At 43.0% G+C, this 109,593-nt stretch overlaps 3 protein-coding genes across 5 annotated transcripts; 2 read left to right on the forward strand and 1 right to left on the reverse strand.

The window, feature by feature from the left end:
- The first annotated feature begins 6,592 nt into the window (after window positions 1–6,592).
- On the forward strand, window positions 6,593–57,345 carry ITGA10 (integrin subunit alpha 10). 3 transcript variants are annotated; one of them, XM_033923973.1, is made up of 30 exons: window positions 6,593–6,726; window positions 19,033–19,144; window positions 22,725–22,834; window positions 22,995–23,083; window positions 23,844–23,958; window positions 24,438–24,565; window positions 28,579–28,727; window positions 30,021–30,171; window positions 30,305–30,470; window positions 32,193–32,266; window positions 34,846–34,990; window positions 35,807–35,955; window positions 36,239–36,382; window positions 36,607–36,810; window positions 38,308–38,438; window positions 39,611–39,777; window positions 40,654–40,796; window positions 42,457–42,567; window positions 44,079–44,164; window positions 45,051–45,192; window positions 45,297–45,389; window positions 46,168–46,244; window positions 47,336–47,425; window positions 49,205–49,289; window positions 50,539–50,652; window positions 51,923–52,018; window positions 52,161–52,274; window positions 53,673–53,768; window positions 54,757–54,870; window positions 55,668–57,345. In XM_033923973.1, exons 1-30 carry the CDS (start codon window positions 6,675–6,677, stop codon window positions 55,731–55,733), a joined length of 3,513 nt encoding a protein of 1,170 aa, XP_033779864.1. In that variant the 5' UTR covers window positions 6,593–6,674; the 3' UTR covers window positions 55,734–57,345. The 3 variants fall into 3 exon arrangements, 2 of the variants coding, with proteins under 2 accessions (XP_033779864.1, XP_033779865.1); XM_033923974.1 differs by lacking the exon at window positions 6,593–6,726 and adding an exon at window positions 7,115–7,176; XR_004537228.1 differs by lacking the exons at window positions 49,205–49,289; window positions 52,161–52,274; window positions 53,673–53,768; window positions 54,757–54,870; window positions 55,668–57,345 and having other exon boundaries at window positions 51,923–52,017.
- RNF115 (ring finger protein 115) lies at window positions 56,777–86,670 on the reverse strand. The gene is made up of 9 exons (XM_033923975.1): window positions 86,455–86,670; window positions 74,689–74,747; window positions 67,716–67,770; window positions 63,870–64,081; window positions 63,475–63,546; window positions 61,416–61,488; window positions 61,113–61,206; window positions 60,313–60,428; window positions 56,777–59,414 (listed from the first exon to the last, which is right to left on the reverse strand). The coding sequence occupies exons 1-9, from the start codon at window positions 86,548–86,550 to the stop codon at window positions 59,283–59,285; spliced, it is 909 nt and encodes a 302-aa protein (XP_033779866.1). The 5' UTR covers window positions 86,551–86,670; the 3' UTR covers window positions 56,777–59,282.
- A 63-nt stretch (window positions 86,671–86,733) lies between these two features.
- POLR3C (RNA polymerase III subunit C) lies at window positions 86,734–107,681 on the forward strand. The gene is given in 17 exon segments (XM_033925073.1): window positions 86,734–86,809; window positions 87,752–87,822; window positions 88,322–88,491; window positions 89,924–90,179; window positions 92,326–92,511; window positions 95,316–95,407; window positions 96,140–96,244; window positions 98,384–98,476; window positions 98,836–98,892; window positions 98,894–98,917; window positions 100,819–100,870; window positions 102,484–102,544; window positions 103,584–103,734; window positions 104,159–104,260; window positions 104,698–104,747; window positions 106,395–106,544; window positions 107,288–107,681. Coding segments are annotated over 15 exon segments (1,608 nt in total). The 5' UTR covers window positions 86,734–86,809; window positions 87,752–87,822; window positions 88,322–88,344; the 3' UTR covers window positions 107,370–107,681.
- Window positions 107,682–109,593: the final 1,912 nt, after the last annotated feature.

A 109,593-nucleotide genomic window follows, 5' to 3' on the forward strand; every position in this document is an offset into this window, starting at 1 on the left:
GCTATACCATGAAGTTCGAAGATATATTTGACAGTATATGGGATAGAAACGGTTTACAATAAAGATACGTTTAGTCAGTACATGGGATGCAAGTGGTTTACAGTAAAGGTATATTTTGTCAGAACATTAGTGAGTCCGTGATTCGCGAACCGTGAATTCGCGGGGGAACACTGTACTTAAAATAATTTTTTTAAAAATCAATCTTTCTAGGTGTTTTTTTCAGCTGAGATTTTTCTTTATTTCCTTTACAAAAGGACTAACATGCAGGGCCGGTTTTAGACATCTGGGGCCCAGGGCAGAAATTAAAGAGGGGGCCCCTGATCCCTTCTCTCTGCACCCTCCCCCTGATATCCATACTTCCCATTAATACCACACATAAAACAATGTTAAATGACTTCTTCACACACAAAACACAGATCGACCTTTACCAAATACAGAACAAGAGACCACAAATTAGAAATTGAACTGGGAACCCCGAGAAATTAAACTCAGCAAGTATTACAATACTGGAGAACTAAAATCAGATATGCACTTTCTTTCTGTACTGAACACACAAGGCCCAGGTCCACCAAAATTTAGCCACCTCCCTTGCTCTGGATGGTGGAGATCCCAAAACACCTCCTCCAGTCTGGCAGCCAATCTCCCAAGCTCTGCAGCTGGCAGCAGTGTCTCTGAGCTGCCACCAGCTGCAGAGCTTGAAGAGTTCTGGCTGCCGGACTGGAGGAAAAGATTTTCAGCTGGCAGGGCTTTGGGAAACCCACCAACTTAGGTACAGGCAGTCCCCGAGTTACAGATGCCCGACTTGTATGACTCGTACTTAAGAACGTGGTTGCGGCTTCATTTGATTTCACTGAGCAGTATTTCCAGTGGCAGAGACTCCTACACTTTAGCAGATTCAGGAATGACGCACGGCCACATTAAGAACAGAGTGTGGTTGTACATGCTGTACCTTTCCAACCGTTTTGGAAAGGGCGACGGCGAAGGTAAGGGGAAGGGGGGGAGAGGGGGAGATGGAGATGCGGCAACAAGGGCCCAGGCCAGCTGCTCTCTTGGCTACCCCCTGCCATCATGACAGCCATGAATCCAAGCACAGGTGTTCTTCCAGTGGACAACAAAATAAAAAGCATAACCCCCCCCCTACACAAAATTCCAAAAGCACTATATGCATCAAGCCAAAACAAACAGCAGCAACCAATCTATACATCAGAGAGCAGCATATAGGTTCCTCCTACACGTTGTCCACAGCTGACCCAGAAGCTTTCCCTCTAATGCAAAATCCCAGCATCAGAGGAATGGCTTCCAGGTCGGCTGTGGACGACGGGTAGGAGGAACCAGTGCCCACAGCCTGCGAGTTCAGCTGCGCTGAATAATGAAGAAGGCAGGAGGAGGCAATACTTGGACACCTGAAGCCGGACACAGAGGCAGGTACAGTGATGTCATTAGAGCAGGCAGCATTCTGCCCCCCCCCCCCCTGAAATCTTTGGGCCCAAGGCATGTGCCTACTTGGTCTACCCTTTAATCCTGCCCTGCTCAGAAGTAACCACTTATATAACATAACTTTATTTTTGTATACCGCCACAATAAAGAGAATTCTAGGCGGTTTACACAAGAGAGAAAAACTAGACAATCAGCAAAGTACAATATTAAAAAGAGAATACAGCATATTAACTAATAAGACAATAAAAGTTTAAGTATAAACAGTAAAATAATTATTAAGAATAAAAACATTGAATTAAGAGATAAATTTATCAAATAATACTGTCTTAATTTCTTTTCGGAAGGCGCCGTAAGATAACCTGGCTCCGCAAATATAGTTACCCAACCAGGACTGTTGTTTACTTGCTTCAAATGCAAGCATCCTGTCTAAAAAAGACCTAACTTTACAGCCTAAAATCTTCGGGTATGCAAATAAGTTACAATTCTTGGGATTATATAGCACGAAATGAGATAACAGGTAGGTAGGGGCCAATCCCCAAACCAACTTCTTCACCGAAAGGGTGGTAAATATGGGGTATGGCCTCCCAGTAGAGGTGACGGTGACAAAAATTGTATCTGAATTTAAGAAAGCCTGGGGCAAATACATAGGATCATCTCTCAAGAGAGAGGAAGGGATATGGATGGGCAGACTGGATAGACCGCTTGCTTGTATGTCACCAGGTACCTGAAAAAGAAGCATCTTCCAGTTCCTTCAAAAAGTCACACAGACCTTCTGCCATGGGTTTTAGTCTCCTACCCTGATAAGATGGGTGCAAACTAAGCAAATTCCGAACATATTTGTGAAAGAACTCAAACGTGAAGTTGCTGATTTGCTGGATGGTGTTTTGCATGTGAAAGTTGGCAAGAGATTGCACTCTAGAGCTAGGATAATGTTTTCAAAAGTGAGCAAAGGCAATGGGAAGCTGCTAGCTCATCATGACCAGTCAATTTTATGGAGAAATCATGCATGTCAGTGTATGGGTTATAAACCCCTTAGTAGAGGAGATCTGGGCTAGAATACAGTACATGCCAATATAACTGAATATGTGCAATGTGGCACACTGTCCAGCAGGTGGCAATATGCCCCATGCTATGCACAGCAGGTCTCTCAGCCCTGCTCTAGGCTCTGCCCCTTCTCAAGACTCTCACATTCCTTTAGTTTTGGGTTTGTTTTACAGAGTCACCTGAACATCTCTACACTGAAGTGGGTTTTCATTTCTAGTAGGAGGTTATGAGTTAGAACTAAACAAACTGAGCATGTACATTTAAAATAAGTTTATGGGTTGAGACTTACAAGAATTGTGAGGATAAGAGGGGAAAAAAGTTACAATTTTTGGATAGAAGAGAGGAAAAAACATAAAAGGGAAGAACAAAAAGGAGGGTAATGTTAGCTGCTTAAGAAAAAAGAAAAATTCGATATTTAATGTGTGTACTCTTCTTGCCCTGGATCGGTAGCATGGAATGTTGCTACTCTGTGTTTTGGCCAGGTACTAGTGACCTGGATTGGCCACCGTGAGAACGGACTACTGGGCTGTTGGTCTGACCCAATAAGGCTGTTCTTATATTTGTGTAGTATAGCTGTACATTTCATAGGTGTGTATTTCTCTGTGTGCATGTACTTGACATAGGTGTGCATGTAAGATGGTTATGTAACATATGTGCATATATGTGTGCATGTATCATTTAGTATAGGTGTACATGACAGTGTGTGTGTAGGATTCATGTATGTATATGCTGTATGTGTGTATATACATGACAGGTGCATCTATAACATATATGTGTGCATGCATGTGCACATGCAACATTTAGTATGGGTGTACATGACATAGGTGTGTATGTAAGATACATGTGTGTAATGTAGTACATGTGTAGCTTTGTGGATGGGGGTGGCAAAAAACAGCTGGAGTCAAATAAAAATAATAAATTTGGACATTTCACTGTTATGCCAGACTAGCCCAGTTTGACGCTGCCACCTATACACCTGGGTTTTACCACCACTGCTGTAACCTTTAGCTTAGAGATTTTAATCATCCTCAGGACTTGCATGATGGAAGCCCACAGAGCAATGCCAGGAGAGGAGGCGGGGATGAAATATCCGCTGTCTGCCTCCAGGATGCAGCTGCATATGGTTAATGCATTTTAAAACAGCTCAATTCTCCTGCCTGCTTTTGCAATTTCTCATCGGATGTTTGGATACTGCTCTTTAATGGTAATGGCAGTTATCTTGAGTCCAATGTGTGCTGCAGTTCCAGTAAAGTGGGTATTTTCCCCTGCCCCAGAGAGCTTACAATCTAAGGGCCCTATTTACTAAGCATTTTTATCCATTCTGATGAAAAGGGAGAAAACCTATAGTAAACAAAGTCCTAAGTTTATATAAATGCTCGAGTGCCTGAATAAATCCATGTAAACCGTTCTGAGCTCCCCTGGGAGAACAGTATAGAAAATTGAATAAATAAATAGTGTGAAACGTTTCAGCCTCTGATAACCAGAGCCGGTATTGTGACATCATAATGCCTCATTCCACCAATAAGAGCCAACCTCATCAGTGATGTCACAATGGCTTGATTGTCCTAGACTTGACTCATTTTTACTACATGTTGATTTCTAGAGTGGCGCAGTGCTTAAAGCTACAGGTTCAAACCCACGCTGCTCCTTGTGACCCTGGGCAAGTCACTTAACCCCCCCCCCCCATTGCCCCAGGTACATTACATAGATTGTGAGCCCACCAGGACAGACAGGGAAAAATGCTTGAGTGCCTGAATAAATTCATGGAAACTATTCTGAGCTCCCTTGGTAGAATGGTATAGAAAATTGAATGAATAAATAGTGTGAAGAGTTTCAGCCTCTGATAACCAGAGCCGGTATTGTGACATCATAATGCCTCATTCCACCAATAAGAGCCAACCTCATCAGTGATGTCACAAGGGCTGGATTGCCCTTCACTTTTGCTAATTTTGATTTCTAGAGTGGCGCAATGGTTACAGCTACAGCCTCAGCACCCTGAGGTTGTGGGTTCAAATCCCCCGCTGCTCCTCGTGACCCTGGGCGAGTCCCTTAATCCCCCCATTGCCCCAGGCACATTAGAGAGATTGTGAGCCCACCACGACAGACAGTGAAAAATGCTCAAGTACCTGAATAAATTCATGTAAACCATTCTCCTGGGAGAACGGTATAGAAAATTTGAATAAATAAAATAATAAGCATCTGGATAACAGACAGTGAAATGACGTGCACAAGATCATGCAAGACACCAGTGGGCAACTGAGATTTGAATCCTGGCTTGTGTTCATCACCAGGCTGTGAAGATGCTCTGTCTGAACATTGCAGATGTGTGTTTATGTATGTGCATATATTTAATTTAATGTGGTGTCTTATATACTGCTAAATCTCCCAAAGGATTCAAAGCGGCTTATAAAACTCTTAATGGCCAAAAATCTAATCAGATATTTAGAATTTCCCCCTCTGTATGTGTAACTATATATGTGGGTGTGTGAATGTGACTGTGTGTGACCATATGTGCATATGTTTAAGTGTAAGCATGTGTGTATGTATGTATGTGAACATGTGTTTGCATGTAAATGTGAGTGTTTGAATGTGTATTTGTGAATGGGTGTGTTTGTGACCTTGTGTGTCTGTGAGAACATGTGATTGTGAGCATATGTGTGTGTGTGTGTAAGCGTGTAAATGTATGTGAATGAGTGTGTATTTGTGTGCTTGAGTGTGATCAGGTGTGTCTGTATGCACGCACACACATACATACACATGAGAGCCATGTTGGTGTCAGTGTGTACTCCTAGAGGTTATTTCTTCAAGTTTTGGTTTCTCTTATCTTCCTCCCCTAAATATTTATTTTCTAATATATTTCAAACATTACCCCCATCCCCTCCCAGCTACAGTCCTGCTTCATCCCTGCCGGGTTGGTTCCTGCACGTTCTGATGACCATCAGAGCAGCAGCACCTTGGTTGACTTAAAATTCAGATTGGACAAAACAGAAAGTAGCCCTCCTAATAAAACACGGGCTATCTCCTAAGGAATAAAACAGAATTCAGAATGAAATAGAGAGGGTCACGGTGAGTTTGCTCCTTTTATTTATTTTTTTAATTTATTTTTTAAAATCTTTATTCATTTTTAACCCTTTCATTAAGTGAAAACAGAATATATTAAACATCACACACTTTAGACATCACTTAAAATTTTACAAGATTCAGATCAAAAACCTTCCCCCACCCTACCCAATCCGAACCATTAAAGTAACTTTAAAATTTTTCATAGTTTTAGAAAAATAATATTAATGTTTTTTAACCATAAATGGATGTGCAGTTTATTTGACAACAAAAATCACAACTATAATAATTCTACAAAAGACATCAATGGGAACCCACATCAGCGTTCATTTTCTCATATTTATAAATTAGACATAAACTTGCCCACCAGAATGTAAAGTTGAGACGATCCCAGTTTTTCCAGTTGCGTGTAATCAGTTGTATAGCTGTACTTGTCATAATTAAGAAGTCGTCTTTTATATTTGTCTAGGGGATCTTTAACATGTAAAATGGTACCACAAATCACAACTTCATATGTTAAAGGAATCTCAGATTCTAAAATATTATTAATATGTCCCCAAATTAATCTCCAAAAAATCAGTATCTTTGCTCCTTTTATTATTATGTGGTCCTCTTTCCCTTCAAGGCAGCCTCACGCAGTCCCCTGTGTAATTTTGAAATAAGGGAAACAGAGAGTGTTTTTCATGGATCTGTTTGTAGCAAATATGGAAAAAAAAAATCTGGAAACTAGTTGCAAGCAGGAGCTCAGCATAAAAACAACAGCATACACAGAAAAAGACAGTTTGCAAAGGTCAGAGGGAGGGGGACCAAAGGGGACCCCCAAAGAAGACTGAAACAGGCAAAAGAAATGTCTTTTAAATTGAAAATGATATTTATACAATCTAAACAGAGATGTACAGGGCTGGGCTGTGTTGTTTTTTTTAATATAGTAACATCTCTGCCCAAAAAAACCCCCAAACAGGATTTATTAATAGAAGCCAATGAAAACTTTCCAGAGGGATGGAAACAACGAGGCAGTATCCTTGAACTGAGAAGGAGAGACAGAGAGATCTTTGATCCTGTGAGTGAGGGCGGCCTGCTCTCTGCAGTCCCTGGGGCTCCCAGGACAGCTCCCACCTTCTGAACTTTGCACCATGGAGCTTCACAGGTCCTTGCTGTTCTCCTGCCTTCTCCTGCTCCTGAAAGGTAAAACAAAATAAATCCCTCTCCTCCTTCCCTGCCTCTGGCCTGGGTTTTGCATTTATGCCACCAGGCATAGGATGAAGGATGTAGATGAAAAGCACAAGTTTGTGCTGACCTACAGGTATATCTCCAAAAATGTTAAGAGCTGGGGATGATGATAATTTAAAAAGCATCTTTTTATTGCCTGCATAATTAGTTAAACTTCTTCAGAATAGCAAGTTCTCTGTTGTTCCTCGGTTTTCTTCCGCTTCAGATTTTCACCCTTCGCTTTCTGCTTTGTGTGTTTTAATTCTGTTTTTAGACTGTTGGAATAACAGACGTACACTTTTTGATATGGCCACACCAGCTGCTTTTCAAGGCTTTCCTTCACTGGGTTCAGCTCTTCAGCTGTCCTGGGTTCAGTGTGACACCTACATGGGGATCTCCAGAAGTCTCCTGTTATTTGTGCTAGAGGTATACCAATGGCATCTGCACAAAGTCTGCTCTTCAGCTGTCCGTGCTGTGCTCACGGTTTAGGTGCATCAGTTTAACACCCGTGGAAGGGCATTTTCAATGCGCCATCAAAATCTAAGTTTGGATGTTTTGCAGAAAGCGCACAGAAATCCAGTAGCAAACCTGACCATTTTCAAAACAGGAAAACGTCTTGTCATTTTTTTTTTGTTTGTTCTGAAAATGAACATTTGTGTGCCGATCTTTTAGCTCAGGCCTTCCTAGTCGTCATTTAGTTCATAGAACAAATAATATATGACTTTATCTTTGTTAACAGAAATTTGTGCTATACCATGAAGATGGGCAGAAAATCGTGTTTCAACAAAATGTTGGTTTATAAAGTGGAACAATAAGATTTAGAACATGAGAACAGGGAAGCAAGAAGGTCACTGAACCATAGTGCTGTGTTCTAAAGCCTCAGGACCCCATGGTGCAATGGTATCACTTTAGCAGCGATCTCTCCTTATCGCAGCAATTTTTGGAGGGTGCGTTTTTACCATTGTACCAGGCGGCAAGAACCTTGCCATATTTACCACGAGTAATCTTGTTTTGGCTTGATTTTATATCATTTGGCGCCATCTACTGGGCTACCTTTTACACCCCTGAAGAAGGCCGAAACAAGGACCGTGTTGGAGGGTCCAGTATATGTTTTATTACAAAAGACTTTATAGGGGGCGTCGCGTGCCCGCATTCAAGATGGCTGCCTAGCGATTCTGCTCCGCTCCAGCCCTGCCTATTAAGTGCCTCCGCAGCTCCTCCGAGCGCGTTTTCAGGTCCCACGTCGCAGCCTGCACTTACCGGAATGTCTTCTAAGCCCAGTAAGTCAGACTCTACCCTGCCTGCGAGCCCCGCTCCGCCGCACTCCGCCTCTAAACGCTCCAAACATGAGCCGCCGTCTCCAGCTAAGGCCCCAGCCGCCCACGCGGTCGCGGATCACAGCGCCTCCATTTCGCAAGACCTGCAGGTTCTCCGTGAATTGATGCAGGAGAATCTTGCTGCTACTGCCGACATCAAAACAGAAATGACCAATATAGTGACTCAATTAAAGCAGCAAAACGCCCGCATTGAATTAGTAGAGGAACGTTTAACAGCACATGACGCCCAATACCTAGCTGTACAAAGAGACTTGCTCAAAATTTCATCTCTACAATCGGATCTTGAAGACATTTCTAACCGCATGCGTAGGAGCAATGTGCGCCTTCTTGGCTTACCGGAGTCCACAGAGGGGAAAGACATGCTGGAATTCTTACATTCTTTCATCCCAAAAATGTTAAAGATTCAATTCTCTCCTCCTTTGGAGATCGAGCGAGCACACAGGGTCCCCTCGGGCCCCCCCTCAGCATCCAAGCCTCCGAGACCCATTGTTATGAAGCTTTTACGCTTCCCACATGCTCTCCAAATTTTGCAATCCGCAAAATCTACCTCTAATTTATCTGTGGATGGAAAACGGATCACGTTTGTTCCTGATGTTTCAAAAACTACTGCTCAAAAGCGAAAGGCTTTCTTGTCCATGCGGCCTCAACTAAAAAGTATTGGAGCACAATATGGGCTCTTCTACCCGGCCCGGATGCGGGTGACTTACCACAACTCCACTAAGAACTTTGATTCGCCAGTGGACCTTCAAAAATACCTTGATGAATATGTGGGAGCAATGACCTGACTGATCAACCCTATTTGTTCTCTTTACCGCTCTAGAGGGCTGTGTTCCTGTTTCTTCTACGTCAGTGTTCACCATGAGGCAGGCTGAGGAGCGGCCTGCTGAGCTCCTCTTGATAACATGCGACCCCATCTATGGAGCTTCGTTTATTATTCTGTTCTGGTTTGCTGTAAGCATGATTCTGCTACCTTCTTTTCCTTTCCCCTCCTTGTTCTGCCTACACGGAGTGGTCATCTTCTTTCCATCTTATCATGGTCTCACCTAAATGTCTTCAGTTGCTCCTGGATTTCATCCTTCACTGCTAAAATAAATGGTTAAAATTCACCTAGTCTCTCTTAACGTCAATGGGATTAACAGCCCCATTAAAAGGAAAAAGATTCTACACTACTTCAAACACTTGGAAGCGGATATCTGTCTACTACAAGAGACTCATCTTTCCCTAGAGGAAGCACAGAAACTGTCAGGGGGCTGGGTCCAACACTGCTTTGCCGCACCGGCTCAGGGTAAAAAACATGGTGTTATCACCCTGATGAAGAAATCCCTTAATTTTCAACTTTCCTCTCATAAATACGACCCCAGCGGCCGATGGTCCCTTGTTGAAGGTTCAATAGAGGGTCAACCTTTAAACATCTTCAACATCTATGCCCCCAATGCTGATGACCCTTCTTTCTTTCATTCTTTCCAGACTGCGAGCTCCGTCTCTTTAACATCTCACACCATTTTCGCTGGGGACTTCAACTTTCCCATCGACCCATTCATAGATAGGTCTTCTACTTGCCGCCCTGCTAAGCTGGGAGTCCGCACTGCAGTTCACAAGTTAATGGACTTATATGGATGGTCTGACATATGGAGAATTTTTCACCCAACCACCAAAGATTATACTTTCTACTCTGCTCCCCATCAATCTCACTCCAGAATTGACTACATTCTAGGATCCAAAGACATTCTGAATCTTGTCTCTTCTTCACGAATCCACGACATCACTGTTTCAGATCACGCAGCTGTTTCTTGTACAATCCAATGGTCTGTTCCCTCCTCCTTTCGACAATGGAGAATGAATAACTTTCTCCTTCATGATGAGGACTTTCTCTCCCACATTAAGAAGGAATCTCAATCATTTTTCGACATAAATCTTTCTTCAGTTACAGACTTCTCCCTTGTCTGGGAATCCTACAAAGCTTGGCTCAGGGGAGAAGTGATCAGTTATTCGGCCTTTCAACTCAAAAAAACGCAAATCTACCATTCTTCAACTGGAATCAGAGATCCACTCTTATGAGTCTCAGCTTTACCACCACCATGACCCTTCCACTTATAAAAAATTACAACTTCTTAAATTTCAATATAATGAAATCTTCAGCTCGCTTGCCTCAGCTTCCATCTTTCGCCGATCTGCTACATACTACTCCTCTGCCAACAAATCTGGTCGTCTACTGGCTACATTCCTTAAAGGCAAGCACTCCAAACACAGGGTCACTCATATTAAGTCCTCTTCTGGCCTCCTCCACACCTCTACCAAGGACATTTTAAAAGAATTCCAAACCTTCTATGAAGATCTCTACTCATCTGAAACCTCCTCGTCTGCTAACTCCATTCCAGACTTTCTTCGCTCACTGAATCTGCCCACTCTGTCTGAATCCCAACAGCAGTCTCTCCAACAACCACTTTCTTCTGAGGAAGTCCTTCGTGCCATCTCCTCTTTGCCCTCAGCCAAAGCTCCAGGTCCAGACGGCTTAACCTCAGAATTTTTCAAGACACTCTCAGATCTCCTATCTCCACACCTGCTCTCTTACTTCCAGAACTTATTGTCTAACCCTTATGGACTCCGTCGGTTCCTAGAAGCAAACATCATTGTTATACCGAAACCAAACAGAGATCCTCAACTTGTGAAGAACTACCGACCAATTTCACTCCTAAACCTGGACTACAAAATTTTTGCTAAACTCTTGGTATTCCGATTAGAAAAAGTTATGCCCCATCTGATCCACAGGGATCAGGTGGGCTTTATGAAGGGTCGCTATGGAGCGGATAATACTAGATTATTATGCCATGTACTCCACTCCACTCTATCGGACACTAGCCCTAAAGCCATTGTCTCACTTGATGCTGAAAAAGCGTTCGATAGAGTGGAGTGGAACTATCTGTTTACTGTTTTATCTAAATTTGGTATTCCTCCACCTTTCATTCATATGCTATCTCTTCTTTACAATAGTCCCACTGCTAAACTGATTGTGAACGACGAAGCTTCCTCCTCCTTTACTCTTCACAGAGGGACCCGTCAAGGCTGTCCTATATCCCCCCTTTTATTTAATTTAGCCTTGGAACCCCTCCTTGTAGCCATTAGAACCTCATCCACCATAAAGGGTATCTCAATAGCAGGTATTGAATTCAAGATCTCTGCCTATGCAGACGACATCTTGCTATATCTTTCAGATCCTGAACCCTCTCTGTCCTCCTTGATACAGTTAATCTCTTCTTTTTCCTTGATTTCCGGATACAAAATTAACTGGGACAAAACTGAAATTATGCCCTTAAATGATTCCTGTCTCCCTTTTACTATCTCCTCTCAGCCTTTTTCCTGGGTTTCAGACGGGATTAAATACTTAGGACTCACATTTGGTAGAGACATCCGCTCGACTATACAACTAATCTCTTCCAAACTCTTCACTCAGCTCTCCTCCATTCTCTCTTCCTGGTCTCCCTTACAGCTCTCATGGTGGGGCCGATTAGACACCTTAAAAATGATGGTGGTACCAAAACTCACATACATCTTCAATATGTTTCCCCTCCTTTTTCCACCTTCTCTATACAAACAACTGGAATCCAAGATGGCGAGATTCCTCTGGCATGACAAACCTCATAGAATTGCGCTTTGTAAGCTGAAAGCCCCCACACACCAGGGCGGTGTCAACTTTCCAGATCTCTACTGTTATCATAAAGCCTTTCTATTAAGACAGGGAGCGGAGTGGCTCTCCTCTCCTTCCTTGTCGGACATACCCAATTGGTTACGTTTAGAAACGTCCCTTGTGAAACCTCTTCCCCTTCTCCGCCTGATGGGCACTGCGAACTTCCTTGATCACCTCAAAAATCCTATTCTCTCGATAACACATAAAGTCCTCACTGAACTCGACTCCCGCCTTGATATCCCTTGGCATCTCTCCTCCTATTGTCCCCTGTGGTATAATAAGCACATCACCATTGACAAAAAACCTGTCTCCTGGCCTCATTGGTTTAATCATGATATTTGGGACTTGGGTTCGATAAGTCACCCTAACGGAACCTTTTTCACATTTAACGATTTAATGGAATCTTTTTCTATCCACGCTTCCCACTTCTATCAGTGGCTTCAGCTAAGATCATCACTTAAAAAATCTGGCCTTTTCCCTGTATCTTTTCGCTCGGCTCCCTCCTTATTTACCTTCTCTCGACAATTTCTAGCCCTAGGCCACACAGCTTCACACTTTTACAAACTTATCAAGTCTCTACTTCCTATATCACTATCCGCTTCACAGACTCCCTGGGAGATGGATCTTGGGATCTCCATCTCAGAGGAAGCCTGGTCCCATGTTTATCACTCCACCTTCCACACTTCCCGCTCAGCTTCAAATCTCCAACACATGGTCTTCCTACTACATAGAGCAATGTGGACCCCAATCAAATCACATAAAATTAATGCCTCTTATTCAGATCTCTGCTGGACTTGTCAATCTGACACAGGTTCCCTCAAACACCTTCTCTTTTCCTGTCCTGCAATTATCTCATACTGGACCTCTACCTGGGACACCATTTGTTCCATCTTTCATATCAATATACCCTTAACCTACCAGATGCTCCTTCTGAAATCCTTTGAGGTATCCACTTTGATTTCTGACTCGAATTTTTGTCTGTTTGATCTCTTACTCTCCTTGGCTTTAAAAATCTTACTTACCTGCTGGAAGGACCTATCCAAGGCCTCCTACTCTCAATGGTGGAATCTTGTATGCCTCACTTACAGAACTGAGGCTTATTTAGCTAAATCTTCTGATAGATTTTCTTCCTTTCAGGTGAAATGGTCACTGTTGAAATCTTACTTGCACTCCATCTCTTCCTCCTGAACTGACCACTCTTATCTATCTCTTTTTCTCTCCTTCTATTTCTCTTCCCTTTCTTCTCCTCTCTTTTGTATCATTGCCTTTTTCATGCTTATATTTGCTGTTAGGAGGTTTTTCTAGATTAAATTTGGGATATGCATTTGTTGTCCCATGGAATTTATAGTTATGCAATCTTATTTGTTGTGTACCTTTTAGTGTTAATTGTACTCGGATCAGCATGTTTCCAGCTGTTCATTATGTATGTTTACTCTTTTCCATGCATTGTAAACTTAAAATCTTAATAAACAAACCGTGACTAAAAAAAACAAAAGACTTTATATGCCTGCCACATTATATTTATTTATTTGTGTGATTTTATCTGAAATTTGTTTCAACGCTTTGAATAAACGTACTTGTCCGCAGAGTGGTTTGACCTGTGTCCCATCCCTATTCCCCATGGGGTATTTTTTTTCTTTGTATTTATCTAATGCAATGGTATCACTTCCTCACTGCTGTCTGGCATCCTTGCATGGAGTTCTGAATGTGTGACACCAAAAGTCTTAGATGATTCAGTTGGTGGTTTAAAAACAATAACCAATTGATATTATACTTCTTCATTGTGACACAGACCTTGCTACTGGGGATGTTTTACTGTTTTAAAGTTATGCTAAAGCCTTCAGTACCTGAATAAATTCATTGCAAACCGTCCTGAGCTCCCTTGGGAGAACAGTAGAGAAATTTTTTTCCCCCCAATTCTTTATTCATTTTTCCAACTTACATCAAGTACATAATATTCACAATATTACATCAGGTAAAATTTGTATACAACACTTGAATTTTTCCTTATATCATCTTAAATACATAAATTTATACCCTCCCCACCCACCTTTCCCACAAATAATTTAATGAGAAATAACATAAATATTATATTTTTATCTATTAATTAAACCTTTAATAGAACTTTATACCATCCCCCCTCCCCTAAAATATAAATGTACTTTCAGTAGAAAATTGAATAAATGAATAAATTGTGAATGAAATAGTCAGAGAGTATGGCGGAACTACTTGCCACCAGAAACCTCCCCCACCTCTCCTATGTCACAAGTATGAAGACAGCACAGACAGCTGAAGGGCAGATCTTCATCAGTTCCACGTAGAGATCACAGTAACACATACAAAGCATGAATACTGCTATTAATTATTTCTATAGCGCTTCCAGCGCAACATAAGCAACTGAAGGGGAGATTTTCATCAGCGTTCCATGTGAATATAACAGTGATACATATATAGCATGAACTCAGCATCAACAGCTGAAGGTGACTCTTTGCAGAGTTCAAAGCATGAACACAGCACAGACACACGTGTAAAGCAGGAATGCATCGCCGGCAGCTAGGGTGCAGATTCACGGAAGGTCAATTTTTAGCAATAGAGCACAGACCACAAAGTAGAAAGAAGTGTATAAATTAAAAAAAAATGACTTGTACGTGAAGAGACTCTCTAGGGATAAGACTAAGGAGAAGTTGGTACTCATTCTTTAACTGGTGTTTCTGCTTTAAAGAAATAACTTACCACCCCACCATCCTCCTCCAGGAATCCTGCCCAGCCTTTTCTAGTCTGTTCTCTAATTCACATGTTTGGGGTTTCTAGACAAAACTGCTTATTTGGAAAACATTTCCAAATGTGCTCAAACCCCTAGCAGGCCAGGGTGGCCACTTTCACTGCCCCCCATCCAGTCCTCTTAAAATAACCAAGAATGTTAATAGCCGGTGAAACCTTACTGCAGTTGTTTTCTTGGCTGGTGATGTGCTCACCCGCACCTATTATACGTGCATCGAGGAGGGCCTGAGGGAGATTTTTTTTTCCTTTTCATTTTTAGGAGCTGGAACTACTCCTAATTGCTAGTATGTTTTGTCTGAGGTTTGGGTAACTCTGTGGGCCTTGCTGTGCCTGAAACAGAGGGCTACTATAGAAAAGGCTACACCCATTCTATGTACACCCCCCCCCCCCACCCAATCTGTGTCAGGCTTCTGGGCCTCCTGGCTGAAGCTGCAGAAGTGGCCAGCTCTACTCTTCCAGAGACAGACATTTGGTTTTAAGAAGATCCACTAAGAATGTGCAGTAGGAGCTCATTTTCCCGTCCCATCATGACAAGTTCTTTTCCTGCCCCTGCACCATTCCTGCAAGCTCCGTCCTCATCTGCACAAGCCTCATAAGTAGCAACATTCTAGAGTTGAGATTGTGATGTCATAATGCCTCATTCCACCAATGCCTAAGCTCCGTCCTCATCCGCACAAGCCTCAAAACCTTTAAAATCCTAATTAGCAACATTCTAGAGCTGAGATTGTGATGTCATAATGCCTCATTCCACCAATGCCTAAGCTCCGTCCTCATCTGCACAAGCCTCAAAACCTTTAAAATCCTAATTAGCAACATTCTAGAGCTGAGATTGTGATGTCATAATGCCTCATTCCACCAATGCCTAAGCTCCGTCCTCATCTGCACAAGCCTCAAACACTTTAAAATCCTAAGTAGCAACATTCTAGAGCTGAGATTGTGATGTCATAATGCCTCATTCCACCAATGCCTAAGCTCCGTCCTCATCCGCACAAGCCTCAAAACCTTTAAAATCCTAATTAGCAACATTCTAGAGCTGAGATTGTGATGTCATAATGCCTCATTCCACCAATGCCTAAGCTCCGTCCTCATCTGTACAAGCCTCAAATGCTTTAAAATCCTAATTAGCAACATTCTAGAGCTGAGATTGTGATGTCATAATGCCTCATTCCACCAATGCCTAAGCTCCGTCCTCATCTGCACAAGCCTCAAACGCTTTAAAATCATGAGTGTTCGAGGCTTTTGCGGTTAAGGCAGAGCTAACAGGAATGGGGCAGGGACGGGATAGGGAAATTGAGTTCCTGCAGGGACAAATTTGTCCCCATGTCATTCTCTATTCCATACATAGGATATTGCCTTTCAACAGCATTTAAGTCAGGAACTGAAGAGTTAAATTGGAGGTGAAAAGTCAGAATGTGTTTTACCTTCTCTGATCACAACAAGCCTGTCGCTATTAAAGGAAACCCATTTGGATGCCTGATGAGAGGGTGGCGATGTGAAAAATGTGTTTTCAAGTAGGAATCTAAATCAAAGGTATGAGAACATTGCAGAAGTCTTATTTATTTTGGCCCATGCCTTTTTTTTCAGTGGTCGCTTGAGGTGGGCTACATTTAGGACCAGGATGTCCTTCTCCCCAGAGGTCTTACAATCTAAGTTCGTACTGAGGCCATGGAAAGTTAAGTTAGGAGCTACGGTGGGGGTTTGAACCCTGGATTTCCTGGTTCTCAATCCCCCCCTCTGTCCATCATGCTACCTCTCCTGCATGGGTGAGTTTAATCTAAAGCTATCAAGCTATGATTCCGATGCATATTTTGGACAGACATGATTGATGAGTGGAGTTGATAATCCTGTCGGGGGAAGAATGAGTCAGGCTTTTGCTGTGGCTTTGCCGTGTGCTGGGGACTCATCCAGAGTTCCAGACTTGATCGTTACCCATCCCTGTCTGCTCTCCATAAATAGCCCTGTTTCTCACCAGGGCATTAGTGTGGTGCAGTGGTTAAAGCTACAGACTCAGCACCCTGAGGTTGTGGGTTCAAACCCACACTGCTCCTTGTGACCTTGGGCAAGTCACTGAATCCCCCCGTTGCTCCAGGTACCCAGGACAGAGAAAAATGCCTGAATAAATTCATGTAAATCATTCTGGGAGAATGGTATAGAAAATTGGTGGATGGCTGGTCTCTGGTGGGAAAGGGAGCAGCAATGCCAAGGTCTCCTGCTGCCTCACAATTCTCGGGGTCCACTTTGGCACCATCTAGCCTTTTTTTTAGATGAACTGAATTCTGCATTTCGATAAGGAGAAAGAATGGACTAGCCTGCTGCAATTTCTGGAGATCCCTCCTGCCCCCTCAGTTTTTAGGCTTTCAGAAGTGAATTTTTATGCCCATGTAGTGTATTCAAGAGCCAAACCCATTGGGTTGAGGGGCAGCCAGATGTGGATGTCGTCTAGCTTATGATTAGGGGGTTTCAGTCAGCACAAGGTGATCTGAGTGAAGGGATGGGGACTTGATTAATGCCCTTTACTCCTACAGAAATGAAGTGACTCACGGGGTCCCTCAGAGGCCTTCTCTGGGAACACTGGCATTTAATATTCCTTATTAGGGCTCTAAAGAAAGGAATGATGCCACAAAACCTCCATCTGAGAAGTAGACGCTGAGCGGGAACATATGGTTCAATCAATGATCTGAAACAACGTCAAAACAGAGAATTCACTTTCTGCAAACTGGCACTTAATGAAATAAGATAACACACTTTTCAGCTACAGAAGCAAAATAATGCTCAGAATGTAGGACGTTGGTTGGCTGGACTGAGAACTGTTCAGCACCCCCCTCGCATGTAAGAAAAGTAAGCCAAGTATAGGACAATCAAGCCATTGTGACATCACTGATGAGGTTAGCTGTTATTGGTGGAATGAGGCATTATGATGTCACAATCTCAGCTCTAGAATGTTGCTACTTAAGATTTGAAGTGTTTGAGGCTTGTGCAGATGAGGGCGGAGCTTAGGCATTGGTGGAATGAGGCATTATGACATCACAATCTCAGCTCTAGAATGTTGCTACTTATGAGGACGGAGCTTAGGCATTGGTGGAATGAGGCATTATGACGTCACAATCTCAGCTCTAGAATGTTGCTATTTATGAGGACGGAGCTTAGGCATTGGTGGAATGAGGCATTATGATGTCACAATCTCAGCTCTAGAATGTTGCTACTTAAGATTTGAAGTGTTTGAGGCTTGTGCGGATGAGGGCGGAGCTTAGGCATTGTTGGAATGAGGCATTATGACATCACAATCTCAGCTCTAAAATGTTGCTACTTAAGATTTGAAGTGTTTGAGGCTTGTGCGGATGAGGGTGGAGCTTAGGCATTGTTGGAATGAGGCATTATGACATCACAATCTCAGCTCTAGAATGTTGCTACTTATGAGGACGGAGCTTAGGCATTGGTGGAATGAGGCATTATGACATCACAATCCGAGCTCTAGAATGTTGCTGCTTATGATGTTAAAGTGTTTGAGGCTTGTGCAGATGAGGACGGAGCTTGCAGGAATGGGGAATGGACAGGAAAAGAACTTGCAGGGATGGGAAAATTAGTTCCTGCGGGGACAGGGAAAAATTTGTCTCCGTGTCATTCTCTAGTATCTAGGTCAATGGAGGGATTAAGTGATATGCCCAGAATCACAAAGAGCAGGCTGGGATCAAACTCGCAACCTTAGGGTGTTGAGGCAGCAGCTCTTAACCATTAGGCTCATAATAAGTTGGGAGTGGCCTCTCTTATTTTAGTATTGATGTTAGCCGTGGGACTAGAATAATGGGCAAACATTTCCAAAGCAAGTAGCTCTGATGTATTGTGAAAATTGATATGAATAATCTAAATAGTAACATTTTAAAAAAATAGTGGAATATCATAGCCCTCAAAATAAAAACTAGATGGAAAACTATTATCCTCCAAACTAGGGCTCATAATCGAAACAGAAATATGTCTAAAAACCCGCCCAAGTCAGCATTTGGACGAACAAAAAGACAGGTCAACCAAGTGCTGATGATCGAAATGGGGCTTTAGACGTATCCAGAGACTTTTTAGGCCTCTGAATCCTGCTACGCGCCCAGGGCAGAAAGCGTTTTTGGAGGAGTGGTTAGGGCAGAATGTGGGCCGACCTAGACTTAAGGCCTGTTTTACAAAGCCACGCTAGCGGCTGCAGCCCATAGAAATTTAAAGGGCTTTGGGGCTGTTGCCGCGCAGCTTTGTAAAACAGGCCCTTAGTCGTACTGCAGAGATAATCGAAAGTTTGACGAGACTGCTTAGACAGAACTTATACGTTGTGACTTAGGCGATCTAGAAACAAGCCTAAGTGCCCAAAAGGTATCCGAAGTGATCAGATAACTACTGCAGACAGGGTCAAAATTGGTTTTCAGGGGATTTTTTTTAGCTCTTTCACATGCCTCCCCCCATCTCCTTACCCCTCTTTTCCTCTCCTTTGCACCCCAGGACTGTGTTCACCCTTCAATATTGATGTGAAGAAATTTAAGGTTTTCCGTGGGTCACCTGAGGCTCAGTTTGGCTACAAAGTGCTGCAGCATGGGTCAGAGGGGCAGAAATGGTAAGTTTTCACCAGAAACCCATACAGACTCCATAGATTACTTGGGCCGATGGTGGATGTGACCTCTAGTGTTCAACTAGTGCCCAGAAGAAACCACTTCCCCTCTTCCCTCGTGTATATGAGTTTGTTAAGTTAAACTTTTAATCCCTAATGTCATTATATATAGTTTTGTATTGCATTGTCTCCCATTAATTGTAATTTTAAACTGTTCATCGCTTAGAAATATGATTAAGCGATTCATCAAAAAAACCATTAAACTTGAAACTTGAACTTGAAAACGTGTATCCACTTAAATGTCCAGGATGTGGTAAACACTTGGGCCAAGTTATGGAAGAATCCAAGTAGGTATTTCGCAGAACCGAGCTCCTTCTGTGTAATAAGGACAGGAGGTGAGCTGCTTCTGTGTAATAAGGGCAGAACTGAGACTAAATATTGGGCCAGGCTTCTCCTGTGCAATGACAAAGCTGCCAAGTTTCCCAGTTCCAGGAGATTTAAACCAATCTTGGATTTCTGAGAACGCTATCCTGACGCAAATTATAGGACCTATGTGCTGATTTCAGAAGGTAAAATAAGATAGCGTAGATACCAGTATATACTGGGATGCGAGTTGAAAACCAGGACTGGCCATAAAGTATCGAATCCAACCTACAAGGGGCTGCTGAAAAGTTCTCAGCCTGACCAAGAAGAGAATGATGTGGAGCCATGAAACTTACAAGATATTCCACGCTTTTCGTTTCATTTCATATCATTAAAACGAAAAGTATCAAAAAAAAAGTGTAGAATAACTTAAGTTTCGTGGCTGGGCGGAGAACTTTTTAGCGGCCCCTCGTAATCCTCAATTTCTTTATCACACTATACCTTGCAAGGTTCAAGGTGATTTGCAATAAGAAAAGCCCAGTATATCAATTTGGGGAATTACATAGAAAGGAATTTGTAAAATCAATGATATTTGTCAAATAGAAACGTTTTAATTTTCTTATAACCTTTTGCTGTTCTTATACTCACAGGCAAACCATTCCAAATAGAGGTAGCTAGATAAGGGAATTCTGTGTGGAACTGACATTTGAATTTTATAGATTTCACAGAAGGAAATCTTAATAAAAATGAGTAAGAAAAAAGATGGATTAGAATTTCAGATAAGTTAATATGCAAAATGGAGAATACACTGGACATTCAACTTTTTTTTTTTAAATTCTTTATTCATTTTAAAACTTTCAAGTGTACAAAAATTTATAATAAATAAAATAAATCTAAGCACTTGTGCATCTTATCATTATATCTTATAATTATAAATATAACCCTCCCCCTCCCACCCTCGAATCCCTCTACTTATTTTATTTTCATATAATGGAAACCCACCCCCCACCCAACCCTAAATCTTACATAATGAATAGAAAAATATTAGAAAAATGGCATCAATCATGACAAAAGGACGTTAATGGCTCCCAAATTTTAATACATTTTTTATAATTTCCATTCTATACCGCTATTGATCTTTCCATTCTATATATGTGACATACTGAATTCCACCAAAACTTAAAATTAAGCCTACTATGATCTTTCCAGTTATTAGTAATATGTTGGATGGCAACTCCGGTCAAAATCAATAAAAGTTTGTTATTACACATTGATATCTGACTCTTTTTTCTCATAGACATACCAAAAAGCACAGTATCATAAGATAACGCTACATGGTTTTCCAATAAACAATTTACTTGATCCCAGATTGAGTTCTTTTGTGTTCAATATTGGTCGCCGTACCTCAAGAAGGACATGGCGGTACTAGAGAGAGTCCAAAGGAGAGCAACAAAACTGGTAAGAGGGCTGGAACACTGCCCATATGCCGAGAGGTTGGATAGGCTGGGGCTCTTCTCTCTGGAAAAAAGGAGGCTCAGGGGTGATATGATAGAGACCTTCAAGATCATGAGGGGCATAGAGAGGGTGGATAGGGACAGATTCTTCAGGCTGAAGGGGATAACAGGTACGAGGGGGCATTCGGAGAAACTGAAGGGAGATAGGTTCAAAACGAATGCAAGGAAGTTTTTTTTCACCCAAAGGGTCGTGGACACTTGGAATGCGCTACCGGAGGACGTGATTGGGCAGAGTACGGTACAGGGATTCAAACAGAGACTGGACGGATTCCTGAGGGATAAAGGGATCGTGGGATACTGAGAAAGCTAACCAGAAAATAAGTATAGAAACCCGACCAGGTCGTGCATGTGCAAGACCGGAGGGCTAGGACTTTGATGGGAAGATAGGACTCAATAGGAAACCAAGGTGGCATGGGGGCCCCTTCTGGTGATTTGGACAGGTCGTGACCTGTTTGGGCCGCCGCGGGAGCGGACTGCTGGGCAGGATGGACCTATGGTCTGACCCGGCGGAGGCACTGCTTATGTTCTTATGTTCTTATGGATGGACATTCAACTTTGAAAATGATAAGAGCCTTCAGCGGCAACCAGTGGTTTGTAATAAGATTCGGATATGCTATCAAACTTTTTTAGCCTAAATATCAGTCTGATAGCAGTATTTTGTATCAATTGAAGTTTGTTAAATAAAGATATATTTAAGCCTTCATAAAAGGAATTGCAGTAATCTAACTGAAAGAACTACCATTTGAACCAATAAGGCAACACGGTGATCATTAAAAGAGCCAACGACGATCTAACTAGTCTTAATTGCCTTGGTTTTCTTCTGTAGGCAAGAAACTTGTGGTTCATGAAATAAAGATGAGTCTAATATAACTCCTAAAACCCTGGAGGTCTTATCAATTGTCAGAACCAACAGACACAAGCGAAGCTCACACCCAAACTTTGTTTCTCCACCGGTTAGAGGCTGTAAATTTAAAGGTCATCACCAACATCTTCTCGCACATCAAGCAGCATTACGGGGTAAAGACCTGGAACAATTACTCGTGCCTACTAGCTATGGAGAATTCAGGAAACGCCTAAAAACACGTCTGTTCCTGAAATACTTAGGAAACCAACCTGATCAATCTTAATCCTCAACAAACGATCGCAAGAACTATCAATCACTAAGTCTGTACTTGTTATTTATTCACTCAATCTGTAACATTTCTAATCATTGTAAACCGCATAGAACTTCACAGTCCTGCAGTATATAAACTGTTATTATTATTTTATTATTCTTGATGTTAAAGTAATAGACAGAGATGGATTATGAAATCAGAGTTCTTTGGTTTTATCTGTGTTTAACTTGAGCATGTTGGAAATAGCCCAAGAGAAAATCTTGTGCATATTGTCATCAGCATAAGACCTTCTGGACCTTGGTAGTTCTGGAATAAAAATAAGCCTAAAATTGCTACCTAATCCAGGTCCACCCTGACTGACTGACCCGGTCATGGTTTTACCTCAGTGCATAAAGGCCAGAACAACATGTACATGGAAGCAATGGGGACAAAACTAGGAATGCATGAACCTATAGTCCTAGCATAGGTTGTGGGCTGAGCTCTCAAGAATTCTGATTGGAGACTTTCAGAGAGCTAATGGCAGCACCTACTGACTCATCTTGTGTAGAAAGTTCCAGAAAACATCAGCACTCACTCTTGCTTCCCCCCCAACAGGATGCTCGTGGGTGCGCCATGGGATGGACCAGCCAGCAACAGACAAGGGGATGTATACAGATGTATAGTGGAAAAGGAAAAGAACAGAACTTGTACCAAAGTTGGCATAGGTAACACAGGGCTGTGGGTTTGGTTTCCGTTCCCTCCACTGTCACTTTTTTTTTGCCTCCGTCCTAGGTTTGTAGAAATTTTGCCGCTGGCTGGAGGCTGAGGAATGTGCACTGTGACAACTTACCCTCGATTTTTCTTTTCCCTCTGGTCTGAATTCAGGTGAAACAGCCCTTCAAAATGTCTCCAGACAAATCACAAACATGCACTTTGGAATGACTCTCATGGACAGCGGGGAGGAAGGTTTTGTGGTGAGCCGTTTTCCCTATCGAATGTGGGTTTTCAGCCTAGAGTTGTGTTGTCTAGTGCCAATGCGGGCTTTCTTCAAGCTCTAGGAAGAGGCTGCCCTCTGGATTCAGATTTGCAGGACAGGGTTGATCCAGTTTTTGGTTTACCCCGTCTGCTAATTCTGATTTCCCCATTGCATTCCCTAGGAAAAGCAAGGCTACAAGTTCTAGCATGTATTGGGGGGTAAACCTGGTTCTGCCCCAACCTGGCCTCATCTCACTCCAGGCCCCGCCCCCAGTCATGCCTCCACACAAACCTTCGTCGTCTTCCCTGAGCTTTGGGCCAAGTCTGGAGTGGGTAGGGTTACCATAGGGCTCCAGAAAAAGGAGGACGGATTGAGACATCCGGGTTTTACTTCTACTGAAAGCAATGGAAGTAAAAGCCGGATGTCTCAACCCGCCCTCCTTTTTCTGGAGCCTATGTCCATCTGAACTACAAGACTGCCTTCTTAAAAAAAAAGTCTGTCAAGAGAAATGTCTGTCATTTATGTGTTTCATAGAATATTTTATCACTATTGTAAATTGCTTAGAAATTTTTTATAAGCGCTTGAACCTTATCTCCCATCCTAGCTCTACCAATAGTTCCAAGGCCTCTCTGTTTTTGTGGACCTGTAGTCCTGGGTTTTCTAAAGGAATACCGTTATGAGAAGCGCAAAAGCAGCTCTGGTGAACACGGCGTGTGTGCCAAGTATCGCATTCTGTTTCTTTTTCTTTGCCGCAACAGGCTTGCGCCCCGCTCTGGTCCCAGGAGTGCGGCACCTCCACCTTCAGCACTGGGATTTGCACCAAAGTGGACAGTACCTTCCAGCCAACCGAAAACATCGCCCCCACAGCTCAAAGTATGTACATTTCTCTCCTGCATAGTATTGGGAAACCCAGACATGTCCTCTTTTTAGATATATATATATATATATATAAAAGAATCCCTTCCCACCCACCCATTTATTAATAATAAAACAATTAGCAATTATTATCTTTCCCAACCCCACCCTCCCTATATCTTATCTAATACCAAGGTTTAAGATGTTTAAGCATAAAATTTTAGCTGCCAAATTTCAGACCATTCTTCAAGCTTCGCTAGGACTTTCTTCATGCTAGTCACACCATCCAGAGTGTCTACTCTATTGCAGATTGTGGTATGATCCGCAAAGTGGCAAATCTTACCCGACAGCCCTTCAGCAATATCGTTTATAAAAATGTTAAAAAGAACAGGCCCAAGAACAGAACCTTGAGGCACACCATAGGTAATATCCCTTTGCTCAGAGCAATCTCCTCCAGTGACCACTATCCTCTCTGTTTTGCCCTCTCGCCACTTAAGGGTGCTCCACTTACATGGACATTGTAATTGTCCTGGATGGATCCAACAGTATCTACCCCTGGTACGAGGTGCAGAACTTCCTACGAAACATCCTGAGCAAATTCTTCATTGGACCAGATCAGATCCAGGTAAGTCTCACAGCTTGGGAGAGAGACCCCTCCCTACCTATCTCCAAACTTCCAGGCCACAAAAGCGACTGCAAGTGTTAGAACTACAAAACCCAGGATGCACAGGGATAAACCCAGGACTGAATCCATATATTGACTTAAAGGATAATGATGGAGCCTGCTGTAGGGTTACCAGATTTCCTCTTTTGAAAAAAAAAAAGAGGACACCTGGCTCTGCCCCACCTCATCTGTTGCGGTCCCAACTAGGATCCCAGTTTTGGCATAAGCGCCCGTAGCAGTGGTGCCCCCACATGCTCCTTCAATGCCTCCCACGTCACCACACTCGCCCCCCTCCCTTCTCACCCCTGCACCTCTTCAAATCTTCACCAGCGCGAGCAGTTTCTCCGGCCTACTGTTCGCACTGGCTTTCCCTCTGACATCACTTCCTGGCCCCGCAACCCGGAAGTGATTTTGAAGGGAGCCAGGCTAGTGCAAGCACCAGGCTAGAGTAGTTGCTTGCACTGGCGAAGATTTTAAAGAGGTACAGCGGGGAAGAGAAGGGAAGGCATGAGTGTGGCATAAGGGGCGGAGAGGTGCTAGCACCCCCATCAAGATGGCACCTGGGATGGACCACCCCTCTTCCTTACTAAACCACTGATCCTGATGTCAGTCGGGAGATTGTTCCAGGGTGCTGGCGTACCTCCCCCCCTTCTGCAGTTTTTTAACTTCTCCGTCGTGAGCTGCATGCCCACATCGGTGTCAGCTCGCATTTTGACGTCCCATAGGTGAGGGTCCCATAAGTGATGTTGGAGAGAGCGCCGATGTCAACGCGGGCAGCAACCTCACTAGGGAAGTAAAAGTATGGCGGAAGGCATGGGGCGTGTGCATGTGGCAAGAAGACAGGAGCGGGAGAGGGTGGGTGCCGCACACTTAAGAAGGCCACGTTCGGGGTGGACCATCCCTGCACCCCCCTTACTACGCCACCGGTTAAAGGCGCGATGAGTTTAGAACAGGGGTCTCAAAGTCCCTCCTGGAGGGCCGCAATCCAGTCGGGTTTTCAGGATTTCCCCAATGAATATGCCTGAGATCTATGTGCATGCACTGCTTTCAATGCCTATTCATTGGGGAAATTCTGAAAACCCGACTGGATTGTGGCCCTCAAGGAGGAACTTTGAGATCCCTGGTTTAGAGCATCCAGGCCTGAGTTCACACTGTGTGAAAATCTCCTGCTTCTTTGTTTCTCCCACACCCTGCTCTTTCTGTTGTTTTCTGAGCGGGGTTTAGACTAGAATTATAGGTTAGCTACCCTTGTGGGATAAAGAAAGCTGCTTGCTGACGGAAGGGCATTAAAGCAGAATGCCTCTGGGGGCTTGCGTTTCACTTTATTGTGGTCAGAGCGCTGCCAGGTCAGCACATGCTGGGTCTGATGTGCTCTCTCAGGGAGGGGCTCGAAGGAGGGCAGGAGAGGAAAGAGTGAAGGAGTTCAGAGGAGGAGAGATTGAGAAGTACATAGAAGCGTTACGTAAAGAGTTGCCATACTCCAGAAAAAGGAGGACGAATTGAGACATTCAGGTTTTACTTCCATCGCTTTCAATCTGTCCTCTTTTTTTTTTTTCTGGAGCCAAATGCTAACTTCACATACTGGGACAGACCAACAGTCCATGATCCTGTTTCCAACAGTGACCAATGCAGATCATAAGATTTTATGCGCTTATCCTAAGAATAAGCAGCCGATTTCCACAAATTAATGGCTTATGGGTTTTCCTTTTTTTTTCCCAATTCTTTATTCATTTTATAATTCACAACAAGTGTACAGTAAATATCAAACAATTAGAATACAATATCACTTTTTTCATCTTACATCAAGAACACAATATTACATCACTTGAAATTCTTTCTATATATCATCTTAAATACATAAATTAACTTACGGATTTTTCTTTTACGAAGTTAGCCAAACCTTTTTTAAACCCTGCTTTTACCACATCCTCTGACAATGAGTTTCAGAGTAGAGAACCACACGGTGACAAAATTCATCACCGTTCCCGTCCCCGCGGATAACCGCGGGAAATAATCCCATGTCATTTTCTAGTGTCTGTTTCAACCTCGGTCCTTCTACACCAGCGTTCTTCAAAGCAAAGCTTGCGGGTCAGTGGTTGTGGCCATTCATACTCTAATTCTTCCCTCTCTCCTTAAAGAATGGCATGAAGATGGTTTCCCGCGGTTATCCACGGGGACGAGAACGGAGATGAATTTTGTCACCGTGCCATTCTCTATTTCAGAGTTTAATTACACATTGAGTAAAGAAATATTGTTTCCAGTTTGATTTAAAACAAAATACTTTCATTGCTTGCCCCCTAGTCCTAGTATTTTTGGAAAGACTAAACGAGCGATTCACATCTACCCATTCCACTCCACTCTTTATGATGTCACTTGGAAGAGGTATGTGGGAGGGGGGGGAGGGGTGCAATTGGAGGGTTACCAGACATCCAGGAAAACCCGGACATGTCTTTTTTTTAGGGGACTAGCCGGGTGTTTGAATTGATTTTCAAAACCCAGCAGTTTCTGGGTTTTGGAAGGCCCCCAAGCTCAGGGCCGTGTCTGGAGGTTGTCCAAGCATGACTGGAAGTGACACGATGACATCACGGCCCGGACTTGGAGAAGGAGAACAGACAAGGTTTTGTGGGGGGCTAGGGCGGGGCACATGTCCTTTAACTCTACGCAATGGGAAAGAGGTATGCAGGAGGCGCCCAGCACGGCAATGCCAGGTGTCACCACCCCGGGCGTCTCCTTCCCTTGCTTCGTCGCTGCCTACATTAATTTGAGAATGGTGCTATCATACCCAAACTTAAATGGTCTGCAGTTTACAGTTTATTTACAACTTGATAAACCTCTATTAGGTAAAGGCTGACATTTGTCACTGGTTTCTCTCATTTCTTTTTTTTAATTATTTTTTATTTATTCATTTTTGACTTCTTACAAGTGAATTAAACATAATACAAACAACTTTCACATATCACTTATATTTACAAACAAATCATCTTGTAATATAGAATAAATACCCCCCTTTTTTTATCAATATTCCTAATTCCATATGATATACATTTCCCATCCCTCCCCCACATATCTGCTACCCATGTGCTAAGATATCTGATCATTAGAGTAATTAGTCAATGGTTCCCATATTTTTTTTTAAATTATGAAGATTCCCTTGTTGTATCGCTAACATCTTTTCCATCTTATATATGTGACAAACTGAATTCCACCAAAATCTATAATTTAATTTAGTATAATCTTTCCAATTTTGAGTAATTTGTTGCATGGCGACCCCTGTCAATATTAATAATAACTTATTATTATTTGCAGAAATCGGACTCTGAGTTCTCACTGCTGTACCAAATAATATAGTGTCATAAGAGAGTCCTACATGATTTTCTAATAATTTATTAATTTGGGGCCAAATTAGTTTCTAAAAAGCATTTACACAGGGACAAAAATAAATTAAATGATCTAAAGTCCCAACTTCTAATCTACAATTACTAGTGGGATTTCAGGATGGGAGAGGGAGGGTTATATTTGCAATTATAAGATATAACGATAAGATGTACAAGTGTTTAAATCTATGTTATTGTGTTGCAATTTTTGTACACTTGAAAGTTTTAAAATGAATAAAGAATTTATTTAAAAAAAATCTACAATGCCAGCATCTATTGGATCTAGTACTATCTAACTTCTGTAAACGTGTAGGGGTCCAAAAAATTCTATGCAACAAAAACATCCACGTTTGACTCATAGATGCTGACCTTGTAGACCTTAATCTCCAGGACCAAAATCGTGGCCATTGAGACGCAGAAATTATCTGTCCAATCTCAATACTCCATTTTTCTTTTTTTTATTGAAAAATCCATATAACAATTTATACCATTTTGCGGCTTGGTGTCCCCAAAAATCCGCCTGAAAAGGTTTCTCTCATTTCTATGGAGAGAGAGAGAACTCCAGGTCCTGACGTCTCACCACCCATTTGCCCTCTCTAGGTGGGGGTGCTGCAGTATGCAGAGCTTGCGGTCCACGAATGGTCACTCAACGACTACCAGACCTCGGAGGAAGTGCTGAAGGCAGCCAGGAACATAAGTCGGCAAGAAGGCCGTGAAACCAGGACAGCCTACGCAATCCATGAGGCATGGTGCGTGAGTCCCCCAGCAGCCGCACACAGCTCTGTGCTGGGGCCTCTCTCTTTCGGGTTAACATTTTATTTTCTTCTCTGTGCTAGAATCTGTTCTTCTTAAAGTATGTTATTTTAGAGACTGTGTTTTCAAAAAGCTGCTCATATTACACTCAGCTAAGCTTAAGCACTTTTTTACCTAAAGAAGGACATGGAGATACTTGAGAGGGTTCAGAGAAGAGCGACAAGAATGATAAAAGGTATGGAAAACCTTTCATACGCAGACAGGCTAGAAAGGCTGGGGCTCTTCACCCTGGAGAAGCGGAGACTCAGAGGAGACGTGATAGAGACTTACAAGATCATGAAGGGCATAAAGAAGGGACAGATTCTTCAGCCTATTGGCAACTACAAGAACAAGGGGGCACTCGGAGAAATTGAAAGGGGACAGGTTTAGAACCAATGCTAGGAAGCTTTCCTCCACTTCGCGTCTGGCAGGAGGGCATCTGCGCATGCGCGGACGTCCTACCTGATGAGGGCGGGGCGGGGGGACGGGACTGGGCGGGAACCCACTACTCCTTCCAGAATGTTCAGTTTTAGAGCAACTACATGTAGCCAGATGTGGAAACCAGGTTTAGGCAGTGGCGTAGTAGGGGTGAGCGGCGTCCGGGGCAGTAGCGCCCCTCCCCCGCCCCTTCCCCGAACCTTTTAAACTTCTCCCGCGTGAGCAGCATGCTGCCCACATCGGTGCCGGCTCCCTTCTTAGACGCGGGTCCCGGAAGTGACATCAGAGAGAGCGCCAAAAAGGTACAGGGGAAGGCAAGGGACGTGCGCAGCAAGGAGAGGAGCAGGGAGCGAGCGAGCTGACGCGCTGCTGCACTGGCTTGGGCTCTAGTCCAATATCAAGTGTTGTGCTGGACAGAAATTCTAACTTTCCGATAATTTCCTGATCCATTAACTTGGCCCAGAGCCGGGAGAGAGAAAATCCCAATGTGGGCACGGATGGGCTCTGTGCTGTGATTTTTGTTTTCCCTCTGAAGACTTTCCCATATTACTACACCCCAGATGAATGGACAGAGAACAGACGTAGGTTTTTTCTTATTTAAAAACATTTGCTGATTACTTTATCATTCAAGCACTCAAAGGAAAACATAGTCAGGAAGCCCCAATTTAACTAAATGACACAAAATTAATTTGATTGCAAGAACTTTATATGAGAGGTTCCCCCCCTATGTCTGACATGGGCGACAGTCAGATTTAATGTCTAGAGAAAAATGCTTTGTGGATCTAAACACGTCTTTCCTTTAACCCTTTCAGTACCGAGGCCTTCAGCTCTGAGCGAGGAGGGAGAGAAGGTGCCACCCGGCTGATGCTGGTGGTGACGGATGGAGAGTCGCATGACGGAGAGGAGCTGCCCCTAGCGCTGGCAGAGTGCGAGAAGCGGAATATCACTCGCTACGCCATTGCAGTTCGTACCCATGACTTAGAGTTATAATGGCAATTCTTCTCTCTGGTCTAGTTACACCATCTTTGGCATTCCATCTGGGCCCTGTGTCTGAGCAGAGCTTTGCTCCAGTTCTTCCTCTCTCTCCCTTCCACAGGTCCTGGGGCACTACATGCGCAGACAGCAGGACCCCGACTCCTTCATCAGTGAAATCAAATACATTGCCAGTGACCCCGATGAGAAGTATTTCTTCAATGTCACTGATGAGGCTGCGTTAAATGACATTGTCGACGCATTGGGAGATCGGATATTTAGTCTGGAAGGTAACAGAGGGAGCGAACTTCATAATTTTCCTGTGACAGGAGTGGATGTGGAGTGGTTTCAAGTAACAAAATGGGAATCAGGGGACCCAAGTACAAATCTTTCAACTTTGGGCAGGTTTTTCTGGTACCTACATAGATCATAAGGTCTTCTGGGCAGGCACAGTATTAGTTTATATTGTCTTCATTCAGGAGGAGTCCGATACAACTTATAGTTTAATATTGGGCATCACTGCCTTTGAAATCCTGAAAGGGAATGCCCTGATTTACTCCAGGATGCTTCCAATTAAAATTCCCATCATGCAACAATATAAAGTCTACCAGGCAAATTACCCTATCCATCCAATATCAATGAGTAAAATGCTGGAACCAACTGCCATTTATACTACAATCCTGTGGCCACTACCCTGTGGCGAAGTGGCAACCATGCCTCCCACGCCACCACACTCACGCCCTCCCTTCCCCTCCATACCTCTTTAAATTTTCATCAGCACGAGCAACTTCTCTGGCTTGCAACTTGCGCCGGCATTGGCTTTCCCTCTGATGTCACTTCCTGGAAGTGATTTCAGAGGGGAGCCAGGCCAGTGCTATCAGCAGGCCCGAAAGCGCTGGAGAAGATTTAAAAAGGTATGGAGGGTAAGGGAGGGTGCGAGTGTGACGCGGTGGGACAGGGAGGAGGGCACAAGTGTGGCGTGGGATGTGTGAGAGGAGCAGAGGGGTGCGGAAGGAGTGAGGAGAAGGGTGCAGGGGAAGGGAGGGCAGGGCCTTGTGGGGTGGAGAGGTGCTTTCGCTCCCACCAAGATGGCACCCAGGTCCTCCCTCCCACACCTTACTACGCCACTTCCACTAGCTAAGGTTCTAAAAGTGTTTCTGTACCAATCCTGAAGTAACTGAAACAGTAATTTTAAAAAGTCCATTCCTAAACTGTCCAATGCAACTCCCGGGACAAAACAAAGAACCAACAATGACCTACTTGTACTTGTAACTATATAGTTGAAACAATGACCTAACTGTAGGAATAATTATACTGATCAACCTGTACTAGCAACCCTACTGAATATCCGTCAGTCTGTCCATTGTAACTTCCTGGGTAACTGACCCAACCTCTTGTAATGTAATCCAACCTTGAGCTGAATAGAAAACCTGATTAACATAACAAAACATACAAAGAAAGATGAAAATATGACCTAATCCTGAATTCACTAACATACCACACGTTCAGAAAATCACTAAAAACACACCGATTGGACTGATTTGTCTGAACCTCCAAAATGGTTCAACGCCTACCTCTTCTTGCATGTTCCCTCTCCCACCCCCCTATGCTGCCCAACCACATAACTGCCCACTTACCCCTTCCCAATTCAGCACCTCTTATTGTACACCGCCTTGAACAGAAAGGTATGACGGGATATAAATTAAGCTATTATTATTATATACAGAAACTATAATAATAGTATGCATTAGTAGATGGTATATTTAACTCATGTATTGTAACACCATTACTGAAACTCCTGCAAACCGCTCTGAATTGACTCCCCAGTCATTAGTAGTGGTAAACATACCCATACAGCCAAATCTTGGTAACACGCTTCATTCACATGGACTGCAATGTCTACAGAGAGGGAAGGAAAGCAGAGATAATAATATTGTCTGAGATCTTTTTTACTTACTATTCCCCTTAGTGAAGATGAGGCTTTTAGGAATGGTCTGTATTTTTCTCTGCAGGAACTTATGGTTATAATGAGAGCTCCTTTGAACTTGAGATGTCTCAGATAGGGTTCTCTGCCCATATCCTAGAGGTAAGCTGGGTTGTAGTTAAGTGAAGCCACTCATTGAATAACAGTTTCAGCGTTGAAATAGATGAACACATTCTGAGCTTTGTAGTCCGTTGCCACTCTGCATAGGGTTACCAGACGTCTGGATTAGAGGTCTGCACGGGAATGGGAATCCCGCGGGTCCTGCGGGAATCCCCCCTAACCCACGGGACTCCCACGGGGATCCCCCTCTGGCCCACGGGACTCCCACGGGGACCCCCCTCTAGCCAACGGGACTCCCATGGGGATGGAAGGCTTTGGAAGCAGGGTTCGTCCATATCACATCAGCCTTAGTAAAAGAGGGGGTTTATAAGTTAATTACCTGAACAGAAAACAAAAAAAGGGTTCCACCAAAGAGATTCCACAAGGAAAACAGCAGCGCAAACACAAAAGAAACTGTAGAATTGATGATCCTGTCAGAAGTAATTGCTGCTTTTTATGGGGACGGGCGGGGATGGAGGTAATTCCTTGCAGGGATGAGTGGGGACGGAAAGGATCCTGGCGGGGACGGGCGGGAATGGGTGGGATTTCTGTCCCCGTGCAGCTCTCTAGTCCGGATTTCCATGTCCTCCTTTAGAGGACATGTCTGGGGGTCTGGGTGGGTTTTGAAAAGCCGCCTCAAATTGCGTCAGGCAGGGAGGAAGTCTGCGCATGCACGGCTGCCACGCGATGATGTCACGCGCACATGTATATGATGTCATCGCGTGTCAGCCGTGCATGCGTGGATTTCCTCCCTGCCCGACAAGAGCAGGCAACGGTGGCGGGGTTAGGGTAGACTGGAGGAGGGATTAGGGCAGAACTGGGTGGGGATGGGAGTTGACCAGTAGGTTGTATTATATTAAAGGTTTGGATTAACAGAAATGATAATATATAATATATTATATGATATATGTACTCACATATCTAATAGTAGGGTTGGGAGGGAGGGTTTCAATATTACTAATTTAAATTGATAATGATAGATAATCAAGTGCTATGGCATAAGTTCCAAATGTTATTTTCTGAAGCACTTGTTGAAATGAATAAAGAATGTAATAATACTTTCTCTTTTGTCAATGATTCCCAAACCTGTGCTGGGGGAATCCCAGCCAATTAGGTTTTTAGGACACCCGTAATGAATATGCATGAGATAAATTTGCACACCAAGGAGGTAGAGGAAGCAAAATGATCTAATTAATAGTCATCGTGGATATCCTGAAAACCTGACTGGCTGGAGTTCCCCGTTTTAATTTTTTACTGAATTTATATAAACAGATGTGAACCAAATTAACATCACATAATATTTACTCCAAAGGACAATAATCATCTAAAAGTCTCCAAACCTTGTGGTTTTTTTTTTTTTTTTTTTTTATAATTCTTTATTCATTTTAAAACTTTCATCAAGTGTACAAAAATTGCAACACAATAACATAGATTTAACCACTTGTACATCTTATCATTATAACTTATAGTTGCAAATATAACCCTCCCCCCACCCCACCCTTATCTTACATATTAAATATAGAAATATTAGGAAAATGGCATCAATCGTGGTTCCCAAATTTTAATGACGTTTTTATCATTTCCATTTTGCACCGCTATTGATCTTTCCATTCCGTATATGTGGCAAACTGAATTCCACCAAAATTTAAAATTGAGCCTACTATGGTCTTTCCAGTTATTAGTAATATGTTGAATGGCTACTCCGGTCAAAATCAATAAAAGTTTGTTATTGCACATTGATATCTGACTCTTTTTTCTCATAGACATACCAAAAAGCACAGTATCATAAGATAACGCTACATGGTTTTCCAATAAACAATTTGCTTGATCCCAGATTGAGTTCCAAAAGGCTAAGATATGGGGACAATAGAACAAAAGATGATCTAAAGTCCCTATATCCAGATTACAATGCCAAACCTTGTTAAAATTTGAGAAATTGTGCATTTTAACAGCGGGCGTCTCGTCATTTCCTTACTAAGCAAACGGCATTCTGACAAAACAGAGTTATTTTTCCAGTTTGCTATTCCTTTTTTTTATTAATCTTTATTAATTTTCAAATCAGTAGAAAGCACAGAACATTATACATCCATTAACCATTACACTAAGTGTTTTAATTTGTTATAATGGTATATTACTGTACACTTGTTACAAGATTTAAAATGAATAAAGAATTTAAAAAAAACCCCATTACACTAAGCACTTATTTTCAATCAATAGAATTACATAAAGAATAACCCCTCCCCTACTATTTCTCATATACATGTATATATATATAAACAAGGAGTTCAACAATATCTAATAACCTAGCTTCTGATTTTTGCAAAATATGTGATAAAGATAAAGATCGTAAAACAGTATGTTTATAAGTCAATGAAATATGACTTCAATTTGACCAAAACTGCTTCACATTTGGGCAAGTGTAGTCCCCCGTCTCCGACTGACGAGACCAACATGCCAGAGATCCACCCCAGGACAGGTTTAAGAATGACTGTTTTATGCAGGAGGTTCCAGGAGGGATCACACCAGCTCCTGTGTGCCAGCTCAGTGTTTTCTCTGTCTCTGCCACACTATTTTGTTTACAGGACGGGATTCTCTTTGGCATGGTGGGAGCCTACGACTGGAATGGGGCAGTTCTGAAGGAGAGCCAGCATGCACGGATTATCCCGCCCAGGGAAGCCTTTCAGAAGGAGTTTCCTGTGGAGCTGAAGAACCATGCTGCTTACCTTGGTAATGTATAAGCCAGTCAATCACAGCGAGATTGAGCATCGCTTCCGGTGTTGGCGCCTCTCCTCCTCCTCTGCCCCCACACAAACCTTGTCTCTTTTCCCCTGAGCCTCAGGGCCGCGTCTAGAGGGCCTTCGAGCATGCACACATGTTGACGTGATTACATCGTGTACCTGCGCTGGGGGCAGAGGGGGGAAGGGTTGTGGGGGTGCCATAGAAAAACATTTGCTGAAGCAAAAAATAAGTTTGCGGGACACTGGTACAAGCTCCGGTTGTGGCAGATAGACTGTTGCCCAGTAAGAGCGGTGCACAGTGGCATAGCAAAGGGGGTGCGGTCCACCCCGGGCGCGGCACCCCTCCTCCGCTCCTCGCCTTCCCTGTGCCATTTTTACTTCCCCGGCGTGAGGCTGCTGCCCGCATTGGCATTAGCGCTCTCTCCAACGTCACTTCCGGGACCCGCGCCTAGAAAGTGATGGCATAGGGCGAGCCGACACCGACGTGGGCACGCTGCTCACACCAGGGAAGTTAAAAAGGTACGAGGAAAGGGAAGGGGGGCACGTGTTAAGCAGGGGGAGGGGTGCTACCGCCCTGGGTGGTGCAACATCTCTGATGCCATAAGAGATTCCACTTGCAGAGTTTTACTCCTAAGAGGGCAGAGATCACGGAGCCTGTCCAGCGAGCTGATTGGCTGACCATGCCCTCCTGCTCATACGGAAGATGGAAGGAGGCGGAGTGAGATCTGCTGCAGCTCTCGAGGGATCGCTTAATGCTTTTACCCCTTACCTTTCCCGTTGACATCCCTGTACTTTCTGTCTACAGGATACGCAGTATCTTCACTCAAGCTGAGAAACGGGAAACGTCTCTATGTTGCCGGCGCCCCCAGGTTCAAGCACAAGGGGAAAGTGATCCTGTTCACCATGAGCCGAAAAGGCAACGTGACTATTTCTCAAGCTCTGACCGGAGACCAGGTGTGGCTGTCAGTATACAGAGATCATGCATCCAGGCGCTGCGGTCATTTCTGTCTGTTCTCTATTCACGCTTTTTGTGTATCAGTGCGAGGCTTTCGTGGGGCTCTGATGAAAATCTGTCCTTCAGTTGCACACGCATGTGTTGAGGGGGGGGGGAGGGAGATGAGAGTTTCTGATGAAGATCAGTGCAGAGATGTTTTCAGCTGTCCATGCTGTATTCACACTTTCCATGTTTCCATGGGGGGGTTCTGATGATCTGTACAATGGCTTCTTGCCTTCCCAGATTGGATCTTACTTTGGGAGCGAGGTCTGTCCCGTGGATGTTAACGGTGATGGAGTCACAGATGTGTTGCTAGTGGCTGCTCCCATGTACCTCGGGGCTCAGCACAGAGAAACGGGGCGCGTTTACCTTTACAGACTGGGCCAGGTAATCTCATCATAGATCCAGCATTACTGACGGGTTACTTTCACCAGTTTGGGGTTTACTTTGGAACTGCCTCTCTTTGCTGGAATAATGGGGCAAAACCCAGACCTCTAAAAAAGCTAGATCTTGTTTTACCTAGTCCTGCGTTTTATATATCCATCCTCTGCTACACATGTAGGCACCTTCATACCTTGCAACTTATAGGCTTTGTTTTTTTGTACCCTCAGATGTTGCTGACATACAATGGCACCCTTCATGCAGACAAGAAGCCTCAGGACTCTCGCTTTGGGTACTCGTTGGCTGCAGTTGCTGACCTCAATCATGATGGGTTCAATGACGTGGTGGTGGGGGCCCCTCTGGAGGATGATCACCGGGGGGCAGTGTATGTCTACCATGGACACCGGCTTACCATCCTGCCAAACTACAAGCAGGCATGTCTTGGCACAGTGTTGCAACACACCTGAGAGACCTGTTGCTTTAAGATCAATTAAGCCTCAGATCTCATCGAATCTTTCTGAGGTGTGAGCAGAGAATTCCCCCTCTCCTTTTGCTAAATCATATTAAAACCCCAGAGTCGCTTTACATCGTAAGACTGCATCCAGTCTTGCAAAACCTTTTCATCACAGGCATAGAAGTGAGAAAACCATCAGGACCTGCTGGGTTACTATTGTGAAAAGTAGAAAGTGGAGTTCTAACTCTATAAAATTGGGCATCCGGTTTTATGCTTAGCGTGCAAAGTTGCATCCAGTTTATAGAATTAGATCAGTTGCAAGGAACTTAATGCCAAATAACAGGCAATTATTAGCTAAATACATACCATAAAGTCCTCCCAGCAGCGGCTTAAACAGAGCAGGAGATGAGCCTGCTGGGAGAGAATTTGCTCACTACCGCTGCTCTTTTGCCATTCCCAGAACGCCACTGTAACATTCTGTGGCTGGAAAGAGAAAAGGTGCTTAAGAAGTTACTGGGCAGCTTTTACGATATGTATCCCGCCAATGATAAGATGGTTGGATAGGCTGGAGTGAGCTTCAATGGCAGCTCCAGTAGTTGGAACCATACGGTCTATTGCCCAGAAATATCAAAGAAAAAAAAACAATTTAATTTTAATTTAAATTTTTTTTTTCCCCAATTCTTTATTCATTTTTAAAAACTTACAATAAGTGTAACAGCATATCTAACATTTTAAACTCAAATACAGCACTTACTATTCTGTTACAATCCACATCAGAATTTTAATTTAATTTAAACCAATTGGTAGTTGTGCACGCAACTGACCTCAGTTGCCGTTCTAGAAGCGGCACACACGATTTCTGTCACGTGTGGGCGTGGGAGGGGCATGGGTGGGTCAGGGTACTATGCCCAGCGGCATAAGGAGGGTGGTCCGACCTGGGCATGGTCTTCCTCAGGGCGCCAGCACCCCCCCTCCCTCCTCCTCTCCATCCCCTGCCATGTGCATGCGCGCATGCCTCTGCAGGGATGAAGCTGCTGCCCCCCTCGGCTTCGGTGCTTTCTCTGACGTCACTTCCAGGAGGAAGGGAGGGTGCGAATGTGGCGGGGGTGGAAAGGAGGGCGCGGGGGAGGCAGGCTCCTACCCTCACTACCCCACTGACTCAGTACGCAGCATCCTGGCACTTTTAACTCCTAACCCCCATTTGCTTGTGAAGCACCCATGCCTGAGAAACTCCCTAACCCCCTACTTGTCCTGTCGGTCCGTTGACCAGATTGTAAGCTCTAGTGAGCGGGGACTATCTCTCAAAAGGTTTTAATAAACAGCACTGCATACATCCAGCAGCCGTCTAACGTTTACCACCATCTGTCGAATTTACCCCGTAGTGGCGGTCACTAACTTCAGTTAGTTTGCTCCTGCGCAACAGTAGCTATGACGGATTCAGAATGACACTAGACATGCTTGTTATGATTCCTTCCAGAGAGTGGCGTCCTCTGCTTTCCCGCCAGGCCTACGCTACTTTGGACGCAGCGTGACTGGGCAGATGGATCTGGATGGGGATGACCTGGTGGACCTGGCCATAGGTGCCCAGGGAGCTGCCGTAGTGCTGAGGTCAGTACTGGGTCATCTAGTCTGTGTAGGGTTACCAGATGTCTGGATGTCCGGGGATCCAGATGGCTTTTCAAAACCTGGCACTTTTATCCGGGTTTTGAAAAGCCTTCTCTAAATTGCATCCGTGCATGTGCGGATTTCTTCCTGCCTGATGAGCTGGGGCAGGATTGGGGGTTTTACTGGGGCATAACGGAGCAGGGATGGATGGAACTGGGCAGGTCTAGGGGGTCCAGATTTTACTATAGTCTGTGGGGAGGGAACCCCAATTTGCTGCAACCTGGTATAAAGGGAGTTAATAGCCCATCCCTGAGAATATCTCTTCCTTTACCGTGCAGCGACCTCTAAGACATGGCCCTGAACTGCATTTGATTTACAAAGTGTCCTAGAGGGTGGGAGCAAGAAAGCTGATACCATGTTATAGAACAAGAAGGTTTCAAAATGAGAGGTTTTTGCAAAACCCCTGAAAAATGCCAGGCGGCCACTGTAACTCCGCAAAAGAGCATTTCTCTAAACAAGCAATTTTGGGGCCAGAGAAACCTCCCACTGCACATTTTGATCAGCGGTGGCATGAAAACTTATACCTTGTTGTAAACAGAAAGCAAACACGAGAGGCTGGAAAGCAGGAATGATGTGGGAACTTTGCCAACAAATCAATTCTGTACTTTATAGTCAAAATGTGACAATTGCTAAGGGAGAAAGAGTGAGTTTGAGAGGAGCCGGGATAGGGTTTCCGGGGGTCAGGACGGCTTTTCAAAACCCGGCACTTTTGTCTGGGTTTTGAAAAGCTTTCCTCCACATCGTGTCGGGCAGGAGGGCATCTGTGCATGCACGAATGTCCTCCTGCCTGATGAGAGCAGACAGCAGGGGGGTGGGGGTGGGGTGACTGGGGCATGACGGGGCAGAGGGCCTAGGGGGCAGGCCTAGGGGGGTTCGGATTTTCCAAACTTTTTGGCAGCTTTGATAAAATAAAAAAGAAAATTTGGTAACCCTATGCCTGGACAGCCTGAGACAGGCCTATATCAAAATATAGCACTGATTTTTCCCTGCCCCAACCAGGCCTGGCTCACGTTGTCCTTCCAACAGCTGATGTTGAAGGGCTCTGCTTTCAAGCCCTTCCTCTTAGCCGAATAATCGTACCCTAGTCCGTCCGACACTATTTCTGTATGAAACAGGTCTCGGAGCATCGTGCAAGTGAATACGTCCGTTGAAATCAACCCATCATCCATCAACGTGATCCAGAAAAACTGTCAGCGAAATGGCAAGGAATCCACGTGCATATCCGCTACTGTCTGCTTTGGGGTGATGTCCAGGTCCCCGGGGAAATGGGACACTCAGTTTGGTAAGTTGCACCATAGAAGGTGCGTGTTAGCAATTGTCAGGCAGGAGCTCCGGGTAGGTCTTCATTAGACAGGGCTTCGATTTCTTTTGGGAGAGGGGTATTTTTATTTGGTTAGGGTTACCAGATTTTCTGTTTGGAAAATCCGGACTCCCTAGGCCCGCCCCCCCCCCAGGCCCACCCCCTGCTGCCTGCTTCCGTCGGGCAGGATGTCCGTGCAGGTGCAGATGCCCTCCTCGCTATGTGGAGGAAAGCTTTTCAAAACCTAGACAAAGTGGGGAAATAGGAATGCCTGTAACCCTAAGTTAGGTGTCCGATTAGCTGCAGCAGCAAAAGAAGTCCAGCTTGGTGACCATTTCTACTGTCCCCCCCCCCCCCTCACATAAAAGATGTGAGAGAAAAAGCTAGGAACCCATCTCTCCGAGCATCCCAGCAGATAAAGAACTACATGACCCACAATGCAGTGGGATGAATGCATAAAGCACAGGATAGCTGGAACCTGGGAGCCACAGTCGTTCTGATTCTTTCCCCTCCCACGCACCCCTTTTTTTTAATAATAGATTTTATTAATATTATGATATAAATTAACAAACTTACCATTTAACTGTGCAAATCATGCATAGTGGAGTCAGTACACACATTATCCGCAGGAGAAATATTGCGAATATGGAGGAGCACACTCAACGAGCATCATATTAATCCGACAAAAAGTAGTCATTATATGTATTAAACAATATGTTTTAAATTACTGTATGTCAATAGTCCAAAACACAGGGCTCCAGATTTTAAGAAATGCACCAGTGCGTTGATGTTTTCCTGCGATTGCCCCTTCAAACTTGGTAGTGATGTCCCTTTTTTTCTTTTTAAATCTGGGCTCAGATATTCGGTACAACATGTCACTCGATGACAGGAAACTCAGCACCCGGGCCTTGTTTGATGAGAACTCTCAGAAACTGCTGCAGACATGGGTGCAGGTGAACGCGGGCAAGGTGACTTGCCAAACGCTGGACTTCCACGTCATTGTGAGTATCGTTTGTTTGTTCCATCCGTCCCGAAGAGGACAAGTCCTCTTCTTCAGCCAATACAGGATAAAGGGCTGCACAGGGCCCTGTACTGGTCCTGCCCACTCATCGTACTTGCCCCCCCCCCGTGTATCCAACAAAGATGGAAAGTGAGATCAAACGGAAACACTCCAACCGTGCAAGAAAATGCCACTTATCAATGCTAGAGTAGATAGGTGGGGGAGGGAACCTCAGCCAAGGTTCCACGTTTCATTCATTGATCCTAAAAAACCTCTTCCTTTCTTTCTAAAACTTATCAATGATATTTATATTCACTTATCTTTTAAGTGATCCAGGTAGCAAGAGGCCTGACAGGACCAGTTTTGCCGGCAATACCAACTTTATCAAGAGTTCAAATCAGTTGCTGCATAATTCTGAACATAAATATTGGAAGAGGAGGTTTTTTAGGATCAATGAATGAAACGTGGAACCTTGTCAGTCTTGGCTGAGGTTTCCTCCCCCACCTATATACTCTAGCATTGATAAGTGGCATTTTTTTGCACAGTTGGTGGTGTAGCACCACCCTAAGGCCCAGGATTGGCTTTCACAGTGTTTGACCCTAGTGCACCAAGCTGAAGAGTACCATCACCCCCCTTCCCTGTATCTTCCACAGTTTGTAGGGTAGGAGAAAGGGAGAGGCACAGAATGGGAAGGGTTACCAGACGTCCGGGCGGTTTTTTTTTTACAAATGGGGGAGTCTGCCTGCTCTCCCGACTCCTCCACCTACCTCCTCCCTGGGCCCAACCACTGTAATTGAATCCTTGGGCAGGTGGCAGCAGCAACAAGGCAAGCTTGCTACCGCCGGCCTGCCTCATAAGCCGCCTCTCTGCAGCAACTTCCTGTTCCTGTGTAGGTGGAACTTGCAGAGAGGTGCTTCCAGGGCAGACCAGCAGCAGCAGGCTTACCTTGTTGCTGTTGCCGGCTGCCGAAGACTTAATTGCAGTGGCCGGGCTAGTTGGGAGCTAGAAAGGTTGTGAGGGAAAACAGGATTAGAGAGGAGAGGGGGCTGGAGAAAAGAGCATGGTGTATGGTAGTGTTGGTGGGGGGGGGGAACAGAAACAGCAGGAGGAGGAGGTTGGAAGTAGAGAACGACAAAGAGGCAAATTTTTCCCCGTCCCTGCTGGAACTCATTCTCCCGTCCCGGTGAATTCTTTTCTTATTCCTGCCCCATTCCTGCAAGCTCCGTCCTCATCTGCACAAGCCTCAAATACTTTAAAATCATAAGTGTTCGAGGCTTGTTCAGTTAAGGCAGAGGTTACAGGAATGGAACAGGGACAAAACTTGAGGGGATGGGACGTGAACAGATTTGTCCCCGTGTCATTCTCTAGTTGGAAGGAGAGAGAGAAGCACCCATGGGGGAGGAGAGTTGGAAGAAGGGAGAGAAAGCACTGAAAGGGTACAGAGGATGGGAAGGGAGACCAAGGAAATGGGTGGAGTGTGGGCGGGTCACGTGTCCTCTCTTTTTTTTGTCTTCACAAATATGGTAACCCTAAGAACGGAGGAGATAGACAGGGAGTAGAGCTGCTGTCGTTACAGTAAGAGGGACTGTGTGTGCTGGACAAGTGGCCCATTAGCCTAGAACATGCTCTGTTAAGACCAGGCTGCTTTCTCTCCCCCACAGGACACCTCTGACTACCTGAGGCCTATTGGAGTCACAGTGCGCTTCGTCCTCGATGAATCAGACTCTGGCCCGGTGCTGGATGAGAAGAGCGCCACCACGATTAGAAAAATGGTGAGAACATTCCAAAGATCCAGGGCAAGCAGAGGCTTCCCCCGTGTCTTTCTCAATAACAGACGATGGACTTTTCCTCCAGGAACTTGTCCAAACCTTTCTTAAAACCAGCCACGCTCTCCGCTCTTACCACAACCTCTGGCAACGCGTCCCAGAGCTTAACTATTCTCTGAGTGAACAAATATTTTCTCCTATTGGTTTTAAAAGTATTTCCTTGTGCCAATTCTTTATTCATTTTTAATATACTTACAATAAGTGGAACAGCATTTATAGCATTCTAAACATAAATACAACACTCTATATCAGAATTTATCCCCCTTCCCCCCTACTTAATTACATTCTTTCAATTCAAGAAAACCTATCATAAACCCTATTCCTATATACTTTATTTAATGTTCAAATCAAAAAAACGGAGTGAAAAATCGATCCACTCAGGATTTTGTCAACTTCAATCCTATGTCCCCTCAGCCGTCTCTTTTCCAGGCTAAAGAGCCCTAACCGTTTTAGTCTCTCCTCATACGAGAGGAGTTCCATCCCCTATATCATTTTGGTTCAAAGAGCGACCAACAGCCACGTTGTGTATCCATCTTCTTTCTATGTAACCATCCCCGGAGTCCCATGCCTTTTTGAGTTCATTCACACTTGTAGACTCTACCACCTCTCTCAGAAGGGCATTCAAGCATTCACCACTCTCTCTGTGAAAAAGTATTTCCTGAATGGAGTGAGCAGAAAAAAACCCGCCTTGGCTCACCTCTGCGACTGGGCCAAAATGCCATTCAGAAAAAAATGTTACGCCCAGAAGAGCATCCTGACATATGCGCAGAGAGCTGACCTCATACGCACGCATCCGGAGTGCTTTGATTAATGCAGTGTTTCCCAACTCGGTCCTGGGGGACCCCCTTGCCAGTCAGATTTTCAGGATATCCTCAATGAATATGCATGAAAGACATTTGCATATAATGGAGGCAGTGTATGCAAATCAAGATTATGCAAATTCATTGTGGAAATCCTGAAAACCTGACTGGCAAGAGGGTCCTCTGGGACCGAGTTGAGAAACACTGGATTAATGGACAAGTTTTGGATGGGTCCAATTTGCTGCATCAGCGAACTAAAATTGTGCCTTAAGCTTGAATTAGAAGCCATCAGTGCAAAGCTCTAATACGCAAGCTTTCTGCATCAGCCCCTGAAATTGTAAACCCTCCAGAGACAGGAAGAAACCTACTGTATCTCACTTTAACTCATCTTGAGGTGCAACGGAAAAAGGCAGGAGCCAAATCCATTTATCATTCCCCTCCAACTCTGAACTATCCACCTTAAATCTGCTCACTTTAATCTGGAATTCTTGCCGTAAATCGCAATGATTCCCTGTCGAAAATTGCTGGATATAAGAAGTTGTATTGTATAAAATTCCTTTCATTCCTTTTCTCTAACCCATGAAATGGTCTCTGAAGTGGCGATTCCTACACAGGAGCTGCTCAGTATCCCATTGGCTCATTTTTGGCTCATTTCAGGTTCCTTTCTTTAAAGACTGCGGCAATGACAACGTGTGCGTCACTGATTTAATGCTCCAGGCCCGCATGGATATTACTGGCACGAGGTAAGGGGCAGGTCATACGTAGCGCAAAACTTTCTCAGCTTTATATAGATTTAGGGTTACCAGATTTTTCAAATGTTGCCCTATCCTATGATACTATTTTATTTGGAACGTCTATGAGATTCAAAAGTCAAATTTCAGCAAATAACAATAAACTTTTGTTAATACTGACGGGGGTTGCCATTCAACATATTACTGGAAATTAGAAGGATTATACTCAACTTAATTATACCTTTTGGTGGAATTCAGTTTGTCATATTTATAAAATGGAGAGAGTGCTTGCTAGGAAATTATAATAGTTTCAAAAAGATTTGGGGGCCATTGACTGCATATTCTAATGACCTTTTTATTACATAGGACTATATTTAATGTGGGGATGGGGAGGTATGTTATGGGATTTAATGGGTTTATTCCTGATGAATGGGATGGGTGGGGGAGGGGTCTTTTTTATATGCATTTGACAATAATTGTTAGAATGTCAAGTGATTTGTACGAATTATCTGATTGAATATTGTACACTTGTTGCAAGAGTTAAAACTGAATAAAGAATTAAAAAAAAATATGGAAAATCTGGACCCCCCCTTAGCCCTGCCCCCAGGACCGCCCAGTTACACCCATCCCTGCCCCATTACACCCTAGCCCCGCCCCCTGCTCTCATCAGGCAGGAGGGCATGCGCGGACAAGACACGATGACATCACGCGCATGGCATCATCGTGTGGCGATTTGTTGGAAGCGTCTCAAAACCCAGACAAAGGGCCGGTTTTGAAAAGCCATCTGGACATGCCCTCAAGAGGACCTGTCCGGGGAAATCCGGACCTCTGGTAACCCTATATAGATTGGAAAGAAAGATGGGTAACATGGAGCAAAGCAACCACTCTGTCTTTTCAGGCAGAAGCCCTACATTATCCATCAAGGCAGGAAAAAACTTGCCGTGGACATCCTTTTGGAGAACCAGAGAGAGAACGCCTACAACACTAGTCTGAAGGTTTGGTTTTCCAAAAATCTGCACTTCGCCAGCCTGTCAGTCAAGGTGCGTCGAGATTCACATCTTTCTCTTTTCCCCTCTTATGGCCTGGAGACAGTAGAGGTCCATTTGACATCCCATCTTACTTGCATTCTTTATCTGTTTCTTAGGGGGAATCGCAGCTGAAAGTTGAGTGTACGGCCGTGTCGGGCAGCAGCAGGACCTGTACCATAGGTTATCCCGTTTTCCAAGCCTCCGCCAAGGTGAGAGATTCCTAGGTCAGCTAGGTTTTCAGGCCCAACCGATATGAAAAACTAGCCTTGTGCTAATGGTACTTAGTGAGGAACAGCTTACGGTGCCTTTAAAAATTAGGCCCCCCCCCCAGTTCAAATCACCTATGATTTATTGGGTGACTTGGTTAAATGAAATCGGTACACCGACAAATGCGCACGCCAAAGAGATTTATTCCCCCATAAATACAGTATGCATACATTTGAATCCGCCATCGACGACGACATGAGGTCATGTCATCGAGGGCAGATTCAAATGTATGTACGCTGATTGGATCAGGCGCCTCAGGCCCCTCCCAAGGGACGGGGCCTGAGGAGTCTGAGCAAATGAGGACGTTCCAGATATCCAGTCATGTAAAGGGTTCCCATAATCATCATGTAAACCTTACCCTAACACTAGATAGCAAGTGAATCGTTTAAAAAAAAAGACAAAATAGTATCCACATAAGTGTACGACTCTTTTGGGGCGTAGTCCTCCCATTCAGTGTGCACATTTGTTGTGCATACAATTGTCAGGGTGCATTTGACAGGTCACCAAATGAATCCGTCCCGGTCCAGTGGAATTGTGGAAAGGTCTCCTGTAACAATATGGCAGCAATCTGAGATCAAAGATTACAGATAAGCTAGATCAGGTTAAACTGTCCTCTCAAGAGGTAGATTCTCCAGATCAAGGGCAATCCAGATTCAGCAGAGCAGAAAGCTTCCCCCCCCCCCCCCCACAAAGCAGTCACAGCTCCTCATCTCTCCACAGGTGAGCCTCCTGCTTGACTTCGAGTTCAGCTGTACCACTCTGCTAAACCGTCTGCATATAAAGTTAACAGCAAGTAGGTAAGAAAGAAGTGTCCACTGGCTTTAGTTTTCCCAGTGTTTCAGCTTCTAGCCTGCAGAAGAGTTGCCATACTGGGACACACTGAAGGTCCATCAAGCCCAATATCCTGTTTCTAACAGTGGCCAATCCAGGTCATGAGTACCAAGATCCCAAAGAGTAAAACAGATTTGATGCTGCTTATCCTAGGAATAGCCAGTGGATTTCCCCAAGTCCATCATAATAATGGCTTATGGAACTTTATTTTAGGAAATGATCCAAACCTTTTTTTAAACCCTGCTAAGCTAATTGCTTTCATCACGTACTCCAGCAACGAATTCCAGAGTTTAATTAAACTAAAGCTAAAGTGTATGAAGAGCCTATCCCTGGCAGTATTCAACCTATTCAATGTTCAGTCACTGCCATGAATCGGGCCTTCTGCAGAAATGAGGTCACGTTGTCCACAATCTGAAAACCAACAGCACCACATGGTCCCAATTCATTTTCAGACTAGGGTGGGCTTCAGTATAAGCAGATGGGATTCTTATCCTGGGATAGAAAGAAACAATTTTCTGGTAAGTGGTAGGTTGTAATAGAGATAGATAAAAATTTAGTGTAAAAGAAATTCATTAATAACAGATGCCTAGATTGATCTTTTCCAGAGAACTACACTTCCCAGCATGCAACAGTGTGCAATAACTATACTGGCCTTGGCATCAAAGCAGGGGGGGGGGGTCATGGGGAAGCTGAATTTAGGCATAAACATTAGTGATGGCATTGGGAGTAAATTGACAAAGGCCGAAATGTTAAAAAAAACCAAAGAAACAAGCATCTATCAAATTCATGCTCAGTAGTGAGGAATAAAACCTGGTCTGGCTCAGCCGCTGCCATCAACAGGGCTGGTCGGTGCCTCTATGCCAGTACTCAACCCAGTCCTCACGGCACCCATCCATTCAGGGTTTCAGGATATCCTCAATGAATACACATAAGGACATAAAATTAAGACATGATATTTACTGGGAGCCACTTCTCGCCTCTTGGCTGCTTTTCCTCTCTTTACCCTTTTCTCAGCTTTTTTTTTTTTTAACGGAGATTTTGTTTCTACCCTATGCAGTGACAGCACCGAGAAGAACGAGACGCTGTCTGACAACACAGCGCACCTCTCGGCTTTCATTCGCTATGCACCAGAAGTTTTCATATCCAGGTAAGGAGGAGGAAGCAGCAGGGAAACGGTTCACCTCCGCACGTGTCCTGGCTGTTTCTTCAGGGCTAAAAGGGCAGAGCTCGCCAGGATCTGCTGCCAAGTTTGATACCCAGCCCCGATCAGAGGCGCAGGTTGGACAGGCTCACTTGATTCAAGATGGTGTCTCTTCTCTCATACTCTGGTTAAGAAATGTTTACGAATGCTGAGGAAGGTTAGATCTCTTTTCCATCAACGTCATTTTTCTGTCTTGGTCCAATCAATTATACTATCTCGGCTAGATTACTGTAATGCTATTTATCTTGGCATCACAAATATCTGCCTCCAAAGACTACAATTTTTTTTTTTTTTATTTTGTAAATCTTTATTCATTTTTGAATCTTACAACAAGTGCATTAAACATAATCAAAACAATTTTCATATATCACTTGTATTTACAATCAAATATTCTTATGTGAAAAAATAAATACCCCCCTTTTTATCAATATTCCTATTCCATATGATATACAATCCCCTCCCCAACCCCACATATATACTACCCATGTGCTAAGATATCTGATCATTAGAGTAATTAGTCAATGGCCCCCCAATTTTTTTTAAAATTATGAATATTCACTTGTTGTAATTGATTCAGAATACCGCTGCGAAGTTGATTTATGGAAAGAGCAAATTCGACCACGTGACTCCATTGGCTCCCGGTTTATCTCAGAATCCAGTTGAAATGTTTTTGTATTATTTTCAAAATTTTATATGGTATTTTTGTTCCTCTTCTATGGAATGTTTATAGATTTTCATATGTGATTTAAACTTTCCCTCCCTTCTAGGAAAGGAATTATAGGAGTCAAGAATTTCAGCCTTTCTCTGGCTTTTAAATTTCCCCAATTATGGAATGAACTTCCTTTAATTTTGAGGTGTCCCAGCTCTTTCCATAAATCTCTAAAAACTTTTCTATTTAACATCTTCTTTGTATTTTATCTTATTGTTAACTGCGTCAAGTTAAGTTTTTGGTTAGTTTAGATGGAGGCAGTAGCCACACGCACAATATTAGCATAATCAGATGCAAACAGGAGGGAATAAGTGGGTGACATGAGAGTAAGTACTGTGGAGGAACCTAGAATGGGTTCCAGTCTAAAGAGAGCAACTTCTAAGTGCCAGTGGGAGATCAGATATCTGAGCAGCAAAGCTCCTCATTTGTTCTTCTTATCTTTTATCTTTCTTCTTACTTAATTTACTGCATTTCGTATTTCTTATTAAATCTCCATCAATAACTTCATAAATACTCTCATTCAATAATTTAAGTTAACTTAGCTTTCCAGCCACCATTGTTAATCCCCCTCAACCAATGCGTTTCGCTCTCTTTGTCAAGGCAGTTGGGGAAACTTTTTAGTTTTCACATCTTTCATACAGCCGTCGGCTTTTTTTTGAAGAGCTGGGCTGGGATAAGCTTTGATGGAGACTCCGGTAGATGGAACCTAAGCACAGTACCGGGCAGAGCTCTGGGTTTCTGGCCCAGAAACAGCTAAGAAAAAGGACCATTTAAACGAAATCATTAATTTATGGACCATTCGGGTCTTTATCTGCCGCCAATTATATGTTTTTCCAATAAACTGACTTTTATTCATCCAGATACTGCCCTCGGTTGTTTTTGGTAATACTAATAGCTGCACTCACCTTTACAAATCGAAACAATTCAAGTTCAGTATAATTGCTCTGGCTCCTAAGCCCCCATGTCTCTCTGTCGCTGTTTAGTTAACCAGGTCTGTCCATGCCTTCCCTCCCCAGCGAATCGACCCTCAATCGCTATGAAGTCCAACCATCTCGCACGACACAGTGGGGTTCTGGGCCTGAATTTAGAACCACTTTCAAGGTAACGTTTCATTTCTTCCTGCCGCTAGCCTGTGAAGGATTGTAGGTCACTTCAGTGCTTCATGTACAAACACTCTACACCAGTGGTTCCCAACCCTGTCCTGGAGGAACACCAGGCCAATTGGGGTTTCAGGCTAGCCCTAATGAATATGCATGAAGCAAATTTGCATGCCTATCACTTCCATCATATGCAAATCTCTCTCATGCATATTCATTAGGGCTAGCCTGAAAACCCGATTGGCCTGGTGTTCCTCCAGGACAGGGTTGGGAATCACTGCGTCTACACCATAAAGTCCTTCCTAGTGATGTTTTAGGCGGGTAAGGGGCCTTGACTGTGGGCACCTGCATAGTTAAAGATCTTTTGCTTACGTCCTTAGGAAGCCAGTAGTCCAGGGGTGTCCAATGTCGGTCCTCGAGGGCCGCAGTCCAGTCGGGTTTTCAGGATTTCCCCAATGAATATGCATTGAAAGCAGTGCATGCAAATAGATCTCATGCATATTCATTGAGGAAATCCTGAAAACCCGACTGGACTGCGGCCCTCGAGGACCGACATTGGACACCCCTGCAGTAGTCTGATGCTAGGTGAGAGGCTAGTACACCTTAGTGCAGGGATCTCAAAGTCCCTCCTCGAGGGCCGCAATCCAGTCGGGTTTTCAGAATTTCCCCAATGAATATGCGTTGAAAGCAGTGCATGCACATAGATCTCATGCCTATTCATTGGGGAAATCCTGAAAACCCGACTGGATTGCGGCCCTCAAGGAGGGACTTTGAGACCCCTGCCTTAGTGTATGCCCAAGGTTTTCAGGATAGCTCTAATGAATATGCATGGAGCACCTCCATTATATGCAGATCTCTCTCGTGCATATTCATTAGGGCTATCCTGAAATCCGGACTGGCATGGGGGGTCATCCAGGACAGGGTTGGGAACCACCGCAATAGATGCAGAACAGCTTAAATCCATCCTAGTACTGTGTCCAACAAAGACTTCTCCTATTGAACAAATCCTGTTAAAAACCATGTTTAGAAAGTGGATGCCTTGCTACTTCTTTTTTTTAAAATTCTTTATTCATTTTAAATCATAAACAAGTGTGCAATAATATATCCATTAAATTTCAATGTAACACTTGAAAATCTTAATCATATCATCAAGAACAAAAGTATATATCCCCACCCCCCACCCTACTGAAATTAAAATTCATGAATCATTTTCAAACATACATGCTTTGCTACTTCTAATTTTTTCTGGACAGATCCAGTATTTGGGCTGCTATCCACTCGCAAACCTGACAGCAAACATTCATCTCCCTGCAGCAGCCTATGGGAGAAACACTTTCTTGTCCGTCACCCAAGTCATCGCAGACAATGTAAGTATTAGATGCTCACCCACATAGCAAATAATCACATCAGAGACAAACACAACCTCCACTACGTCATAATCATACAAACAGTGCTGGCACAGACTGGCATGAAGATGTACCGTTAAGGGTGGTCGCTGCAATATCTAGGTTGATTTGTTCTAGAGAAGTTATAGATCTGAGGGAATTGCTTTATTTAAAGTTTTGCTTAAAGGCATTAGCTTATTAGTTAGAGGTGGGCTTGGACTAGGGCAGGGGTAGGGAACTCTGGTCCGCGAGAGCCGTATTCCAGTCGGGCTTTCAGGATTTCCCCAATGAATATGCAGATAGATCTCATGCATATTCATTGGGGAAATCCTGAAAACCCAACTGGAATACGGCTCTTGAGGACCGGAGTTCCCTACCCCTGGACTAGGGTTACCAGACGTCCAGATTTCCCTGGAAAAGCTTCCTGTCAAAATCACAGCGGGGGCATTGCGCAGACTTGGCCGCGCGCACGGGATGCCATTTTTAGAATAATGAACAGTTTTAGAAACAAGCCGATGAAACGAGTATTCTTGTTCAAACTGTAGTACAGGGGTGTCAAAGTCCCTCCTCGAGGGCTGCAATCCAGTCGGGTTTTCAGAATTTCTCCAATGAATATTCATGAGATCTATTAGCATTCAATGAAAACAGTGCATGCAAATAGATCCATGCATATTCATTGGGGAAATCCTGAAAACCCGACTGGATTGCAGCCCTCGAGGAGGGACTTTGACACCCCTGCTGTAGTATGTAAATAGTAAAACAAAACAGATGGAGAAATGATTTGCATAATGAAGTGCATGCTATTCAAAATGGTAGGTTGGTTTTTATCTCCCCATTCTTATTTACTGTGTATTTTAACACTGGGTTGTATTTGAACTATAATAATTTCATATTTAATTAGGGTTTACAGTGACATCATTTGATAAGCATATAATCTCATACATATTCATGATTTTTGACACAAACACGCTAAGTTTGATAAAGAGCTGCCAATACTGGCGTCTCTTTTTTTCATAGTTCCCTCCTTTTTTTTTAACCATATTAATGTACGTGTTTTAGTGTCACTGTTGACACAACGCCTGGTGCAGGCTCATTGGAGCCAAAACACGGACCGTGTCAGGTCGTTGGGCTTAATAAAGACTTTTTAAAGCGCTCCGATCCCATTTCCTGTTTTGTTTTGGCCGTTGCTGTGGCGATCCAGTTCGTTTTTTTCCTCGAGTATTCTGACTTTGCACCATTTTGTGTCTTAAAGGCCACGTGCATTATACGCAACACGACGGAGGCAACGAGGAGCAAGTATGGGGTGAGCCCCATTCACCCACAAGATCTCATGCATGCAGAGAGACTGGTAAGGAAAATGTTCACAGTCGAGGACATTATACACTCGCCATGCCAAAGTCATTCTTAGCGGAGATTTGTGCATTCTTCTGGCCCCAAGAAAAAAAAACATAGACTGACTCATGCACCCCATTTCCCACCTCTGTCCTTAGAACTGCAGCAATAGCTGGTGCGAGACCGCAACCTGCCACCTTCCACCATTGGGCTGCAAGGCAGAGATCACGCTGGCCATCTTGCGTGTTATTCACGATGACTTCTTTGCAAAGGTGAGGTTAGTCTGGGAGAGTGCCAAGTGCACAGGGCCTCTGCTCTACTCTCCCTGGTATCAACTTGGCTCTCTCTCCAACCAGCTAAACCCATTTACCCACATTAACCCTTTCAGGACCAAGGGACATATTTGTCCCATAACTTTAAAATCCTATAAATTTTGATTGGGATAGTCTACAGTTCTAAATTTGATATGTACGGATTCCATATGATACTGCCTTTATGTAAACAAACTGGTTCCGACATTCATTCATTAGCGTCGTTGCCAGATTGACGAGAAGATTCACTTGCCACACTGTCCATAAGCCAGAAGTTTGATTTTTTTTAATAAAAATAATGATATTTCACAAAAAAAATCAATTTTTTGGCATCTGCAAGCCCTTTTTACCATAAAAATGTCGTCAAAACCACAAAAATTGGCCTATGATCCTTATGGTCCTGAAAGAGTTAAGCACCAGCCACCATATCTGCCATATCCACGTTCACTGTTCAGCCAGTTTGCTTCAAATTCACATCTAGGGTCCCATCCAGCTTGTGTAAGTGTGTCAGAGGCGAGGGGCGGCCTAGTGACAGAGCTGCTGCCTTAGCACACTGAGGTTGTAGGATCAAATCCCAGCACTGCTCCTTGTGACCCTGGGCAAGTGACTTAATCCCCAGATAAACAATAAGTACCTTTATTTATATACACCACTTACTGCCTAAGTGATTGGCGTTCACATACTCAAGCATTTTCCCCTATCTGTCTCTGTGCGCTCACACATTTATCTAATGGGGATTAAGTGACCCTCCCAAGGGTCACAAAGAGCAACGTGGGTTTGAACCTGTAGCTTTAACCACTGCGCCACTCTAGAACTCAAAATGTAGCAAAAGTGAACCAAGTAAAGGACAATGCAAGACATTGTGACATCACTGATGAGGTTGGCTCTTAGGCATTGGTGGAATGAGGCATTATGATGTCACAACACCAGCTGTGGTAATCAGAGGCTGAAACTCTTCACACTAGTTATTTATTCAATTTTCTATACTGTTCTCCCAGGGGAGCTCAGAACGGTTTCCATGAATTTATTCGAGAACTCAAAGCATTTTTCCCTGGCTGTCGTGGTGGGCTCACAATCTCTCTAATGGACCTGGGGCAATGGGAGGATTAAGTGACTTGCCTGGGATCACAAGGAGCAGCGTGGGATTTGAACCCACAACCTCAGGGTGCTGAGGCTGTAGCTCTGGCCACTATACCACATTCTTTGAATGTAAACCTCTTTGAATGTGTAACAAAAAGGGCAATATACAAGTCCAATTCTCTTACTGTGCCATAGCTCTTAGGATGAATATACAGTATTGGGGGGGGGGGTATTTCCATTTACCAGCATTACCCCATCGCCGCACCTCTCTCCTTCCAGGCCCAATTCAAGTCTGTAAAGGTGACAAGCGAGTTTGTACTGGAGGCATCAGACACCAGCGTCCTCTTTCTTGCAGAGAGCATGCAGCGAAGAGAGGTAAGAAAGAGACAACGTACTGGCGTGGCTGTGTGATCCTTGCTGCCAATACTTATAATCAAAATAAAATTATATAGCTGGGAGGAGCAACAGACATATTCAGGTTGATGTTCATGTGACTCCCCTTCTTATCAGATCTCATTGGTTACCGGTAACACACCGTATTACGTTTAAACTTTTATTTTTAGTTTTTAAAGCCATCACTCTAAACGAGCCACAATTTATTAATAGATGGTTAATTCCGTATAACACGTCTCGTTCACTTCGCTCCTCTTCTTCCAACCTTTTGTCGGTCCCCTCGTTGAAGGTGATTGGAACTAGGCGTAACGACATGTTCTCTGTTATTGCCCCTCAGTCTTGGAATCTCTTACCGCAACACATTAGGGAATTAAAAGATTTATCCATTTTTAAAAAAACACTCAAAACGTTTCTTTTTAAAGATGCATATGATGTTTAATAGTTTGTTATGCTTTTTTATTCATTTATAAATTTATTTCCCCTTCCTATTTGTTTTTTCCTTTATTATTACTCTTCCTTTCCTATCCAATTATTGTAATTTCTTCCCTATTTATCCTCACAATTCAAGTATGTCTCGATACCCTAACTAACATTTTAATATACGTTTGTAATTAAGTATGTTTAATATTTAAGTAAATTTTATTTTATATTATCAATAACATTTAATCTGCATGTGTTTAGGTTTCAATCTGTATGTATTAAGGCTTTGTAAATCGCTTAGTGATTTAAAATAGGCGATTCATTAAGAATAAATAAACTTGAAACACATTAATTACATGAGGCTCTGTGCACACCACCAGCGAAAGTATTGATTATTGTACTCAGCAGGTTTATCTATAATATAGATCGGAAAAAAAAAAAGACAACTTTCTTTAAATTAAAGTTATCTGGCAAGGGAGGAGATTAAGTAAATGCTTTTCAGGAGTTCTCTCCTTTCAAACAAACAGTCAATCTTCTCTTCTTCCGCCAGACGATTCTGGAAGTCATCCAGGCCAAGAAGATACCGCTGGCCCTGTGGATTCTCATCAGCAGCATCCTAGGCGGTCTGCTCCTGCTCACTCTCATCATCTTTATTCTCTGGAAGGTAACAGGGACCAGCCCAACGCCTAAAGTAGTTGGAATCGGAAAAGAGATCGGAACCCGGCTGTCAGAACTTGATCACACATCTACTACCAGGTAAATTTCTGCAGATTCCTCAGACGGGCCACCCCAGCCAGCCAGTATCTATTTCAACAGCTGCACAGCCAGGTTTTGGCACAAACATCATTTAATCTGCTTTTGTTTTTTTTTTAAAAGTGCTTTATATTACTTAAGTCACCAAAATATAAATGTTTTAAATGATCAAATAACTGAGCTTTTCTGGCATTGTTTGTTTCCTTTTCGTTCTGCGCCGGGAAGGGACCAATTCGACATATTTCGCCACTCAGCTTTTTCAAGAATAGTCCCCCTGGGATGGTGTGTGATGAGACTGAAGGGGGGGGGGGGACTATTGTCGAATTGGTCCCTTCCCAGCGCAGAACAGAAAGGAAACAAACATTAAATGCCAGAAAAGCTCAGTTATTTGATTTATCTTTTGGTGACTTTAAGTTAATATAAAGGACACTCTGAGCACAAAGCACTGTTGAAATAGATAATGGCTGGCTGGGGTGGCACGTCTGAGGAATCTGCAGAAATTTACTTTGAAGTATTATTATTCTGTCGTATTTATATAGATGTGTGATAAATTTAGACAGTAGAATACAATATACATTGGATAACTTGAGCCATAGCAGCAGCAAAATGATTTGAGCATCAGTTCAAGGCCAAAATTGGCCATGTATCAGCTCTCATTTAATATAGGTTACGCTGTACACCCACTGACCGTTTGCCTCTCTTTAACAGTTTGGATTTTTTGTCCGCAAAACACAAGAGGAGAAGGACGAAGCAGAGAAGAAACAGGAGCAGTGAATGTGCAGGCTGCTGTGCTCTGATCTCCTTGCCAACAGAAAAAACCAGAACAATGATGCCTTGAAGTTCAGCTGCTACCACATGCATAAAGACGCAGGGCATGAGACAGAGGCTCACTAGGGCCTGGCTACCAGTACCTTCTGTCACAAAAGCAGCCGAGACCCAGTCTTCCATGGACAAGGAAAGAGCATTACTACTACCTGACCCTTCCGCTAGAAGTCCAGGTTCGGGCCAAGGTGGTTATGACAGACTGCTGTAGCTCGCCACTGTGGATTCTAAGAGCAATACCTTGGCTCTAGGCTCTTTAATTTATGGCAAATGCCAAGGCGTAGGAGGCGAGAGTTCTTTTGTACTCCCAGATAAAGAGAAAACTCCTGAGCCATTCGATTCCATCTGCCCACAAACTCATTTCTTTGAAACACCCGTTTGTAGCACTTTTTCCCCATCAGCTCTTCTCGGTTATGCTAAAATCCCATTGTGTCTTAATGCAGAAATAGCAGTTTGTCTGCCAGCATCCATCGAATAAGCCAAGCCCAATTAAGGTAGTAGGGCCAAAGACCCTAAAACATCCCACCCACTTCACCAAAATTCAAATTGCATTTAAATCCCTTTGGGGTTGTGGAGGGCAAATCAAAAGCCAGGATGATACTGCTACACAGAGCCTTCCAGAGGCACAACCTACCCCCAAATGGATACCCAAGAGTCCAAATGATACATGGCATCTGCGCTTCAGGGAAACTTCTCTAAATTATACAAGTAGTTTGAGGCGTTGGAATGTGATGGCAAGCCTAGCAAGTAAAATTGCAGTGACTCTGTTGATGAGAATACGAATAAACTCAAATTTAATAGAAGCGTGTAGTGACTTTTGGGACACCCTGTATAAAACCTACCACCCATTTCAAGAATATCTGCATATTAAGCCTTGATATAAAAAGACAAAACACACCTAGAAATGAACATGTGTAAATTAACATTTATTATTACAAATGTACAGGCAAAAAAAAAAGTATAATGACAGAATCAGTCAAAATGTGGCTCCCAAATTCACATCCAAACATCTTCTATAGGCCACAGAAGAAGAGCTCAGTCATGCCATTCAATGTGGAGCAAGGAGGGGGGGAAAGGACAATATAAATACCACATAAAAAAGGAGAGAAGTGTGGTGGAGTGGAGCAGGGAAAGGATGCTCCTCCTGGAATGTACCAGAAGAAACAAAAATCTATATCTTTATACTGCTAAGCGATGCTAGTTAGGAACCTAGATAGGGGGGGAGGGGAGGGAGAGGAAGGAAGAGTCCAGAACAAATCACCCAAACTACATCATATCACAATCATATTTTGGAGTGAGGGTGGTAGCAGTAGATGGTGAATCTTACTCAAAAACTTAAACACCCCCCTTGTCCCTTTTTGGTCTTCTACCTTGAAATGCCATCGATTTAAGTGAAAAGGCTCCAACACACCAGAAAGAACCAGGGACACACAAACAAAACAAGTTTTGGCTTCATGTTTGAGATCTTTTATGAATGAATATGGGTTAAAAATAAATTCAAAAAAAAACCAAACAAACAAACTACACCCAAACAAAAGACCAAATAATGCTAAAAAAAAAAAAAGGCACATCATGGAGCAATGCTGCCACCCTGTGCTTGAATGCAGTACTGCATGCCTCAAAAGCACGCATGGTGGGGAGAAGTACTGTATATCAACACACACACACACACACACATATATATATATTAAGACAACTTATTTTTCCAGAATCACACAGGACATAAGGAAGCCAAAATTTTTAAGTTACTAGATTCCGCTTGAAAGGCAGATGGAATGGAAATTTTTTTTTTTTTTAAAAAGGCATTCACATTTTATTCATTATTTATAAAAAAATGAATTGTGAAAATTTAAATCTGCAGCAGTGGCTGAAGTTTACTCCTAAGAAAATGGCTGTCTTGAGTAGGCAAACATGAGGATGGGGATTGAGAAGTGACAGTACAACATTAAACAGCATTATAACTTCCATGAATCGCTCAGTCAACCGAGTACATACCAAAGCCTTAATTTAAAAAAACATGCCATTAAGCCATTTCTGAAATGCTTTACTCTTTCCTCAAATTGCGAGATGAAGGTGGGGCTGGTAGCCCTGTTTACAGCAGTATCACAAATTGATCTGGGAAATGAAGCTGCGAGGGTCAGATTTACATCACAGCCATCGTGTTAGTTATTTTGACACAAACGTTAACAAGGCTGGGCTATGGGGGAAGCATAAGTCAGTCAATAACGCAGTGGTTCTCAACCTTGTCCTGGAGGACCCCCAGGCCAGTCGGGTTTTCAGGATAGCCCTAATGAATATGCATGAGAGAGATCTGCATATAATGGAGGTGCCAGACATGCAAATCCATATTCATTAGGGCTAGCCTGAAAACCCGACTGGCCTGGGAGTCCTCCAGGACAGAGTTGGGAGCCACTGGCTTAACTGATCCAGGAGCAACATACCTGGATGTCATGTGACAGACTACACACAGAGCAGAAGCAACGTTCACTTAAAAGTTCAGATCCTGCACCAATACTTTAAAAAAAATAAAAAAATCACCAAGCCTGCAGAATCATGAACTCTTGGTGCAGGGAAGTGAAAATTGGAAAAACCAAAGTCAGAGGTGGCAGCATTTCACTCAATGGATCATTTAAGAAAAAATACAATGAAAAGAACTTGGAGAACAAAAACAAGGTGTGTGTGTGTGTGGAGGGGGGGGGGGTGTTAGGAAAGTTTTAGAAAGGGTATCTGGCCTCCAGGAATGCAGCAGCTGGCAAACCAAATCTACAGCCCTGTGGCTGGAGATTTGCCATGCATTCAAGACACTGGAACAAATACAGAGTGCCCCCTCCCCCCCCCCAACAGCTCTCAACTAGGTATCCTTAATGGGGGCTCCTACATTTCTAGGAAATGAAGTCTTTTGCCCTTCCCCAGGTAGATACGAAAGATCAACAAGGCAGAAGAATACAGTTAAAACCTTTCCACTCCCACCTAGTCATTTCGCTCTTTCAGAATATGATTTTTTTAAAACCAAAAATGACAACATATGGCTAAGTATGTCTTTCTTGGTTAGGATACGGGAACATAAAATCAGGAGAAATCTAATCCCAAGAAGTTACTTCATGGCTCGTATGCACTTGACTGAAAACATAAAGAGTGCAAAGAGCTTTGGGATGCTGCTGGATGAAGGAAGGTTTAAGGATGAATTTCTCTTTACCAAAATCCCCACCTCTATCAGCAAGACAGCACTAGTTGGACCTTCAGGATAAGCCACCAAGAGAGACTAGAAAATTCACATGTATAAAATCAAGTTGAGCACTCTCCTTTGATGGCATTATGATTTGATCTGTGAATGCTAACTGAAGTTTGGAGGAGAGGGAGGGTGATCACCAGTCATAACATAGGCCTTTTGGGTAAGAATGTATATGTCAAGTTCTCTACCCCTACTTCCCTCCCCCTTCCGTTTTCTGCTACTTCTGTTCTCATTCTTTTTAACTGGACGCTGAAGGCTCCAGTTTCAAGTCAGAAAGTCCATCGATCCGGGAGTGGGCTGTTGGTGCTAAAGTTGTGACTTGCCATGGCCTCTGGATTCCTCGGTTGCTGGCTGGAATCTTCCCCATTTAAACTCTTCCTACATACTGGACACGTGTCATGCTGGAAAAGAATGGAGACACAAAGGGGGGGAAGTCAATAAATAAGCCTCTAAATAAACAGGTGTCTAACTTAATTAGCAAATGGGCTTCAATTAGGAGCTTTAACAAGCTCGTAATGAGAAAACATAAAAATTGGGAAAGAGGCGCCTAAGTGCTATTTTACAAAAGATAAAACACCTAGCAGCCCCTAACACCAACTTAGGAGTGGAGTGGAGAAAGACATAGCGCTTCTAGGACTTAGGTGCATATAATGTAGGCCTTTTCACAGGCACCTGTGATTAACATGTTTACAGAAGCTGCACAAAATCTTTCTCCTGGTCAACCAAGGAGAAATTAGATCTTACCTGCTAATTTTCTTTTTTTGTGAGTCTTTCCAGACCAGTCCCAACAAGCAGGTATATGCTCTTCTACCAACAGACGGACACATAGCAGCCCAGCCCCACCATCCACTGGAGACTGAGGCTGAGCAGCACTTGCTACGTGACATCATCCTTTCTGTGCATCTGCTGGTAGGAGAACATATACCTGCTTGTCGAGACTGCTTCAGGTAAGGGAGGTTAATGGGTCAGGACCGCTGCTGCTTCGGGGGCTGGAGGGACAACAAAATTATTATTATTTTTTTTGGCCGGTTGCTCGAGACCCGGATAATCAGGATTCAACTGTATTTGACCAAACATGAATACTAGGCATTGAGCTTTAACATAAATAAAATCAGCAATGTGAAATCAGAGATAAGTGTTTTATTTACCACTGTAAAGCCCCAGCTTAATTGTATCGGAATTCAAAATCACTCATCAGCCAAATACAAATCAATGTTACTTAGGGCACTATTTGGGACCGAATTGCATCAAATGCAACTATCCCCAACCTGATCAGAAAGGCATTTGCAAGACGCTTACCAGTTCTAACCAGGGCACAATACAGTCACTGTGGAAGAAGTGACTGCAGGGCAGCTGTCGAACCTGCTCCGTCACCATGTATTCCTCTTTACAAACAGGACACTCTAGCCCCATATCTGTAACACAGAGAAGCAGCAGAGTAGACTTGGAGCAGTCTGGCAGCCTAAGGGCCTACAACAACCCCAAACTGGAGCAAAGTAAAAATACGAAACCAAAACCCTCCAGAGAGGATACCAAATAAACAGAAATGATTAGTATTTTTCTGAAAAGAAGTATCGGTGAACATAATGACAAATTGCTCCTCACATAAAATTTCTAATTTATGCATAGAAAATGTCAAATATTTATGGATTTCTCCTCCGATGGCTCATCAATAAGTCCACGCTTTCTTTTTCTCTGGTTGGTTTTTTAAGTAAAGTTTTTTGCCTTGTGATGACATGATGGCCAGGTGTCATGTCTTTAAAGAGGAGTCCGTGTTTCTCTGCTTTTCTGAAACGAACACTGGAATATTAAGAGACAGATTAAGAAAGAGATATTTAAAGAAGTGTTTTCCTTCAGACATGGCAAAGTCCCCGATGAAGAGAGCGAAACGGGATCGCCAGAACACGATGTTTGTCAAGTAGCGACAGTGAACAGATAAGTTTTTTGGCTTAAATTTCTCTTTTGTTAAAGGTTCATAGTGGGATTTGGACAATTTTCAGCACGGATTTATTGACGAGACAGAGTGGAAATCCATATACAGTATATTTACACTTTTCTAATGCATAACTTAGATAGGGTGGTAAATAGAATCAGCCTACCAACTTGCTCCTGCGTTACTGTCACTGTGGGAAGAGACATAATCTTATCCTTGTCTGCTGGGGGAGGGCCAGTGTTCTCCAATTGTCCCAAAAGCTGAAAAGAAGAAGAGAAAGCCCAAAATTCAGTACCAGGCAGACCAGAGCATACACCCAGGACTGGCATTTGTCCCCCAGATCTGAAGTCAACTTCCAGTTAAACCAAGAGAAATGTAGCTGCAAGACCTTCAGCAACCCCACCTTCTGGATAGGAAGTGAAGAGGAGACTGAAGGCTCACGATTAAAGGAGCAGGTTAGATATTTTACCTGGGTTACAATCGCATCCAGACCGCTCTGTCCCCACGCATAGTCCCCAGGGTTGGAGTGCAGCATAGTGCTCCTGTGAACAAGTGCAGTTGACATGGCATTAAAAGAGCAGAGGCACGCTAATAAAATACTGAGGAGCTGCCAAGTCTTCTTGGCTTCCTTTAGCGGTAGAGAAGTTATGCATTACCATGGAAATATAACTCACTCATCGGCTTACAGAAACACACTGCCGCTATACTGCCCTGAAAAGCCAAAACACAGCATCTCACCACATGGCCTGTAGTTACCGTGTATTTCTTAATATGGACGCCATGCATGTAGCAAAACTCTAAAACAGCATCTCTTGATAAATCAGAGATATATTAAATCTGAATAGAGTACTATATTAGTTTTGGCTAAGAATTATATCATGGTGATTTATTTGAAGAAATCAGTTTCTTTTAGACTTCTCTCATATTAATATTCTCAACAGTTACTGAATTTTGGCTTTTCAGGGCAGTAACATGCAGCCCCCCCCCCAAAAAAAAAGTGGGCTGATATGCTCTTTAAATCCTCTAAACACATTAAATTGCAATTACTACATCAAGTGGGCAAGACAGAAAACAGTCTCTTCACTTGATCAGGTGTCTCAATCCAAAATAAAGTGAGGTTTTCAAATATATCCTTGAAGTGTTGTAGAATCAATATTCGTATTAATTCTTAATGTTTAAAACTCAGTCTGAACAAGCCGGGCACGGCGGTTTACAAAATTAGTAGCATGTGGAAGCTTGAAATCTTTTGGTGACCCATGCAGTTCCTTACATGCTACTAACAAACCAACCGAGGGAAGTCTTAAGGCAGCTTCTGTGAGCTTTAGAGCAGTCTCTTCCTTGTTCCCCTGGAAGAGACTCCTTCACACATCTGGCTTGGCTTTAGACTAACAGCTTTGGCCAGCAAACAAGACAGTGTGTTTGTTACAGATGTTGGTTTGCAGATTAAGCAGCAGAACAAAAGTGTTTAATGATAAAAACACAACCAAAAAAAATTTTTTTTTTTGCAGATCTGGGCTCGCTGTTGCTCATCCCCTACCCCAATCTCTGAAACTCCCATCCAGGACCAGGGCAGAGCAGGTCCTGGTTACAGGTGGTGACCAGTAGGTGCTGATAAGCCTTTGTAAAGCCAATGCAACCCCCTCCCCCAAGGATGAGCTGAGCAGTTTCCTCTCATCTGGCTCAAGGGACCATTACTCTGGGGATGGAGAATTCAAACCAAAAGTTAGACCCTTTCTATATAACTGTTCATATATAGTCATACAATATCAGAGTTCCTTTTCTTTTGGAGGAACTGGAAGAGGCGAGGACAAAAGTTTCCCCCGTTTCTACACTGAGGCCCGGGGCAGATCTAAGGGGGGTCTTTTTCTAGCCGATTTAGTGCGCCTTATTAAAAGACCCCCCCCCTCCTTGTTTTTCATGAAATACAGAAAGATTAAAGCTTACTTTCCCCTCTTAAGGGAATTATATCTGAAGGAAAACTGGCGAAATCTTAATGTTTAAACTAATGGAGGTTTGGAAAACAATTCCATCTATGATAAGAGACTTAAATTCTCTTCCACTATTTCGTAAAACACTGAAAACATTCTTATTTTCTAAGCATTTAGCAACTTCTTCTGTCAACTCCTTATTGTTACTTTTTTTCTTTTCTCTCCTTATCTTTCAATTTTTCTCTCCTTATTATTGGTTCACCGAGTCGAGCTTCATTTTTATGAAGATGGCCCAATCTATAAATTTAAGGTTTAGCTTAGTTGGGCCCCAGGCAATTGCCCTGTTTTTACCAGCCCCGACACAGAATGCATTTAAAATATTTTGGTGCATTCCGTTAAGTCGTTTGCCCATCATGCCGAAAGGATGTTCACGTGCTCGATTTGCAGGTCAGACATGCACACCAATAGGAAAAGACATCTTAAATAAGAGCCTGAAATAAGAGGGCCCTGTGGGAAGTTATCAAGAGGACGTAAGAACTACAGATGTGATGCACATTTCAGGCTTTGTCAAATCAAGGATGAATTCAAGTTCTTGCTTACCAGGAAAATGGGTGTGGGGATCCAGGCATTGCAGAGTTGGCAAAAAACCCTGCAAAAATCTGCTGGAGTAGGCTGTCGAGAAAAAGATCAAAGAGTGAGCAGACAATCCGTTCCAAAACATCCACAGCGAAGTGTCGCACATTTGTGGAAGCTTTTAATCAGATTAGAGCAGAGATGAAAAGTGAAGTCCATACTTCCAATTGCTAACTAAGGAAACACTAAGTCACGTTCTCTTGCGTTTCCTCTAAGTGCCTGTTACTGTCATCTGACACAAGGACATAACTAATTGCATTTCTATGAGGTGGGTGGGGGATTGACAATCTATATAACATACACCGCCTTGGGTGAATCTCCTCATAATGGCGGTTAATAAATAAAATAAGCCTGCTACTTACCCTTCAATGGCAGGAGAACGATCAGGACGGGAGCTACCTCGAGATCGATACCTCCGCGTCATGGGAAGCCGCGGGGGCCTAGTAGGCCCCCAGAGGTCTGCATGAGCTTGGTGCCCCCTTTCGTTGTCTCGGCTGTCCAGATCCAGGGAATTACTGTTCAGGAAGGGTCTAAAATCAGGGAAGAACATCGTGTGGTCCAAGTGGTCCCAGAGCTGAGAAAAAGCAGAAGAGCTGTTAAGACAAAAGGCTGGTATGAAAGATGAAAAACACTCTACCCCAATGCTAAAAATAAATGCTGATTGAGGCTAGGAACAGATAATATTGGCTTCTAACTTAACCATAGGAATTGCAATTAAGGATTACTACAGAGGAGGAGATACAGCACTGCTCACTTGTACAGAGCCATCATTAGTGGTTGGCTACCTGCACGATGGCACAGTGTTGGTGTTCAAAGTCATTCGCCAAAGGGATCCCATGTTATATGTCACAGGCCACTCATCGTCGTTGACAGGTTTCTCAGCAGCGCACTACGAGAGGACTAAGTCCTCCGCTATCTCTTTCAAGGGAGTAACGCTGTGGAAGAAGCTGACTGGATCGCTAAGAGCTCTTGTAGATTTTCAGAAGTTTATTTGTAGAAACATTTCAATAAAATGTCTTTTCTGGGTTATGAATGTTTTTGCATCGATACGCCAAGTGGCATTAAATATGGCCGATATGAAGGAACTGCTGTTATTGTTTGTATCATATGTGCTGTATGTTTCTTATTTTTTATATAACTGGGTTTTGGTTTTTTTTTTGTAAAACTGCCTAGTTATAGTGGTTAAGAAATCTTTTTTTCCTTTTAAATAAACCCCTCCCTCTGCAAATACTATAAGGACCACTTGATTTTCTTATGTCCTTTTCTTTTTTCTATCTGGGGCAATGAAGGGATTAAGTGACTTGCCCAGGGTCACAAGGAGCAGCGAGGGATTTGAACCCACATCCTCAGGGTGCAGCTCTAACCCCTGCGCCACACTCTCCTGTTCATTTTTCCAATTATTTCTAAGTATAATTATATAGTCCATCCATATCTAACTATCAATTCCTTCTGTAGTTTTAAGCTGTTATTTCTTCTCTCTAATAATGCAATGCCAACCACTCAGAAAATACCTCCAATGAGCAATATATCAAATGATAATGAACTTGAATTAAATCAGTTGCACACCTGGGTGTTGCTCTACCAAACAGACTGTTCTCTCAACCACAGGCCATGTTTCAATGTCACAAGAAAGCGCTGACCGTGCATGATGCAGCTGAAATGAGCAACCCTGCAAAGTGACGTGATCCTTACTGCATATTTTCCATTTGCAAGTACTATAAAGGACAAGGTGCCCTTGAAGAGAGGCTTCAAAAAAAAGTCAGGAGGGCGGGCTCAACGAGTGATATCCACTTTCAGGATAAAGAGATTATGTACGTCCCGTGTAGAAAGGGGAGACATTCTAGACAAGTGGGTGGCATCCCAATGGCCGCGTGCCATATGCAGAAGGAATCCAATCCGGATTTCTTTCTCTGCGACTCTGCTCTACTTCAGGGTGCTCTCTAGCTCCACCTACAGTTACTACCCAAGCATCAAGAGCCACCTTAGAATGGCAATGAAAACCATAAACCACAAATAAATGTCCTGCTCAACAACAAACATGAAAACAGGCAACAAATGCATCAGAGGAACTCAGCAATGACCCCTGCATAAAATAGTGACATATATACAGAGTCTTCCTAGCTCAAGGACCGACTAACATCCAAGAAGCATAGGCAGGCGTAGGAAGGACAGGGTGGGAGTCTAGAATGTTTCCCCTTTCTACTGGAAAAGAGCTTACCAGGGTAAGTACATAATCTCTTTTTCCAGTGCAATAGGGGAGACATTCTAGACAAGTGGGACGTACCAAAGCAGTCCCTAAATACTAGGGCGGGCTAACTGCGCCAACCTGGAAAACCGAAGACTCTCCACTACAGTCACTCTGTAACACTTGATAAGACGGGTGCAAAGAAGACTAACTTTGGACCACGAAGAAGCCTTAGTCCTAGAAGAATGTGCCTTAACGAGACTGATTAAATGGCTGTACAGGTCCATCTGGAAAGGGTGGCTTTGGAAGCAAGAACGCCCCATTTAACAGAATGAGTCAGCACAAGCAGATGGTCAGAGAGACGAAAGCTGTTAGTGACCTCCAAGTAACGAAGAAGAACCCTGCACACATCAAGGTTCTGCAAAAGGCGATCTTGTGGTTTGGAACCAGAAGGCTGAAAAATAGGCAAACGCATTTCCTGATGAACTTTGGCAGGAAGACCAAACACCGAGAATCAGTAGAACGGCTCTCTACAAGAAAGAGCTGGAAGTTCCGAGACATGGCTCGCCAAAGTAACAGCAACCAGGAAGATAATCTGGAAAGTCAAGGTCAAGAGGGAAGCATCCCGAACAGGCTCAAAGGAAACTTTGGGAAAGCCAGACAGCATCCGGTTGAGTTCCCACAAATAGTGGTTTAATTGGCTGTCTAATACAAAGAACCCCTTGCGGAAATCTAGCAATGGAAGGTGAGACACCTAAAACTATGGACGGTCCCGGGCTCTGAAACGAGAGCGCCAGTCACTTGGACACGCAGGGATGCCACAGCGAGGCCTGTAGCTAGACCAGCCAGAAGAAAGGTTAAAAACCACCTAAATCGGAGTGGAATATGTCTCCATCCGTTTCTGAACCCCCAATGCTGGAAAGTCCATCATGCCCCAGCGTAGGCAGACACTATAGTCGACAGTATGGACTTGATGGCAAAGACAACCTCCAAATAGCAAGTGTGCGCTAAAGCTGCACGCACAAAAGCCACGCCATAAAAGCCTTCCCACCGCTCAGCTTCGACAGACAGTCTGTATCACAGGAGGGTCAACCGGAAACCATAAAGTCAGAGACTTTCATATTCTACCCTCCCACCTAGAGTGGAGAAGCAGGCTAGTGGTTAGGACAGCTGTCTCCGCACCCTGAGGTTGTGAGTTCAATTCCCACTACAGCCCCTTCTGACTCTGGGCAAATCACTTACCACTTCATTGCCCCAGGTACAAAATAAGGACCTGTCAAATATGTAAATCAATTGGGATTGTAACCCCAGGGAAAAAGCGGTATATCAAGTCTCATCCCCTTTCCTGCTGGCTACTGAGATCAGATAAAATCACACAAACTAAAAATGTGCCAGAATGTGCTGCATGAAAGCAATTTCACAACCCCAAAGAGTGGAATAAATTGACAACTTCTAGCACCAGCTGTGTAGGTGTCTGAGATTCTATCTTTTAGTGTTAGGCTGTGGTTGGTACCAGCTTGGAACTGTCTTTCTGAAGATCTATTTGATGTATGTGTGTAAAGATGTTCAGATGTTTTATGATTTTTTTTTTTTTTATGTTATTGCTATTGCATTTTATTGTTTGTTATTTGCTGATTTTATAGGTCTATATTGTTCCCCGCCTAGATTTGTAGATAGGCAGACTACAAATCATTTTAAATAAAAAATAAATAAATAAGCTTGCCCAATACTTTGACCTTTGCCAATACCCTGGTTGAAGTTGGGAATGTCTAAAGAAAAGGCTCATCCGATCACTTGCCTTTTCTGCCTAAGAGGTGTGGAACAGGCACCAGGGATACACCACTCGACAGTTGCCCCACAGACCAATTAGGGAGATAGGAGACAGTATACCTTACCCTCTGGACCAGTTATCATGTTTCACAAATGCATTCACAGTGACAGTGTAATTTAATTGTCTCTCTCGCCATTAGATTGTTGAATTGGAGCCCTCCTTCCTCCCACTCCAAAGCATGCAGACACTTACCTCGGCAAACTGCGCCGACGTGTTGTCATCGACTCCGCTGCCACCATCTAGGAAACTGAGGCACAAAAACAGAACGTTAGAAGCCGATTAGCACGCTCCCCCCAGTCAGCGGCTCTCAAGAGAACGTCACTTTGGGAGACAGCAAACATGTTTCAGCCTTTAGATGGGGCTAGATTATTACTGAAAAGAGTTTGTAGTTCCCGTCAAAACAACTCAAGTAAATCAATTGCTTTCTGGCACCTACATCTTAAGGGGTCAATTTTCAGAAGTTACTGAGGTTTGGGCTTAAAAAAAAAAAAAATTCCTTGGCTATCCAAAACCCTCATGATTTTACTGAGCATGTCCAAAACATGAACATACAATGCAACGTTCCATAACGATGATTAAATAACAGAACATTACTCTTGAATTATATTAATTTCATACTTTTTGAGCATAATTTTTAATGTTGCGATGGCTGAAATGGTATCAAAATGTGTTATATAAAAAAGGAGAAAACGACGAAGGTGTTGTTTGAAATGACGAATGTTAAATATTTCACTAATTTTCTTATAGCCCTTAATTTTCAAATGAGCTTTATAAGGACACTATTATAACATCTATATGTTGATGTAATTATTTCAAAAACAACAAACAAACTGCAGAAATGTACAAGATGCAGGCGACGTTTATTAGTAAAAAAAAAGCAATAATATATACAACCTTAATACTGACCAAGGGACCCGACACGGTCCGTGTTTCGGATAACACACCTTCCTCAGGGGTCCATGGTCGTTAAGGTACGAGACAAATTCTTTCTACATTACAGCCATTGTGCTCCTCACGTTAAACAGTTTAACCCAGATCCCCAGCGGTATCACCTCAGACTCAAAAGCTTTCACTGTCTGGGGCTTTACTGATCTTTAATTTTTTTTATGTGCATTTAATTTTTAGCTTATAACTTTATACTTTTATGTTCTACGAGTACTTGGCTGTATGGTTATACTGCCTTAGGGATTATTGAACCAACAAAGAGAACTAATTGTCCCTTTAAAAAAAACAGCAGCTCTACGGACTTATTTCAGTCCTCAAACGGATTTAGATTAATACCCAATAAGTTGAAGTTAATACTATATAAATGTGGATTAATACCAACAATTTTAATGGTTTAAAAACATTACCTTAGTTTATCATGCCAGCTACACAGACCATAATGTCCGACAAAGATGGCAGCGGCTTTTTCAACGGCAATTTAAATAATCCTGCCAGCCTCTCAGCTGAGACCATACAGCTAAGTACTCATAGAACATATAAGTATAAAGTTATAAGCTAAAAATTAAATGCACATAAAAAAAATTAAAGATCCAGTGACAAAAGGGTACGTAAAGCCCCAGACAGTGAAAGCTTTTGAGTCTGAGGCGATACCGCTGAGGATCTGGGTTAAACGCGAGGAGCACAATGGATGTAATGTAGAAAGAATTACATCAACATATAAACATTTCACTAAAGCATCTGTAAGAGAAGAAAATGAACATTGATCTTTACTGATTCGTCATCAGAACCCAGACTCCCGAGGCAGGCCCTTTGGGCTGAAACACGATCGTGTCATTTCAAGCAATAAAAGGCTATTGAACATCGATTAGTCACCTCTGTCGTTTGGTTTCCGCTTTCACTTTTGTGGAGGTAGTATTCTCCTGTTTCTTGAGACGATATAAAAAAGGAAGCCATCTAGAAAGATGGCAAAAAGACAGGGCTCCATCTCACCTGGACTACTGTGAAAAGTGCTGCTGATAAAAAAATAATATACTTACCTGAAAGAAATATAACATTCTTCAAACACGAAGATAAAAACGCTAAATAGCTTACCTGTATTCTCCTTCCCCTTTTTTCTCTCTCAAAGTTGTGATTTTCCCTTTTTCTGATTTTAATATTACTTAGCTTACCTAAGCAGTTTGCATTAGACATTTCTAGGTGATGTGTCCCCTATACAGAGTGGCCTGCACTGGCTGCCAGTTAAGAGGGTGACATTGGCTAATGAGATTAAGAAGGGTTCAGGGCCCAATTATTTGCCCGTTTTATTTCACAAATAACTGTTGTAACAGATTTATTTGGTGAATCCCCTCATGCGAAGAAGCTCAGCGGCTGGTAACAAGGTCCCAGGCCTTTCCTGGCTGTAGCTCCCGAGCAAACACACTCGAAGACATTCTGGAGAGGATTAAGATGCAATTGTAGTACAGACTTGAGATTCATTTTACTTCATTGTACGTATTTGCTGTAATTTCAGCTATTGTAAATCATCTCTAAGCAATAAACGGAGACAATTCATAAGTACGTGGAAATAAACTGCTATATAACACATACCATTTCAGATCCGATTAAAGTTTTTTTTCTTATACAGCACCTGCAAGCCTGCAAGCTATTAATGCAGCATACATTCAGGTTATCATGGGTACTTTTTTGTGCCCGCTTGCCAAGAGCGAGGGCTATGATGGAATGACATATGTCTCTCTGCTTCTGTCACGCTTGAGACCGTTTCCATCCCTTCTCAACCTTCGAGGATGCCCACTACTGTCAAACATGGAAAGGACGCAAGCTAGCCGCGTCCCAAATCTCCTTCAAGTTTCCAAGTTTCATTAAAATTTAATATCCCGCCTATCAAATAATGTCTAAGTGGCTTACAATGTAAGTTAATTAAAAAAAGTGAACAACATAACATGAATGTGTAGGGGAAAATAAGGTTTGGGTTGGGGGGGAGGGGAGACACCATCCAGCCCTATTAGCGTTGGTATTCTGTGGTCCTGCAATCCAAACTTCCTCCCATCACAAACGTATCTAAAATGCGTCTTATCCTCCACCACCATTAGCATCCTTTATTTCCTGATTACTCGACCAGCCCGTCTTCCTTTTTCTGCAATCTTTTGTAGTTTATGAAAAGCTAGCCTTTTCCCTTACCTTTTCAGCTAATACTTTTGAACACTAACGCGGCCTTCTTTTCCTTACAATTGCTCCTTCCAGTTTTGCCTGCTTTTCTACTTCTTCCGATGTTTCCATCCAGACAATTCCTTGATGTAATCACTTACAAGTACATTCACTCTGAAGCCCCCCCCCCCCCCCGAGAGCTCTCTTCACTTATCTCCCCCGTTGCTCCTCCCCGTGATCTCCGTTCATCAGGCAATCTGTACCCTTCTCTTCCACTACCAACTCCAGACTCCGTCCCTTCTTTCTTGCGGTGCCAAATGCCTGGAACAGGCTGCCTGAATCAACACATCATGCTCCATCCCTAGCAGAATTCAAATCCAAGCTAAAGGCCCACTTTTTTGAAACTGCTTTCAACTCTTAACTCCCACTCACTGCTGTCAGATACCGAGACCCACTATAATCTCCCCAACCCTGAAATGTCCTGTCTAAATTAGATTGCAAGCTCTTCTGAGCAGGGACTGTCTATTCCATGTTAAAATGTCCTTTCAGCGCTTTAGAAATAATTAGTAGTAGTAATCGAGACAATTCCTTGATGCAATCCCCCATCTGAACAAAAGTTTGTTCTTTTAAAGTCTAGAACCTTCTCTTTCAAATGAGCCTTCAGAAATGCTTTCCCCATTTGTAAGCGCTAAGTCCAGTATGGCCCATCCTGTGTGGTTTCATTACCAACTGCTGGAACAGTTAACAGAAGAACTGCCAGTGGTTCATTGCGCCCAACAGTCTGCTCACGCGGTGGTCCCCAGGTCAAAGACCAGTGCCCTAACTGAGACCAGCCTCACCTGCATACATTCTGGTTCAGCAGAAACTTGTCTAGCCTTGTCTTGAATCCCTGGAGGGTGTTTCCCCCTATAACAGCCTCCGGAAGAGCGTTCCAGTTCTCTGGGTGAAGAAGAACTTCCTTACGTTTGCACAGAATCTATCCCCTTTCAATAAAAAGTGCCCTCTCGTTCTCTCTACCTTTGAGGGTGAACAACCTGTCCTTATCTATCAAGTCTATTCCCTTCATTACTTTGAATGTCTCAATCATGTCCCCTCTTTTCAAGGGAGAAGAGGCCTAGTTTCTCTAATCTCTCCTTGTACAGCATCCAGGATCTCCCTACTTCTAAGAAAATCCACAATAGGGATACCCCAATGAACTTCGGGCATATTAAAATCACCTTTTAGAGCCGTATTTGGAATGTTTTCAGTTAAATTCGTTAGCTTCTGTTTGTGAAGGAGGCCTGTATAATCACACTAACTTAAATATATTTGCTATTCCCTCTTTTCAGATTGACCCACAGTGCCTCTTCCTTACCCTGTAGATCCTGCAATTATGTGGTTTTAATATGATCTTTAATATATAACACCATTCCCCCTCCTTTTCATCCTACCCAGTCTTTCTTGAACTGATTATAGCCCAGTATAACTACAGTATATCCCAGTCATGGCGCTGAGCCACATCTCCAGGATCGCTACTAAATCCAGCTCAGCCTCTAGATCCAGAGTCTCGTTTCCCATTCTGCAAGCATTAGCATATGCTGCTTTCCAGACATTGCCCGCCCGCCCGCACCCCCTCCGTATGTGTAAAGTATTTTGTGATTCACTTATCCGAGGGCTTATACTTACCTTGGGGCTTTGACCACCCAGTCCCAACAATTCGAGTTTGAAACCCTTTGCAATCTGCTGAAGACGACACTCCTTCCTTTCTTTGATAAATACACACCATCTCTGCTCAGCAGCCCTTGGAAAATCATCCCGTGGTCCAGAGAGCCAAAACGCTCTTGGAACCATCCGTTTCCAAAATGTAAGATGCTCTGCCTTGGCCTTCACCCTCGACAGAGAAAAGAGAAATCTGGACAAATTCAAAGCTGCATTAAAATGTTTTCTTTTTAAAGACGCCTTCGAACACTGACTTTTATGATTTCCAGATCCCAACAGTAAATAAATTCCTCCCCTCGTTCCTTTTGGGTTTTTCTTACCTATCATTTAATTGTACGTCAATTTTATGTCTCGATTGTATAAGTCCACTGATTTTTGTCCTCTCCTTTCGAATAGGCGTTTAATCAAATTTTAAATAAAACTTGGAAACTTGATTGATGAGAATACCGCCTGTGCACCAGACTGCCTCACCTTCCCTCCCAGAGCCACAAAGTCACTTGATACATTTGGAGGGGCAACGTGGATAACAGTTATTACGCTTATCAAGCTCTCAGTAACATCTTGAATTGTGTTAAAGTACTTTTGTATATGTTCATTAGATTTTAATTCCTGCTCTTTATATTGTGAGCCGCTTCGAACTTCAAGGTGTTAGTGGTCTATAAGATGTAATGTATTGTAGAAATCTTGAGCATAACATATTGACCCACCACTGCTCTAAGGGGTCCTTCACTAACCGATTTAGCGTGCCTTAATAAACAGGACCCCTAAGTTAGATGCATCGGAAAAGAAAAGAACTTTTTATTTGGAAAGAAATAGAGAAGTTTAATGTAAATACAAATAGGGCAGAAAGTGCCAGACAATGAAGTTGGAATGTAGAAGCATGCATATCTTGGATAGCAAAACAAAAAATGGAGGAACTGGAAACAAAATCCACAGTCAAACAAAACAAAAACAAAGTTTCCAGTTTAAATACACACTGGTGAAATATGCTCAATACCTTCACCCCTCTTAAACATACAAGCTAACTTCAAACCAGTACAGCACAATGGGGAAAACGTTACAAATGTTACAAAGCTGATGTAGCTTTGAAACTAGAAAGGAGAGCTTAAATTGTTGATTAGCTCCCTTTCAGCATTCTATCATAGGCGAGAAAACCCCCTAAGGCTTGCTTGAAAAAAACAAAGCAGCACTTATCTTTTAACTTCTCTTATGAGTAAATAAGCCACTGCTACTTTCTCTTCTGAGTCAAAGAGTGGCTAGGGTTTCATGATCTATTGATCATTTCTTCAGGGCTCTGAAGTGTTTGGGGTAAGGTATCTTGGACAGCATACATACGCCAATGACAAATATAAACATGTGTAGTATCTTTTATGGTTAGCCTTGCACTCAAAAAAAAGTGAGCAATCGTACTGCCTTTTTGGGCCATTTGATGTTCAATTCCAGGTCTTTTTCCTTCTCAGTGACTTACCACCCACCCCTCCCCCTACCAGCTTTTCCTTGGATGTGAGCTGAACTTCCGGAAACAGACAGCCTCTCAGCAAGTTAACCATATATAGTCCATACATAGCATGTAATTCTTTACTTCTGGGAAACATACAGACGTGTCAGGACAATGAATCTATCCATGTTATCAGCTCTTCAAAAATGACAGGCATAAAAGCCAGTTGTTTTTTTTTAAGTTACATCCTTTTGATTAGTTAAAGAGATCATTAAAGGAGGGAAGGGGGAGAAAGGGATTCTTTTCTATGCATATAACATAAGATCTATTACACAGCTGTGTGGATTTTTCATTTAAGAAAAACCCACACCAGACATCATGACAACCTGCAAGTCAAGGATTTCCAAAGTAGTACATAAAATTCTAAAAAAAAAAAAAAAAGGAAAAACAATTCTTTCTATCAATGAGGAAGACAGCAGTAGGCCATATGCACCACTAAAACTTCCCTTAGCCTGTTTCTCAGCCATCTGACCTGGGTTCAAACCACTGCAATAGATTTATCAGCGGCTCCCAAATTACATAATCCCTTTATGTTCCATCGCCCCCTCCCCCAGCTGCCTGCGCTTTTGGAGCAAGTCATGCGATAGTATGAGCATATGAAGTTTTTTCCTCTTCAGGCCGAGGGTTGAACGGTTACTGAATTGCCTTTTGGGGTGTATTGTTATGCGACAGCGTATGGATGTGCAGGTTCTTTTAATTTTGTTTTGTTTGCAATTGCGACTGATTTTGTATGTGTGCATTGTTCCTCGCCTAGATTTGTAGATAGGCGGGTTATAAATAATTTTAAATCAAAATCAATCACTTTCCACTGGAAGGCCTCCTCTACCACCATTCTACCCAGCCAGTTTTGAGGGCGACGGGCTCCACAACACACGCTACCTGGAATCATCTGTCACTTCTTCAATGAAGCCCGATTCACACCTGGGACAAATGTATTCCTAAAATTAAAAGAGAAAATGGAAGTATTTAGAAAGGCCACTGTTGTTTCTAGTAGAACACAGAAACCTAGAGATGCTTCGAAGTGACCACGGTTCAGTCAATAGCCCAGCATCTAAAGGACACTGAAACCTGGCCTCTAGCACGCTCTAGGATGCCCCCTTCCAAAACATGTGCAACACCAATTTATCCCACACAGCTGCGCACGTTACAAGTTTCAAGTTTAATAAAATTTTGATTAATCGCTTTATCTGGATTCAATATATTACACTTGGCCAACACTCATTTTGGTGCCTCAAATGTTAAGACCTGTTTCTGGCTATATTTGACCTGCTGAGTCCAAAAATGGCACCAGTTTTCTCCTATCAGTTCTAGTGTTTGAGATACAGAACATGCGTCACTCTGCTCACCCATTAAAAAAATCAGGATATGTTAATGTAGGGTTTAATTTAATATCTTTTAAGCATGAACATATTAAAAGTGAAAAGAAAAGCTTACAACATGAAAATCTATTTATTTCATACCAAAAGCACAAGTTTATGATACAAACTTTCCAGTCATTCGACACACAAGAAGCTCCTTTTGTAAGACTTTCGAGAATGGGATCTGCCAGGACAATCCCACATGAGATTCCAACAATAGTCTGCCATCAAGTGTGCATCCCATCTTCCTTGGTATCTGGCTTCCATTGTTTTTATGATTGGTGAAATCTTTCATCTTGCTATTCGCTTAAGTCACTAAGGAAAGCGATCCAAGTGACTGGACTTTAACACTCATATTAAAGCCAAGCCTGTTGACATGAAAGAGCAAATCCTCTACCAATTGTGTGTGGTTGTCTGCCTTCTTTTTGCCAAGAAAGTTTTTCACAACAAGAACAAACGAAGACCAGGCACACGATTCAGTTTCATTCACTGATGCTATGAAATGTGGGTCATTGATAAGTGGACCATCGAAAAGTCTTGTCTTCAGTTTTTCCATGATAAGTCCAGGTAACATATGCGCTATGGGGCTCATAAACGAACCTTAAACATATGTAAAAACCTGCCCAAGTCGGCACTTGGATGACCTAAAACCCATAACCCTCCTCCCCACTGCCCACCAACCCAGCCAGTAGATTAACTGTTCCCCTTGACTGTATCCATGACATCCTGTTTGTCTGGTTAGATTATAAGCTCTTTGGAGCAGGGACTGTCTTTGTGACTCTGTACAGTGCTACGTGCAACTGCTAGCACATAAAAATCATTCATAGCAGTAGTTTGTCTCTTATTTTATTGATGTTCAATTGCTAGCCAGTGAAGAGTTTTTGAGTACTGTTCATATCTCGACGTCCCAAGTGCTTTCAGATACTTTTTCTGAACACCCATCAGTAGCACATTACAGTAGTCGAAGTAGGATATCGTGGTTCTCTGGACAATAAGGCAGACGTTTTCACTCGACTGTACTCTTAGTGGTGTCGCGATCCTCTCAGTTTGTAGAAGACTTTCTTCAGGATGTGCAATGGCAGGTCATACCCTGCCACACTGCCCTACTTGTGTAAATGGAAAAGGCAATTTCAAATGTCAAGTATTGGTAACCTGATTTCAAAAACCTTCAAGTGTGACCTTAGCATCCAGATGCTCCGAGTTATGGTGTCATTACACAGTTGAGAAGAAAACCAGCAAGATCAGTGACCAGAAAGAAGAAAATGTTGCTTTGTGTGTTGTGTTGTGTTGTGTGGAAAGGGAGGATAAGCAGCATAAAAATCTGGAAACAGAATATTGGCTTAATGGACCTTTGGTCTGTCCCAGGATGGTTTCAAAAGGCAAGGGGAAAAGCACCGCAAGTCATAAAGAGAATCTTTGCTGTTTCACTTTTGAATGTGTTGTTCAAGAGCAAAGATAAAGCATGTAAATTGGAGCACTAATCAAACAGCAAAAGTACACAAGTACCGAACAATCAAGATTAAGAACCTTTTCTTATGCCTTCTCAAAGCTGAAGAAATCAGGAGCTTAGCAAAGTGAAAGCCAAACAACATGCCTCACTGTTTTAGGAGAAACTGGAGTTCCAATCGCCTGACATGCTAGTCAGATGAGAGCTTCTCTTCTGGCCCCGTGCCATTTTATGAAGGGAGTGCACAGGGCTTTACAGAGGGTCCCCTTTAAAAACAAACCATGGAAGGGCTGCAAAAATCCCCCAACGCTAGGACACCTAGGAGGCTAGATGTCAAAAGAAGTGAGAAAAAAAAAAACCAAAACAACAAACAGCAGCCAAATATTAGCAACATAAGAACATAACAGCCTTACCAGGTCAGACCAATGGTCCATCAAGCCTAGTAGCCCATCCAGGTCCCTAGTACCCACCATTTGTGATGGACTAGCACATTTATCAACACATGATCTCAAAGCATGCAAGCAACTTGTAGAGGTGTATGCGAAACTCCTGCAAGATGTAGCAGTCGTATTACAGTAGAATGAAGCGATCGGACCATCTGAGGTGCACTTGCATGCTGCCATTTTGCATCTGCTGTTGAATGAATGAAAACATAGCCCAGATAGGGGCTGCTTTTAACAAAAGCCCCTGGAGCATCACTGCACGAGCAAACATGACACCAGAAAAGAGAATTCGCATGAAGTATGGAGGCTTGAACAAGCAGCTGCAGGAGAAGGGCAGACAACCATGTGCAGAGCTGTCACAGAACAAGCACACATTGTTCCAATGATGGGAAGTGCTCTCAGCTGTTCTGAGCACATTAAAAACAGATTTCTGTTCTCATATACAGAAATAAACATCCACACAACAAGGATATCCTTAAACCTACCAAGAAACAATCCATAGACAGCAGAACCTCGAACCAGGTTTAAATTCAGCATTTAGACAGTGCCGGAAACCCAGAGACCTTTGTTAAAATCCTACTTTCTTCCTAGCGCTCCCCAATTTGCTGATTCAAATCGATTCAGTTTGGTGGATCGATTCATTATCGGGGGGGGGGGGGGAATCAGACTCACCTATTCAGTGACCAACACCCCCCCCATAAGGAGTTCCTAAAGCAGCAACGGAAGCCAGCCAGAAGAGGCAGCGCTCTGATCAAGCTGCTCGCGGCCTTCCCTCTGCTGCAGTAGGCCACATGCAGCTTGTTCACAGCACTGCTTCTGCCGCTTTGGGAGGCCCTAAGTTATGTCAGATCTCATGGTGTTTAGGGGGGGAGAAATCAATCAGGAGGTGCTACACAGGAGGACAGGAAGGATGGAAAGCTGCTGCATGTGGGGGGAGAGAGGAAGAATTGCTGGACATTGGGTGGAGGAGAGGGAAAAATCCTGCATATGGTGAAGGGGAGAGACATGCATGGAGGGGAAGGAGAAAGAAATGTTACACATGACAAGAGCAAAGATGGATGGTGAGCATGGAGAAAGAAGAATGTGGGCAGGAGACCCTGGCGAGTGAGTTATCAGAAGACAAAAAGAAACCAGAGCCTGGGACCAACATGATTTGAATAATAAAATGAGCAGACAACAGAAGGTAGAAAAAAATTAATCTTATTTTCTATTTTGTGATTACAATATGTAAGATTTGACATGTGTTTCCTGCCAGAGCTGGACTTAACAGAGAGTAAAGTCTTTTTTTGTTTACACCACAGTGCCGGTGTGGGGTTGGAGAGAGCAAAGGGGTGGGAGGGGGGGGGTGAAGAGGCTACAAAATAAACCTGCCAGGATGTTTTGAAAAAAAAATAATAATAATAATAATCACCCAACTGGACAAGAAAAGCGAATTGAATCATCGATTCAATAGGCCAAATTGAATCGAAAATTTTTTCCCTGAATCGGGCAGCCCTACTTCTTCCACCTTTGTCAAGTTACCATCACTTCTCACCCCCCAAGGAACATCTTAAAGTGTATCTGTATTGTACCACAGAAATTAGTACTTGTGCAAACTACTTTCTTTGAGGGAAGAATGTTTAAAGACCACAATGCTTCCCAAAATCTTAGTATATCTTAGTAAATTTACTGTATAGTTTTTATTAAAATTATAATAAACTATCCTTTCTCACCAGACAATTTACAAATCAAAATACACAAGGAATCAAAAAAGGAAGAGAACACTTGTCGCCATAGAACATTAGAAGACGACAACAACCATCTCTGAGGCCGCCTTCACCACCCATCTAGTCTTTACAATCGGTTGCAGAGGCTTGCCCAGTCAAGTCTTTGGGCTGATTTTCTCTCAAAAGGCCAACTGCAAAACATCTCCAGTGTAGACGTATTTTTCACTCCATGCTAACCTTCTTGGAAGTGGAAGCTTAGAACAACCTTTCAGAAACAACCAGAACGGAGCCTAGCTACAACGGATTCTGGAAGAAACTGAAAACCTCTCTCTTTGAGACCTGAACTTTACACGAATCTTTCAGTACACCCTTCCTGCCAGTCCGTCACATTCCCTTAATTCTCCTCTTTTTCCCCTGTTTTGCTCTTTTTTTCTACCTTTCTCCTCTGTAGGACAAGATGAAATAGAAAATAAATTTCACACAAGTCCTGTGGAGAGATATTCATGTGAAATCATAACCTGCTAACTATGCCCCACCCCTTTTATTAAACTATGATAGCAGTTATTAGCGCAGGGAGCCGTGCTGAATACTCTGCGTTGTTCCCGACGCTCATAGGAACTCTGAGTGTTGTGAGCAATGCGGACCATTCAGCACAGCCCCCTGTGCTAATAACCACTATCGCGGATGTGGTAAGAGCGGATAGCGTAGCTGGTTTTAAGAAAGGTTTGGACAAGTTCCTGGAGGAAAAGTCCATAGTCTGTTATTGAGAAAGACATGGGGGAAGCCTCTTCTTGCCCTGGATCAGTAGCGTGGAATGTTGCTACTATTTGGGGTTCTGGAATCTAGTTATTCTTTGAGATTCTGTCTGGAATCTTGACACTCTTTGGGGTTCTAGACTCTTTGGGATTCTGGAATGTTGCTACTCCTTGGGTTTTGGCCAGGTACTAGGGACCTAGATTGGCCACCGTGAGAACGAGCTACTGGGCTGGATGGACCAATGGTCTGACCCATATTGAGAAAGACATAGGGGAAGCCTCTCTTGCCCTGCATCGGTAGCATGGAATGTTGTTACTCTTTGGGGTTCCAGAACCCTGCTACTCTTTGGGGTTCTAGATTAGAATCTTGTTATTCTCTGGGATTCTGGAATCTTGCTATTCTTTGAGATTCTGTATGGAATGTTGCTACTCTTTTGGTTTTGGCCAGGTACTAGGGACCTGGATTGGCCACCGTGAGAACGGGTTACTGGGCTTTATGGCTATTCTTATGTTCTTATGTAAAATTATAAATAAAATGTTACAGGAGGAGTTTGGGTGGAGGCAGGAGATCTCAAATCAAGTTCATTTGAGATCACTCTGCCTTAAAAAAAACACTAGCATACGAATGCAGCATGCATGTCAAAAACAGCAGCCTGGCATACTTTGGTTATTTTTATCTTGAGGTAAATCCCAGGGTAAGTCATAGCTCCAAACTGGATCCCTTCCACAGGCCTGGTTCATCATGCTCTATGACTCAGTTCTATGGGTGAAAGAAAAGACTAACGGGCTAGAAACCTCTCTCATGCCTGGAAGAGTGAAAAACCTAAAGACATGACTCTCTGGACCTACTCTACATACCTTTCTAATGCAACTAACTAAAGACTTTCCCCAATATCAACATGCTGTATTTTTCTGTCGTAAAAAGGCCTAGAACAGACTGTGTCTGAATTCAAGAGGGCTTGGGATAGGCACGTGGAATCTCACAGAGAAAGAGATAATGGTTCCTGCGGATGGGAAGACTAGATGGGCCATCATGTTTCTATGTAAAACCTTGGATTGCAAGTAACTTGGTTTGCAAGTGTTTTGCAAGACAAGCAAAACATTTTATTAAATTTTAACTTGATATACAAGCAATGTCTTGCAATACAAGTGTACTTACAGTATACACACATCACAAATGAGCCGATGGTTCTTCTCCCTCTGACGCTGCGGGAGTGTAGTGACTGTTCTAAATGAGCGAGGTCTTGGAATACAAGTACATATAGTATTTTGTATTAAAGTTTTTGGGTTGTGGAACAAATTGTCTGAGTTTCCATTATTTCCTATGGGGAAATTTGCTTTGATATAAGAGTGCTTTGGATTACAAGCATGCTTCTGGAACGAACTATGCTCGCATACCAAGGTTTTACTGTATTGAAAAACTACTCATATTTTTAGAAACCAATAACCCATTTACAGGAGAAGTGATAAAAGAGTACCAACAGGCAATTATTCTGTGGTATGATACCTTGGGTCTGGAGAAAAGCCCCCAAAAGCCACTTCTATTGACCTTGCAGGACATTTGGTGCAAAAGGCTGCCTTTTAAAAAACAACCATAACATATACATACCTTCACAGCCTAGATACCCTGTTACAAAATAACCCTCTCAGGAATTAGCTTTACCTACTCCCTCTTCCTTTCCTCTCCCAATACAGAGTCCAGCATTATCCAGGTGGAAATAACAAAGGAAATGGAGTCACTATCTCTCATTGTTCGTAACTTTGACTTATTCTTTTGAAGAGGATGTTTACCAGCCTCTAATTACTTATACATAGGCAGCAGAACGCTTTTTGTTTGGGGAAGGGGACCCAAAAGCTTCCCCCTAGACCTCTCCCTTTTTGGGGGTGGAAAAAGTGTGTCTTATGGAGCAAAAAATAAGGTAATTTAAAAAGCAGAACTTTATTTAACTGTTGCTCCAGTTATTTAATCCTGCAACGTAGGATATTTATAAATATTTTTTGATTGTTTATAAAGATTACTGATAATATTTGTGTAGTAAAATGATGATAGAAGGATAGCGAGAATGGTTCTACAGAATCGGAAATTAACTGCTGCTGACAAAAATAAGTCACTGGCTGAAACAGGGGTGTTGGTGTCAGGCCGGAAAGTTCACCAGAGATTGGTGAAAGCAGGCCGGCGAGCAAAAATTCCCAGGAAAAAGCCCTTCCTCAACATAGTTCAGCTTCGTAAACGTTTTAACTGAGCTAAAGAGTATGCCAGCTGGACCTCAGAGCAGTGAAGGTGGTGTTGTGGAGTGATGAGACCTGAATCTCCATATTTGGCAGTGACCGTGTCCACTATGTTCGTCAGCGAACGGGTGAGGGCTTCTTGCTTGTACTTCTGCCACCATGAGGCATCCTCCAAGTGTGATGGTATGGGGCTGCATATTCAGAGATGTGGATTAATTGTAGGCTTTTGATGGAATGATAAATGCTGACAAACACATAAAAGAGATCCTTCAGCCCAAGATCCTGCCCTCAGCCAGACATCTTTGGTGCCAGTCAACCATTCATTTTTCAACAGGATGGCACCCCATGCCACACAGCCAAGAAATGTCTCACCTGGTTCAAAGAGAACAAGGTTGAGTTGCTGGACTGGCCAAGAAACAGCCCAGATCTCAACCCCATTGAGAACCTCTGGGCCAGATTAAAAAGAGAGCAGCTGCGGCAAAGCGTCTGTCCAACAAACATAGGCCGAGAGCAGCAAGATCAACTCCTGGTTCCACATAATAACACCTACTGATCTCCAGACTTGTGGACAGAATGCTAAGAAAATGCAAGGCAGTAATCGGGGCTAAGGGATATCAAACACGCTACTAGCAAGACTGATAGTCCAGTAGCTTATGAACAGCATTACTTTTCTGAATTGTACCAAATATTATGCAGGTCTTGTTAAGTGATTACAGAGTTCTGGTTATTAGTCAAAAATGTATGCATTAAATACAATGATGATGATTTAGTTATGTTCTTTTTTAAAGTGCAATGCCTAAAATGCTAGGTGTTTTCACAATTTTGGCCACTAGCATATATCTAAATGTAAACGCAGTGTGTCAGAATCTGCTCCAACCAAGGTGGATTTGATTTAAATCATGGTTTTCTACAGAAAGACTCATTCTTGCTTGTATAATTAAAATATTCCTAAACTGGGTCTCTTTTACAGCCTTCTGCCATTATAAGTTCTGTCCTCCAAGGAGAGAGAATTATATGCTAAACCTCGGGTTTTACTCCATACTCCACAAGTCTTGGGATCTTTGTGTGCTTTCCGCTCAAAAGGTTTCACTTTCATCTTTACCTCCACACTTAGCCCATTTATTGGGATTTATTAACTGCCTTTATGAAGAAGAGATTCGCTCAAGGCAGATATAATTCAGCATAAAACTTACAATTTTGTTACCAGCATAACAGTAGTAAAAGGCCAAAATATAAACAAATACAATGAACGAGAAGTCAAAAATCAGTAAACAAACTCAAAAATATACTTAACAGCACTAAAATTCAAATAAGTGATCTAATGCATCTAATAAGCAAAAATCAGAACATTCAAATAACATGGATATCACGCTAATATTTTTCTGCAATACAATTTATCCCATAGCCAGGGGGTCAGATGCATACAGAAGGGGGCAAGATGGGCGGTACAGAGTGAGTTTGGATAAACAGATAGGAAGCCAAACTCGAGGCAAGTTGTTTATACAGTTAAACAAGGTATAAGGAACTGATTTACCATCAATTTTATGAAGCTGCGTTTAGAGGTTTTTTTTAATTGAGCGTCAGAGCTTTTACCACTACAGCCGGGCAATAAATAACCCCCAACGCGGCTTCATAAAAGGGGAATTAGTTAGTGTGTGCGACAAGCTAGTCCTGGTGCGCAATGAGCGTATAAACAATCAACCTATGTATCAAAGACTTGGGTGAAGAGCCAGTCTTTCTTTCTGCCGATATACAATCCATTTTCATTATTCATGCTTTCATGAAGCGCGATTTCGCCTAGCCTCTTTCTGTACTAAGATGGATAGGCCAGAGCAGGATGAGGTAGTTGTTTCCCCTCCTCCTCCTCTCTCTCTCCCACCCCCCCAATGATATTAGCTGCTTTAATTAGAAAAATGGTGCATTTTAAATTAAGAATAATATTTCATATTTGATATATTTAGTTCAGTGCACTACCTTAGTGTTTAAGAACAAAACGGAACTGTGGTCTGCAGTTTTCACAGATACCGCTCCTAGAACATGGTCTCCACTCCTCACGTTTTTTTTGTTTGGGGGGGGAAGGGTTCTATAATTCCACAAATGGTATTTTGGGTAAAGGAGGATGGAGAAGAGAAGTCCATGTTCCCTACGTGTTACGGTATCTTGGGTAGGGGAAGGGGCCCAAGTTCTTGACACCTCACAGTATTTGGGGGAGTGGGATGTGGGGGAGAAAGTGCTATAATCACTATAACTTACAGTATGTAACTTATTTTTTTATTGGGATTTATTAACCACTTTTGTGGAAGAGATTCAGCCAAGGGAGAGAGATCCACATTCACTAAACCTCACTGTATTTTGAGGGGGGTCCATGTATTTTGGAGTATTTTGGAGTAGGGGAAGAGGCCCATGCTCCTTACACCTCACAGTATTTTGGGGAGGGGGGACAAGTTCACGTTCTCTCTCTCTCACCATATTGGGGGGGGGGAGAAAGTCACAGAATGTAACTTATTTTTTATGGGAGATCCACATTCACTAAACCTCACTGTATTTTGAGGGGGGGTCCATGTTCCCTACATCTTACTGTATTTTAGGGAGGGGGGGACAAGTTCATGCTCTCTCTGTCACCATATTTGGGGGGGGGAAGAAAGTCACAGAATGTAACTTATTTTTTATGGGGGAGAGATCCACATTCACTAAACCTCACTCTATTTTGAGGGGGGTCCATGTATTTTGGAGTATTTTGGAGTAGGGGAAGAGGCCCATGCTCCTTACACCTCACAGTATTTTGGGGAGGGGGGACAAGTTCACGTTCTCTCTCTCTCACCATATTTGGGGGGGGGAGAAAGTCACAGAATGTAACTTATTTTTTATGGGAGATCCACATTCACTAAACCTCACTGTATTTTGAGGGGGGGTCCATGTTCCCTACATCTTACTGTATTTTAGGGAGGGGGGGACAAGTTCATGCTCTCTCTGTCACCATATGGGGGGGGAAGAAAGTCACAGAATGTAACTTATTTTTTATGGGGGAGATCCACATTCACTAAACCTCACTCTATTTTGAGGGGGGGGGGTCCATGTTCCCTACATCTTACTGTATTTTGGGGAGGGGGGACAAGTTCATGTTCTCTCTCTCACCATATTTGGGGGGGGGGAGAAAGTCACAGAATGTAACTTATTTTTTATGGGGGAGATCCACATTCACTAAACCTCACTGTATTTTGAGGGGGGGTCCATGTTCCCTACATCTTACTGTATTTTAGGGAGGGGGGGGACAAGTTCATGCTCTCTCTGTCACCATATTTGGGGGGGGGAAGAAAGTCACAGAATGTAACTTATTTTTTATGGGGGAGAGATCCACATTCACTAAACCTCACTCTATTTTGAGGGGGGTCCATGTATTTTGGAGTATTTTGGAGTAGGGGAAGAGGCCCATGCTCCTTACACCTCACAGTATTTTGGGGAGGGGGGACAAGTTCACGTTCTCTCTCTCTCACCATATTTGGGGGGGGGAGAAAGTCACAGAATGTAACTTATTTTTTATGGGAGATCCACATTCACTAAACCTCACTGTATTTTGAGGGGGGGTCCATGTTCCCTACATCTTACTGTATTTTAGGGAGGGGGGGACAAGTTCATGCTCTCTCTGTCACCATATGGGGGGGGAAGAAAGTCACAGAATGTAACTTATTTTTTATGGGGGAGATCCACATTCACTAAACCTCACTCTATTTTGAGGGGGGGGGGGTCCATGTTCCCTACATCTTACTGTATTTTGGGGAGGGGGGACAAGTTCATGTTCTCTCTCTCACCATATTTGGGGGGGGGGAGAAAGTCACAGAATGTAACTTATTTTTTATGGGGGAGATCCACATTCACTAAACCTCACTGTATTTTGAGGGGGGGTCCATGTTCCCTACATCTTACTGTATTTTAGGGAGGGGGGGACAAGTTCATGCTCTCTCTGTCACCATATTTGGGGGGGGGAAGAAAGTCACAGAATGTAACTTATTTTTTATGGGGGAGAGATCCACATTCACTAAACCTCACTGTATTTTGAGGGGGGGTCCATGTTCCCTACATCTTACTGTATTTTAGGGAGGGGGGGACAAGTTCATGCTCTCTCTGTCACCATATTTGGGGGGGGGAAGAAAGTCACAGAATGTAACTTATTTTTTATGGGGGAGAGATCCACATTCACTAAACCTCACTGTATTTTGAGGGGGGGTCCATGTTCCCTACATCTTACTGTATTTTAGGGAGGGGGGGACAAGTTCATGCTCTCTCTGTCACCATATGGGGGGGGAAGAAAGTCACAGAATGTAACTTATTTTTTATGGGGGAGATCCACATTCACTAAACCTCACTCTATTTTGAGGGGGGGGGGGTCCATGTTCCCTACATCTTACTGTATTTTGGGGAGGGGGGACAAGTTCATGTTCTCTCTCTCACCATATTTGGGGGGGGGGAGAAAGTCACAGAATGTAACTTATTTTTTATGGGGGAGATCCACATTCACTAAACCTCACTGTATTTTGAGGGGGGGTCCATGTTCCCTACATCTTACTGTATTTTGGGGAGGGGGGACAAGTTCATGTTCTCTCTGTCACCATATTTTTTTGGGGGGGTCCCTGTTCCCGCAGCCCTCCCTTTAATAACGATAGGAGCGCCCCCCCCCCCTCTTCTGGGCTGGGCCCGGCCCGTCCTTACCGGCAGCTTGGGGCTGACCTTCCCTTTACAGCAGTGGCAGAAGAAGCGCTGCTGGGACACGGCCGCCGCCGCCGCCGCTGCCGCCGCCTCCGCCATTTTCCTCCAGCGCCGCCGTCTCCTTCCTTAGCCCTCTTCCTCCGCCGCCTGACGTCAGACCTCCAGGGCCAGCGAGACGGGAGAAGAGAGCGCCCGCGCCGGAAGTCGGCAGGCCGGAAGTCCGTCGTCACGTGGTCAATCCCGGAAGTGCTTGTTTCCACGAACCGTGCGATTTAAAAAAAAAAAAAAAAAGTATGGCAGCCAGTTAGGGACAAACTGGTGAGAGCGAGCTCCGGTTCGTGGCTGCAGAAGGCATCAGGTATTTATGGCAAGGCGTGAAACGCAGGAAAAGGGAAGGAAAAAAAAAAAAAGCAAGTCAGATCAAAAAGAAAAAGCCTTCAAAGCTGTTGGGTTCTTTTTTTATACGTGGGGCTCCTTTTACGAAGGCGCGTTAGGGCCTTAACGCGCGGAATAGCCTGCGCTAGCCGCCTCCTCTTGAGCAGGAGTTTTTCGGCTAGCGCGCGCTAAAAACAATAGCGCACCTTTGTAAAAGGAGCTCTTGGTTTTTGTTGGGGATCAAAAAAGAAAGAAAACCATATTTTTCATTATTAATAGTAACTTTATTCTTTCATACCGCCATAACCAAAAGTTCTAGGCGATTTACAATAATACAGTAAAAAAATACAAATATTTGTAAAATAGAATTTCAATAATAAAACTCACCAAGTAATAAACTTATCAAACAAAGTGGTCTTAAAATTAATTTCCGATAACATAGTTTGCTGAATGCATTTCCCTAACCAAGATGCTGGTAGAACATCTTAGGATCTGGAGGATTAGGATTTCTCTGGGTCCACATAGGGCTCCTTTTATCAAGGCGCGCTACGGGGGTTAGCGCGTCGGACAACCCCCGCGGCAGCCTAAAATCCTAACGCTTCGTCAATGGAGGCGTTAGGTACTAGCGCGGCAGGCGGTTTAACGTGCGGTATTCCGCCCGTTAAACCGCTACCGCGCCTTTGTAAAAGGACCCCCATGGTCAGGATATTTGTTTAATATCTAACTCATTCATTGAGCTTGACTGCCTGGGGGTCCTCCAGGACAGCTTTGGGAATCACCGCCATACAGCGTTGAAAATGAGCACAGCTCCTGTCGTGCATCCTGTAATTTTCTTGAATTTGTGGGTTTATTTGTTGCACCTGCCTTAAGTTGGTCCCACAGAAAAGATGTGACTGACAGCTTATTTGTTAATCATTCATTCTAGATAAAGGAATGACCAGATATATGGAAATAACAGGCCGCAAGCACTCCTTATGAGGAGCTTCCGCATCCTGAGTAAGTTTATTTAGTCACAGAAAAGGGCCTTCATAGTTTATTTAAGTTTTGATTAAACGCTTATCCAAAAGTACAAAGCATTGTACAAAGTATTTAGAAATAACTGGGAGATGAACATTTTTAAATGAATTAGACATACTTCACTTACTGCTTGATGATTTCTTGTTGAGGTTTGGAACCTTTCTTTGCATCAAATCCATACTGCTGAAAGATGGATCAGGGGACTGCTTTGGGCTGTTCAGTCTTAGAGTCTGCAGAGATTATATCAGTGTAATAACAGGTGAAGCAGAGTTAGAATGACCTCAGTGGTGTCATAAATCGTTCCAGTTCTACCCTGCTGACAGACTGCATCATTGTTCTCCTCAGTGCAGTAATTTCCCTGACGTGCCTTTTCCATGTTTTCACCTTTCCTTATAACAAACCTTAAGTTTCTGTTTTTGTTAGCATGCAACATTTTACTATTCATATTTAGTATATATATATGTGCATTTTTTATCAGATATTTAATATGCCCATGATAATATGACACAAGCAGAGATTAAGCTGTGCTCTCTCCTGCTGCAAGAGCACTTTGGAGAAATTGTAGATAAAGTGGGGACATACCTTCTCCGGACCGGTAGCCAGCCACTCCGTCTGATCAGCAATGACACGGGGACACCAGTGGATCAGGTGAGAAAATACTGATTTACTGCCTAGTGTGCTGTACAGATTTCTCCAGAATATGTTAATGCATAAGCCCCTAGAGTGTGAAAATATAGATTCTGCACCCCAAGGATAATGAAAATCTTTCATACTGTTTTAAATAGAAGTTTGTGTCCAGCTGGCTGCTAAGAGAGAATTTGTTTATGACTGGACTCTAGAATTGGCTTCCTAGGCAGTATAATTTAAGTGTTTGGCAAGATTCAACAATTGTACACTTACAGGTGTTGTGAAAATTAGTTGTATTACATTAAGTTGTAATTGCAAGCACTTTGGGAATCTTTTACTAAAGATTAGTGTATGTTATCTGCAGCAGGGCCCGTAGAAATAAAATGGGTCCTGGGGCAGGTAACATATATACATCTTCAGTAAAAGACCGCCCCCTCCCCCCTGTAAACAACAGCAAGAATGAGAGATGAAATTGAATTGTACTTGGAAAAGGACTTTTTCATTCTCAGCACCGTCCTTCTGGAATGAGCTGCCTAAATCGATGTGGTTTCTTTTAAAATCTATTTGTAAATACAGTTTCTTCTATAGGCTTATAAACTAATTTCTGGGGTCAATGTTTAAAGCAATTTAACTGGCCAGAAACAGCTCCTGGCTGGTCAAATTGCTTGATCGAGGCTATCTGGTTAGTACTGCTGAATATCATTACAGACTGCTAAACTTAAAGCTGGCTATTTTGTAGGAAGTCCAGGGGTAGAATCTGCATTTGACTGCCTAAGTTTAGCTGATAATTTGGATCATATAAAAGTTATGTAGTGTTACTTAGGTGGTTAAGTGCTGAGTTTCAGACTTAACCGCATAAGAGAGAACCAGCCACATAAATCTGTATATTCAATGCCTGTGCCTAGATATTAAACAGCTCTGCAGCTGGCAGCAGTTTAAAAAAAAACCCCAAAATGCTCATTACAACTGGCTGATCTGCTACCCCTCTGTTTTTAACCTACCATAGTTTGTTTTGTTTTTTTTTTTTTTGTGGAACTGGATTTCATAATTTTGGATTCTTGGATGCTTTATTGGTGTTAAGATGCTGGTTTTGGTTTTTAACTGACAGGTTTTGAATATTTTATTGATGTTAAGAAGTGCATATTATTGCTTTAATTATGGTTAAATTTTTAGTGATGGGACTTGCCTTCAGCACCAAATGTGAGAAGATGTGAATTAAGATGAATAATAATAATAACAGGATTAAATAGTCTAACTGAAATGTTGTTATGTAAAGATTCTTATCAAGGATTAGAGAGCTCCTTCCCCCAATATGTACAGTATTTCTTCTGAAATGTACACATGGTCTAGAACAGAAATTTAGAGATTCTAGCTTGTCCCCTAAGGGAATAATAGTATGGATTTCAGTGTCCCACAACTTTATAACAATGTAATATATCTCATACCTGACTAGGTTAAAAAGGCACTCTGTGTGCTCATTCAGCACAATTTGGTGAGTTATCAGCTCAACAAGCGAGGCTTTGTCGAATACGAAGCACACCATGACAGAGTCCTAAGGATCCTTCGATACCCGCGTTACATTTACAATGCCAAAACGTTGTACGGTGATACCGGGGAGCTGATCGTGGAGGAGCTACTGTTGAATGGAAAGATGTCCATGAGCACTGCCGTGAAGAAGGTTGCAGATAGGCTGACAGAAACCATGGAAGGTGGGCTTAATACCAACTCAGTCTAATACAGAGACAAAGTGAAATTTCCTTCGTGGTAGTGCTGTAGCCAGATGGCCAATTTTGGGTGAGCCTGGAGCCAAGGTAGGTGGATATGAAATTTTCTTTCCTTCCATGCCTCCCAACCAATAATTCAGTATCTCCCACAGTTTCTCAACCTCCTCCCCCTGTGTTCGTTTTAAAATGTCTCTTCACTGCTGGTAGTAGTAATGATTCACACATGTTGCTTGTAGCCAGCCTCAGAGCCTTTCCTCCTAGGTCCCATCAGATCCTTTCCATGTAGGTCCCGTCTTTACGGAAACAGGAAGTTTCATTATAGGGGAGCTTGTGTGAACTGCTGCTCACTGCTGACAACCTCCAGAAGTGAAGAGATGTTTTAAAAGGTACACTGGGGGGGGGGGGTTGAGGGACTGTTGGGTCTGATGGAGAGGAAGAGGATGAGTTCCTAGAAGAGGCTCAGGAATCAAAAACAGGAAGACCCAATGTTCCATAGAAAAAGGAGCAATCCAACAACGAAACAAACTGTGGATGAAACACAATGTTCTTGACTTTCCTTTATTTCTTTGATCAATAAATCAATGATAAAGATAATGTCCACATCAACCATATGAAAAACTAATGAACCTGACACGGGCCGTGTTTCGGCTAACAAAGCCTTTCTCAAGGGTCCAGTCGTTAAATAATATGTTAGTATTGTGGACTTGGTTTCCAAATCGCAAATTCCAATGTGGAGAATGGAGCAGGGCTGACCGCTGAAAAAAGTTTTCTGTGCATCAGCGGTCAGCCCTGCTTCGTTCTCCACCTCGGAATTTGCGATTTGGAAACAATTCTTAATAGCCCCATTACTGAAAAGGAAGTCACAGGGGTGGCACAACAGAGTGCATTGGGTAAAGCACCAGAACTGGATGATTACCTGGCAGAATTTTATAAGCTACTGAAGGATAACAAAGAGGGGCTTAATCAAAACTTAAAAATATCCAAAAACCTGCCCAAGTCGGCACTTGGACGTCCTAATAGCAGGGATGTCCAAGTGCCGATAATCAAAACAAACTTTCTGGATGTTCAGCAGCACTTCTAAGCTACTGTGAATCCAGAGCTCAAAGGGGCGTGTTGGGAGGCATCGGGTGGGCTTAAACCTGGACATCCTGAAGCAATAATCAAAGCTTTCCCAGGACATCCTAGGCGGAACTTACACAAATGTAAAACAGGGCTAAGTGTCCCAAAGATGACCAAACTGATAAGATGACCACTGGAGGGTTTAAGGCATGATGCCTCCCTTACTCCATCAGTGGTCACGGCCTCCTCCCACCACTCAAAGAGTGACTCCCCCACCCCACCCCCAGGCTTCCCATCAGCTGATCACAGGGGAATCCCAATCAGTTGAGCCGGTTTCAGGGAGTCCTGCCGGCTCAGCTGACAGGAGATTCTCCTGCCAGGATCAGCTGAACAGGCAGGGAGATCAGATTCCTCTCTCCCTCCCTCACACTTACTAATCCCGCAGCCCTCTACAAAGAGACCCAATGATAACGGAGATCGTAAGTTTAAAAGGTGGAATGTCCAAATTTGAAATGGCTGAAGAAAAACCTTAGGAGAGATTTAATAAAACAATGAAACAACAACAAAAAAAGAACCTTTCCGAAGAAATTCATGATGCTGAGAAAATTGAAAGATTACTGAAAAATTCAGTGGCACGTGCCATCCCCAAATAAATCCTACAAACCAGAGGTATATATCCTCCTAGGTAGATCCAAACTTGCGGTATGAGTGAGCTTACTCTGGATAGGTCTTGTGACTGCAGCCAATGTAGCTCCTGCTAGGGTAAGGTGGTTTTGTAAAATGTTGCCAATTTTCTTGGCTCCTGAAAGAGAGAGGCAGAAACTCACAAACAGCATTCACCAAGAAAAAAAGAACTGTAAACCTAGGTAGACTCAAACTTCCCATAAGAGTGAGCTTACGTCGGAGGGGTTCAGTAGAGGCTTGGGACCTGGGTTCCAATTCCTTTAAAATAAAACAAAACCAAGATTTAACTGTTTCCTGCTCTTCCCTGCTCAGGTTCTTCTGCTATAAGATTCTGAAGTCTGGAGATATCCAGCCAAGTGTGTCTCATGCATTGAAATCTTTCCAGCAGATGGGAAAGCCATGGACTATGGCGAAGTCTCCAGCACATTTGTGCGGTTGGTGGACACGCACTTCATTTATAGATGCCCCGCTCCTTTAGAATCTCCAGAGGGGGTGGCCGCACCTGCTCCTGTCGCACCTCTGCTGTCGACTAATGAAAAGGATATGTACACAGTCCCAAAGCTGAGCATGATCGGTGAGTAATCTCGATGGTCCATAAAAGTTCTGATGATCTAGTCAATTATTGTGGGGAAAAACATGCTCAGTCCTTCAATTAGCTACTGCCTAGTCCAGGGGTAGGCAATTCCGGTCCTCGAGAGCCGGAGCCAGGTCAGGTTTTCAGGATCTCCAGATAGATTTGCATCTCAAGGAGGCAGTGCATGCAAATCTATCTCGTACATATTCATGGTGGAGATCCGGAAAACCTGACCTGGCTCCGGCTCTCGAGGACCGGAATTGCCTACCCCTGGACTAGGCTAACAGAGTCTGTGTTCTTAGGTGCTGAGACAGCGGCTACGAAGAATATCTTCCTCTCGCTTGTTTCTCAGGCAGCTTGTCCATTCTTTCTCCCTCTCTTCCCCCCTCCTTCCTCTCACATACTTTTCCTGATGCATCTGCAACAATCGACACCAGAGTCTTACAAAAAGAATTAGAAAAGGTATTATAAAGGATTCCCTTCTCACAGTTAACAATTTGGGCTGCTGTTAAGATGGGTTATTTTGCTGTTAAACCCAGTTATTAATATAAAGGTCTCGCTACCTAAGCTAAAATAACCCATCTTAACGATAGCCAACTAACTTCCCTCCCTCCCCCCCTTAGTGTGAACAATTTCAGTCTCAGGTAACCAGAGTGATATTGTTTTTTTGTTTTTTTTTTAATTTCTTTATTCAGTTTTGCATATTACAACAAGTGTATCAGAAAAATTCATATAATCTTATAAATACACACTTGATTTTCCTTCATGAACACTTTAAGTACAACATATCATGTTTATATTCATATTTTATAATGATTTAAATATTAAGTAAAACATTTAATAAATATGACAAATGTAATAAATAGAAAACCCCCCAATCCCTCCCTACCTATTTCAGAAAATTTAACCTAATACTTCAAAATGCATTAATTTAATTCATACATATTGTAAGAGAAATAAAATAAAACCCACCCATATCCCCACTTAACAAATCTCTTATTATGGGAAAATGTTATTAATTATTACAAAAATCTGCTAATGGTCTCCAAATCTTCTGAAATTTACCAAAGTAACCTTTCTGTGTTGCTCCATTTTATATATATGGCAAACCGAATTCCACCAAAAGCTATAACTTAATCTATCATAATTTTTCCAATTATTTGTTATTTGTTGAATTGCAACTCCAGTTAATATGAATAAAAGTTTATTATTATGTGACGAAATTTGACTTTTTGCTCTCATTCTTGTACCAAACAAAATAGTATCATAAGTCAAGGCTACTGGATTGTCCATCATCCTATTTATTTGATAGTGTGATGTAATAGCCTAAGAACCAACTTCATCAGTGATGTCACAGTGGCCTGATTTTTCTATACTTGGCTCACTTGTTTTATATAGAGCAGTACTTTTGATTTCTAGAGACACGACCGTTTCTTTAATTAAGGGGAAGTTATTTATTTATTTTAAAAATTTATATACCGTTACATACATAATTCAATAATAAAACAAATACAATCAAACAAACATTAACATATAATCATCAGAAAATCACATGAAGAAGAACAGCAAAGATCAGTTCCTAAAAAAAATGCATTAACAAATAACTGCATTTTTAATAGTTTTCTGAAATTACTCTTGTCGTCAAAAAACAGCAAGGGAATATATTTATCCAAGGTGATACTTATAAGTCACTGTTGTACTAATCACCTTTGTTTTACTTCAAACACAAATTACAACACAAGTTGATGTGGTTAAGTGAACACTCAGATCCGCAGCTGAGGTCCGGTGAAACAAGTTCACGGAGCAGCTGTTAAGGAGACCATCATTGTTGTTCACAGTCTCCTCCACCAAACAACGACTTGTTAAGGATGGTCTCCTTTACAGCTGCTCCGTGAACTTGTTTCACCGGACCTCAGCTGCGGGTCTGAGTGTTCACTTAACCACATCAACTTGTGTTGTAATTTGTGTTTGAAGTGAAACAAAGGTGATTAGTACAACAATTACTCTTGTCATGACATATTCGTAATTGACCGACAAGTGAATTCCACAATTTGACCCCCACACAGCAAAAGGCCATTTTACTGGTCTCGGCATATTTTAGTTATCAGTATGGGCTACCATTAAGACATTGTTATCGCCATTGCTAAAATAGCCTGAGTTACTGCTACTGTTTATTATTTCTGTAGCGTTACCAGAGGGTGGTAGACACCTGGAATGCGCTTCTGGAGGATGTGATAGGACAGAGTACATAAGGGGATTCAAAGAGGGTTTTGGACAAGTTCCTGAAGGAATACTGGGATTGAGGGATATCGATAGAGGTAGAGATAGGATTATGGAAGGGTATAGATAGAAGAATAATGGGGATTGAAAGGTTTTAGACAAAGGGTCACTTACAGGTCATGGACCTGATGGGCCGCCGCGGGAGCAGACTGCTGGGCGCGATGGACCCCTGGTCTGACCCAGCGGAGGCAACTTCTTATGTTCTTATGTACATTGAACACGTAAGAGACAGTCCCCGCTCAAAAGATGTTTTGCTGGTAAAATTTAATGATAGTCCACGTTGATAACTGCGCCCCTAATTGTACAGGAAATAACTGTCTCCCTACTGGCAATAGGCGATAAAAGAGGATTGTGTGAATTTCTGGCTTAAATGTTGAGAGTGGAGGGTTAACAGGGCTGCAGACATGGGCTAGTTTACGGTGTTGGCTGCTTAACACGATTATGCCAACGTTGTTGTTTCCTGACTTACACAAAATGTTTCACCTTTCCCTCTTTTTCCCCCCCCCCCCCCCCCATCCTGGCAGGAAAAGGAAAGAGGAGGAGATCGTCGGAAGATGATGACGATACCAGCGAACAGCAAACAAAACGGCAGAAGAAGGAGGCAGACAGCAAAGAGGTCGGTGCCATCGTCAACCTCCTGGCTTAACCCTCCACAAGTGTGCAGAGAGATGTTTGTCGAGCGATTTGATATACTTAGCCCGTTAGGATAACAGCGGTGAAGTTCCGATTGAAAAATGTTTGTCGATGGCTAAGCTGCCTGCTCTTTGTCTGTCTTTGGGGCTAAAACCAGTCAAGAAAAACAGAGACTAAAATTACCAGCGACCCAAGAAAACGTCCTTCTGTCCAGGGTTTTAATAATAATAATAATTTTATTTCTTATATACCGCTATACCATAAGTTCAAAGCGGTTTACAACAAGATTCATGCAATGAGAGTATGCGATGTTTACAACAAGAAACATATGACCCACTCATCTTCTTTCTCCTCCTATTAATCTCTTTCTCCTCAACAACGCATTTCCGGCCCTATTAACTCTCCTCTTCCCCCTTCTTAAATTCAGTCAATTTGTACCTCGCTCAATCTATTGTAAACTGCATAGAACTTAATGGTATTGCGGTATATAAACTGTTATTATTATTATTATATGTTTACAACAGGATACATGAGTTCAGAGCAGTTTACAAGAAGATACATGCAATGAGAATAAGAGAGGTTTACAACAATATACATGCAGTGGGGGTAAGAGGAGTAATGGGAAGAGAAAGGACTTTCAGGGATACAAAATTGCCAATGGAAGAGAACTCTTTTATAAAACGTAGCATTCTCCTTCTTGCATATCACTCCCCAGGCCCTTCCCGATGATGGGATTTACTGGCAGGTTAATACTGAACGATTTCATCAGCACTTCCGTGACCAGGCAATAATCGGCGCCATCGCTAATAAGATGGACCAGGTATGTGTGCAGGAAACTGAGCCAGCTTTAAGGATTTTTGATCCTCTTTCTTGTCAGTCTACATTTTTCTATTAGTGAAACATAGAAACATAGAAAAATGACGGCAGAAAAGGGCTATAGCCCATCAAGTCTGCCCACTCTACTGTCCCACCCCATTAAGTCAGAGTGCTGCTCGACCCACGTAGAGATCCCACGTAGATATCCCATTTATTCTTAAAGTCGAGCACGCTAGTGGCCTTGATCACCTGCACTGGTAGTTTGTTCCAGTGATCCACCACCCTTTCTGTAAAGAAATACTTCCTGGTGCCTGTAGTCTCTCGCCCAAAACGGCATGATTTGTTTGTTCTGCTCTGGCTGGGAAATAAAACTACTCTGTACAGAATAGAGTTGCATACCTGTAACGTGGTTCTTCAAGGACAGCAGGATAATGCAGACATACCTCTATTCACGGCCCTTAGAACAGAATCAAAACCCGTACATTTATAAGGATTTTACTGGACATATGTCTGGTTTCCTGCAGTACTGCCAGAATGTTTTATTTCAGATGACCCAAGTAACTCCATTACTTTTTTTTTTTTTTATAATCTTTATTCATTTGATATTTTACATCAAGTGTACAGAAAATAACAGCAATTACATTAATACATCACTTGAAATGCCACAAAATTCTCCATAAATAAGATTTATCCCCCTCCCGCCCCCCCCCCCACATCAATATAAAATAAACTACATAATATAATACCATATATTCTATCCTTCCCTTCATATCAAATGATGAAAATCAAAAACCCACCCCATCCCATACAATCATTTATGTTATACAGGGAAAAATGATACCTAATCATCACAATACTTTATTAATGGCACCCACAAATCCTTAAATTTATTAAAATATCCTTTTTGAACTGTTAACGCTCTTTTCATTTTATACAAGTGACACACAATTCCACCAAAAACTATAATTCAATCTTGTCCAATCTTTCCAATTATACGTGATTTGTTGGATGGCAACTCCTGTCAAAATCATTAAAAGTTTGTTATTAGTGGCAGATATTTGGCACTTAGCTCTCTTAGACGTGCCAAATAAAACTGTGTCGTACGACAATGCCACATGATTTTCTAACAAACAATTTATTTGATCCCAAATCGACTGCCAAAAAGCCATAATAAATGGACAGTAAAACAATAGATGATCCAAAGTTCCAGCATCAAGATGACAATGACATCTATTAGACTTAGAGCAATCCAAGTATTCCATTCTTAAGAAACAGATGGGATCTGCCCTGGGTCAACCTCGTTTCTTTCCTTACAGAAAATGAACCTGTACATCCATATATGATAGAGGGTAAAGCAGGACCTGATCAGCTTTCCCACTGTGATGTGGAGCCATCTGATCACCTTAGTATAAGGTGTCTTAACCCAGTCATCAGGACATACCCATAACCCAGTCATCAGGACATAAGTCAAGTTTTCAGAATATCCACAACGAATATGCATGAGACAAAGAAAAATGTGGGCCGATAAAGACCGTTTGGCCCATTCATGCCCTCTACGTTTCTCTACTGTCCCTTCCTCTCCGTTAGAAATCCTATGCGCGTGCCCCAAGCTCGCAATGCATTCAGATTTATCTCATGCATATTCACTGTGGATATTTTGAAAACCAGACTGGCTTGGTGTGAGCCGAGGACTGGTTAGAGAACCCCTGCCTTAGAGGGAATGTACAGTCAGACGGAATCCCTTCTGTGGAAGGTGGTTTCTCACAGGGAAATGGGAAAACATGTCTGCTCATTTGCTACCTTTGCAAGGCAAGTAGCACACTATAAAATTTCAATGAGTCCCCCAGAATTTCCTCCCTGTTCGGGTATTATTTTTTATTTTGTTTTGTAAGACTACTTCTGACCCACTGATTGCACTGCCGGCATGTTGCAGTCTGAAGCAGGACACTGGGGGTGATAGATATGCAGGCAAATTGAAACATTGGGTAGGGTTTCTTTTAGAGCATTTAGAATGATGAGGATTAACCAATGCAGTCCCTCAACGGAAGAAGTAAAATAGCCCCTGGAAATGCTATGCTCTCTCTGCTGGGAGGAGGGGTGTGCCACGTTTGTCTAAAGGCCACTTTGCTCTTCTCTGAAACAGGTCAGCAGCGAAATTGTACGGACCATGCTCAGAATGAGCGAAGTCACCACATCCTCCAATGCATCTCACACACAACCACTGTCATCCAATGAGGTGAGTTCATAGCATGAGTCTCCAGTTCCATAGCAGTCCGAGCCATTGCATTGAGCTTAACGAGTCCATATCTGAATGGATAAGATGCTTAAGCGTTTACTTTCTAGGTAAGAAAAACCCTTAGGTGTTTCTAATTAAGTTCATGGTAAAGTCTGGAGAGGCTCAAACTGCTACACACAGAGAGTCAACTTGCAGCCTGCCTTTTTGATACTTGTCACAAAAATTCCCATGTTTGCATGTTTTTTAATTTCAGATTGTAAATGTGAGGTGTTTCTCTAGCCTGCTAATAATAAATGTATAAGATGCTTAGAATAATACTGAATTTCGAGGGATCTCATTTTTTATTCTTTAATTTACAGATTTTCCGATCACTCCCAGCTGGTTATAATATCTCAAAGCAAGTCCTGGACCAGTATTTTAGCTCTGTTAGCAGATGATCCGGTAAGAACTTCGAATATCTGTGCCTGAAAATGATTTCCAAGTTCACACATGGGAAATAAAAAAGCAGGAAACTAATCAAACTTTTTAACTCTTTTACTTAGAGAGGGGGGGATCCTTTAAATAAAGCATGATGAGTCTCTGCACGTTGAGGGCAGTTATCGCATGGCATGATCTGTATCGTACTTTAAGACTGTTTTGCAGTTAGTGTGATGCACTTGCAGAGGTGGTGAGTGCATCCGCGTTTAACTCAAGTAACAGCACGCAGTCTAGAGGTCTGCACGGGAAAGGGGATCGCGGGAATCCCACGGTTCCCGCGGGGGTCCCGCGGGATCCCCCCTAACCCACGGGACTCCCACGGGGACCCCCTTCTGGCCAACGGGATTCCCACGGGGATGGAAGGCTTTGGAAGCAGGGTTTGTCCATATAATATAATGGACACGTCAGCCTTAGTAAAAGAGGGGGGTTTATAAGTTAATTACCTGAACAGAAAACAAAAAAAGGGGTCCACCAAAGAGATTCCACAAGGAAAACAGCAAAAGAAACTGGAATTGATGATCCTGCCAGAAGTAATTGCTGCTTTTTATGGGGACGGGCGGGGATGGAGGTAATTCCTTGTGGGGATGGGTGGGGATGGAGAGGATCCTGGCGGGGACGGGTGGGGATGGAGAGGATCCTGGTGGGGACGGAGAGGATCCTGACGGGGATGGGTGGGATTTCTGTCCCCGTGCAATTCTCTAACGCAGTCTATACCTCGTGCCAGCTGCAGTGTGCAGCCCCACCCAATCTCCACCCCCTAACACAGCATGCAATTAACATGCAAATTAGCGCGCACTCTCTTTCAGCTGGAGTCCACAGAGGTTTAAGTGTACATGCAATACTTCAGTCTGAATTTTTTTCAGGTCTGGCTGTATAAAATCTTTGTAGAACTTCATATAAAAGTCTGAACTGAAGTCTTGGTGGATGCTTCATTTCTGTATTGAGACATTCTGCAACATATTTTTATGCACAGATAGAGACACACATATATGGACATTGAGCATTTAAAGAGATCTTGTCTGTTCTGCCCCCCACCCCCATTCTTCTGAAGACGTCAAGTGCTAGAAAGGATGAGGCCCATTTGAAAGCCCATTTGCCTATACTAACCTGCAGCGTCAATTGAACAGCCGACTCTTGTAGACCTCTGGCTGGGAAGGAAGAGGACGGACGTAGCGCTGGGCTCTTGGCCTGTGTCTTGGAAACCAGTTAAGAGATGCCTCATGGGTTGTGCATTTGATATAGTAGAACCAAAGCCATTTATTTACTATATACAGATACTTTCTTTGTCCCTAGTGGGTCCACAGCTTTTGTACCGGGGGCAGTGAAGGGTTAAATGACTTGCTCAGGGTCACAAGGAACCACAGTTGGAATCAAAGCCAGTTCCCCCCCTGTTCTTAGCCCACTGCACTATCTATTATGCTGTTCCTTCACTTCTCAGTGGCAAATAGTATTTGATAAGACTGATTTGTAACAGTGGTTCCCAACCCTGTCCTGGAGGACCACCAGGCCAATTGGGTTGTCAGGCTAGCCCTAATGAATATGCATGAGAGAAATTTACATATAATGGAAGTGAGAAGCATGCAAATCTGCTCCATGCATAAGAATGGGATATAAATCAAACCATTAGAGCTATCCTGACAACCCGATTGGCCTGGTGGTTCTCCAGGACAGGATCCTTGCACGCTTCTCCGCCCCTTAATGTTCTTTAGAAAGTGCGGTGCATTTTCTAGTTTTTCATAATTTTAGGCCGAAGTTGCAGAAGAGAGTTTAGGTTTCATTTCCCCTCAAGGAATTGTGAACTTTTTGCAAAACTCGTGACTGAATTTGAATCCTTTTCATAGAGCATTTCTCTCCTTTTCTTGCAGTTAGAGTTTGTTGGAAGATCTGGTGATAGTGGCGGAGGGATGTTTGTCATTAGTATCCTTTTCTAGGACGTATTCATTGTTAATGTTGCAGCCCATAAGTCTCTTCTTGCTCCTTCAGGTTTCCGGCTCAGTCAGAACCAGTTCCATTGGGCCTGAAGCCTCTGTCAGTCTTCAATGATCTGGGAGAATTTTCCCTCATTTTTAACTCCCCCCCCCCCCCCCCCACCTTTCAGCCATACTGGCTCCATGTATGTATGACCTGCTGTGTGTGCACCCCAACTCTGGTCACTACTGTTGGTGGGACTTGCACCCCTTCACCTGCCAGAGGCCTATAACTGTTACCTCTACCCAGCCAGTCTGAGAAGCAAAAAACAAGACTGGGAATCAAACCCAGGTCTCTACAGTCCCAGAATCATCAATAAAATTGTTTAGCTTTCTGTTGTTCTAAGATCCCACTGCACCCAGCCGACTCGCAAGGCACCATCGGCGGGGAGCTCAGGGCGCCTGCAGCTGCTGCCGACGGAGCTCCACCACCTCACCAGCCAAAACCGCCGAGTTCAGGCCAGCTGCGAGTGTCTCACGGCTGGACCGAATTGTGTCACACTCCCCCGGAGAAGGGCACAATTGCTCCATATGCGACCTACCTAGAAACAAAGTGCCGGTTAGATGAAAAAATACAGTTATCTTAAAGGGAAACAACCCTCCAGACCAGCACTACCTCAGGATTATGGTTTTGTTTTTTTTACAGAACAGACTCCACAGGCTCTCGAAGCAATATGCCTTGCTTGATTTAGGGGGCAAGGCTTATTGCTGAGGCTCCTCTAAAAAAATGTGGGGAAGTGGGGGGAGGGACCCCGCTCGAGACCCGCCGGGTTTGACACCCCCGAGGTTGGACAGACCCCCAAACAGGGCCCACCCAAGCTCTGTCCGGCCAAAAAACCCCTAAACAAATTCCAACAGCCCTACCAAGGGAGAGGGGTACAGATCACTCAACACCTTCTGGAGACTGAAGTAATAATAATAATAATAATAATAATAACTTTATTCTTATATACCGCCAGCAATCTTGCGACTTCTAGGCGGTTTACATTAAATAGAAACTGTAAATACAATAAATAATAGCTGTAGATACAATGAATAGAGCTGTACATACAACGAATTGAAGAGAATAACAGTGTGCATCTGATAATGTCATCATTAATAATAGTACCAACAGTTTGTGTGTAGGGTTAGGGTTAACATTTTACAAGTTCTGGTATATGATGATGTTACAAGGGGGGTTGATGGCCTGGTTCGTTGTCTAGGTATTTCAGGAACAGGTAAGTTTTTAGGTGTTTCCTAAATTCTCCATAATTGTTCGTGTAGACTGGTGAGAATAGAGAAGGGGATATCTTATGTACTATCTCACAGTTTTGTTTTCAGTCTCCACCTGCTGGTCATGATTGGATATATACCCATTCGTAAAGATTAACCTCTACTGGTCTGGAGAGTGCTAAAGAATAGCTCCCTTCGGAGGGAGATGTTGCAATAGTTAGACTCTGCAGCTTATCTGCTGACATCCGACATGTTTCATATCATCTTGGCCCAGCCACTGGTGGGATGAAGCTGTCTCTTTATGAGCTTTACAGGATCCTGGGTTTTCTGTTTTAACCTTAACGCACAGAGATCTCCACAAAGCTCTTGCCACTTTATCTTCAGCAACTCTGGAATCAGTTGTACAGGAACGGTAAGTGTTTCCTACCCCCCCACACACACACATCTCAGCTTCCCTTCCCAGGGCTTGCCAAAAAAGGTGATCTGTTGGCAGAGGGTTTTAAGAGTGGATACAGTGGATCCTGCCAGGAGGATGAAGACTAGATGACCACTTGAAGTTTCCTTTGTCCATTCTGTGACTATAATTTCAGCTTTAGCTGACCTTCTTTTGAATGGTTTGATGGTGGTAATTGCCTTTCTAGCTGGCTTAGGAAAACCTCCAGGGGGGACTAGGCAGGTCAAGAAGAAGATTGTAGGAAGTGCAGTGCAGGGGATCCTGCTGCTTTCCTTTAGGCTAGGGGTGTCAAATGTCAGTCCTCAAGGGCTGCAATCCAGTCGGATTTTCAGGATTTCCCCAATGAGATCTATTTGCATGCACGGCTTTCTTTGTATGCTAATAGATCTCATGCATATTCATTGGGGAAATCCTGAAAACCCGACTGGATTGCGGCCCTCGAGGACCGACATTTGACACCCCTGCTTTAGGCTGTCTTGAAACAATAAAAATACACCATATCCTTCATCACGAAAATTACACAAACATGATGATTACTGGAGAGAACATAAGAATAGCCATACTGGATCAGCCCAGTGTCCTGTTTCCACAATGGCCAATCCTGGCAGAAACCCAAAGAGCAAAATTCCAAGCTACCAATCCCAGAGCTCGATAGCAGGCTATGGAATTTTTCCTTCAGGAATTTGTCCAAACCTTTTTTAAACCCAGCTATGCTAACTGCTGTTATCCTCTGCTACTCTTTGAGTTTTGGCCAGGTACTAGTGACTTGGATTGACCACCGTGAGAATGGGCTACTGGGCTTGATGGACTATTGGTCTGACTCAGTAAGGCTATTCTTAAGTTCTCCTCCTTCTGTGTTGGTCAGAAATGTCTTGTCTTCAGAGTGATCTCACCCAAGTGTATTTTAACAAGCAATGACTGCATTTGAACCCTTTCCTCTATAAGATTTTTGAGCTATGGCTAGATGATGCCCCTGAATGTTGGCTTTTTCTCACAGTTTTGGCTCCCGCTGCGCCCGGATCTTTCGCCTGATCCTCCGGAAGAGACACCTGGAGCAGAAGCAGGTGGAGGATTTTGCCATGGTTCCCGCCAAAGAAGCCAAAGATATGCTCTATCAGCTGCTGTCTGAGAACCTGGTGTTCTTGCAGGTGACATTTTGCGATCAGTCCGATTTATCTTTCATTTATTAGAGCATTAAGAAGCAGCTTGGGGTGAGAGAGAACAAAACAAGATTTTCATTAAAATCGGGGAGCAAAGGCAAGCCAGGCGTTATTCGGCCCATTGCGGGCAGCATTTCTTTAAACACTGGTCGCCGCAGACTGAATTAGACTCAGATATTCAGAGCTGGCCTGTGCCCGGATACTGGCACTGAATATCCAGATTTTTTGACAGCTTTCAGAATTTATCTGGGTAAAGATGATGTTCGATGCTGGTACCTGGATTGCTCTCTGGGCAAGTTAGAACTGCTGGGTACGCGCTCCTGCTCGCCAATCGGTTATCCAGGCACCAGTCCTTTATTGGCTCGTCTTTGTGTTTTCCTTTGGACTGATGGGAGTTTCTCTCTCTGAATAGGAAATTCCCAAAACTCCAGATCATGCCCCATCAAGGACCTTCTACTTGTACGCAGTGAACACCCTCTCTTCCTCTCGTCTGCTGCTGCAACGCTGCTACAAGGTACGGCAGCACTCTACCCGGGTTTGATATAATCCAAACGCGCTTCCGGAAGTTGTGATAGCACCAGAGCACACTACAGGGTTTCAAGGAAGGTTTAGATAGGTTCCTAAAGGATGAGGGGATTGAGGGTAACAGATAGATGTAGAGGTAGGTTACAGAAATGGTCAGGAACCACTTCACAGGTCACAGACCTGATGGGCCGCTGCGGGAGCAGACCGCTGGGCGCGATGGACCTCTGGTCTGACCCACTGGTGGCAACTTCTTATGTTCTTATGTTTTCTATGCCGCTATTTCACCCTTACTGCAGTTAAAGAAAGATACGGTCCAAGCCTCGTGCATAATTTTAGCTGCCGAATGATAATGGGGGATATTAAAGTAATATGCACAAATTCCTCTCCCCTTGGCGATGTGTAACCTTCCTTGCTTCGACTTTGCAGACTGTGGCCAACTTGATTGAAAGGCGTCTGTTTGAAACAAAGGAGAACAAGTAAGTCTGCCTTTGGTATGCCCTCAGCAGTATTCTTTATAAAGGGACTTGGATAAGAGAGGCAGTGGTTATTGAATGGGAATGAAAACATGGTAGCAGGGTACGGTGCTACCATAGTGCACCAGAAGTGGGTTCAAAGCTCTGGTCTTAAAACTGTCGCTCATTTAAACTGACCGGCAAGAGCGGCTTCTTGTGGTGGAATGAATGAAGCGTGCGGCTTGCTTCCTTGTGTTTTTATTAATGTATTTATTTTGCAAATTTATATCTCGCTCTGACTAGACGATCTAGGTGGGTTCCAAAGAAAATCTGTATAATGTAATTAAATAGTAACAAAACAGGAGAGCAATCCGCTTTGAACCGAAAGGTAATGGCAGAATAGAAATATGTAATGTAATGTAAATTTAAAGACAGGATTTCTCACTTCATGAATATCACCAACAACAAAAAAATCCTTATACATAGTAACATAGTAGATGACGGCTAATAAAGACCTGAACGGTCCATCCAGTCTGCCCAACCTGATTCAATTTAATTTTTTTTTTCCTTCGCTATTTCTGGGCAAGAATCCAAAGCTCTGCCCGGTACTGTTCTTAGGTTCCAACTCCTGAAGTCTCCGTCAAAGCTCACTCCAGTCCATCTACACCCTCCCAGCCACTTAAGCCCTCCCCAGCCCATCCTCCACCAAACGGCCATAAACGGACACAGACCGTGCAAGTCTGCCCAGTACTGGCCTTAGTTCTTCAATATTTGCTATTATTTTCTGATTCTAGATCTTCTGTGTTAATCCCACGCTTTTTTTTAACTCCGTCACCGTTTTGTTTGGGATAGATTAAATTATTCATTCTGGTGGGAATCCCTATGTTATATCTTTAAAATGGAAAAGTTTATGGTCATTCAGAAGGGTTATAAAAAATTTATGGAAGTTTGGGAACCATTAACTAAATATTGTAAAGATATGATAATACTGCTTGTCTTGCTCCCCAGGCTGGAGTTCTTTTTTTTTTTTTTTATATTCTTTATTCATTTTTTAAAACTTGAATTGTCACAAAAGATGATGCATTTATTTACATAACTTAATATCATTACAGCACAATATACGTAACAGAATAAAGACAAAACTTATTTTCTCCCACCCATTCTCAGTTTACAAACATCTCATAAAATACTTGTAATCAACCCTTCTATATTTCTTAACAAAAGCCAAAACATATCCCCCTCCCCCCTCCTTGGATGTGCATGTTTTCCCCAAATTATACAAATAAATCAATGTGCCATACTCAAATTCCAAAAAACATTCAAACAAAGAATAATGTACTAGGCAGGAGAGGAAATTACAGACATTGATTGTTATGATTGTTGAGTTTAATTATCAAAATATTGGGGGAGTGCAGGCCTGAAAGTTAATGGAGAGTATAAAAGTAAAGGTTACCTAAAGCACTGCCTCGAAGAGCTGACCTGAAGCCTCATCCCTTTGTCATATGTGCTGCAGATGAAAACTGACTATACCGCTACTGATTTGGAAACACGCTTTGGTCTCATCTGTCGGTGTTACATTGGATTTGGGCTCTCCTGCTAGCAGATCAGTAATCATTAGGCTACAACTATGGGGGATGCCGGTCACGATTAGGCCATACTCTGTCTTTATAGGCGTCTGCTGGAGAAGTCGCAGCGGATTGAGGCCATCATCGCTTCCATGCAGGCTACGGGGGCGGAGGAAACGCAGCTTCAGGAGATTGAAGAGATGATCACAGCCCCAGAGCGTCAGCAGCTGGAGGCTTTGAAGCACAATGTGAACAGGTCAGAAAGGAGGATGGCCTTGAAGAGCATGCTGACAAAATCTCAAATATATTTATAGCTTTTATTTAAAAAAAAAAAAAGAATAATAATGATACCACCAGGATTGTACATTTCCTAACAGTTTGCAATGAACAATAAGTTCAGATGGGGTACAAAGAGTCACTTGGACTGGCTAGGAAGTTATAAAAAGTGTCAGACTGCAGTGGAAATGTATGATATGTTTAGCTTGCACAGTTCATTTTAAATAATTTTTTTCATATAATATTTGAGGATCTTTTATTCTTTAAGTGGTTCTTTTTGACAGAGAAAGCCACAGTAAGACAATTCAGCTCCCTTCTTACTAGTTCCCAGAGGCACAGGGAGATAAAGAAACTTGCCCTGGTCTAGCTGGGGATTAGAACTGTGGAGTAGGGTGATAAAAGTGACTCGTGCAACTTCAGAGAATCAGATCAGAGCAGGGATTAGGACTGAGGGCCAGAGAGATCCAGGTAGGTCACCTTGTGACCCTGGGCAAGTCACTTAATCCCCCATTAGGTAGGGTGTGAGCCCACCAGGACATATAGGGAAAAGTGCTTGAGTACCTGAATGTAAACCACTTTTAGGTTGTAAAATTAATTAATGGGATAGTTCTAGTCTTCACAGCAGGGACTCCGTCACACCTGCTGATGCAGGAGTCTCTACAGCAAATGTCGCAATGTGCTCTACCTATCTCTAACCTCTCTCTCCCCCGCTCGTTATTGCAGGATCGATGCCAGTGAAAATCAGGTGGATGAAACCATCTTCATCCTGGAGTCTTACATAGAAAGCACCAGCGCAAAACACTAAGACAAGGAGTCCAGAATTCTACAGGGTTGCCGATATGGGCAGGAAACGCTGCTACATTGGCAAAGAACAGTGTACTTCGTGGGCATTTCTTTTACAGAGGCAGGAGCTTGAATTTGGAACTGAAAACAAACCGTTAAAAAGGCCCTACGGCGTGCCATCGTGCTTTGTCACTTCAGTGGTGTTGACACATCCCTAAGGCACCCGCAGGACCCTGTTTTAAAATCGTATTCAAAATAAATACCAGTATGTATGAAGTGGATCTTGTGATGTATGTTATATTTTTTATATTAAATTGTATATGATTTATGTTGAGTCTTTTAATCGGTGGGATTTTTAAACTCCTCTTCAGGTTGAGTCGCATTCCTTTCAAATGTGTAGAGCGAAACCAGACTGCATGTACATTGCAGTTGAGTTCAGCCACCCAGTTTTTCTTATAACTTTAAGTATAATCTGAAACCTATGCACCAGAGGACGTAATAGGACAGAGTACGGTACTGGAGTTCAAGAAAGGATTGGACAATTTCCTACTGGAAAAAGGGATAGAAGGGTATAGATAGAGGGCTACTGCACAGGTCCTGGACCTGTTGGGCCGCCGCGTGAGTGGACTGCTGGGCACGATGGACCTCGGGTCTGACCCAGTGGAGGCACTGCTTATGTTCTAACATCTTTTTCTCTTCAGCATATCCACATTCAAACTGTGTCCTCCAGAACTAGGGAGTCTTGGCAATTTTTAGCCCTCACATTACATTGTGTCTGCAATCAGGTTTTGCTTCAATCACTGACATTTTCAGCTTCTTCAATCCACTAGAGACTCGAGCTCATCACTTAGCATCTCTAGAACTCTTTTCAGAAAGACCAGAGAGACGGGTTTTTTTTTCACTCTCATATTCCAAACATTGCTGATGGAATACTTCCATCCCACCTCTGCCTACAAGGTGTCTTTTTAGAACACAGGACATGATCCTTCAAACCCAGTATCCTGTGTCCCACCCAGTCACTCAGATGAAACATCTGGCACATCCATGCTGAGCCAGACCAATAATCTCATGTTAATTTACCTGCATAGGAACTCACAAATTGCTTGCAGAAAACTGTCAGTCCTCTTTTCAACTCTACCTCCTTCCCAGGGAGTTGCTCCTGCCCCCTCAGTTTGTTCTCTGTAAGCAAGTCGCTCAAAGGTGTTTCTGCTCTGCGGTTTTATTATTTTCGGATATTTTGAAGTGTTCAATTGGAGGTTCAGTCAACTTCAGTGCCCAGAGGATACCACTTGTTGAGACCTCTACCTGGCAGAAGATGCAAACTCGTGTTGTGGACGTCTGCTGCTAGCAAGATCGGCTCTCAGGGACACCTGACTAACCAGCTTGCCTCTCTATTTTTGAAGTTCAGGGGCTACGTCCCCTGTGTGGCTGCTCACAGCCCTGATTTATTCAGGAGCTTGAGCGCAGGCTGTTAGGCTTCTTCTCGGCTCAGCCAGGATTAATAGTGGGCTGGCTGCGTGATCCCTACCCCCTTTCCCAATAGGAGGGGCCGTTTGATGATTTTATTAATCTGTTGATGTTTTTATTATTTTTCATGCCATTTGATACACTTCATAAACTTCTATTGTCTTTTGGTTTTATTTATGCAGTCTTTCTTTTTATTCATGTAGAGTGTATTCTTTTCAGACCATTTGACGCAGGCCTCCATCTGGGGGCCGAAACACGGACCGTGTCGGGTCATCAACCTGATCCTTTCAATATAAGGACATCTCGTTTATAGGACTTTTTATACACGTGTTTTTATTTCATGTGTTTCTGTATTTATTTTGAGTTTATAGAAATAAAAGATTGTCCCAAGGTTGACGTGTTCTGTTCCACTCCCCACTTGTTCTTTCTTTGTTGGATTTTACGTGGGGTTTCTGTTCCCTTTACTTTGTTCTATATTAATACCTTTCTCTATTGTCTCTATGTATTTATTACACCCTGCAATAATTAGAAATAAATTATTAATTCACTCTATTATATTATACTGTAAAGTTATTTCTTATTTCATTTCTCACAACCATGTTTTCACCTCACTCTCCACTCCTGTCTTCTTCCATAATACTATCATTGGAATGATATTTTAGATTCTTATATTTCTGACCTAAAGAAGATTTTGGAGACGTTGCAAAGGGATACTAGTTTTTTATTGAAGTAAAGTTATTAAAATACAAGAACAACCGAAATCCCAACTAGGTTCCAGT

This window comes from Geotrypetes seraphini, chromosome 16 (genome assembly GCF_902459505.1).
Source record: "Geotrypetes seraphini chromosome 16, aGeoSer1.1, whole genome shotgun sequence".
Classification (NCBI taxonomy): Eukaryota; Metazoa; Chordata; class Amphibia; order Gymnophiona; family Dermophiidae; genus Geotrypetes; species Geotrypetes seraphini.

Excerpts from the sequence above, each read along its gene's own strand:
- ITGA10 (XM_033923973.1), top strand. The coding sequence starts at position 6,675 with ATGGAGCTTCACAGGTCCTTGCTGTTCTCCTGCCTTCTCCTGCTCCTG. Across the intron at positions 42,568-44,078 it reads CCACCACGATTAGAAAAATG|GTTCCTTTCTTTAAAGACTG; the intron begins GTGAGAACATTC and ends GGCTCATTTCAG. Across the intron at positions 47,426-49,204 it reads CCAGAAGTTTTCATATCCAG|CGAATCGACCCTCAATCGCT; the intron begins GTAAGGAGGAGG and ends TTCCCTCCCCAG.
- RNF115 (XM_033923975.1), bottom strand. The coding sequence starts at position 86,550 with ATGGCGGAGGCGGCGGCAGCGGCGGCGGCGGCGGCCGTGTCCCAGCAG. Across the intron at positions 74,748-86,454 it reads AGGTCAGCCCCAAGCTGCCG|GAATACATTTGTCCCAGGTG; the intron begins GTAAGGACGGGC and ends TTTTAATTTTAG. Across the intron at positions 67,771-74,688 it reads GAAGTGACAGATGATTCCAG|TTTCCTAGATGGTGGCAGCG; the intron begins GTAGCGTGTGTT and ends TTTGTGCCTCAG.